At 38.4% G+C, this 144,179-nt stretch overlaps 5 protein-coding genes and 5 pseudogenes across 5 annotated transcripts; all 10 read left to right on the top strand.

The window, feature by feature from the left end:
• The first annotated feature begins 4,180 nt into the window (after nt 1-4,180).
• Nucleotides 4,181-5,179, top strand: LOC112587087 (olfactory receptor 7A17-like). The gene has a single exon (XM_025294157.3). The coding sequence runs from the start codon at nt 4,211-4,213 to the stop codon at nt 5,177-5,179; it is 969 nt and encodes a 322-aa protein (XP_025149942.3). The 5' UTR covers nt 4,181-4,210.
• An 18,760-nt stretch (nt 5,180-23,939) lies between these two features.
• LOC102391907 lies at nt 23,940-24,726 on the top strand (annotated as a pseudogene).
• A 1,026-nt stretch (nt 24,727-25,752) lies between these two features.
• On the top strand, nt 25,753-34,333 carry LOC112587088 (annotated as a pseudogene).
• An 18,209-nt stretch (nt 34,334-52,542) lies between these two features.
• On the top strand, nt 52,543-53,660 carry LOC123335172 (annotated as a pseudogene).
• Nucleotides 53,661-63,714: 10,054 nt separating this feature from the next.
• Nucleotides 63,715-64,761, top strand: LOC102408982 (olfactory receptor 7A17-like). The gene has a single exon (XM_025294158.3). The coding sequence runs from the start codon at nt 63,715-63,717 to the stop codon at nt 64,759-64,761; it is 1,047 nt and encodes a 348-aa protein (XP_025149943.3).
• A 14,786-nt stretch (nt 64,762-79,547) lies between these two features.
• LOC102394627 lies at nt 79,548-80,633 on the top strand (annotated as a pseudogene).
• A 12,276-nt stretch (nt 80,634-92,909) lies between these two features.
• Nucleotides 92,910-93,914, top strand: LOC102394325 (olfactory receptor 7A10-like). The gene has a single exon (XM_006049608.4). The coding sequence runs from the start codon at nt 92,910-92,912 to the stop codon at nt 93,912-93,914; it is 1,005 nt and encodes a 334-aa protein (XP_006049670.4).
• A 7,146-nt stretch (nt 93,915-101,060) lies between these two features.
• On the top strand, nt 101,061-102,002 carry LOC123327515 (olfactory receptor 7A17-like). The gene has a single exon (XM_044948686.2). The coding sequence runs from the start codon at nt 101,070-101,072 to the stop codon at nt 102,000-102,002; it is 933 nt and encodes a 310-aa protein (XP_044804621.2). The 5' UTR covers nt 101,061-101,069.
• Nucleotides 102,003-113,382: 11,380 nt separating this feature from the next.
• On the top strand, nt 113,383-115,576 carry LOC102406171 (annotated as a pseudogene).
• Nucleotides 115,577-132,479: 16,903 nt separating this feature from the next.
• LOC112587089 (olfactory receptor-like protein OLF4) lies at nt 132,480-133,571 on the top strand. Its single transcript, XM_044948252.2, has one exon. It carries the CDS (start codon nt 132,636-132,638, stop codon nt 133,569-133,571), a length of 936 nt encoding a protein of 311 aa, XP_044804187.2. The 5' UTR covers nt 132,480-132,635.
• The last annotated feature ends 10,608 nt before the right edge of the window (nt 133,572-144,179 follow it).

The raw sequence follows: 144,179 nt of genomic DNA, 5'->3' as shown, positions 1-144,179 counted from the left end.
CTCTCTGGGGCTGCAATTGCCCCCTTCTGGCTCTGGCTGCCTGTCACCGGAGGGGGATGATCTGCAGCCGGCTATCTCTGTTCAGTCCTTTGTGCCGTGCATGGGCCTGGCAGTGTCTTAGGTTAGGGCTGGCTTTTCACGTGGTAGTTATCCCACAGTCTGCTTTGCTAGCCCAAATCAGTTTGCTCAGGTAGTGCTCGGGGCATTCAGGCCAGATCCTTACTCTAAGCGATGCAGCCCGCGCCTCCCTGCCCAGACCCCGCTTGCTAGTGGCAGGTGCAGGCGTCTGTGCTGCTTCTCTGCTGGGGGAGTTACCATTGGGCTCGTAATCTGTGGGTTTTAAAAGTTTATTTAGTTTTCCTCCCTGTTATATTGCCCTCTGTGCTTCCAAGGCTCGGCACAGACTCGGCAGTGAGAGTGTTTCCTGGTGTTTGGAAACTTCTCTCTTTTTTTTTTTTAATTTAATTTTATTTTTAAACTTTACAATATTGTATTAGTTTTGCCAAATATCAAAATGAATCCGCCACAGGTATACATGTGCCCCCCATCCTGAACCCTCCTCCCTCCTCCCTCCCCATACCATCCCTCTGGGTCGTCCCAGTGCACTAGCCCCAAGCATCCAGTATCGAGCATCGAACCTGGACTGGCAACTCGTTTCATACATGATATTTTACATGTTTCAATGCCATTCTCCCAAATCTTCCCACCCTCTCCCTCTCCCACAGAGTCCATAAGACTGTTCTATACATCAGTGTCTCTTTTGCTGTCTCATACACAGGGTTATTGGAAACTTCTCTTTTTAAGACTTCCTTCCTGGGACGGAGCTCCATCCCTCCCTCTTTTGTCTCTTTTTTTGTCCTTTATATTTTTTCGTACCTCCTTTCAAAGACAATGGGTTGATTTTCTGGGTGCCTGATGTCCTCTGCTAGCATTCAGAAGTTGTTTTGTGGAATGTTCTTTTGATGAATTTGTGGTGGAGAAAGTGGTCTCCCTGTCCTATTCCTCCATCATCTTAGCTCCTCCCCCAATATTTTTTCTATATAAGTGTACACACTTTAAAACACAAAACTTAATAAAATATGAGGCCTCTGTTCATTTGAATAATAAACCATAAAAGAAAAAGTTTATTGCAATCATATAGATGCATAAATGTGATATACTGTCCTCAGAGATAAATCATATGTTAAAAGGATATATTATCTTGGCCTCTGTAGGATTTTATGGAATCTGGTGTGGAGAAGCCTCTGCATGTTGGACTAGCAACAGAATCAGGTCTAGACTGTGCCCATAGCTATTGTAAATAGTGCTGCTATAAACATTGGAGTACACTGTCTTCTTAAATTATGGTTTTCTCAGGGCATATGCCCAGTAGTGGGATTATTGGGTCAACTGGTAATGTTATTCTTAGTTTTTAAGCAATCTCCATACTGTTCCCCATCACAATATTATAAAGCAATTATACTCCAAGTCAAATAACTTTAAAAAATAAAAATAAACAAAAATAGAAACACTTCCATGCTGCCATGAATTTATTTTGACTATGTAGAGAAGGCATGCCTTTTACATTGTTTTACATGCCATTTACATTGCATATTGCAGTATATGCAAATATAGAAATAAACACATATGTACATACACAGACAGATATACTAACATAGAAAGGACCGAACAAAGAGAACCCTGGTATGATTTTGTCTGTATCCTTTCTCTGAAGGATGCTCTTTGATAAGTTATTTTGTGTTTTATTTAATCTATTAGATTTAATTCTTAGGAAAGATAGTTTAATTCCCTAGTAGGTCCTCACCTCAGAATATGGAAAATATTCGTTTTGTGTGTCCTCCATACCTATTTTAGCATTTCCCTGCCTCTGTTCATCCTTTCATCATCTTTCAGCCTTGGCAATTTTGTGGGACCATAATCTTTCAAGTTCAAGTGATATATATTTATTCATCTACCATTTCCAACTAAGTCTGGCGTGGGTGGGGTCAGAATTGCAGTGAGTAAGTATAGCATCATTACACGTGTCAAGATATTCACAGCATAGGAAAATAACAAAGAATTAGAAGTAGACGTTGATGGCTTATACAACTAAATTAAGTGTGTGAGGAAATGTCTCTTTCCTTTAGAATTATTAATTTAAAAAATGGTTCATGAAAGAGCTTCCTACAAGCAATGTGAAAGTGTAGATGGAGTTTTTGAAGACAAAGGAGGCGTGAACATTTCCAAGTAAGAAAGTTAATGAGACTTGAAAAAAAGGAAGAAGTATTATAGTGACTCTGAGCATTAAAGCTTTCACATCTGGTGAAACAGTCAAGTTCAATGTTTACCAGATCTATGTGGTCAAGAGCAGGTCAATATGAATGTGAAGTTTATAGAAAGCACACAAGGTGAGCATCCTTTTAGGCTACAGAATTTTGGCTTCATTCTCCAGTGGTGATTCGCTATTCTGAATTATGTGTTTATTCATTTTGCTCATTTTCCTACTTCATTCAGTAAACTATCTTTGCATCATAAGGACATCAGTCCTTTTCTTTTGAATAAATTGATATTTTTCTGCTTTACTGATTATTCTGGGCATCATGGGGCTTCTTTGGTGGCTTGGTGGTAAAAGATCCTCCTGTAAGGCAGGAGATGCAGGAAACACTGGCTCAATCGCTGGGTAGGGAAGATCCCCAGAGAAGGAAATGGCAACCTGCTCCAGTATTCTGAAAAATCCCATGGACAGGGCAATAACAGAAGTTGTAGTACTCCCCAAACTAAAGAAGCTTTCTCCTCATCTCCTTCTCTCAGAGACCACCTAAGTTTATTAGGTTATTTTTCTCCCTCATGTCTATTTCTTTCCTACAACTATGTTTTTTGAACTGTTTTAAATGTTTCATCAAATAAAGAGGGAAAATAGTCCTATTAAAATGGAGAGCCATGTTTCACTGTCCATAGAAAACTTAATAACTGGAATTTGGGTACTACTTCCCCATAATTGAGGTTATAGATAATCTGGTTTTGACAGCTCACCTTGTATTATTTCTGTTCTAATTTTGCAGCTGAAGTTGAGAAGATGCTGTGTGTGTTTGTGTCTGTGTGTGTGTCTGTGTGTGTGTGTGTGTGTGTGTGTTGTGAGGTATGAGAGTTCTTATGGCAGGAGGAGCTGAACTCATATACACAAATTATTCTCATTAAAATACAGACAGCAGAGAGTAACATGGAAACTTACACTGCCATATGTAAAATAGACAGCCAATGGGAATTTGCTATATGACTCAGGGAACTCAAACAAAGCCTTTGTAACAATCTAGAGGGGTAGGATGGGGAGGGAGATGGGAGGGAGGTTCAAGAAGGAGGGGACATATGTATATGTATGGCATCATGTTATTTGGCAGAAAACAACAAAATTCTGTAAAGCTATTACCCTTCAATTAAATACAAAATCAGAATGATGGCCATCATAAGATTAGAGCAAAAATATATTAAATAAAATCAATAAAATTTATAATGCACAAGAACAACATGTGAATGATGGACTCCCTGTATCTTCATTCCTTAGCACTCTGCCCTATTTCTCATCACTCTCCCTCTTGGTCATTTCCCCTTGACATGCAAACTTCCACTTGAGCCTTGAGTATCAGAAACTTCCACTTGAGCCTTGACTATCAGACCCTTCCTCAGGGTCTTTGCACTGGCCCTTCATCCTTCCAGGCCCACATTTCCTGAGATAACCTTGACACCCCAGACCCTCTTCCTTGATATCTCTGTTCAAATGTTATGTTGTTTGCCAGCCTACCTGAACACCCAGTAAAATATAACACCTTTACTACTACCTTCTATATACCTTCTCTACTTTTCTTCATTTGACATTTTATTATATTTCTACTTGTTTACATTCTTTCTCCATCATTGAACTGTAGGGACTTGTGACTCTCAGCATACTCTGCTTATTCAGGAGATGGTGAGTACTCAATATATAGCCTCAATACTTTGTCAGAATCCCTCATTCAAAGTTTACAATACATGACCTCTTGGTGAAAAGACAGAGATGAACAGGAATTTGTAATCAGAGGATGTCCCAAAAAGGAAAAGTTTCACACCAAAACTGTAGGTGTGGATTTCTTGACCGCAAAATATAAATTATACATTTTAAATTATACCAGTAAGGTCTATTTTTGTTAAATCAGTCTTATTATTATTTTTATTGCTAGGTAGAGCCCTGCACTACATGGAATCGGGAAACGATACACAAATTTCAGAATTTCTTCTTCTGGGATTTTCAGAGGAACCAGAACTGCAGCCCTACATATTTGGGCTTTTCCTCTTCATGTACCTGATCACTGTGTTTGGAAACCTGCTCATCTTTCTGGCTGTGAGCTCAGACTCCAAACTCCACACCCCCATGTACTTCTTCCTTTCTAACCTGTCCTTTGTAGACATCTGCTTCACTTCCACCACCATCCCAAAGATGCTGTGGAATATCCAGAGGCAGAGCAAACATATAAGTTATGCAGGCTGTATTAGCCAGATACACTTTTTCCTACTCTTTGCAGGGCTGGATAACTTTCTCTTGACTGTGATGGCCTATGACCGCTACCTGGCCATATGTTACCCTCTGCACTACACAGTCATGATGAACCCCTGGCACTGTGGACTGCTCCTTCTGGTGTCCTGGGTGATGAGTGCTCTGAATTCCCTGTTACAAAGCTTAATGATACTGTGGTTGTCCTTCTGCACAGGCTTGGAAATCCCTCACTTTTTCTGTGAACTCAATCAGGTTGTCCAATGTGCCTGTTCTGACATCTTTCTTAATGACATAGTAATATATTTTGCAGCTGCAATCCTGGGTGGTGGTGCATTCACTGGAATCATTTATTCATACTCTAAGATAATCTCCTGCATACAAAGAATTTCATCAACTCAGGGGAAGTATAAAGCATTTTCCACCTGTGCATCTCACCTCTCGGTTGTTGCCTTATTTTATTGTACAGTCTTATCTGTGTACCTTAGCCCTGCTTCTACCCACAGCTCACAGTCAAATATAACAGCTTCAGTGATGTATACAGTGGTCACACCCATGCTGAACCCTTTCATCTACAGTCTGCAGAATAAAGACATAAAAAGGGCTCTGAGAAGATTCATTGGGATGGCATCTCTAAAAATGCCAACTTACCTCTGGTTGAAGAAGTGTAAATGATTGCCAGGCTAAAGAAACTGGAGTAAGAAATCACTATTTTTTTGACCAGATTGTAGGTGTAGATGATGCTTTTTCTATTATTTCCTGGTATTTCCTTTGCTTTGACCTTAACTTCTATCTACACTTAAGAGATTCAATTTTTTAAGATTTCCACTATAACATATAAAATATTTTTCTGCTTTCACACAGTCAGAGAATAATAAATAAATGATCATGCTATCTGGCTATTAGTCATTTATTAATGATATAGACAGGTGCAGATTAGTTGGCATTAATGGTGGAAGTTAGATTGGGCAAAAAAATAGATAAGGATTTTTTCCAAGCAGAGGAAGTGCCCAGGGGTTTATAAAACATGGCGGATTCATGTTGATATATGGCAAAACCAATACAATATTGTAAAGTAATTAGCCTCCAATTAAATAATTTATTTAATTTTAATTAATTTAATTAAAATTTAATTTAATTTAAAATTTTAATTTAATTTATTTATCTATAAAAAAATAAATAAGGATGACCTGAAAAAAATTCAAATCCACCACATGTAGAAGAAAAACTAGTTCTTTCTTAATGAGAAAAGGAAGCAAAATTTAGCAGACATGCAGGACCTTACCTATGGAGCACAATTTGGTTGCCAACTAACTGAGTGCATCAACTAGGTAAGAATGGGCTAATTTGAAGTAATTGATAGGACAAGGAGTAGAATTGTGATGGATGCCTGATCAAAAGTGTGTGGTCTTGGTGGGAAGGAAATGAAACCAGGAGGTGACTAATGAAGTGAGAATGAAAGGAAGACTTGAAAGCCCTGAATTTTTGCTGGACAGATGGTTGGATGGCATCACCAACTCAATGTACATACGTTTGAGCAAAATGACCTTCCTTTCAAAATCTTTCCATACACTAGGATTGTAATGTCTCCTTCCCTTCATCCCTCCCTCCCTTTCTTCCTTCCTTCTTTCCTGAGTTCTTTTCTTCCCACCATTCTTCTGTTGTTTTTTTTTAACCCCACAATGACTATTTCTTGTCTTCTGTATTGTCATACCTTAAACACCATCTTCCCCCATCTATATGTAAACAGATACCCTTGACTCCTAACTCACTGAGAAATCAGAAGAACTTAGAAACAATTTTCCAAAGGGATGCACCTCCATAACAATCCACCCACCAACTCTACCACTAAAATCTCTGCCTTCCTACTTGTCACTCTAAACACTGCTGCTATGAAAGCCTATATATATATATATATATATATATATAATCTCATCAGCTCAAGGGAAGTATAAAGCATTTTCCACCAATGCATCTCACCTCTCAATTGTCTCATTCTTTTGTACAAGCCTAGGAGTGTACCTTAGCTCTGCTGCTACTCCCAGCTCAAGTATACTGCCTTGGTGATACACACTCTGGTCACATCCATGCTGAAACCTTTCATCTACAGTCTGAGAAACAAAGACATAAAGGGGGCTCTGCAAACACTTTTTGTGGTGGTGAGTCCAAAAAAGCCATTTATACTGGATTTGAAGAAATGCCCATGACTACAGAGCTCAAAGTTTGAGAGTCAGTAGTTGTGATTTTTTAATCAGATTGTAGATGTAGAAGTTGCCTTTTTATTTGTTTCCTGGAATTTTTATTTTTTTCAGCTGCTCTGTACAATGTAATTACCTCATTATCAATGAAAATATCCAAAGGCTTTCTCTTCTTTTTCTTTCCTCCTGTGTCCCTTCTTTTTTCTTAAACTTTGATATGAAATGTTGGAAATTCCCATGTATCGCATGGAACTGCCATAATTTGTTAAGAATCATTTCTTCTTAAATGACAAATATCACCCCATGTAATATGTCTTCAGTTTTACTAAAAAGACTAGTCATGAGTTACCACTCTATTGGGGGAAAAAAAAAAACCCTAAGCTTGGAAACTTGGTCGTGTTTATAACATTACAGAGAGGAAAAACCTGAGACTACAGTTGTTGTACATCTATGTCCATTGTTCCTTTTTAATATCACTGTCTGAATATGTGTTCCTGATAATGAGGACTTTAATGTACTAGTGTCTTTTTTTTTTTATAATAAGCCATTGAGTTTTATTCTCCTAAATAGGATTCTGTTTTCTTAGCAGGCTCTATATCCACACTGAATACCATAGTTACTGGAAAAAACTGATTATCAAATACATGTCTGACAGTTTCAGTCTATACAGAAACAGAAACCACAATAAACAGATTGACTTAATATGACCTTCAAGTCAGAGAAGACACTGAAAATCATGAAACAAACTTTAAATTATATTTTGTAATATTATGCATGTCATTCCTTTTCAAACTATACATCTACTCAATAAATTAAGGAAAACCTCCTTACCCATAGGTAGAGACAGTAAGAAATAGAGGTATTAGCATAATATATAGGAAGCAGAGACTACTGAGAAGGGAATATACAAGAATTTCACAAACTAATAAACAGGCGGTTCATCTCCTAGACTATATGCGGAGACATTCACAACATCCATAGTTTTATCCATTTATGAATGAAATTTGCATACTATAAATGAATGTATGTTTCAGGGTCTATATTTCAGATTCAGTTGTAATTTTTTGTCTAGATAGTTCATTAAAGATTAAAAATGTTTTTAAATTGTAAGAAAAATTTTGAAAATAGTATGGAACATCAGTGTCAATGTATAAGATGATTTCTTCATTGAGGTGAAGGACTGATGAAACTGTTTTATATTTTCTTATTGAGTCATCTTATTCTTCCTGCTTGAAAACTTGTAGTGATGCCTACAACCATTATTTTCCCCACTGTTCTACATAAAAACCTAAATCATTCTAAATATTGTCATAAACAAAATGAGCAGTAAATGATATTATCCACTTCATATCTCCCATATGATACAATAGAATTCCTTCAGTTTGCATAATCAGGATTCATGAAAGAACTCGAATTTCTGCCTACTCAAATCGTTCAGGGTCAACAGATTTTTGTGTACAAATATGTATGTCCTTGCAAGCTCTCCTTGGTATCTGGATAGGAATATCAATGAAGTCACTTTTTAATGCAGTTCTGTAGGCTATCAAGATGCCCAAGTGGTCTAAGGCATCAGACTCAAGCTAATACAATTTTGTGAAGAAAAAAAAAAAAAAAAAAAACGAGTAACAAAGTAATCAGAAATGCTGTCTCCAAATGTCAGAACACGGTTTAACAAAAAAGACTGGATATGCGTATGTATAACTGACTCACTTTGCTGCACACCTGAAACTAACACAATATTGTAAATTAACTGTATTCCAATAAAACATTTTTTAAAAGAAACAGTAGATTCCCACTTCATTCACTTTGATTATTATATTTTTTAGTGGGTTGCATTATCAGCCATCCCAAAATAAAATGGTAAAACATAATGTGCGTGCATGCTAAGTCACTTTAGTCGTGTCTGACTCTTTGTGACCCCATGGACTGTAGCCCACCAGGCTCCTCTGTACATGGAATTCTCCAGGGAAGAATACTGGAGTGAGTTGCCATGCCTTCCTCCAGGGCATCTTCCTGATCCAGGGATTAAACTGGTGTCTCTTATGTCTCCTGCATTGGCAGCCAAGTTCTTTACCACTAGCACCACCTGGGAAGCCCCAAAATATAAGTATTTATTATTTAATGGGATGGTATGGTTTGGAATTTTTCCAAGCTCTGTTAGTTTCCTCATGAGCCTGTAATTAGCTGTCTATCTTTACATAGGGTTTCTAAGGCTCATCTGTGCCTGTCTATAGTGCTCTTCCATCTTAAACTAAATTATAGTTAGTTTGTTCATTTCTATATCTAGTTAATCTAGTTTACAGGGGAAAAAATGATTTTATCATATGTACATTGCCTTAATTTATTCCACTGCTCCTATGGTCATACATAACACTTTACTTTCTTCCCAGTTAGAAGACATATCATCCACACTTGTTCAGTGTAGCTCAGCTACCTGTATTCAATCTGACCCTGAGTCATGCATCTTTAGATTTTTTTCCCCTTTAACTAATTAGAGTATGCCATGCGATAAACTGGAGAAGGAAATGGCAACCCACTCCAGTACTCTTGCCTGGAAAATCCTATGGATGGAGGAGCCTGGTAGGCTGCAGTCCATGGTATCACAAAGAGTTGGACAGGACTGAGCGACTTCACTTTCACTTTTTACTTTCATGCTTTGGAGAAGGAAATGGCAACCCACTCCAGTGTTCTTGCCTGGAGAATCCCAGAGTCAGGGGAGCTTGGTGGGCTGCCGTCAGTGGGGTCGCACAGAGTCGGACATGACTGAAGCGACTTAGCAGCAGCAGAAGGAGCAGCAGCAGCAGCAGTAATAGAGGTGGAGAAGGCGATGGCACCCCACTCCAGTACTCTTGCCTGGAAAATCCCATGGATGGAGGAGCCTGGTAGGCTGCAGTCCAAGGGGTCGCTAAGAGTCAGACACAACTGAATGACTTCACTTTGACTTTTCACTTGCATGCTTTGGAGAAGGAAATGGCAACCCACTCCAGTATTCTTGCCCAGAGAATCCCAGGGGTGGGGGAGCCTGGTGGTCTGCCGTCTATGGGGTCGCACAGAGTCGGACACGACTGAAGTGACTTAGCAGCAGTAATAGAGGAAGTACAGGGACTTTCCCAGGGTGACATCAAAACAAGATGGCACTGTAGGAAATCCTATACCTGTCCGCTCCCAGAAACATCAAATTGAAGAACTATCCATTCACCAGAATACCTTCATACAAGCAAAGCATTTCAAGTGAGGCATTACAGCACCTTGATAAAGGAAACTTCTATTTTTTAAGATGCATTGAATAGAATAGGAAGGACAATTTCACATTATCCTTGCCACTCCTACCCCAAATCTAGGCATCCCAGGACGAAGAGAGAAACATCCAAGTGGGGGAAAGACAAGTGAAAGAGGTATTTGACTTCACTTCATACTCCAGTGCCATGTCTTTAGTAGTGTCAGTCTAGCCCTTGTGGTCTAGACCTCAAACCAGTTCCTGCAAACACAAGATCTGAACTTACTGGAGCACCAGGCTATTCCTCATGCTTTCAGTGTCCATGCAAGCTCCAGTAGACAGTTTATGCCATCTCCTTCAGACACAGGCTTGTGGCTCATCTAAGCATCAAGGCTGGCCCCTGAGACCCAACATCCAGGCCTGACATGGAACCAACCCACCATATGGTCCCCATTCTCTAGGAAATCTCCCTCAAACTAAAGATCTCAACCTTCACCAGAATGAAACCAAACTCTAGCGATTGAAATGTCAAGCCCAAAGCAGGAGTCCCTGGCACCTGGTTGGCAACTTTGGACGAAATTTTCATTCCTGATCATAGAACTACATGTCGTGCTCACCACCACAGACTCAAGCAGGTGATTTCAAGATCCAGCCCTTGCTTGTATGGTCTCAGACATTGGACAGGCCACAGGGACCTGAGAATTAGGCAACTTGATTACTCAGACCCCAGGCCTGCCCACCCAAGGTCTCCAGAAGCACTTCCACCTTTGAACATCATCAGGGAACTCACTCAGTATCTTTTGTAGGATGACTGCAGAAGGACTTGGGCTACTATTATGAGGAAATTTTTTTTTAAATCTGTTTTCTACAGTGGATGCACCAATTTACATTCCCACTAACAGTGTAAAGAGGGTTCCCTTTCCTCCAGACCCTCTCCAGAATTTGTTATTAGCTGACTTTTTAAAGATGACATTTCTGACCAGTTTGATGTTGTACCTCATTGTTGTTTTGATTTGCATTTCTATAACACTTAGAGATGATGAGCCTCTTTTTATGTGCCTATTGGCCATCCTTTGGAGACATGTGGATTTATGTCTTCTGTGCATTTTTCAATTGAGTTTTTTTATTTAATTTGCATGTTTTTGAAATGAACCCCTTGTTAGTCACATCATTTGCAAATATTTTATCCCTGTCCATAGGCTGTCTTTTCTATTTATTTATGGCTGCCTTTGGAAGCAAAAGCTTATAAGTTTGATTAAGTCAAACTGGTTTATTTTTGCTTTTATATCTATTGTCTTGGAAGACTGACCTAAGAAAACATTGCTATGATTTATGTTGTAAAATGTTTTGCCTGTGATCTTTTTTAGAAGGTTCATGGTGTCTTCACTTATATTTAAGTTTCTAAGCCATTTTGAGTTTATTTTTGTGTATAGTGTAAAGATATGCTTTTGCTTCATTGATTTACATGTGGTTGTTCCAGATATCTCAACATCACTTGCCAAAGAGACTGTCTTTTTCCCTTTGTTTCCTTTTTCAAAATTTAAGTGTCCATAGGTCTGTGGTTTTATCTCTGGGCTACTGTGTTATATTGATCCACATGCCTGATTTTTGCCAATAGCACAGTTTTGATAACTATAGCTTTATAGTATTGTCTGAATGTGGGAGGGTTTTGTCTTCTGCTTTGTTCTTTTGTCCTCAGGATTTCTTTGTCAACTGTGGGTCTTTCATGGTTCCATATATATTGTTGGATTATTTTTTATAGTTCTATGAAAAATGTCATGGGTATTTTGATAGGGATTACCATAAAACTGTAGATTGCTTTGGGTAGGTATGTCCATTTAACAATATTAATTCTTCCATTCCAAAAGCATGAAATAATTTTCAATTTTTTAAACCATTTTTGTTGCTGTTCAGTTACCTAGTCATGTTTTACTCTTCATGACTCATGAACTGCAGCACACCAGGTTTCCCTGTCCCTCCCCATCTCTGGTTGTTTGCTCAAGTTCATGTCCATTAAATTAGTGATGCTATCCAACCATCTCATTCTCTGTCACCCTCTTCTCCTCCTGCCTACAATCTTTGCCAGCATCAGTCTCTTTTCCAATATTGAATCATTTTAAATTTCCTTTCTTAATGCTTTGTAGTTTTCAGTATATACGTCTTTTGCCTCTTTGGTGAGGTATTTTCCTGAGTACTTTTTAAATGAAATTACCTGTTTACATTCCCTTTCTGAGATTTCACTGTTAGTGTAAAGAAATGTGACTGATTTACGTATGATAATTTTGTATCCTGTTACCTTGATGAATCTGTTCATCAGTTCTACTAGTTTTTGTATGGAATATTTAGAATTTCATGTGTGTATAGAGCATCATGTTCTCTGTGTTTAATGACAACATTACCTCTTCCTTGGAAATCTGAATACATTTTATTTTTTTTCTTGTCTTCCAATTCTATATTAAAGAAAAACGGTGAGAGTGGGAATCATAGTCTTGGTCTAGATTCTAGTGGAAAGTCATTCAGCTTTTCAATGTTGAGTATTATATCAGTTTTGCAATTATCATAAGTAGTTTTTATTATGTTGAGATATGTTACCTATATGGCATTCCTACTGATTTAGATGGTAAAGAATCTGCCTGAAATGTGGGAGACCCAGGTTTGATCCCTGGATCAGGAAGATGCCCAGGAAAAAGGAATGGCTATCTGTTCCAGTGTTCTTGCCTAGAGAATTCTATTGACAGAGGAGTCTGGTGGGCTACAGTCCATGGGATTGCAAAGAGTTGGACATGACTAAGCACTAACATTTTCCCTATATATTGACTTTAATAAAGGTTTTTATTATGAAAAGATGATGAATTTTATCAGCACTTTTTCATTTTCCTATTATGATTTTTATCATTTCCTTCCTTTCATTATTTTCTTCCTTCCAACTTTGGGCTCTTTGCTCTTCTTTTGCTACTTCCTTTAGACGTAAAGTTAAATAGTTTGTTAGATATCTTTCTTGTTTCTTGAGTAGGTATGCATTACTATGAACTTCCCTCTTGTTAAAACTGTTGCTTTGTCTCAGAGGTTAAAATATGTCATATTTTTATTTTCATTTGTCTTCAGTGTTTTTTTTATGATTCTTTTGATTTCTTAATTGACTCAATATTGTTCAGTAGATCATGTTTAGCTTGCAGATATTTGTGATTTTCCAGCTTTTTTCTAATAGTCCATTTGTAGTTTCATGCCATTATAATCAGAAAAATGCTTAATATAATTTCAGTCTTCTAAATTTATTGAGATTTGTATTGTGTCCCAACATATGGTCTATTCTTGAGAATGTTACATGTGCACTTGTGAAAAATGTATATTCTGCTGCATTCCATTTGAATGGAATCTTGCTACTCAAAGAGTGGTCCACAGACTAAGACCTGTAGTATCAACACCAGCAGAAGGTTTCTTTGATTTTCAGAATCTCTGGGCCTATGAGAACCTGGTGAATCCCAATCTGCATCAGAACTACAATTCTGCATGATTCCTATGGACAATGAAGTTGAGGAAATGCTGGTCTGGAAGCAGTTTTCTCATCATCTCAAGTTAACAGTTGGACTCCATAATTATTTGTATTGAGTACTGTAGGTGTCTAGCAGTATTATTTCAGATATTGACAAATATCTCCCAATGGAAAATTATCTCTGTTTGAGAACCAGTAGCCTATGGTTGAAACATGGTGCATCCTGATGGAATTCTGACCAAAACCCTTTCCTGGAGGAGGAGCCAAGATGGCGGAGGAGTAGGATGGGGAGAACACTTTCTCCCCCACAAATTCATCAAAAGAGCATTTAAACGTCGAGTAAATTCCACAAAACAACTTCTGAATGCCGGCAGAAGACATCAGGCACCCAGAAAAGCAACCCAACTCTTTGAAAGGAGGTAGGAAAAAAATATAAAAGACAAAAAAAGAGACAAAAGAGGGAGGGACGGAGTTCCTTCCCGGGAAGGGAGTCTTAAAAAGAGAGAAGTTTCCAAACACCAGGAAACCTTCTCACTGCCGAATCTGTGCTGAGCTTTGGAAGCACAGAGGGCAACATAAAAGAGAGAAAATAAATAAATAAACAATTAAAAATCGCAGATTGTGAGCCCTATGGTAACTCCCCCAGCGGAGAAGCAGTGCAGACGCCTGCACATGGCATTAGCAAGCGGGGGCTGGGCAGGGAAGCGGGGCGTGGGCTGTGTCCCTTCGAGTAAGAATCGGCCCGAATGTCCTGAGCGCTATCTGAGTGAAATAATTTGGGCGAGCAAAATAATTTGGGCTAGCAAACCAGACTGTGGGATATCTACCACGCGAAAAGCCAGCCCTAACCTAAGACACCGCCAGGCCCGCGCACAGAACAAAGGACTGAACAGAGATGGCCGGTTGCAGACCTTCCCCCTCCGGTGACAGGCAGCCAGAGCCGTAAGGGGGCAATTGCAGCCCAAGAGAGATACTATCTATAAAACTGTAAGCAGGCTTCTTTGCTAACTAAAACTTCTTGGGGGTCTGGACGGTCATCATCTCTTGAGAAGGTGCGCCGGTTTTACACCCAGATAACCGAGTGGTGGGGAGGCGATAAGTCGCAGCATTGGCGCCCACCAAACACATCACCTGAACTGCTCGGATCTGGGAAGAGCACAAAACGCAGGCCCAACCGAGTCTGCGTCTCTGAGGACTACCCGAGTGCCTGAACCTGAGTGGCTTGGACCTGGAAGCTTAGCCCAGGGCAGGCCTCTGATTGTTTCCAGCGGAACAACCTAGAGCCCGAGCAGTGTGGGCAGGGAGGCTACACGCGCCATGAGCGGGGGCAGACCCAGTGTGGCTGAGGCACTGCGAGCGCACGCCAGTGTTATCTGTTTGCAGCATCCCTCCCTTCCTCCCCACAGCGCGGCTGAACAAGTGAGCCTAAATAAAATTAAAAAAATAGTGTCCTCCACCGTCCCCTTTGTGTCAAGGCGGGAATCAGACACTGAAGAGACCAGTAAACAGAAGAAGCTATAACAGAGGGAAACGCCTTGGAAGCTACAGACCACAGATTAAAACCCTGTGGTTACTACGAACTACATAGGAAGGGGCCTATAGATCTTGAGAAATATAATTCAGACCAAGGAACTAGCCAAAAATGAACTGAACCCACAACACTCACAACAAAACGAGAGAAAGACCTAGATATATTTTTACTATTTTTACGATCAATCTTTCTTTCTTTTTTTTTTTTTGATTTTTTTAAAAAAAATTTTAAGTCCTCTATTGTCCTTTAATTTTCACTTTTATAACTATTACTTTGAAAAAAAAAAAAAGACCCTATTTTTTTTTCTTCAGCAAACTTCATATATATATTTTATAATTTTTTGACCGTGTTTTGTTTTTGTTTTTGTTTTTTATTTTTCTTCTTTTCTTTAACATTGTATTTTTGAAATTCCAAACTCTACTCTAGATTTTTAATTTTAGCCTTTTGGTATATGTTATCAATTTCGTACCTATAGTTTTTTTCATAATTTCTGTGACTTTTTTTTCCTCTGTTTTTTCTCTTCTTCTTTTGTATAACATCGTATATCTGCAATTCCAAACTCTACTCAAGATTTTTAATTTATGCTTTTTGGTATTTGATATCAATTTTGTACCTGTATTTTCTTTATAATTTTCACGACCTTGTTTGTTTTTCTTTGTTCGTTTTTTCTCTCTTTCTTTTCCTTCTTCTTTCTTTAACATCGTATTTTTTAAATTCCAAACTCTACTCTAGATTTTTAATTTTAGCCTTTTGGTATATGTTATCAATTTTGTACATATAGTTTTTTTTTTATAATTTCTGTGACATTTTTTTCTTTTTTTTTCCCTCTGTTTCTTTCTCTTCTTCTTTTATATAGCATCGTATATCTGCAATTCCAAACCCTACTCAAGATTTTTAATTTATGCTTTTTGGTATTTGATATCAATTTTGTACCTGTATTTTCTTTATAATTTTTGCGACATTGTTTTTGTTGGTTTGTTTGTTTTCTCTCTTTATTTTTCTTCTTCTTTTTTTTTTTGACGTTGTATTTTTGAAATTCCAAACTCTACTCTAGATTTTTAATTTTTGCTTTTTGGTATTAGTTATCAATTTTGTACCTGTAGTTTCTTTATAATTTTCACAACCTTGTTTGTTTTTCTTTGTTCGTTTTTTCTTTCTTCTTTTCATTAACATCGCATTTTTGAAATTCCAAACTCTACTCTAGATTTTTAATTTTTGCTTTTATGTATTTGTTACCAATTTTGTACCTTTAAGAACCCAATCTTCAGGACCCATTTTTCACTAGGGAACGACATTACTGGCTTGATTGCTCTCTCTCCCTTTGGACTCTCCATTTTCTCCATCAGGTCGCCTGTGTCTCCTCCCTAACCCCTCTCTACTCTAACCAACTCTGTAAATTTCTGTGTGTTCCAGACGGTGGAGAACACTTAGGGAACTGATTACTGGCTGGATCTGTCTCCCTCCTTTTCATTTCCCCCTTTTATCCTTCTGGCCACCTCTGTCTCCTGCCTCCTTCTTCTCTTCTCTGTATAACTCCATGAACATCTCTGAGCGGTCCAGTTGTGGAGTGCACTTAAGGAAGTGACTACTGGCTAGCCCACTCTCTCCACTATTGATTCCACCTCATCTCATTTGGGTCACCTCTAACACCCTCCTCCCACTTCTCTTCTCCATGTAACGCTGTGAACCTCTCTGAGTGACTCTCACAGTAGAGAAACTTTTCATCTTTAACGTAGATGTTTTATCAATGGTGCTGTATAGAAGGAGAAGTTTTGAAACTACTGTAAAAATAAGACCGATAACTGGAAGTAGGAGGCTTAAGTCCAAACCTGACTCCAGGGAACTCCTGACTCCAAGGAACATTAATTGACAGGAGCTCATCAAACGCCTCCATACCAACACTGAAACCAAGCACGACCCAAGGGCCAACAAGTTCCAGGGCAAGACATACCAAGCAAATTCACCAGCAACAAGGGCACACAGCCCTGAGCTTCAACATACAGGCTGCCCAAAGTCAGACAAACCATAGACATCTCATAACACATTACTGGACATTTCATTACACTCCAGAGAGAAGAAATACAGCTCCATCCACCAGAACATCGACACAAGCTTCCCTAACCAGGAAACCGTGACAAGCCACCTGTACAAACCCACACACAGTGAGGAAACGCCACAATAAAGAGAATTCCACAAACTGCCAGAATACAGAAAGGACACCCCAAACTCAGCAATTTAAACAAGATGAAGAGACAGAGGAATAGCCAGCAGATAAAGGAACAGGATAAATGCCCACCAAACCAAACAAAAGAGGAAGAGATAGGGAATCTACCTGATAAAGAATTCCGAATAATGATAGTGAAAATGATCCAAAATCTTGACATTAAAATGGAATCACAGATAAATAGCCTGGAGGCAAGGATTGAGAAGATGCAAGAAAGGTTTAACAAGGACTTAGAAGAAATAAAAGAGTCAATATATAATGAATAATGCAATAAGTGAAATTAAAAACACTCTGGAGGCAACAAATAGTAGAATAACAGAGGCAGAAGACAGGATTAGTGAATTAGAAGATAGAATGGTAGAAATAAATGAATCAGAGAGGATAAAAGAAAAACGAATTAAAAGAAATGAGGATAATCTCGAGACCTCCAGGACAATGTTAAACACTACAACATTCGAATCATAGGGGTCCCAGAAGAAGAAGACAAAAAGAAAGACCATGAGAAAATACTTGAGGAGATAATAGTTGAAAACTTCCCTAAAATGGGGAAGGAAATAATCACCCAAGTCCAAGAAACCCAGAGAGTCCCAAACAGGATAAACCCAAGGCGAAACACCCCAAGACACATATTAATCAAATTAACAAAGATCAAACACAAAGAACAAATATTAAAAGCAGCAAGGGAAAAACAACAAATAACACACAAGGGAATATCCATAAGGATAACAGCTGATCTTTCAATAGAAACTCTTCAAGCCAGGAGGGAATGGCAAGACATACTTAAAATGATGAAAGAAAATAACCTACAGCCCAGATTATTGTACCCAGCAAGGATCTCATTCAAGTATGAAGGAGAAATCAAAAGCTTTTCAGACAAGCAAAAGCTGAGAGAATTCTGTACCACCAAACCAGCTCTCCAACAAATACTAAAGGATATTCTCTAGACAGGAGACACAAAAATGGTGTATAAATTTGAATCCAAAACAACAAAGTAAATGGCAACGGGATCATACTTATCAATAATTACCTTAAACGTAAATGGGTTGAATGCCCCAACCAAAAGACAAAGACTGACTGAATGGATACAAAAACAAGACCCCTACATATGTTGTCTACAAGAGACCCACCTCAAAACAGGGGACACATACAGACTGAAAGTGAAGGGCTGGAAAAAGATTTTCCATGCAAATAGGGACCAAAAGAAAGCAGGAGTAGCAATACTCATATCAGATAAAATAGACTTTAAAACAAAGGCTGTGAAAAGAGACAAAGATGGTCACTACATAATGATCAAAGGATCAATCCAAGAAGAAGATATAACAATTATAAATATATATGCACCCAAAACAGGAGCACTGCAGTACGTAAGACAAATGCTAACAAGTATGAAAGGAGAAATTAACAATAACACAATAATAGTGGGAGACTTTAATACCCCACTCACACCTACGGATAGATCAACTAAACAGAAAGTTAACAAGGAAACACAAACTTTAAACGATACAATAGACCAGTTAGACCTACTTGATATCTATAGGATATTTCATCCCAAAACAATGAATTTCACCTTTTTCTCAAGCACACATGGAACCTTCTCCAGGATAAATCACATCCTGGGCCATAAAGTTAGCCTTGGTAAATTCAAAAAAATAGAAATCATTCCAAGCATCTTTTCTGACCACAATGCAGTAAGATTAGATCTCAATTACAAGAGAAAAACTTAAAAATTCCAACATATGGAGGCTGAACAACACGCTGCTGAATAACAAACAAATCACAGAAGAAATCAAAAAAGAAATGAAAATTTGCATAGAAACGAATGAAAATGAAAACACAACAACCCAAAACCTGTGGGACACTGTAAAAGCAGTCCTAAGGGGAAAGTTCATAGCAATACAGGCACACCTCAAGAAACAAGAAAAAAGTCAAATAAATAACCTAACTCTACACCTAAAGCAACTAGAAAAGGAAGAAATGAAGAACCCCAAGGTTAGTAGAAGAAAAGAAATCTTAAAACTTAGAGCAGAAATAAATGCAAAAGAAACAAAAGAGATCATAGCAAAAATCAACAAAACCAAAAGCTGGTTTTTTGAAAGGATAAATCAAATTGACAAACCATTAGCCAGACTCATCAAGAAACAAAGGGAGAAAAATCAAATCAATAAAATTAGAAATGAAAATGGAGAGATCACAACAGACAACACAGAAATACAAAGGATCATAAGAGAGTACTATCAACAATAATATGCCAATAAAATGGACAACATGGAAGAAATGGACAAATTCTTAGAAAAGTACAACTTTCCAAAACTCAATCAGGAAGAAATAGAAAATCTTATCAGACCCATCACAAACACGGAAATTGAAACCGTAATCAAAAATCTTCCAGCGAACAAAAGCCCAGGTCCAGACGGCTTCACAGCTGAATTCTACCAAAAATTTAGAGAAGAGCTAACACCTATCCTGCTCAAACTCTTCCAGAAAATTGCAGAGGATGGTAAACTTCCAAACTCATTCTATGAGGCCACCATCACCCTAATACCAAAACCTGACAAAGATGCCACAAAAAAAGAAAACTACAGGCCAATATCACTGATGAACATAGATGCAAAAATCCTTAACAAAATTCTAGCAATCAGAATCCAACAACACATTAAAAAGATCATACACCATGACCAAGTGGGCTTTACCCCAGGGATGCAAGGATTCTTCAATATCCGCAAATCAATCAGTGTAATACACCACGTTAACAAATTGAAAATTAAAAACCATATGATTATCTCAATAGATGCAGAGAAAGCCTTTGACAAAATTCAACATCCATTTATGATAAAAACTCTCAGAAAGCAGGAATAGAAGGAACATACCTCAACATAATAAAAGCTATATATGACAAACCCACAGCAAACATTATCCTCAATGGTGAAAAATTGAAAGCATTTCCTCTAAAGTCAGGAACAAGACAAGGGTGCCCACTTTCACCATTGCTATTCAACATAGCTTTGGAAGTTCTGGCCACAGCAATCAGAGCAGAAAAAGAAATAAAAGGAATCCAAATTGGAAAAGAAGAAGTAAAGCTCTCACTGTTCGCAGATGACATGATCCTCTACATAGAAAACCCTAAAGACTCCACCAGAAAATTACTAGAACTAATCAATGACTATAGTAAAGTTACAGGATATAAAATCAACACACAGAAATCCCTTGCATTCCTATACACTAATAATGAGAAAACAGAAAGAGAAATTAAGGAAACAATTCCATTCACCATTGCAACGGAAAGAATAAAATACTTAGGGATATATCTACCTAAAGAAACTAAAGACCTATATATAGAAAACTATGAAACACTGGTGAAAGAAATCAAAGAGGACACTAACAGATGGAGAAATATACCATGTTCATGGATTGGAAGAATCAATATAGTGAAAATGAGTATACTACCCAAAGCAATCTATAGATTCAATGTAATCCCTATCAAGCTACCAACAGCATTCTTCACAGAGCTAGAACAAATAATTTCACAATTTGTATGGAAATACAAAAAACCTCGAATAGCCAAAGCGATCTTGAGAAAGAAGAATGGAACTGGAGGAATCAACCTGCCTGACTTCAGGCTCTACTACAAAGCCACAGTCATCAAGACAGTATGGTACTGGCACAAAGACAGAAATATAGATCAATGGAACAAAATAGAAAGCCCAGAGATAAATCCACGCACATATGGACACCTTATCTTTGACAAAGGAGGCAAGAATATACAATGGATTAAAGACAATCTCTCTAACAAGTGGTGCTGGGAAATCTGGCCCACCACTTGTAAAAGAATGAAACTAGAACACTTTCTAACACCATACACAAAAATAAACTCAAAATGGATTAAAGATCTAAACGTAAGACCAGAAACTATAAAACTCCTAGAGGAGAACATAGGCAAAACACTCTCTGACATACATCACAGCAGGATCCTCTATGACCCACCTCCCAGAATATTGGAAATAAAAGAAAAAATAAACAAATGGGGCCTAATTAACCTTAAAAGCTTCTGCACATCAAAGGAAACTATTAGCAAGGTGAAAAGACAGCCTTCAGAATGGGAGAAGATAATAGCAAATGAAGCAACTGACGGACAACTAATCTCGAGAATATACAAGCAACTCCTACAGCTCAACTCCAGAAAAATAAATGACCCCATCAAAAAATGGGTCAAAGAACTAAATAGACATTTCTCCAAAGAAGACGTACAGATGGCTAACAAACACATGAAAAGATGCTCAACATCACTCATTATCAGAGAAAGGCAAATCAAAACCACTATGAGGTACCATTTCACACCAGTCAGAATGGCTGCAATCCAAAAGTCTACAAGTAATAAATGCTGGAGAGGGTGTGGAGAAAAGGGAACCCTCTTGCACTGTTGGTGGGAATGCAAACTAGTACAGCCACTATGGAGAACACTGTGGAGATTCCTTAAAAAACTGGAAATAGAACTGCCTTATGATCCAGGAATCCCACTGCTGGGCATACACACTGAGGAAACCAGAAGGGAAAGAGACACGTGTACCCCAATGTTCGTTGCAGCACTGTTTATAATAGCCAGGACATGGAAGCCACCTAGATGTCCATCAGCAGATGAATGGATAAGAAAGCTGTGGTACATATACACAATGGAGTATTACTCCGCCATTTAAAAGAATACATTTGAATCAGTTCTAATGAGGTGGATGAAACTGGAGCCTATTATACAGAGTGAAGTAAGCCAGAAAGAAAAACACCAATACAGTATACTAACACATATATATGGAATTTAGAAAGATGGTAACAATAACCCTGTGTACAAGACAGCAAAAGAGACACTGATGTATAGAACAGTCTTATGGACTCTGTGAGAGAGGGAGAGGGTGGGAAGATTTGGGAGAATGGCATTGAAACATGTAAAATATCATGTATGAAACGAGTTGCCAGTCCAGATTCGATGCACGAAACTGGATGCTTGGGGCTGGTGCACTGGGAGGACCCAGAGGGATGGAATGGGGAGGGAGGAGGGAGGAGGGTTCAGGATGGGGAACACATGTATACCTGTGGCGGATTCATTTTGATATTTGGCAAAACTAATACAATTATGTAAAGTTTAAAAATAAAATAAAATAAAAAAAAAAAACACTTTACTTGTTCAGTCTAAGCTTTTAAACAGATCATTTAACTGCTTAAAACACATTCCTTCAATGGAAAATTGAGCTTACAATAATACTACTTCTTAGCACAAACTTTTCTAAAACTTAAATCAAGTAGTGCCTATAAGATGTTAATCTCAGGTTAAATTAATTTTTCTACTAACTGTTATTTGACTATATATATATATATATAGAGAGAGAGAGAGAGAGAGAGAAATGTGAGAAACTGTATATATTTAGCATAGTTAGTTCTATTAATTTTGTCATGTCTTACCATGTTGCATTTTATGCAGAGAAAATTTTCCTCTATGCTTGGTAGCAATAAGAGCCTTTTATATGTATAACACTCTTATTGCATTTCTATATTGCTTTAATGGTAATTTTTTTCCTTTTTTGATTAGATTTGCTTTTAAAAATATCAATGCAGGGGACCTGGTTTCAATCCCTGGAAAGATTCCCTGGAGAAGGGAATGGCTACCCACTCCTGTATTCTTGCCTGGAGAAATCCATAGACAGAGGAGTCTGGTGGGCTACAGTCTACGGGGTCACAAAGAGCTGGATAGGACTGAGTGACTAAGCATAGCACAGCAAGCAACTAACACTTTCACTTTCCTCTAATTTAGGGTATAGATAATCTGCTTTTGAGAGCATGCTTTGTATTATTTCCATCCTAATTTTACATCTGGAGGTGAAATGATGGAGTGTGTGTGTGTGTGTGTGTGTGTGTGTATGTTGTGAGGCATAAGAATCCTTAGAAGAGAAGGACCTGAGCTCATATAAGCAAATTATTCCCCTTGAAATATAGACACCGGAATGTTAGCATAGTATTAAAATTAAAAGTGGATCCATTCTCATGTACAGAATTCCTTGGGAATAAAATTAATAAAGTGAAAGAACAGCACATGAATGAGGGACTCCCTGTATCTTCATTCCTTAGCATTGTCTGTCCAATCTCTCCCTCTTGCTCATTCCCCTTGACACTCAAACTTCCACTTGAGCCTTTAGTATTAGAAACAATTGCCTTCTTCAAGGTCTTTGCACTACCCATTCTTCCTGTCAGGTCAACCTTTACTGAGATAACTTTGACATCCCAACCTCTCTTCCTTGAGGTCTCTGTTCAAATGTTACCTTGTTTGACACCCTAGCTATATACCCAGGAAAGAATATCACCTCATCCACCACTTCCTATATATCTTATCTGTTTTTCTTAATTTTATTTATCAGAATTTGACATGTTATAAGATTTCTATTGTTTATATTCTTTCTCCATCATTGAACTGTGAGGACTTTTGTCTCTCAGCACACTCTACTTCTTGCTTACGAGATGGTGAGTACTCAATATATACCTTCAATGTTTTGTCAGAATTTCTCATTCAAAATTTGCAATGCATAATCTCTTGAGGGAAAGACAGAGATGAACAGGAATTTACAGTCAAAGGATGACTGAAGGGAACAAGATTCACACAAAAATTATAGGCATTGAGCTCATGATTGCAGAATACAAATTGTAGAATTTCAACTAAGTCAGCAAGGCCCAGTTTTGTTCAATCTTTTTTTTTTTTTTCTAGGTAGTGCCCTTCAGCACATGGAATTAAAAAATGATGCACAAATTTCAAAATTTTGTTCTTGGATTTTCAGAGGAACCAGAACTGCAGCCCCTCATATTTGTGATTTTCCTCTCCATGTACCTGATCACTGTGTTTGAAAACCTGCTCATTATCCTGGCTGTCAGTTCAGATCCCCACCTCCACACCCCTATGAACTTCTTCCTCTCCAACCTGTCCTTTGCAGACGTCTGTTTCATCTCGACCACCATCCAAAATATGCTGTGGTACATCCAGACACAGAACAAAGGTATAACGTATGAAGGCTACATCGGCCAGATAAGTTTGTTTCCTGCTCTTCACAGGGCTGGATAACTTTCTCCTGACTCTGATGGTCTATGCCTGCTACCCGGCCATATGTCACCCTCTGCGCAACATAGTCATCCTGAACACCAGGATCTGTGGACTGCTGGTGCTAATGTCCTAGATCTTGGGTGCCCTGAATTCCCTGTTACAAAGCTTAATGATGCTTCGGTTGTCCTTCTGCACAGACTTGGAAATCCCTCACTTTTTCTGCAAATTCAATCAGGTTGTCCAATATGCCTCTTCTGACACCTTTCTTAGTGACACAGTAATATATTTTGCAGCCGCAATCCTGGGTGGCAGTCCATTCACTAGAATCACTTATTCAAACTCTAAGATACTTTCCTCCATACGACAAAATCCATCAACTCAGGGAAAGTATAAAGCATTTTCCACCTGTGCATCTCACCTCTTGGTTGCTACCTTATTTTACTGTACAGTCTTATCAGTGTACCTTCTACCCACAGTTCACAGTTAAATATAATGGCCTGAGTGATGTACACAATGGTCACACCCATGCTGAACCTCTTCATCTACAGTCTGTGGAATAAAGGCATAAAGAGGGCTCTAAGAAAAAAAAAAAAGAAGAAGAAGATTCATTGAGGTGGCATCTCTAAAAATGCCAACTTGCCTGTGGTTGAAGAAGTGAACATGATTGCAGGGCTCAGAAAATCAGAGCCAGAAATCTCTATGATTTGATCAGATTGTAGGTGTAAACTATATTTTTTCTATTATTTCCTGATATTTTCTTTTCTTTGACTTCAACTTCTATTTACATTTAAGAAATTAAATTTAAGTTTTCTGCTCTAATATATAAAGTGTTTTTCCTTTTGTATATTTTTTGCTTCACACAGTCAGAGAATAATTAACAAATGATCATGAGGTCTGGTTATTAGTAAATCATTAGTGAGATACATATGTGTGTGTGTATATATATATATATGTGTGTGTGTGTGTGTGTGTGCAGATTCAGTTCAGTTCAGTTGCTCAGTCATGTCTGACTCTTTGTGATCCTATGAACTTCAGCACGCCAGGCTTCCCAGTCCATCACCAACTCCTGGATCTTACTCAAACTCATGTCCATCAAGGGGCAAATTAGTTGAGATTAAATGTAGAAGCCAGATTGGGGGAGAAATAGATGAGGACATATTACCAAGCAGAGGAAGTGCAAAGGAATTTATAGAGCATCAGAATTCAAATCCACAACTTTCGAAAACTAGCTCTTACCCAATAAGAAAATGAAGTAAAATCTCCCAACATGCAGTCAGATACTTATGGAGAAGAATGGTTTGCAGCAAATTGAGTGTATCAGCTAGGTAAGAATGCACTGATTTCAAGTAACTGATAAAACAAGGAGTCGAAAATGTGATGGATGTCTGACCAAAAGTGTGTGGTCTGGGTGGGAAAGAAATGAAACTGGGAGATGACTAATTAAATGAGAATAAAAGGAAGAGTTGAAATTTAAATTTTGCTGGGCAGATGGCTGGATGACATCACAGACTTAATGGGTAAGAGTTTGAGCAAATTCTGGGCGATAGTGAAGGATAGGGAAGCCTGGTGTTCTGCAGCTCATGTGGTTGCAGAGAGTCCAACATGACTTAGTGAGTGAACAACAACAACAACAATCAGAAGAGGAGAAACAAGAACAGATAGAAAGCTGTGATAAAAGAGTACAATATAGGAAGTTATTAATAGGATTGAAGAAGATGCTAAGAGCCAGGGGACTTTCCTTCCAAAATCTTTCCACACACTAAGATTGTAATGCCTCCCTCTCTTCACCCCTCTCTCCATCTCTCCCTCTCTCTCTTTCTTCCTTCCTTCTTTCCTTTCTTCCTTTTCCCTTTCCTCTTCTTTCCACCATTCTCTTCTTTTCTTTTTTTTAACTCTTGATGACTATTTCTTGTCTTCTGTATTCTCATACCTTAAACACCATCTACCTCATCCTTATTTTAAACTGATACCATTGGCTCCAAACTCACTGAGAAATCATAATAATTCAGAAGCAATTTTCCAAAGCAATCTGCCTCCATAACAATCCACCCAGTACCTCTACCACTAAAATCTCTGCTTTCCCGCTGTTACTATAAACACTGCTCCTATGAAAGCCAATATCTCCATATATACCCTAGACACATTCTCTTCCCCTACCAAAGAAAATCTTCAGAAAATCTCCTGTCTTTTGTAGCATCAAATTTGCTGTCACCAGTAGATTACACACAAAATTATTCAAACACACTGCCATTTTCTCCATATTTCTTGACAAAGTTTATAATATGTGATTTGTGCATTAATAAAATTGTGTTATTTTGACCCCACATTCCCCTCCAGATACTGCCCCTGTATCTCTGGTCTCCACTTCATGAAAATTTCTCCAGAGAGCATTCCAAAAGTACTAGCTCCTCTTTCTCTCCTCTATATAACAGAATGTGAACAGAGAACTGCCAAATGTACAATCTGGATTTTAAAAAAAAAAAAAAGGCAGAGGAACCAGAGGTCAAATTGCCAAGCTCCATTGGATCATTGAAAAAACTAGAGAATTCCAGAAAAAAAAATCTACTTCTGCTTCATTGACTATACTAATGCCTTTGACTGTGTAGTTCACAACAAAACTGTGGAAACTTCTTAAAAGATGGGAATACCAGACCATCTTTCCTGCCTTCTGAGAAACTTATTTGCGGATCAAGAAGCAACAGTTAGAATTGGACATGGAACAACAGACTGGCTCAAAACTGGGAAGGGAGAAGGTCAAGGCTGTGTATTATCATCCTGCTATTTAACTTACATGCAGAGTACATTATGCAAAATGCCAGATTGGATGAAGCACAAGCTGGAATCAAGATTTCCAGAAGAAATATCAATGACCTCAGATATACAGATGAAAACACCCTTATCACAGGAAGTGAAGAGGACTTAAAGAGCTTCTTGATGAAGGTGAAAGAGGACAGTGAAAAACCTGGCTTAAAACTCAGCACTCATAAAACAAAGGTCATGACATTCAGTCTCTTCACTTCATGGCAACTAGATAGGGAAACAATGGAAACAGTGACAAACTTTATTGGGGGGGGGGGCTCCAGAATCACTGTGAATTGTTACTGCAGCCATGAAATTAAAAGATGCTTGTTCCTTGAAAGAAAAGCTATGACCAACCTAGACAGCATATTAAAAAGCAAAGACATTACTTTGCCTACAAAGGTCCATCTAGTCAAAGCTATGGTTTTTCCAGTAGCCATGTACAGATGTGAGATATCGACAATAAAAAGGGTGAGCATTGAAGAACTGATTCGTTTGAACGGTGGTGCCACAGAAGACTCTTGAGAGTCCCTTGGACTGGAAGGAGATCAAGCCAGTCAACCCTAAAGGAAATCAATCCTGAATATTCATTGGAAGGACTGATGCTGAATTTGAAACTCCAATACTTTGGCCACCTGATGAGAAGAACTGACTCATTGGAAAAGACCCTGATTCTGGGAAAGATTGAAGGCAGGAGATGGGGATGACAAAGGATGAGATGGTTGGATGACATCACTGACTCAATGGACAGGAAGGAGTTTGAGCAAGCTCTGGGAGTTGGTGATGGAAAGGGAAGCCTGGTGTGCTTCAGTCCATGGAGTCAGAGTCAGGCAGAATGAGCAACTGAACTGAACTCAACTGAACTCTTTTATGATTAGATATCTATTTGCACAAATCCAAGGGGAAATGTGGAGAAGGCGATGGCACCCCACTCCGATATTCTTGCCTGGAAAATCCCATGGACAGAGGAGCCTGCTAGGCTATGGTCCATGGGGCCGCTGAGAGTCGGACACGACTGAGCGACTTCACTTTCACTTTTCACTTTCATGCATTGGAGAAGGAAATGGCAACCCACTCCAGTGTGTTTGCCTGGAGAATCCCAGGGACAGAGGAGCCTGGTGGGCTTCTGTCTATGGGGTCGCACAGAGTCGGACACAACTGACGCGACTTAACAGAAACAGAAGGGGAAATTACCTATATTCTGGTCTACAATAAGATAGACCAGAACAAGGACAGGGATCATCTTTGAGCAGTAATGTGAATCCTGATTTTTAGATTCATTTTACTGTACTATATCTTTCCAGCACTACAAATAGACACACAGATAATATATCCTTAAGAAACAAACATTTTAAGATTTGAAGATGTTGTAAATTAAAGTTTTACAAAACAAAACTATTAAAGGAAAAAATTAAGCTAAAATCAGAGTTAAAGAATTAAAATGAAAAAAATATTTAACTGAGAAATAAATTTCAGAGCTAATTCTTTGACAAAAGTCAAATAGAAAAAATCAGATATTTAAGAAAAGCAATAAAAAGAAAGATTAGGAAAAAATTAGGAAAGAGAAAAATGGACACATGCATAAGAAAATGCTTGAGTTTGCAAGATATTATAACTGTAAGTCAAATTTTTGAAAATGTCTAAGAAATGAATTTATTGATTAATTTATTGGTTGATTCAGGATGGAGGATAACATATCAATAGTTAAGAAAAGAATGAAATGAAAATCACAACATAACTGAGAATGCCATGGAAATGTGTGACATGAATATTGGATGAAATCCCCTTTAAGTCTTAAAGAAAAAAGAAAGTCTACCATCACTAATGCTGTTTACTAATCCCTTCGATACCCACCTAAGGGCTCCCCTGGTGGCTCAGACAGTAAAGAATCTTCCTGCAATCTGGGTTGAATCTGGGTTGAATCCTGGGTCATGGAGATCCCCTGGAGAAGGGAAGGGGTACCCACTCCGGTTTTCTTGCCTTGAGAATTCCATGGACAAAGAAGCCTGGCAGGCTACAGTCTGTGGGTCACACAGAGTCAGACACAGCTAAGTGAATCACTTCACTTTGACATCTAAATATCATTGTTTGAAGATAATAGATTGGTGGCTGATAGTGAATTGACAACTGAAAATCTCTTTTCAATGAATGATTTTAGTAAGGCAACTGATATAAAACAAATATGTAAAAACCAATAACCATTTTAAGGTGACATTCAGTAGCACATAGTACATTTATAGTGTTTTGCAAAATCACGTCTGTTGTCTGACTCTTTTGTGACCTCATGGAGTGTGGCCTGTCAGGCTCCTTTTTTTTTTTTTTTTTTAATTTTTTTTTTTTAAACTTTACAATATTGTATTAGTTTTGCCAAATATCAAAATGGATCCTTTTTTTTTCCAGGATTTTCCAGGCAAGAATACTGAAGAGGTTGCAATTTTCTTTTCCAGGGTATATTCCCGAGCCAGGGATTAAACCTGTGTTCCTGCATTGACAGATGGATTCTTTACCACTGAGCCACCAGGGAAGTCCTAAAAAAATAAAATAAAATAATCACTTCTATCTAGTTCAAAACATTTCATCACTATGGGCGCTTCTTGTACAAATTTTTTTAATTTTTCTGTAAATCTCAAATTGTTCAAAAATGAAAACTACCCCAAAAAAGAGAGTGCAATAAAAAAAAAAAAAGTGTTCATCAGTACAGTTAAATCTCTTTGAAAAAAGATCATTATTACTTCAAATAATAACAAAAATAGAAATATCCTGGATCACAGAAGAGAAACTTGCAAATACACAAAGAGTAGTAAATTTGCTCAATAAGCTAAAAATTTTTGAGGACTATCATGATAAACATGTATTGCAAAAGTAAGTTTTAACATTCTAACATGAAAGCAGATAATGCTGACAGATCCTTAGCATTTGGTTTCAGAAGAGAAAGGAAGGAAGCTGACAGGAAGTGAGACTGAAAAGAACTCTGGAATTGAATTGTGTAGAATGTTTTAGTAAACATTTACCATTACATTATCCCCACTTGTTAATACTCTGAGAGATCTGCCTGCCTTCACACCTGTTTCCAACAGCACACACTTTACTGCCATCACTGAGCCTAGTCCCCTGGACACTTTCTTTCCTGGGTGATGGATGTTCAACTCAACTCCAAGGAAGTGCAGGCAGGTGACATCAGGAGTCACTTCTCAGAAAGAGCACAGATGAACTTCCTCCTTCATGGGACAAGGGAGCTGCAGTGAGAGAAGTAAGGGGCATATTTACTATTTCTGTGGCTTCAGAGATTGAATTCTCACAACTGCTCATTAAGTTAATTGTTCCATTGTTACTCTATTCTCAGAGAAATTTGGTTCCCATGAATGAGGAAGCCAAAATAAAAGGGGCTTCTTTCTAGTTTCCTACCCATGGGAGAATCTTAAATGTGAGGTACACATATCCCCTCCTCTTGCATCTTAGTCACAATGCTCTTTTCTCCATGGATCTAACATCCATTTTCTTTCCCATGAACATTTATTTAACATTTAAGATTGAATTTCTTTGACTGTCTAAGACACACTGGCAAATTGTTCATAACTAAGCGAGTCCCAAGCACCTGGACTTGGAGTTGCCAACAAAGAATTGGGACATGCTCATTTTTCAAGAAAACCGTTTCCAATGACTTCCATTCATGCTGTAATGTTGGAATCTACAGGAATTTCTAGGCATACAGTGAAAGAAATATGATAAGAGGTGGATGGCTGGCAATAGAGGCAGGACTCTGCAGGTATCTTACGGTCAAAACAAGTCCATTGAACACTCCTCATTTTTCCAGCCAGAGGAACAAACCATTTTTATTAATTTACAAGGGACTGATTTTAAAGTTATAATCAACATTAACAATCTGTAAGAAAATAAAAACCAGGAAGCACTTTGGACGACTGTTTTTTATTTTATTTTATTTTTAAACTTTACAAAATTGTATTAGTTTTGCCAAATATCAAAATGGATGACTGTTTTGAGTGACTATTTTCATCTTGAATAAAGACGTCAACAGGATGAGATCTTTTCTGTTGGTTTCCGGCACATAACAACATGAACCAGCTGTAAGTTTACACTTATCCTTTCTGTCTTGAGCCTCTCTCCCAACTCCCCCATCCCACCACTCTAGATTGTCACAGAACACTAGGCTGAGTTTCCTGTATTGTGCAAAAACTTCCTACTAGCTGTTTTACACATTGCAGGTGTGTAAAACATATATATCTTAATGCTTTTCTCTCAATTCATCCCACCCTCTTATTACCCCCACTGTGTCCACAAGTCCGTTGGCTACACCTGTGTCTTTCTATTCCTACCCTGCAAATTAGTTCATCAGTGACTTTTTAAAAATTGAAATATAGCTGACATATTATATTACTTTCACATGGAGTATATACTGATTTGACATTTGAATACATTGCAAATAATGACAGAGATAAATCTAGTAAACACTTGTCACCATGCAAGATTATAACAATATTACTGACCATATTGTCAATGTGCCATATTACTTTCCCATGGCATGTCTATTTTATTACTGGAGATTTTTACCTCTTGATCCCATTCCCCTGTTTTGTTCCCCCGACACTCTGCCTACAAGCAAACACCCACTTGTTTACCAAATCTATGATTCTGTTTTCAGTTTGTATGCTTGTGTGTTTTGATTCTTAGATTCTACATGTAAGTGACATCACATGGTCTTTGCCTTTGTCTAATTTATATCACTTAGCATGATATCCCTAGGTTTTTCAACTGGTAAAATTTCATTTTTATATGGCTGAGTAATCAGCTCAGTTCAGTCATTCAGTTGTGTCCCACTCTGCAACCCCTTGGACTACAGCACACCAGGCTTCCCTGTCCATTACCAGCTCCCAGAGCTTGCTCAAACTCACATGCACTGAGTCGGTGATGCGATCCAACCATCTCATCCTCTGGCGTCCTCTTCTCCTCCTGTCCTCAATCTTTCCCAGCATCAGGGTCTTTCCCAGTGAGTTAGTTCTTCATATCAGGTGGCCAAAGTATTGGAGTTTCAGCTTAAGCATCAGTCCTTCCAATATATAGTCAGGACTGATTTCCTTTAGGTTTGACTAGTTTGATCTCCTTGCTGTACAAAGGACTCTCAAGAGTTTTATCCAAAACAACAGTTCAAAAGTATCAATTCTTCAATGCTCAGCTTTCTTTATAATCCAACTCTCACATCCATACATGACTACTGGAAACACCATAGCTTTGACTGAATGGACATTTGTCAGCAAAGTAATGTCTCAGCTTTTTAATATGCTGTCTAGGTTGGTCATAGCTGTTCTTCCAATGAGCAAGTATCTTTTAATTTCATGGCTGCAGTCACCATCTGCAGTGGTTTTAGAGCCCCAAAAAATAAAATCTGTCACTGTTTCCATTGTTTCCCCATCTATTTGCTATGAAGTGATGGGACTGAATGCCATGATCTTCATCTTTTGAATGTTGAGTTTTAAGCCAACTTTTTCACTCTACTCTTTCACTTTCATCAAGAGGCTCTTTAGTTCTTCGCTTTCTGCCATAAATATGGTATCATCTGCATATCTGAGGTCATTGATATTTCTTCCTACAATCTTGATTCCAGTTTGTGCTTCATCCATCCTGACATTTTGCATGATGTACTCTGCATATAAGTTAAATAAGCAGGGTGACAATATACAGCCTTGTTGTACTCCTTTACTAATTTTGAACCAGTCCATTGTTCCATGTATGGTTCTAACTGTTGCTACTTGACCTACATACAAGTTTATCAGGAGGCAGGTAAGGTGGTCTGGTATTCCCATCTCTAAGAATTTTCCACAGTTTGTCATGATCCATGCAGTCAAAGGCTTTAGTGTAGTCAATGAAGCAGAGGTAGATGTTTTCCTGAAATTTTCTAGCTTTCTCTGTGATCCAATGGATGTTGGCAATTTGATCAGTTGATGCTCTCCCTTTTCTTAATACAGCTTGAACATCTGGAAATTCTAGGTTCATGTACTTTCAAAGCCTAGCTTGGAGAATTTTGAGCATTACTTTGCTAGCAATGGAGCCTGGAGGTCTACAGTCCACAGGATCACAGAGTCAAACATGACTGAGCACACACACACACACACACACACACACACACACACACACACAAAGTTAGGCAAAGACTGAGAGGTTAACAGAAATTTGTAAACAGACATGGCAGAGGGAATGCTTTAATGGGGACAAATTTCACACCAAAATTATAGCTATTGGTTTTATGACTGCAAAATACAAATCACAGAATTTCAAGTATATTAGTGATGCTTTATGAGAATTGTTCATATTATTTTTGCACTGTTTCCAGGTAACCCTGCTACATGAAACCAAAAAATGGTACACAGATATAAGAAATTCTTATTCTTATATTGTCAAAGAAACCAGAACTACAGACCCTAATATTTGGGCTTTTCCTGTCCGTGTACCTGATCACTGTGTTTGGGAACATACTCATCATCCTGATTGTCAGCTCTGACTCCCACCCCCACCCCCAAATACTTCTTCCTCTCCAATCTGTCCTTTGTAAACATCTGTTTCATTTCCATCACCATCCCAAATATGCTGTGGAACATCCAGACACAGAGCAAAATTATAACATTTGCACATTGCACTACATCAGTCAAGTATATTTTTAATATAAATTTATTTATTTTAATTGGACAAGTATATTTTTTTACTTCTTTGCAGGATTGGATGGCTTCCTTCTGGCTGTGATGGCTGATGACTGCTTTGTGACCATCTGTCACCCCCTGCACTACACAGTCGTCATGAATCCCCTGTTCTGTGGACTGCTGGTGCTGGTGTCCTAGATGATGAGTGCCCTCATTTCCTTGTTACAAAACTTAATGATGTTGTGGGTGTCTTTTACAGTCTTGAAAATCCCCCACTTCTTCTGTGAATGTAATCAGGTGGTCCAACATGCCTGTTATGACACCTTTCTGAATGACATCGTGATGTATTCTTCAGCTGGAGTACTAGGTGGGGGTCCCTTCATTGGAATATTTTACTCTTACTCTAAGATAGTTTCCTCCATAAGAGGAGTCTCAGCTCAGGGGAAGTATAGAGCATTTCGCCTGTGCATCTCACCTTTCAATTGCTGCCTTTTTTTTTTTTTTTTTTTTGCCTTATTTTATGGTATGCTTCTAGGAGTGTATCTTAGCCCTGCGGATATCCACTGGTTAAACTTAAGTTTAGCAGCCTCAGTGATGTACACTGCAGTCACACCCATGCTGAACCCCTTCATCTATAGTCTGTAAAATAAGACATAAAGAGGTCTCTGAAAAGATTCATTTGGATGGTTTCTAAAAAAAGGCCAACTATTCTGGGACTGAAGAAATACCCATGATTGCAGGGCTAAAATCAATGAAGCCTGAAACTACCTTTATTGGATCAAATTATGGAAGTAGAAATTTCTCTTTCTATTGTGTCTTGAAATTTCCATTTCTGTGACTTCAAATTCTCTCTACACTTAGGTAACTCAATTTATCAACTTTTCTGCTGAGATACCCATAGTTTTTCCATTTGTCTATCTCTCCTTCTTTCACAGAGTTTTCCCAAACTTACAACAAATAGTTGCAAAGTTCTGGTTCTTGAGAATATGGATGTCTTAAGAACAATCTCTTCTCAGGTGAAATATTACCACAAGTTTTTGTTCTGTTTTGTTTTGTTTTACTAAGAATAGTCGTGAGTTGTATTACTTATATGGAATAAACTCTACTTGGCACCTTCTCTGTGAAATGTATGTAGCTCACCTTATTAGACTTTTTTTCCTGTCTAATATATAGATAGTTTGCAATTTGTTTTCCTACTTTTGCAGTTTTCTCCAATCTTGTATCAGAAATATTTGGAAATTCCTTCTTTTACCCCCCCCCATGGGGCAGCCTGAATGTCGTACGAATAATTTCTTCTCAAACTATATTTATCATCCCAAGTTTTTTTTTTTCCCTTTGTATACTGGAGTTATTAGTTATATTTGTCATGTGAATAAAAACTACACTATCTGAGACCACAGTTTGCCATATTTGCATACATCATTTATTTATATATAATTACCTTAACTGTTCTTCCTGATAATGTAGAGTTTAACTGATAATGTGCTTTATAGATGGGATTCCCAGGTGGCAGTAGTGGTAAAGAACCTACCTACCAATGCAGAAGCTACCCGTTCAATCCTTGAGTCAGGAAGATATGCTGGAGAAGGAAATGGCAACCTACTCCAACATTCTTGCTTGATGAATCCCATGGACAGAGGAGCCTGGTGGGCTACAGTCCATAAGGTCTCAAAGAGTCAGACACTACTGAAGTGACTTAGCAGGCATGTTCATGCTTTAGAGGTGGTGACTGAGTTTTATTCTCCTCCTTAACATCCCCTATTTTTATTCAGTCATGTCCACATCCTTGCCATAGCGACTGGAAAAATGTTTATCAAATATGTATCTCCATGTGCAGTCTACACAGAGACACAAATTTGAATAGATAGGTTGACTTAATATGGTCTTTGAGTCAAGGAAGACCTTAACTATATATGATGAAGCAAAATTTTAAATTATGCTTTATATTCAGTTCAGTTCAGTCGCTCAGTTGTGTCCGACTCTTTGCGACCCCATGAATTGCAGCATGCCAGGCCTCCCTGTCCATCACTAACTCCCAGAGTTCACTCAGACTCACGTCGATCAAGTCAGTGATGCCATCCAGCCATCTCATCCTCTGTCATCCCCTTCTCCTCCTTCCCTTAATCCCTCCCAGCATCAGAGTCTTTTCCAATAAGTCAACTCTTCGCATGAGGTGGCCAAAGTACTGGAGTTTCAGCTTTAGCATCATTCCTTCCAAACAAATCCCAGGGCTGATCTCCTTCAGAATGGACTGGTTGGATCTCCGTGCAGTCCAAGGGACTCTGAAGAGTCTTCTCTAACACCACAGTTCAAAAGCATCAATCCTTCGGTGCTCAGCTTTCTTCACAGTCCAACTCCCACATCCATACATGACCACTGGAAAAATCATAGCCTTGGCTAGATGGAACTTTGTTGGCAAAGTAATATCTCTGCTTTTGAATATGCTGTCTAGGTTGGTCATAACTTTTCTACCAAGGAGTAAGTGTCTTTTAATTTAATGGCTGCAGTCACCATCTGCAGTGATTTTGGAGCCCAAAAAAATTAAGTCTGACACTGTTTCCACTGTTTGCCCATCTATTTCCCATGAAATGATGGGACCAGATGCCATGATCTTCATTTTCTGAATGTTGAGTTTTAAGCCAACTTTTTCACTCTCCCCTTTCACTTTCATCAAGAGTCTTTTTAGTTCCTCTTCACTTTCTGCCATAAGGGTGGTGTCATCTGCATATCTGAGGTTATTGATATTTCTCCCGGCAATCTTGATTCCAGCTTGTGCTTCTTCCAGCCCAGCGTTTCTTATGATGTACTCTGCATAGAAGTTAAATAAGCAGGGTGACAATATACAGCGTTGACATACTCCTTTTCCTATTTGGAAGCAGTCTGTTGTTCCATGTCCAGTTCTAACTGTTGCTTCCTGACCTGCATACAAATTTCTCAAGAGGCAGGTCAGGTGATCTGGTATTCCCATCTCTTTCAGAATTTTCCACAGTTGATTGTGATCCACACAGTCAAAGGCTAAGCAATAAATTTCATTTTCATGCTGTATTGAAGTGTGGAAGACTGGTGCCCAGGCAAAAGGTTTTCTTTCTTTTTTTTTTTTTTTTTTCTTTTTTGGTTTGTTCCATTTGGATGTAGAATTATTTGAAATATTTATTTTTAATATTGAATTAGCTTTTTTCCACTTAAAAATGTACATTTCTCCCTACAAATGTGAATCCTCTACTGATCTTAATGAAATAATTCCTCTTTCATAAATTTTGTCCTATTCACTAAAGTAATTTTTTTTTGGTTAGTCTAGCTAAAGTTTTGTCAATTTTATCTTTTCAAAGAACCAGCTCAGTTTTTTTTTAAAAATATTTGATATTGCTTTCCTCACCATTATTATATTTATCTCTGATTCTCTTTGTTTCCTTTCTTCTTCTAATTTTGGACTCAGTTTCTTCTCCCTTTTCTAATACCTAGTCATAATTTTTCTTTTATTTTACTAAGAGTAGTAATTCAAAATAGCATGGTGCTGGCATAATAAGAGACATGTCAAGACCAGTATACCACAGTGGAGAGCCTGGAAGTAAACCCATGCATACATGATCACTTAATATTTGACAAACCAGCCAAGAATGCTCAGTGGAGAAAAGACTGTCTCTTTAATAAATGGTCTGGCCAAAACTGGGTATTCACACTTAGAAAGATGAAGCTAGACTCTACTCATACCTCTCACAGTTCTACTGTCTTAGCAATTTCAATTATACAATACAATATTTTCAACTATATTAATCATGCTGTTTATGAGATCTTCAACCTTATTATCTTTTGTAAAAATTTGGACTCTCTTGCCAACCACTCCTCAATCCCCATGCCCAGCACCTTACAATAACTGTTCTACTTTTCTTCTATATATTTATTTTTTATATTAAACACAAGCAATATCATATAATGTTTATCTTTCTCTGACTTACTTCACTTAGCATAATGCTTTCAAGGTCCATCCATATTGTTGCCAATGACAGGGTTTTCTTCTATTTAAAGTTAAATTTCCTTGTCTATTTCTACCACACTTTGTCTCCTTATCTGTCAACAGTTTGTCTCCATACAATGACTGTTGTGAATGAACGTAGGCCTGCAGATAGTCCTTTGAGATAATGTTTTTCACTTCCTCTAAATATATCCTAGAAGTGGGATTGCTGGATTATATTGTTCTATTTTAATTTCTTGAGGAGCTTCCATACAGTTTTGCATGATGGCTGTACTAGTTTACTATCCCACCAACAGTACTAAAGTGTTTCCTTTTCTCCACATCTCCTCCAGTATTTATTAGCTCTTGTCTTTTCAATAAAATACATTCTAATGGTGTGAAGTTATATCCCAGCATAGTTTTGATATACATTTACCTGAATAGTCATGGTAATTGACCACCTTTTCATGTACTTGTTGGACAACTGTATATCTTTGTCCTTTGGAAAAATGAAAAAATGTCCAAAGGAAAAATGTCCTTTGCCCTTCTTTTACTTCCAGTATTCTTTAGATATAATTGACATGTAGCACTATGTAAACTGGGGCTTCCCTGGTGGCTCAGGCAGTAAAGAATTTGCCTGCAATGCAGGAGACCCAGGTTCAATCCCTGGGCAGGGGAGATACTCTGGAGAAAGAGAAGACAACTCACTCTGGTATTCTTGCCTGGAAAATCACATGGATAGAGGAGCTTGGCAGGCTACAGTCCATAGGGTCACAAAGAGTTGGACATGACTGAGTGACTAACAATTTACTGCTGTATATATAAGGTAGTAGTCAGTCAGCGTGCTTGGTAAGAAGCTACTCCTCAAATCACAATGGCTTACAATAATGAAAGTGTATTTTTATCATATTAGACACATCCTGCAAGGTGTCTATGGCTCTGACCTGATTGTGCTAGGTTGCATGCATATCTTCATTCTGGGAGTCATGCCGATGGACCAGCTCCTATGTGAAAGGTGCTCTTTCTCGTGATAGAGAGGGACAGTAGTAGAAAGGGTAGACTTTCCTAAAGCCTCTTTGAGCTTCTCCTTTGGCACTGAGCACCTCATGTCTGCCCTCATTCTATCCAGCAAAGTATGCGACATGTCCAAGTTCAAAGCCAATCAGTGGGGACATGCACTCCTTCCACTTGAGGCACATTCAAGACTCAAAGCAATGGGTGAGGATGTGCAGTCCTCCTAAGAGTATGAAGTAAGAGTAAATCAATACTTGTGAAAAATTTAAAAAGTCCACCTGGGGAAGAAACAACCACACAGATAGTCTATACTTCTATTAGCAGCAAATCTTTATCAATTATATTCTATAGACTTGCAACAAAGGAAGATAAGAAGAGTTGGAGAAACGTATGATTTAAGAAACAGCAGTTTTACACACATACTTAGTAAGGTATTGTTGCTGTTTAGTCTCCAAATCCTGTCCAACTCTTTCTGAGCACATGGACTGTAGCTCACCAGTCTCCTCTCTCCATGGGATTTCCCAGGTAAGAATACCATAGTGGGCTGACATTTCCTACTGCTGGGGATCTTCCCAACCCAGGGATGGAACCTGCGTCTTCTGCATTGCAGGTGGATTATTTACCACTGAGACACCAGGAAGCCCTAGTAGATCATAGAAACATGGTAAAATAGATAGAATAAAAATTCTTACTGAGGCTGTATAAAGCCAACAACAGGGTGTCACAGTTTATGTCCTGTGTAGAATAACTGAGGTGATGTGTCTTCACAATCACTCTGCTTCTTGTGTGGGGCCCTCGGAGCAGATATGCCTTCAAGATCACATCTCATTCTCTCCCAAGAGCAGTCATCCTGGACTCATTTCTAATCAGTAAATTCTCTGAAGTCCAAACGATCTTAGTAATTTTGGAACTTGGACAAAATCATAACAGGTGCTACAGATTGAGCATCTGTTTGTGACACGTAATTTTCTGTGACTCTAAAATATCATCAACTTCTCACACCAGCTCCTTAGGTGGAAATTCCCCAGTTTATAGATAAGGAAATAAAGGTTAAAAGTTTATTTCCTGTCAAGAGAGAAATACTCAAGAAGCACATGTAAACTTAGGTATTCAGATATTAAATGACCAGATCCAACATCTGACCACCTTTCATCAGACCTGAGGTGGGAAGGAAGAATCCTAATGGAGAAAATCTTAAATACCTACACCTGACTGTAACACTCGTCCACAGTCTTGATACTCACGAAAGTGATCCGCAGAACAGGACCTGACCCGCAACATCAACATCTGGGAGCTTTAAATTTAAATTAAAAAAAAAAAAATACTGAATCTCTAGAACACTCTAGTCTTGTCAAATCAAAGTCTGTATTTGAAAAATATTCCCTAGTTATTCACACACACATTGATGTTGGGAGAAGTGCTTATTTAGTGAACATTGTTTCTCAACATTGACATTGTGATGGGTAATTCCTTGTGTTAGGGGATGTCCTGTGCATTTTAGTTTTGTTAAATTGTATCACTTGCCTCAGCACACTTTGTTTCAATTGCACTTCCCCAGATATGACAATCAAATATTTCTCCAGATATTTCCAAGTGTCCTCTGGAGCCAAAATCATCTCTGATTGAAACCACTGGCCCAGAGCAAAAGAACTAGGAAATATTCTGTGTTGTAATCAAAGCACATGCCTTACTCAGTTCATAACTTTGAGCCAATCACCTCACAATTCTGAAAATTTAGAAGAAGATTCAAAATAGTATAGTCCTCATAGGATGGCCTGTTGTAAAATTTAAATGAGACAATATATATATGATTCTAAGCTCTGCCTATGGTGTGTCAAAAAATCTAAATTTATCTCTTATAATTACAAAACATTTTATAAGAAAAGGATGAAAAAACAGTTTAACACTTCTATTAAAAAACTAATACAGTCCAGGTTTGATGCACGATACTGGATGCTTGGGGCTGGTGCACTTGGACAACCCAGAGGGATGGTATGGGGAGGGAGGAGGGAGGAGGGCTCAGGATGGGGAACACATGAATACTTGTGGCAGATTCATTTTGATATATGGCAAAACCAATACAATATTGTAAAGTTAAAGAAAATAAAATTTAAAAAAATTAAAAAATAAAATAAAATATTAAAAAAAATACAAAATTCCTAATTGATGTGAGGAAAGCACTATGAATCCAAGGGTTATTTTACCCATGATTTTATAGCAAAGGGACACACTTCTCTCCCTTATTGAAGTAATAATACTAATTTTCTGGATATATCAAGAGCTGCCTTCTCACCATAAACCAGTGCCTTCAAGACCCAAGATACCGAGTCAAGACAGATTCCTCAGGATTAGACTTGGAGGAAATTATGATTGAAGTTTATAAAACATTTTAGTGTCAGACCTCTGGAAGCCAGGAGAGAATCTGGAGTAGTAATAAGAACTGAATACACTTGACTTCTCACCCGGTCACTTGGGATCAGCAAATCAGTGGGGGAAAAAAATCCATTCTGTCCAGACAAGTTCCCCTGAGGAAACGATGTGATCAAGGTTGGAGTAATAAGGGAAAATGTGCTGAGCACGTATAATGAGCAAGTACAGAAACTATAAGGAGCTATGACCATCTCTGCGACTGCAATGTCTGAGCACTTCCACCTTGAGCTGGAGTGGGCATGGTTTTTGCATTTGCACTCCCTAGTCCTATTCTGCTTCACTCCTTCCTGCTCTCTTGTTGGAAGACAGACCTTCAGTCTCCATCATCAACCATCCAGGGAGGAATTTGGATTCCCACATAAAGACCTTCCTCTCAGCTGTCCCAGCCAGGTGAGTAAAAGACTCCAGTGGGCATTGCAGGAGAAAGATAGAGACAGTGAAACCTATGAACATTTACCTGACGTCATTTGAAAAGACAAACAGCTGGCCTGGAGCATAGAGGTCTCCGTGATTGTTTGTTTGATTGACTAATTTATAATACATTTATTTAACATGTTAAAAAGATAAATGTCTATCAGATTCAGCAAGTCAAGGATTGTTGTTGACAGTTATGGGATGGGAATTAAAATCTAGTTGGATGAGACTCAAGAAGAAATGGGGGGGGGGTGTTGTTCAGTTGCTCAGTAGTATCCAACTCTTTGCAACCCCAGCATGCCAGGCTTCCTTGTCCTTCACTATCTCCTGGAGTTTACACAAACTCACACTGAATTGGTAATGCCATCTCAGCCATCTCATCCTCTATCATCCACTTTCCTCCTGCCTTCAATCTTTCCCAGAAGTTTTACTGTTTAAGGGAGTAGGAAAATAAACTATTAGATTAGGGATGGTTTGCAGTGAAATGAGAACATTTCATTATTTGTTTTAATTTTTTTTAATTTAAATTTTATTTTATTTTTAAACTTTACATAACTGTATTAGTTTTGCCAAATATAAAAATGAATCCGCCACAGGTATACATGTGTTCCCCATCCTGAACCCTCCTCCCTCCTCCCTCCCCATTCCATCCCTCTGGGTCGTCCCAGTGCACCAGCCCCAAGAAGAACCCCAGGGTTAGTAGAAGGAAAGAAATCTTAAAAATTAGAGCAGAAATAAATGCAAAAGAAACAAAAGAGACCATAGCAAAAATCAACAAAACCAAAAGCTGGTTCTTTGAAAGGATAAATAATTTTTAAGATGGGGTGTATTTGAGCAACTTCTATATTCATTAGGATCCCAGGTGGCACAGTGGTAAAGGATCCACCTGCCAATGCAGGAAACATGAGACACAGGTTTGATTCCTGGGTCAGGAAGATTCCCCTAGGGAATCTTCCCCTGGAGAATCTTCCCTTGGAAAATTCACTTTGGTATTCTTGCCTGGGAAATCTCATGGATAGAGGAGACTCGCGGCTTCAGTCCATTGGGTCACAAGGAGTCAGACATGACTGAGCATGCACTGATCAATGGAGTAGTTATTGCCCTATAGCCACAGTTCTTGAGATACACATTTCACAGAAGCCCCACTCACCCTGAATATTCACTTGACAAAGAAGTTGCATTTAATATATAAGCAGGCATATGTTAAAGGGATTAACTTTGTAATTAGTTCACCAGCTGAGAGACTGAACAGAGTTTTCAGTTTATTAGCCATTTACTCTCTCTACTGCTAATTGTCTATGTAAGCATTTTATTTTATATACTGGTGTCTGAGTGATTTTATTCCTTTTTTTGGCTATATTATTTCCTTTATAAATCATTTTATCACCAACTTATAAAATGCCAGGAACAGCACTCCAACATGTGGAAGAAGGAGAGAACTAGACATATTTTTAATACTTTGAAAAGTCTTACTGCTGAAAATAGAGATACATGTAGTGTTTCTCTCCCCACCCTTCCCCTTCCCTGCAGAGGTGTGTTAGGTGTCTTTTTGTGACACCATTTCACCCAAAACTGGCCTAAGCTGCAACCAGTTCCCTTACCACAGATTCCCTATTCCTCTCTCCCTTTATTCTTATTTTTTTATTGCATTCTTTCAAACAAAAAGTTATGATTTTTAAAAGAAGCTTACTATTTACCATTTAAATATGTATATATATATATGTTTGCTATATATATAGTTTCTATATATAATTGCTCAAATATACCCCACCTTAAAGCATATATATATATATATATATATATATATACTTTCCAGGTGTTTCAGTGTGTAAAGAATCCACTTGCAATGCAGAAGATACAGGCAGACACGAGTTTGATCCCCAGGTCGGGACAATCCCCTGGAGGTGGGCATGGCAACTCACTCCACTATTCTTGCCTGGGAAATCTCATGGTGAGAGGAGCCTGGTGGGCTACAGTCCATGGGGTTGCAAAGAGTCAGACATGACTGAAGTGACTGAGCATGCAGGCACGCACGCATATGTATGTATGTATGATGTATTTGTTGGGTTGTGTGAGAGTTTATAAATTGTGAGTTGTCCAGGACATCAGTTGGCTATATTTTGTCCTCTCGCCCATTGCTTTTTAAACATAGTAGTCATCCTTTGCTGCCATCTTGTCGAAAACATGTGTTTGTATTCAGCTTAAGATTGCTTACATCTTTTTTAAAAGCATGTTTGAATCCATTTATGTTTATACATTTGGAATTTGCAGTGTTAGATACTGCTTCCTTCACTGTTTTTTAAAAATTATATTTCCAATCCTTTTCATAAGATTACATCCATTTCATTTATATTTAAACTTATGTTAACTCGAGTGTTGCTATTTTGTATATTTTCTTTTAGATTCATCTTACTCTTTTCCTAATATTCAATACTGTTTAGTAAAATTGTTTTTAATCAGCTATATTTAATCTGCTTTTATTTCCCCTGATATTCTTTGTGTTTTATAAAATTTATTTCTACATAAATGCACACCTTTCTGAAACCTCAAGAGTGAACAGTAAACAAATCATGTGAGGTCCCTGTCTGTTAGGGTCTCACATTCTGATGAAGAAAGAAGATTACAATAAAATAAATGCATATGTGACAAAAAGTCCTCAGGCATAAACCAAATGAAGAAAGGGGAAGATTTTTGTAGAATGTGGAAGGTTTATAGCATGTGAACTTTATCTTTGGAATAGGAATCAGAAACAAAAGTAGAATGTGACCAACAGGTTTGTCAAAAAGAGATCAGAATACAAAGCCAAAGAATAACAAAGAAAGATGTGACAGGAAAAAGAGAGAGAGAGAGAGAGAGAGAGAGAGAGAGAGAGAGAGAGAAGGGCCAGCTTCATCCACTATTGGACCATATCAAAAATGGTGGTGTTTCAGTCCCTAAGTCGCCTCTGATTTTTGTGACCTCATGGACTGTAGCCCATCAGACTCCTCTGTCCATGGGATTTCCCAGGCAAGAATACTGGAGCGGGTTGCTATTTTCTTCTCCAAGTCTTCCTGACTCAAGGATAAAATCTGGGTTTCCTGAATTGCAGGAGGATACTTTACTAACTGAGCCATGTAGAAAGCTCATAATTTTAAAAAGTAATAAATGCACTCAAACACAGAAAAGACAGGAGTAACTAATTCCCACACCTCAGGGGAATGAGATGGATACTGTAATAAGACAGTGGAGGAATAAATATGTAGTGAGTGTGTGGTTCCTTGGGTCTGAGGTCACTTTAGCATGCACACTTCTTCATGTTCTCTCTGCAAACTGATTCTTCTGTTGAGCTCTTTATTTTTATTGTTTCTCTCTTAGCATGAACTAGGCTTCTTTCAAAACTATTCTTGTGTTTACTGCAATGGATAAGAAATGTTTTTGACTGAGTCCTAGAGTAAAGAGGTGGCCCAAGTGGTAAAGAACCCACCTGCCAATGCAGGAGATGTAAGAGGCATGGGTTCAATCCCTGGGTCAGGAAGATCCCCTGGAGGAGGGCATGGCTACCAAGTTCAGTATTTTTGCTTGGAGAATCCCGTGTACAGAGGAGAGTGGCAGGCTACAGTCCAAAGGATGGCAGAGTCAGACACGACTGAAGTGACTTCACACCCTCGCAGGCATAGTGAAACAGGAAATTTACATATGATCTAGTATGTGTGCACAGACAAGGAATAAATACACATGTATGCACCTATGCAAACACACACAAACACACAAGGAAGCTAAACAAAGAAAACCAAAAACATTTACGACATATGACACATCCTGATATTTTCATGTTTTACTGTATTCTATATTGGTCTTACAAACTGCATAGACTGTAGCTGTAACAGGTCTGAACCTCTAATAGAATATAAAAAACATTCCTCCAGCATGTCTTCCAAATCTATTTACTGTTTCCCAGCTTCATTTTGTTTTCTAATCATAGGCAATTTCTTTGAGAACACATTATTTCATTCCTTTATGCAATATATATTTATTCAGCTACTGTTTCCAACTAAGTATGGGGTGTTAAGGATTATGTATGACATTGATACCTGGCTCATGACATTCACAGTCTAGCAGAGAATATAAGATATGGAATTAAATTAAAATTACACACTGATTACCTTATTGTGTAAATTATTGTAAGAGAGTATCTTTTTGTGGAAATGTTTAAAAAAAGAAGATTCATATAGATGATATGAGTTCAGTTCAGTAGCTCACTCTTGTCCAACTCTTTGCAACCCCATGCACTGCAGCACGCCAGTCCATCACCAACTCCCGGAGTTTACTCAAACTCATGTCCATTGAGTCAGTGATGCCATTCAACCATCTCATCTTCTGTCAACCCTTCTCCTGCCTTCAATCTTTCTCAGCATCAGTGTCTTTTCCAATGAGTCAGCTCTTCGTATCAGGTGGCTAAAGTATTGGAGTTTCAGCTTCAACATCAGTCCTTCCAATGAAAACTCAGGACTGATCTCCTTTAGGATTGACTGGTTTGATCTCCTTGCAGTCCAAGGGACTCTCAAAAGTCTTCACCAACATCACAGTTCAAAAGCATCAATTTCTGGTGCTCAGCTTTCTCTATAGTCCGACTTTCAGATCCATACATGGCTACTGGAAACACTGTAGCTTTGACTAGAGGGATCTTTGTTGGCAAAGTAATGTCTCTGCTTTTTATTGAAGAATTACTTTTTTTTTTAACTTTACAATATTGTATTGGTTTTGCCATACATCAACATGAATCCACCACAAGTGTACACGTGCTCCCCATCCTGAATCCCCCTCCCACCTCCCTCCCTGTACCATCCCTCTCGGTCAACCCAGTGCACCAGCCCCAAGCATCCTGTATCAGGCATGTCTCTGCTTTTTAATATGTTGTCTAGGTTGGTCATAGCTTTTCTTCCAAGGAGTAAGCATCTTTTAATTTCATGCTTGAAGTCACCATCTGCAGTGATTTTGGAGCCCCCAAAAATAAATTCTGTCACTGTTTCCATTGTTTCCACATTTATTTGGGATGAAGTGAGGGGACTGGATTCTATTATCTTAGTTTTAAGCCAACTTTTTCACTATGGACAGAGCTTCAAGACATTGTACAGGAGACAGGGATAAACTGTCCTCATGGAAAAGAAATGCAAAAAAGCAAAATGGCTGTCTGGGGAGGCCTTACAAATACATGTGAAAAGAAGAGAAGCAAAAAGCAAAGGAGAAAAGGAAAGATATTCCTATTTGAATGCAGAGTTACAAAGAATAACAAGGAGAGATAAGAAAGCCTTCCTCAGCAATCAATGCAAAGAAAGAGAGGAAAACAACAGAATGGGAAAGACTAGAGATCTCTTCAAGAAAATTAGAGACACCAAGGGAATATTTCATGCAAAAAAAGGCTCGATAAAGGACAGAAATGGTATGGATATAACAGAAGCAGAAGATATTAAGAAGAGGTGGCAAGAATACACAGAACAACTGTACAAAAAAGATCTTCATGACCAAGATAACCACGATGGTGTGATCACTTACCTAGAGCCAGACATCCAGGAGTGCGAAGTCAAGTGGGCCTTAGAAAGCATCACTACAAAGAAAGCTAGTGGAGGTGATGGAATTCCAATTGAGCTATTCCACATCCTAAAGGATGATGCTGTGAAAGTGCTGCACTCAATATGCCAGCTAATTTGGAAAATTCAGCAGTGGCCACAGGACTGGAAAAGGTCAGTTTTCATTCCAATCCCAAAGAAAAGCAGTGCCAAAGAATGCTCAAACTACCACACAATTGCACTCATCTCACATGCTAGTAAAGTAATGCTCAAAATTCTCCAAGCCAGGCTTCAGCAATACATGAACCATGAACTTCCAGATGTTCAAGCCAGTTTTAGAAAAGGCAGAGGAACCAGAGATCAAATTGCCAACATCCACTGGATCATCGAGAAAGCAAGAGAGTTCCAGAAAAACATCTATTTCTGCTTCACTGACTACGCCAAAGCCTTTGACTGTGTGGATCACAATCAACTGTGGAAAATTCTTCAAGAGATGGGAATACCAGACCAACTGACCTGCCTCTTGAGAAACCTGTATGCAGGTCAGGAAGCAACAGTTAGAACTGGACATGGAACAACAGACTGGTTCCAAATAGGAAAAGGAGTATGTCAGGGCTGTATATTGTCACCCTGCTTATTTAACTTTTATGCAGAGTACATCATGAGAAATGCTGGGCTGGAAGAAGCACAAGCTGGAATCAAGATTGCCCGGGGGAAATATCAATAACCTTAGATATGCAGATGACACCACCCTTATGGCAGAAAGTGAAGAGGAACTCAAAAGCCTCTTGATGAAAGTGAAAGTGGAGAGTGAAAAAGTTGGCTTAAAGCTCAACATTCAGAAAACCAAGATCATGACATCGGGTCCCATCACTTCATGGGAAATAGATGGGGAAACGGTGGAAACAGTGTCAGACTTTATTTTTGGGGGTTCCAAAATAACTGCAGATGGTGAGTGCAGCCAGGAAATTAAAAGACACTTACTCCTTGGAAGGAAAGTTATGACCAACCTAGATAGCATATTCAAAAGCAGAGATATTACTTTGCCAACTAAGGTCCATCTAGTCAAGGCTATGGTTTTTCCAGTGATCATGTGTGGATGCGAGAGTTGGACTGTGAAGAAAGCTGAGTGCTGAAGAATTGATGCTTTTGAACTGTGGTGTTGGAGAATACTCTTGAGAGTCCCTTGGACTGCACGGAGATCCAACCAGTCCATCCTAAAGGAGATCAGTCCTGGGTGTTCATTGGAAGGACTGATGCTGAGGCTGAAACTCCAGTATTTTGGCCACCTCATGGGAAGAGATGACTCATTGGAAAAGATCCTGATGCTGGGAGGGATTTGGGACAGGAGGAGAAGGGGACAACAGAGAATGAGATGACTGGATGGTATCATCAACTTGATGGACATGAGTTTGGGTGAACTCCGGGAGTTGTTGCTGGACAGGGAGGCCTAGCGTGCTGCGATTCATGGGGTTGCAAAGAGTCAGACACAACTGAGCAACTGAACTGAAATATTTCACTCTCCTCTTTCACTTGCATCAAAAGGCTCTTTAGTTCTTTGTTTTCCACCACAAGGGTGATGTCATCTGCATATCTGAGGTTATTGATATTTCTCCCAGCAATTTAATTCCACCTCATGCTTTATCCAAACCAGCATTTCTCATGACGTACTCTGCATACAAGTTAAATAAGCAGGGATTCAATATACAGCGTTGATGTACTCCTTGGAAGCAGTCTGTTTTTCCATGTCCAGTTCTAATTGATGCTTCCTGACCGGCATATAGGTTTCTGAAGAGGCAGGTCAGGTGGTCTGGTATTCCCATCTGTTTCAGAATTTTTCACAGTTTATTGTGATCCACACAGTCAAAGGTCTTGCTGTAGTCGATAAAGCAGAAGTAGATGTTTTTCTGGAACTCTCTTGCTTTTTTGATGATCCATCAGATGTTGGCAATTTTATCTCTGTCTTCTCTGGCTTTTCTAAATCGAGTTTGAACATCTGGAAGTTCATGTTCATGTACTGTTGAAGCCTGGCTTGGAGAATTTTGAGCATTCCTTTGTTAGCGTGTGAGATGAGTGCAATTGTGTGGTAGTTTGACCATTTTTTGGCATTGCCTTTCTTTGGGATTGGAATGAAAACTGACCTTTTTCCAGTCCTGTGGCCACTGCTGAATTTTCCAAATTAGCTGGCATATTGAGTGCAGCACTTTCACAGCATCATCCTTTAGGATGTGGAATAGCTCAACTGGAATTCCATCACCTCCACTAGCTTTGTTCATGGTGATTCTTTCTAAGGTCCACTTGACTTCACATTCCAGGATATCTGGCTCTAGGTGAGTGATCACACCATTGTGGTTATCTGGGTCATGAAGATCTTTTTTGTTCAATTCTTCTGTGTAGTCTTGCCACCTCTTCTTAATATCTTCTGCTTCTGATAGGTTCATACCACTCTGTCCTGTATTGTGCCCATCTTTGCATGAAAAGTTTCCTTGGCATCTCTAATTTTCTTGAAGCAATCCCTAGTTTTTCCCATTCTATTGTTTTCCTCTCTTTCTTTGCATTGATCACTGAGGAAGACTTTCTTATCTCTCCTTGCTATTCTTTGGAACTCTGAATTCAAATGGGTATATCTTTCCTTTTCTCCTTTGGCTTTTACTTGTCTTCTTTTCATAGCTGTTTGTAAGGCCTCCTTAGACAATCATTTTGCCTTTTGTCACTTCTTTTTCTTGGGAATGGTCTTGATCACTGCCTCTTCTACAATGTCAAGAACCTTCATCCACAGTTCTTCAGGCACTCTATCAGATCTAATCCCTTGAATTTTTTGTCACTTTCACTCTATGATCATAAGAGGTTTGAGTCATACATGAATGGTTAGTGGTTTTCCCTACTTTCTTCAATTTAAATCTGAGTTTGGAAATATGGAGTTCATGATCAGAGCCACAGTCAGCTCCTGGTCTTTTTTTGCTGACTGTATAGAGCTTCTCCATCTTTGGCTATAAAGAATATAATCAATCTGATTTCGGTGTTGACCGTCTGGTGATGTCCATGTGCAGTCTTCTCTGGTGTTGTTGGAAGAGGGTACTTGCTATGACCAGTGTGTTCTCTTGGAAAAACTCTATTAGCTTCATTCTGTACTCCAAGGCCAAATTTGCCTGTTACTCCAGGTATTTTTTGACTTTCTACTTTTGCGTTCCAGTCCCCTATAGTGTTTTAAAAGGACATCTTTTTTGGGTGTTAGTTCTAGAAGGTCTTGTAGGTCTTAATAGAATCATTCAACTTCAGTTTCTACAGCTTTACTGATTGGGGCATAGACTTGGATTACTGTGATATTGAATTGTTTTGCTTGGAAGTGAGCAGAGATCATTCTCTCATTTTTGAGACTGCGCCCAAGTACTACATTTCAGACTCTTTTGTTGACTATGATGGCTACTTCATTTCTTCTAAGGAATTCTTTCCTACAGTAGTATATATAATGGTCCTCTGAGTTAAATTCACCCATTCCGTATTTTGCCTAAAAAAAAGATGGAGTCTTTTTTTTTAATCAGTGGAAAATTGGCTTACAATGTTGTGTTGGTTTCTGCCAGACAACATCGCAAATCAACCATAATTATATAAGATGGGCTTCCCTGATAGCAGTTGGTAAAGAATCTGCCTGCAATGCAGGAGACCCCAGTTCAATTCCTGGGTCAGGAAGATCCACTGGAGAAGGGATAGGCTGCCCACTCCAGTATTCTTGGGCTTCTCTTGTGGCTCAGCTGGTAAAGAATCTGCCTGCAATGCGGGAGACCTGGGTTTGATCCCTGGGTTGGAAAGATCTTCTGGAGAAGGGAAAGGCTACTCACTCCAGTATTCTGGTATGGAGAGTTCCAGGGACTGTATAGTCCATGGGGTCCCAAAGGGTCAGACACAACTGAGCAACTTTCACTTTTCACTTTTCTATACATATGTGTATGTGTGTGTGTGTGTGTGTGTGTGTGTATCACCTCCCTCTTGAACCACCCTCTCCTACCCCATCCCACTCCCACAGAAAGCCAGGCTGAATACAAAATTGTCATATTTAGATAGAGCCCTGTTTTATGTGTCCAGGGTATTTAGGTACTACTGAAGCTGAAGCTCCAATCCTTTGGCTATCTGATGCAAAGAGCTGACTCTGCAAAAATAGTACTGGACTTTAGGTACTATTACTACACTTAGGGAAGAAAGATAATCTAATGTTGACAGCTTGGCTTGTGACATTGTTTTTCCTAATTATGTGCCTGAGATTGAGAATAGCCTGGTCATTGCAAGGAGGCCTCTTGGTACCTCCAAATTTTCTAATACTATATCTTATCACTTTACCTCATGGACTTTCCCGTGGATAAAAAAGCTTCCTTTCAAACTTGATTTTCTGAAACAAATACCTTTTCAGGTCCTTTCACCTGGGGGTTATCTCTGTCCACCTCACACATTTCCTTCAGATAATCTCACATTTCCGGCCCTCACTTCCATGAGGTCTCTGTTCAGATGTTTGGCAGACTATCTGAACACTCCATAAAACATTATTGTTGTTGTTGTTGTTCACTCAGGCATGTGCAGCTCTTTGCAACCCCATGGACTGCAGCACACCAGGCTTCCCTGTACTTTACCATTTCTGGAAGTTTGCTCAAACTCATGTCCATTGAGTCAGGTGATGCCATCCAACCATCTCATTCTCTGTGGCCCTCTCCTCCTCCTGCCCTCAATGTTTCCCACCATCAGGGTTTTTTGCAGAGTCAGATCTTTGCATTAGATAGCTAAAGGATTGGAGCCTCAGATTCAGCATCAGTCCTTCCAATGAATATTCAGAGATGACTTCCTTTAGGATTGACTGGTTTGATCTTGCAGTCCAAGGGACTCTCAAGAGTCTTCTCCAACACCACAGTTCAAAAACATCAATTCTTTGGCCTTTAGCCTTCTTTATAGTCAAACTCTCACATCTGTACATGACTAGTGGAGAAACCACAGTTTTTTTTTTTTTAATTTTATTTTATTTTTAAACTTTACATAACTGTATTAGATTTGCCAAATATCAAAATGAATCCGCCACAGGTATACATAGTTTTGACTATAAGGAAACTTTGTCAGCAAAGTGATGTCTCTGCTTTTTGATATGCTATCTAAGTTTGTCATAGCTTTTCTTCCAAGGAGCAAGCATCCTTTAATTCCATGGTGCAGTCACGATCCACAGTGATTTTGGAGCCCAAGAAAATAAAGCATAATACCCCCATTAACTTTCTTCTTCATACTAGATCTCTTTCTTCATAGCAACTATCTCTCAGTACAGTATGCTCTTTATCTAGAAGTAGGTCAGTCCTCAATTTATATTCCCCCAAAACATGGCAGAATTTCTCATCTAAACTCCCCAATACATGTCCATTTGGGAAGGAGGCTGAATATGGGCCAGAAGTTGATACTCAGAGATGGCACAGGGGATCTCTTGAAGGAGAAATTTTCATACAAAAATTATGGATTTTAATTTTTGAATGCAAAATTGTAGAATTTCAACATTATTACAATGCCAAATTCAGATAAAACTAGTCATGTCGTTTTTTTGTTTGTTTGTTCATTTGTTTGTTTGTTTCCAGGCAGTCACCTCTACTACATGGAATTGGGGAATGATACAGAAATTTCAGAGTTTCTTCTTCTGGGGTTCTCACAGGAACCAGAACTGCAGGCCCTCATATTTGGACTTTTCCTCTCCATGTACCTGATCACCGTGTTTGGAAACCTGCTCATCATCCTGGCAGTCAGCTCAGACACCCACCTACACACCCCCATGTACTTCTTTCTCGCCAATCTGTCCTTTGTAGACATTTGTTTCACCTCTACCACCGTCCCAAAGATGTTGTGGAACATCCAGACCCAGAGCAAAGTTATAACCTATGAAGGCTGCATCACACAAATTTATTTTTTCCTACTGTCTGCAGTGTTGGACATCTTCCTCCTCACAGTGATGGCCTATGACCGCTTTGTGGCCATCTGTCACCCCCTGCACTACATGGTCATTATGAGCCCTCGGCTCTGCTTTCTGCTGGTTCTGGTGTCCTGGACCATCAGTGTCCTGAATTCCTTGTTACAAAGTTTAATTTTGTTACAGCTTTCTTTTTGCACTGTTGTGGAAATCCCTGACTTTTTTTGTGACCTCAGTCAGATAACCCAACTTGCCTGTTCTGACACCTTTCTTAATAATATGGTAATGTATCTTACAGTTGTACTTCTGGGTAGTGGTCCCCTGGCTGGTATCCTTTATTCTTACTCAAAGATAGTTTCCTGTATATGCAGAATCTCATCAGTTCAGGGGAAGTATAAAGCATTTTCCACCTGTGCCTCTCACCTCTCAGTCGTCTCCTTATTCTTTTGTACGAGCCTAGGAGTGTACCTTAGCTCTCCTGCTACCCACAGCTCACACTCAAGTGCAACAGCCTCGGTGATGTACACTGTGGTCACACCCATGCTGAACCCCTTTATCTACAGTCTGAGAAACAAAGACATAAAGGGGGCTCTGAAAAGATTATTTGTGATGGCAAGTCTAAAAAGGTCAGTTATTCTAGATTTGGAGAAGTGCCCAAGATTGCAGATCTCAAAGTCTCAGAGTAAGTAGCTGTGATTTTTTAAATCAGACTTTGGAAGTATGAGTTGCCCTGTTATTTATTTCCTAGAATTCTCATTTTTTTCCAACTACTCTACACAATTTAATTACTCTCTTAATTACTCTTCTCTGTCAGACATCCAACCATTTTTCTTTCCTTCCATTCTTTCTTCCTATTTTTCCTACTTCATTCCCAAGCTTTGATATCAAAAAGTTGGAAATTCTCATTTATCTCATGAAACTGCTTGGGTTTATTAAGAACAATTTCTTTTAAAATGACAAATACCATACCAGGTGATGCATCTTAGTTTTGCTAAAAGAATACTCATGAGTTACCACTTCATCAGAAAAAAAAAAAAAAAAAACTAAACTACAGAGTTCATTTTTATAACATTGTGGGAGAGGAAAAACCTGGAATACAATTTTTCACCTCTGGATCCATCATTCCCTTTTATGGCCTGAACTGGTGTTCCTGATAATGCAGACCTTAACATAACAGTCTATTTTATAAAAGGTCATTAGGTTTTATTCTCCTGAATAGGATTCTATTCTCTTATAAGACTCTATGTACACATTCCCTACCATAGTCATTAGCAAAGCTGATTATCAAATACAGATCTGTCAGTGTAGTCTACACAGAAACAGAAACTGAAATAAATTAATTGACTTAATATGATCTTCAGCCATATTATAACTTAGTCAGAGTCATATGATTTAATATGAATCAGAGATGTCATTATATATAATTAAACAAATTTTAAATGATACTTTGTATTATTACACATGCCATTTATTTTTAAGCTGTATGTATAGTCATTAAAGTATGGAATATCAGTGTAAATATATAAGATGATTGATGAACCTGTTTTTATTTTTTCTTATTGACTTATCTCACTCATCCTACTTAAAAATTTCAGGTGATGCCTACAGCTATCACTTTTTCCATTGTTCTAAATAAAACTTAGCATCTATTCTAAATGTTGTCAGAAACAAAATAAGCAGTTAATGGGCAGTATCATTCACTATTTATCTCACATACACAAAGCAATTCCTTCAACTATCATGATCAAAACTGAATCATAAGAATGTGCTTTCCTGTATAGATATAAGACCTAGGGTCAGCCTGTTTTGTACACAAACATGCATGTTCTTTCAAGCTCTCCTATCAGGAAAGGAACATCAGTGAAATCACTTTTTTTTTTTTTTTTTTTTACTTTACAATTTTGTATTGGTTTTGTCATACATCAACATGCATCTGCCACGGGTGTACATGTGTTCCCCATCCTGAACCCCTCTTCCACCTCCCTCCCTATACCATGCCTCTGGGTCATCCCAGTGCACCAGCCTCAAGCACTGAAGTCACTTTTTAATAGAGTTGTGTGGGGGAAAAAAGTTGGATGAGAGTAATTGAAAATGCCATTTGCAAATGTTAGAACACAGTGAAATATAACAAGCAATAGATTATTATCTTTGCTCTAAATATCGTTCTACTGATGATTATATTTGTTAGCAGACTGAGTAACCATCCATCATAAAATAAAATATTAAAACATAATGTATTTATTATCAAATGGGATGATATGGTTTGGAGTTGTTCCAAGTTATACTAGATTTCTTGTGAGTCTGTAATTAGCTGCCAGTCTCTGTAATTAGCTTTCAGTCTCTATATAGTTGGAGAAGGATATGGCAACCCACTCCAGTATTCTTGCCTGGAGAATCCCAGGGGCAGAGGAGCCTGGTGGGCTGCCATCAATGGGGTTGCACAGAATCAGACACAACTGAAGGAACTTAGTAGCAGCAGCAGCAACAGCTCTATACAGTACTTCTAAGGCTCACCCATGATCCTGTCCCTGGGTGTAGTGCTCATCTTTCTAAAACCAAACTATGGACAGTTCATCCATTTCTATATCTAGGTTAACATAGTTTACAGAAAAAAATGAGTTTGTCATAAGTAAGTTGTCTTAAATGAGATTGAGGACCAAAGAATTGATGCTTTTGAACTGTGGTACTGGAGAAGACTCTTGAGAGTCCCTTGGACTGCAAGGAGATCAAACCAGTCCATCCTAAAGAAAATCAGCCCTGAATATTCATGGCAGGACTGATGCTGAAGGTCCAATACTTTGGTCACCTGATGTGAAGAGCTGACTCATTGGAAAAACCCCTGATGCTGGGAAAGATTGAGGGCAGGAGGAGAAGAGGTCAATAGAGGATGAAGTGGTTGGATGGCATCACTGACTCAGTGATGGGAGTCCGACTCTTTGTAACACCCACGGACTATAGCCTGCTAGGCTTCTCTGTCCATGGGATTCTCCAGTCAAGAATACTGGAGTGTGTTGCCATGCTGTCCTCCAGGGAATCTTCCTGGCTCAGGGATTGAACCCAGTGTCTCTTGTGTCTCCTGCATTGACAGCGGGTTCTTTACCACTAGTGACATGTGGGAGTGAAAGTGAAAGTTGCTCAGTGTGTCCGACTCTTTGAGACCCTGTGGACTGTAGGCAGCCAGGATCCCCTATCCATGGGAATTCTGCAGGTCAGAATACTGGGCTGTGTATCCATTCCACTCTCCAGGGGATCTTCCCAACCAGGGAATGAATCCAGGTCTCCCGCATTGCAGGCGGATTCTTTACCTTTTTAACCACCAAGGAAACCAGTGCCACCTGGGAATCCCATTGAACAGGGAAAGGAAAGAAAATTTCATATGACTCCCATCTCCTCTATCCCAAGTCTGAACATCCCAGTGAGAAGAGAGACACCTCAAAGTGGGGAAAGAAGAGTGAAGTGAACATCAGTACTTATAATCTGGAGTAACAAGAGGAATACGTGCCCAACAAACAGATATAGGGAGCAAAAGTCTTCATAGTTGCAAATTCAGGGCTTAATGGGACACCATTGTTTCTTTGGGGTGTTCAAAGCATGACTCAGAGACCGGCATTTCACTCCTTCCTGCCATCTTGCCAGGGGAAAGATTTCAACCTCGACCATCAAACCATCCAGGGGGAATTTGTGATTCCTCCTGGAGACTGTCCTCTCAGAGATCACAATCCTTGAGTCTGAAAGCCCCATAGACACTGTAGGAGTGAATCAGAGAGAAGGAAAACCAAGAATGTTTACCTGAGCCAATCCTTCCTAAACTATGGCCTCCAATTCACTGTGATTGATTGTTTGTTTCCCTCATTAATTAATTAATTTATTTATGATGGCTAAGAAAGAAGTGAATACTGTACTCAGCAAAGCAAGGTCAATGTTGAAAATTAAATTGAAATGCATGTTAAGTCACTTCAGTCGTGTCTGACTCTTTTGACCCTGAAGAATGTAGCCCACCAGACTCCTCTGTCCAAGAGAATGCTGGAGTGGGTTACCATGCCCTCCCCAGGGGATCTTCCCGACCCAAGTATCGAACCTGCATCTCTTACAACTGCTGCATTGGCAGGAGGGTTTTTTTTTTGTTTTTTGTTTTTTGTTTTTTGTTTTTTGTTTTTACCACTAGTGCCACCTTGGAAGCCCAATTAGAAGATAGAATGGGGGATGTAAAGTGCTTCTGGTAAAAGTGGAAAATAAGTCCAAGGATCTTCATAATTAACTGGAGTAGAGAAATATCCTTATTAGGAGAGGAGGGAATACACAGTGAAGTGATGGCATTCTTTTTATTTTAAAAGATGGTGCATAACTGACTGTATATTAATGAGAAACACAGACCAAAGAATTCTTGAAAGTATTCTCTTGCAATAGCATTTCATTAAATATATTTCTCATGGTATCCTCTCAGTGTGGGTATTCACATGAAAGAAAATTATATACTATATCAAAGCAGACATGGTAATGACCTTTACTTTCAAATTATTTCATTATCTGTGAAGGTGAATATATTTGTGAGTTTGTTAGATATGTACTTTCTCCATCATAAATTGTCTATGGGAGTCCTTTCCTTTTGTATAATACTAGTATTTCTACAGCCATTTTCCTTCACATTCATTTAAAGAAGCAAAAAGGGCTTTTAGTTTTGTTGTTGTTGTTGTTGTTTTAACCAACTAGCTGTTTTACATTTGGTTCATTTATGCATGTATAGACTTTTTGTTGAAGAGGTAAATACTAATTTTCTAGAGTTATTGGGAAACATCCCCTCACAAGTCAATGTTTTGAAACTCCATGGGACCTAATAAACACAGGTTATCATTCTCAGATTTGGAGAAAACATTAGATCAAGGTTGAGATTAGGTGTAATGAGGTGAGACTCCTGGAAGGCAAGAGAGTTCATGGAGAACTAAGAATAGACTGGAGTCACCTGATTTCTACTAATCTGGTCTCTTGGGAACAGAGACTCAATAGGAATCATTTTCTTTGTGTTCAGATCAGCGTCCCACAGGGAAATTATTAACTCCGAAGTTGGGGCAACAATGGAAACGGTGCCTAAGGAGCAGCCTAGGGAGCTATAACTATCTCCTCTGCTGTAATTCCTTAGTGCATGCATTCCTGGTGCTGGAGAGTTGCTTTTAGAGTCTTATCATAGCTCAGGAACCAATGCTTTGCTCCTTCCTGTTGGCTTGTCTGGAAACAGAGCTTCTGTCTCCATTGCTGATCATCCAGACAGCAATTCAGACATCCATACAGATTTTTCTCTTAGAGACATTATCCAGGTACATCTGAGAACTCAATAAGTAGGTGAAGAAAAAAGGTTCAGAGAGAAATGAACCTGACTTTTACCTAAGCTCACATAAGAACCAGACCACTCTAGCCCTGAGACAAGAGATTGTCATGTGTCTATGCTAGAGAGACTAATTAACCTATAATTAATTCATTTAATGTAGTAAAAAGAGAAGTGTCTTCTGAACTTAGAAATACAAGGAGTATCATTGCAGCTAACTCATGGAATAGAAAGTTCAGCTGAGTGAGAATGAAGAAGGAATTCGAGGCATAGTGTAGTTCCAGTAAAATTAGACCATGGATGAGGATATTTACAGTTAAGGGGAGTTGTATTATAGAATATTAGGTTCAGAGTCTTGTACAGTGAACTAAAGGCATTTTTTAAGTGCTTAAGATGGGATGTATTTGAGCATTTGTTTACTAGAAAGACTCATTTTTTGATTAGATAGTTTGTTTTTATGATATTGAGCCACACAAACTGTTATTAAATTTTGGAGACTAATCCTTTGTTGATTGCATATTCTTTAAATATTTTCATGTTTTGCATCTTTTATTTTCATGTTTGTCCATGTATCATGTTTATGTTTGAGTATGTTTGTGTGTTGATTAGAAACAGACTAAGGGAGGTGGATATTTGTTTGCACAGATGTTCCTCATGTTGGATATCCATATGGATAACAAATTGTACCTAATATGAAAAAGAGTTATGCTAACAAGCTCTACTTTACAACTATTTCATTACTGAGAGGTGGGGAAGCAACAGTGACACTTGAAACGTTGGGGAAAAAATCAAGTTCGTCTCATTGGCAGTGATAACCATTCATTTGTTAACAGGAAGGAACTATTCTATTTACTTATTGAATAAATCTGTTGAGCACCTCCAGACAGTGTGCACTACTTTCTTACCACGTAAAAGAGAACGTTAGCATTTATAATGGTTCCATTAACCACCCCCATGACAAAAAAAAAAAAAAAAAAAACCAATATGTGGTACATCCAAGAATCAAAACTCAGTTTTCAAGTGCCCAGAGTCTTTTCATATGGTATCATTTTAAAAAGTATTTCACCATTTCAATTTTTTTAATGTGCAATGGTTATTGTACCTTGTATATTTTCTATTTTAAATTGAGAATTTATTTCCTACGACCATTACTCTAATGGAATGTTTAATCAGTAAAGGGTCATAACATTGTAAAATGTTGTTTGTTTCTCTGGAGATTAAATTGTGCATATGTTCTTCCTGATTTATTAGGTATTCTGGGCATTGATGAGATATAACTGGGGTTCGAATATTGCCAGAACCAATAAAAAATTTTTTTCTCATCACAATTTCTCAGGAACCACGTGAGTATTCTAGATCTTTTCACCTACTGATGTGTAGCTCTCTCCTCTGTTTTTAAATTGACTTTTATGTTTTCTTTAATACAGGACACAAAATGGTCATACAAATATGGATCTCCATGTTTAAATATCCATGAGAGGCTTACCAACTGGAATTTGGATATTGTTTCTGCATTCTTTTATTTACTGAGGTAACATTGGTTTAAAACGTTGCATAAGTTTCATGTGAATATTATATTTTGACTTCTACTACAGTGTGCTGTAGTTCATTTTCCATCCTTCACTACACAGTTCCCCCAAAGCTCCCTGCGACAACTACTGTGTTCTCTGTATCTAAGTGTTTGTTAGAGTTATTTCCTTCCATCATGCCTCCTAGTTTAGATGACATTTGTCAAAAATGGTGACTTATTTTGACTGAATAGTATTCCATGGTAGACACCTACCACATCTTCTTTATCCATTCATCTATAAATGGCTGCTTCCGTATTTTAGTTGTTTTCAATAATACTGCAATGAACACTGGTGTGCATACCTCTTTTCAAATTAGTGGAAATTTTGGGCAGTGTGGGTAAAATATTCAGAAGTGGAATTTTTGGATGATATGTCAGTTTTATTTTTAAATTTTGAGGAATTTCCACACTGTTTTTCAATACTGGCACCACCAATTTATATTCCTACCAACAGTGCATAAGGGTTACCTATGGTCTTCATCCTCTTTAACACATTATTTCTAGACTTTTTTTAATTTATTTATTTTAATTGGAGGCTAATTACTTTACAATATTGTATTGGTTTTGCCATACATCAACATGAATCCGCCACAGGTGTACACGTGTTCCCAATCCTGAACCCCCCTCCCATCTCCCTCCCCATACCATCCTTCTGGGTCATCCCAGTGTACCAGCCCCAAGTATCCTGTATCCTGCATCGAATCTGGACTGGAGATTCATTTCTTATATGATATTGTACATGTTTCAATGCCATTCTCCCAAATCATCCCCCTCTCTCCCTCTCCCAGAGTCCAAAAGGCTGTTCTATACATCTGTGGTAATAGTCCTCCTAATGTGCCACAGGTGATACCTCATTTTGGTTTTTCTTTGCATTTCACTAAAAATTAGTGAGGTTGGACATCTTTTCCTGTGCCTGATGGGCATTTGTATGTCTTCTTTGGAGAAGTCTATTCAGCTCTTCTTCCCACTTTTGAATTAGGTTGTTTGTAGTTTGATTGCTGACTTATATGAGTTATTTATAAATATTGGATATGAACCCCTTATCTGATACATTATTGGTGAAGATCATCTCCCATTTAGTAGGTTGCCCTTTCATTTTATTAATGGTTTGCCTTGCTGAGCAGATCTTTAATTAATGTAATCCCATTAGATTATTCTTTTCTGCCTTAGCATAAGTATCTAACAATATATTGCAAAATAGTGTATTGCCTTTGTCTTCTAGAAGTTTTATGATTTCTCAGGTTTTGCATTCATTAGTTTAACCCATTTTGAGTTGATTTTTTGTTGTTGTTGTTAGGAGTTAAATTTTTATTTTCTTGTTGCAATTGTAAGTGTGTTTGTATTTGAGGTTTTTTTTTTTTCCTGCTAGTTCATCATTATTGCTTATAGACATTGCAGTTTTTTATATTGATTTTATACCTATAACTTCATAGTATTCATTTGTTATTTCTAATAGTATTTGGTGGGATCTTTAGAGTTTCCTACACAAAAATTTATGTCATCTGCAATTTATGATAGATTTACTTCCTTTCCAATTCCAAAAAATAAATGTCTTTTATTTTCTTGCCTCATTACACTGGCTAGGATTCCAATACTATACTGAGTAAGACTAGGAAGAGTGGGTACCTTTGTCATCTTTCTAATCTTAGAGAGATAGCATCTAGTTTTTCAACTTTGATTATGATGTTAGCAGTGAGTTTGTCATATATGGTTTTTATTATGTTGAGATAAATTCCCTCAATACCCACTTTATTGAGAATTTATATGGTTAAAGTTTTTATGAATCTTTTGAACTCTCTTTCAACATCAGCATCTTTTTCTGGATCTACTGAACTAATCATACGATATTTATTCTTCACTATGTTATTGCTATTTTCCATGTTAATTTACAGATGTTAAAACATCCTTGCATTCCAGAAACATAAACCACTTGACAACACTTTTTTATGGTGTGTGGTCCTTTTAAGAACTGTTGTATTCTTTTGTTAATATTTTGTTGAGGCTTTTTGCTCTATGTCCTTCAGATCTATTGCACTGTATTTTTTTGCTCTCGTTGTTCTAGTTTGGTTTGAGAATCAGGGTAAATTTGGTCTCATGAAATTATTAAGGATGGTTTTCTCTCTTTTACTTTTTCACAGAGTTTGGGGAGGATAGGTAGTGTTTCAAAGAATTCACCCCTGAAGCTGTCTGGTCCAGAACCTTTGATTTGGGGGAGATTTTTTGTTACTGTTTTAATATCTGTACTTTTTAAAATTTAATTAATTTATGTATTTTACTTTACAATATTGTATTGGTTTTGCCATACATTGACTTGAATATCTGTACTAAATGATAGGTCTGTTCAAATGTTCTATCCTTTTATGATTCAGTCATGAAATGTCATATAATTCTAAGATTCTGTTCATGTTTTCTAGGTTGTCCAATTTGTTGACTTATAGCTATTCATAATCTTTTGTATTTCTCATGTATTCACTGCTATTTCTCCTTTTTCATTTCTTATTTTATTAATCAAAAACTTCTGCCTCTCTATTTTTTTAGTGAATTTAATACAGTTTTGCCAATTTTGTTTGTCTTTTCAAAGAATCAGCTGTTAGTAAGACTAATCATTCCTATTTTTATAGTCTTTATTTCATTAATTTCTTCTCTGATTTTTATTATTTCATTCTTTCTATTGAATTTGAGCTGTGTCTTCTTCTTTTCCTACTTCCTTTAGATATAAAATTAGATTGTTTGTTGAGAGCATTCTTGTATCTTGAGGTAGGTCTGTGTTCTTATAAATTTCCCTCTCATTCTTTTGCTCATCTCAGAGATTTAGATATGCCACGTTTTCATTTTTATTTGTCTTCAGATATTTTTCTTAATGACTCCTTTGATTTCTCAATTGACCAATAGTTGTTCAGTAGCATGTTGTTTAGCCTGCATATATTCTTGATTTTTTGCAGTTCTCTTCTATAGTCGATTTGTAGTTTCATACCATTGTAATCAGAAAATGACTCATGAAATTTCAGTCTTCTGAATTTATTAAGACTATTGTTTACCAACATATGGGAAACAGTACTCTTGAGAAAGTTCCATGTGCACTTGAGAAGAATGTATATTCTGCTGCATTTGGATGGAATGTTCTGTACAAATCTATCATGTCCATCTGGCCTAATGAAAACATAAAGCTGTTGTTTCTTGTTGATTTTCTGTCTCAATGAGCTATGCAATGATGTAAAAGGAGTGTCAAAGTCCTTCTCTATTATTGTGCTACTGCCAATTTCTCCATTTAGGTCTCTTCATACTTGCTTTACATATGTCAGTTCCTCTATTTTAGATGGATATATCTTAACAACATTTAGTATAACTTTATCTTCTCCATTTTTAAGGTCTTTCTGAACTCTCAGTTTGAAAAAAAAGCACCCTCATCCACTGTCTTTACACTTTTTTATATTATTCATAGAATCTGTCACCATGTGGCATGATATAAGATATTTATATGCTTATATTCTTTACCATTATTTTTTAGCTTTTCTTTCTCAGAATTTTAAACCTAGAAAATGGCTAGTATTCAGCATATATTTCTCAAATGGATAAAAATACTTCTCATTAAAACTGTGTAATGCATTTTCCCTTGAGAGAAAATCTGAAAGCTTTCTCCACATCATAATCTAACTGGCACTACCTTAACAATTTAGATCTGTTTTTTCCACTTAGGTCAGTATTATGCCTCTCTCTCTAACAGAATTCCTAGTCAGAGATGTTACAAAACATCCTTTAAATGTGAGGATTCATTAAAAATACAGATGAAAATATGGATGAATAGGTAGATAGGTAGGTAGAGATAGATATAGAGGTAATTGTAGCATTTTCAAATGAATAATGCCCATTTGGGTAAAAATGATTCACACAATTTTTTTTTTTTCATTCCTAGTCATCAACACCACAACATGATACCAGGAAATGATACACAAAATTCAGAATTTCTTCTTCAGGGATTATCAATGAAAGCAGAGCTACAGCCCCTTATATTTGGGCTTTTCCTCTTAATGTACCTGATCACTGGGTTTGGAAACCTGCTCATCATCCTGGCTGTCAGTTCAGACTCCCACCTCCACACCCCCATGTACTTCTTCCTCTCCAACCTGTCCTTTGTAGACATCTGCTTCACCACCACAACAATCCTAAAGATGTTAATTAATATACAGAGCCAGAGAAAAGCTATATCCTATGAAGGCTGCATCAGTCAGATGTATTTTTACATGCTCTTTGCAGTGTTGGATGATTTTCTTCTGACCGTGATGGCCTATGACCGGTATGTGGCCATCTGCCACCCCCTGCACTACACAGTCATCATGAGCCCTCGACTCTGTGGACTTTTGGTTCTGCTATCCTGGATCATTAGTACCCTGCTTTCCTTGTTAGAAACCTTACTTGTGTTACGGCTGTCTTTCTGTACAGATTTGGAAATCCCTCACTTTTTCTGTGAAATCAAGCACATTGTCCAACTTGCCTGTGATGATACGCTTCTTAATGATACCATTATGTATTTTACAGCAGTGCTGTTGGGTGGTGGTCCCCTGGCTGGTATCCTTTACTCTTACTCTAAGATAATGTTCTCCGTACATGGAATCTCATCACCTCAGGGGAAATATAAAGCAGTCTCCATCTGTGCATCTCACCTCTCAGTTGTCTCCTTATATTATTGTTCAAGCCTAGGAGTGTACCTTAGCTCTGCTACTGCTCCCCACAACTCTCATTCAAGTGCAACAGCCTCTGTGATGTACACCGTGGTCACACCCATGCTGAACCCCTTCATCTACAGTCTCAGAAACAAAGACATAAAAAGAGCTCTGAAAAGAGTCATTCACATGGTAGTTATAAACAGGGAAATTGTTCTGGGTCTGAAGAAGCATCCTTGAAGAAGACCTCAAGCTTTGGAACAAAAACTCCTATTCTTTGATTAGATTATGGATGTTGAGCTTGCTTTTTCTATTTATTTCCTGGAATTTCTGTTTCTTTGATTTTTACACTTTAAATAAATTGTGCACTCACTTTTTGAAGCTTTTTGCTCTCTCTGATGAAAAGACAGTTATCCCCATTATCCACTTTCCTATTTTCAAAAGGTTTTTCCTAGCCTAAGAGCAGAAACACTTTGAAAGTCTGGTTAATTTCATGGTGCTACATGGATTACTTATGAATAATTTCATCTCAGATGATATATGTACATGCATGCGTGCTCAGTTGCTTCAGCTGTGTCCCACTCTTTGTGACCCCGTGTACCACAACCATGGATTCTCCAGGTGAATATACTGGAGTGGGTTGCCCTGCCCTCCACCAGGGGATCTTCCCAACCCAGGCATTGAACCCACGTCTCCTGCATTGCAGGCAGCTTCTTTACCACTGAGCCATTGGGGAAGCCCCATGACATATGTATTATCTCAAATATTTTCAAAAGAACCACAAATACTGGAAAATGGATAACAAAGTGTCAATAAGCATATATTTATCACTAATATTTTAAATGCCAATGAGCTAAATGTTTCAATTAAAGACATAGGGTGGCTTATTGAGTTAAAAAAACAAAACAAAACACAAGACTCTTCTATCTTCTCTATGCTGTTTGTAAGAAACTCACTTCAGAGCTAAAGAACCACAAAGAATGATAGTAAAAGGATGGAAAAGATATTTCATGCATATGGAAAGTAAAAGAAATAGGAGATATGGAGAACATTATCTTAGGGGGAAAAAAATAGACTTTAAAACAAAGGCCAAAACTTTGTGTTTGTGCTTGGCTGAGGAGCCAATGAGGCCAAGCTACTATCTGTGGGATTATGACTGAATGCCTCTAAGTCAGAATCCCGCCCAGGCTGAAGGATTCGGCAGTGCCACAGGAGCCTCAGATAGCCAGTCCCCTGCCGTCTCCACCGACGCGCCACTGCCCACGAGCCTTGGGGCGTGGCATGGCATGCCCTGCCCTGCGAACGGACTGGGGTCTAGTGCAGATTACCCTTTGTCCTGGGACATGGGTAGCTGCCCCTGCCTGTCACGCACCGCACATTCATGCGGAACCTGATGCTAAACCATTCCTAGTCAACCTGCTTCTGCATGGAGGTTTCCTTTGTAGCTGAGCAGCTCCCTCCCTGCGATCTACTTTTGACACAAGGGTTTGTAAGGGGTTGGGGGAGTAGAAATTTAAACAGATAAAAGAAAAAAAGCCAAAACTAAATATAAATACATTATATAATATTAAAGTCATCAATACAAGAAGAGTGCATAATAGTTGCTAACATATAGGTGTTTAGTACGGGCTTCCCATGTGGTGCTAGTGGTAAAGAACCTGACTGCCAGTGCAGGAGATGTAAGAGTCATGGATCTGATCCCTGGGTTGGGGAAATTCCCTGGAGGAACGCACGGCTACCCATTCCAGTATTCTTGCCTGGAGAACCCCATGGACAGAGAAGCCTGGCAGGCTACAGTCCATAGGGTCACACAGTGTTGGACACTACTGAAGTGACCTAGCACAACCCACACACATGTAACATAATATAGGAACACCTGGAAAAGACCCCAATGATGGGAAAGACTGAGGGAAGGAAGAGAAGGGAGCAACAGAGGATGAGATGGTTGGATGGCATCACTGGCTCAATGGACATGAGTTTGAGCAAACTCCAGGAGACAGTGGAGGACAGGGAAGTCTGATAAGCATGCTTCAGTCCATGAGGTGGCAAAGAGTTGGACACAATGCACTGACTGAACAACAACAGTGGGAAGTTGCTGTTGAGCACAGGGAGCTCAGCTGGCTGCTCTATGAAGACTTATAGGGGAGAGGATAAGAAGGAGACTCAAGAGGAAGGAACGTATATATACTTACGGCTGTCACATGGCAGAAGCTAATACAATTTAGTTTCGATACAACAATACAATACAGAAACTACAATGTAAAGTAATTATATTCCAATTAAAATTTTGTTTAAAAAGACAATCATGGTCAATCTTAATATATTGAGGTCAGCTGGTTAACAACTTCCCTCTATCTACCAACTCAATCCCCCTCCTTATATAAAATAATATATTCTAAGGTTCTGTGGATTAGGATGTGGCCATTCTTTGGTGGCCCTTATTCTGATTATTAAAAAGTATCTTTCAGAAGTATAGTATTCGGAGTCACTTAAGTGCCCTTATATAAAAGAAACAAAGCCAAAATTTATCATGGCCTCTGGAATGAGTAAATATCATTCTTTCAAAATTACATGCAAAGGCCTTTTTTGGGTGCAAAAGGCTTAAAACTATCTACTCTAGACTCTAACAAAGGATCAAAGACTTACTACCCAAAGAATGGTCCACAGACCAAATCCTGAATGCATTATCATCACCCAGAAGTTTGTTAGAAATTCAGCATCTCAGGGCCAACCAGAACCTACTGAGTCAGAATGTGCATTATAACTGCAATCATAGGGGATTCTTATGTACAGTGAGTTTGGAGAAGCATTGGACTAGAATAGGTATTCTCATCTTCTCCCTGTTAACCTTGGGGCATAATAATTATTTGTTTTCTGTTCTATCCCACACATTGTGGGTGTTAGCAGCACTTTTTCAGATATCACCAAATATCCCAAGGGGCAAAATGATCTCTGGTTGGAAACCAGTGGCCCACAGGGAACTGGGAATATCCTGACAGAATTCCAATCAAGGTTCCCATCCCTCACTCAATTTATATCTTGGGTAAGTCACTAAATTCCTCCAAGTCCAATTTCTTCACTGGAGTACATACAGTACAACATCATAGAATGAACTTTCATAAAGATTAATTATAATCTGCAAATACAGGTTATATGGCTTAAATAGAGATCTAAATGTATCTGTTTTTTTGGTTTTTTTAATCTTTATTTTTTTTTAGATTTTTTCCTTTTATTTATTTTTTAATTTAAATTTATTTATTTTAATTAGAGGCTAATTACCTTGCAATATTGTGTTGGTTTTGCCATACATCAACTTTTTTTAATGAGGGACTAAATGACAACCACTAATTTTACTAACTTAATTTGTGATACAAGTATAAAAATCCTACTTGTTTAAGCAAAAGTTTCATGAAGCCAAAAGGTACGGTGTTCAAAGTTTCATATTAAAGAATTCGATTCTTTGCTTTGTTGAAAGGGTAACAGCAATTTTCTGCAGATATAGGACTCTGTTGCCACCACAAATTAATGCTTTGAAGATCCAAAGGACCTAATCAAGACAGGTTCCTCAGTCTTATTTTTGAGAAAATGTGGACTCATAGTAGAATAAGGTACTAGGAGGTTATACCTCTAGATGGCACAAGAGTTCATGGAGAAGGATTGATATTAATAGTATTCACTTGATTTGTGACCTAGTCTCTTGGGAACAGAGAATCATTAAGAGGAACTTCAGTCTAGACCAGTGCACTAGGGGAAATCACATGCCTGAGGCTGGAGTAACAAGAGGGAAACGTCCCTAATGACCAGATCTAGGAATCCATAAATATCTCCTGCAGTCCCTCAGCTTCTACATCCTTGAATCAAAGGAGACATACTTGTGTTGGACTCCTGTGTCTGTAAAGAAACTGGCACTTCACTCCTTACTTCAGTCTTCTCTGAGAACATAGCTACAGACTTAGTCTTCAACCACGCAGGGAGGAATTCAGACTTCCAGAGACCTTCCTATCAGACTGTGTCTCCACGTGATCCTGGGAACACACAGCTCCTTCAGGAAAGATTCAGAGAGACTGCAAGCTGAGAAATTTTACCTGAAAGTCATAAGAGATTGTAATGAGAATAGCTCAGAGCCAAGACTTGGATGTGTGTGTTGGTCAACTAATTTGTAAATACATTATAATATGCTAAAAAGATAAATGTCTTTTAGACTTAGCAATACAGAGATCATTCTTGACAATTAAGTGATGAGAATGGAATTAAGTGGGCAAAATTTGGTTTGGAGGCATAAAGTGGTTCCAATAAAATTAGAACATATTCAGTTCAGTTGCTCAGTTGAGTCCGACTCTTTGTGACCCCATGGACGCCATGGGCCTCCCTGGCGTAGCATGCCAGGCCTCCCTGTCCATCACCAATTCCTGGAGCTTACTCAAACTCATGTCCACTAAGTTGGTGATGCCATCCAACCATCTCATCCTCTGTTGTCCCCTTCTCCTCCTACCTTCAATCTTGCCCAGAATCAGGGTCTTTTCCAGTGAGTCAGTTCTTCAAATCAAGTGGTCAAAGTATGAAGTTTCAGCTTCAGCATCAGTCCTTCCAATGAATATTCAGGATCGATTTCTTTTAGGATTGACAGCTTTGATCACCTTGCTGTCCGAGGGAATCTCAAGAGTCTTCTCCTACAACACAGTCATAATAGCTGCAGTGAAGTGAGCAACTGTTTTCTACCAGGTGATTTTCTATAAGCTCTGAAATATTAAAAAACTCCTCGACCTACTCCTTAGGAGGATTTTCCCTAGTCATGTAAGGGGAAACTGGAGAAGGAAATGGCACAAAACCCCATGGACAGAGGAACCTGATGGGCCACAGTCCATGTGTCACAAAAGAGTCAGACACGACTGAGTGACTAAACAACAACAACATAAAAATTTTACCATCTGTCCAGAGGGAAATACTCAAGAGATGTGTGTAAATTTGTTAAGGCAGAAGCAGAATGGCATTTGACCACCACATTTGATATTGGTCCAGCATTTGATCACCTTACATTCGACATGATGTGAGAAAGAAGAGTCTTGATGGAGAAGAACTAAAACATCTATGTGCATGTGTGTGCGTGCTGTGATGCTTCAATCATGTCTGACTCTTTGGGACCCCCTGGACTGTAGTCCACTAGGCTCCTCTGTCTGTGGGATTCTGAAGGCAAGAATACTGGAGTAAGTTGCCATGCCCTCCTCCAGGGGATCTTCCTGAGCCAGGGATCAAATCCATGTCTCTTGTGTCTCCTGCACCGACAGGCATGTTGTTTACCACTAGCACCACCTGGGAAAATACCTCCGTCTGACTCTAACACTGGACCACAGTGCTAATACTCAAAGACTCTTCCAAAGAACAAGACCTGCAACATCAACAACATCTGGGAGATTGTTACAGATGCAGAATCTCTGGGCCACTCTAGTCCTGCCAAATCAGAATCTGTATTTAATGATAAGATTCCCTAGTGATTCATATACACACTGATTTGGGGAGAATGTCTTGTGAAGAACCATGTTTCTCAACTTCACCACAGTTGACATTGGATGGATACTTCCTTGTGGTGGGGCCTGTCCTGTACTTTGTAGTTTGCTGACCTGCATCCTTGGATTCAACCCGCTATGTCCAGGAACTCTTCCCCTTGTGGGAAAATCAAATATTTCTCCCCATATTCCCAAGGATCTTCTGGAGACAAAATCATCTCTGATTGAGACCATGGCCTGGTGTAAGAGAACTAAGAAGTATTTTGTATTCTAAACTAAGTGCATCCCTTACTCAGTTCATAACTTTGGAACAACCATGTAACACTTCTGAACCACAATTCTGCAAATTTAGAATGAAGCTCGTAATTGTTCCATCCCCATTGATTGGACTTTTGCAAAAAATGATCTAACCGTGTCTTTTATGATTATCAATTTTTTAATAAATAGAGGACTTTATTTGCAATACAGATAATAAATGGCTAATAAACCCCAAAATATATCCAGTATCCCAGGCAGTAAAATCACTGCGAAGGAAAACCTTTGCCATCTGCATATTTGCATAGTAAATGCAATTCAAATGCCAACTTTTCATTTATATTAAAAGCATGACACTCTTGACTGATGTATCAAAAGCATACTTTTTTGTTTTTAAAATCCTTATAAGACAAGGATTATTTTAATGATGATTTTATAGCAAAGGAACACAGTTCTTTTATTGAAAAATAAATAAAAAATTTCTGGAGATATCAGGAGCTGTGTTCCCACCACAAGTCAATATTTCAGATTCAAAGGACCTAGTCAAGACAGGCTTCTCTGGCTCAGCTTTGGAGAAATCTTTGACTCAAGATTATAAATCAAGATTGTTAAAAAGGATCCATGTTTCACCCTTGGAAGCCAGAAGAGTTCATGGAATAGCAATAAGCATTGGATAGACCTGACATCTAAACTAATCTCTTGGGAACAGCAAATCAGCACAGAAAATTTCCATTCTGTCCAGACATGCTCCCATGGGGAAATGTACTCAGGGTTGGAGTACTAATGAAAATGAGCAGATACAGTGAATATAAAGAGCTCTTAATCTCTTCACTGCTGCAATGAGTGAGCAAATTCAACCTTGAGCTGGAGGGAGCATAGTTTTTGCATTTGGATTCCGAAATTAAGCTCAGGTACTCCTTCCTTCTTTATTGTCTGGAGACAGAGTTTGAGCCCCATTAAACCCAATATTATTTACCTGAAGTCACTGGAAAATCCAAACAGCTGGCCCAGAGCCTTGAGATCTCCATGTTTGTTTGCTTGATCGGCAAATTAACCTATTTATTTAGTGATAAGTCTCTATCGGACTCGGCAATACAAGGAATACTGCTCCTTATTAAGTTTTGGGGATGGAAATCTGTTGGATGAGACTCAAGAAAAAACAGAAACTCTGAAATTTTCCAGAATTTTGCAACATATAGGTGTTGGAAAATAAACTTAGGTAAGGAAGAATTTGCTGTTAGGTGAGAACATTTTATTCATTTTTTAAAATTTTAACATAGGGTATATTTGATGATGTTCTGCCTTTATTAGAAAGATCCAGATCAATAGGAGTAACTATGAAGCCCACTTACTATTGCAAGCCCAGTTATTGAGATTCATAATTCATAGAGTCTTCTCCAACACTGAGTATTCACTTGGAAAAATTGCATTTACTATGCAAACAGGAAGATGATAAAGAGTTTTACTTTGCAATGATTTTATTACCTTGAAGACTAGATATATCTGAGGGTTTATTAGCCATTTACTTTCTGTACTGAAAATTGTCTATGGATGTTCTTTGCTTTACATATTGGTATCTGAATGCTTTTACTTTTTCTGCTTTATTTTGTTTTCCATATAATTTCCTTCATAACTTATTTCATTTCTATCTCTGAGATAAAAGGCCAGAAATTGTGTTCCAACATAAGGAAAAATGGAAGAGTGAGATGTATTTTAAATCCCTTGACAAGTCTTCTTGCTGGAAATAGAGATACGTGCTACTTCTCTCTCTCTCTCTCTCTCTCTTTTTTTTTTTTTATTAACTTATTTTTTTTTTATTGAAGGATAATTGCTTTACAGAATTTTGCTGTTTTCTGTCAAACCTCAAAATGAATCAGCTATAGGTATACATATATCCCCTGTCTTTTGAAACTCTCTCCATCTCCCTCCCCATCCCACCCCTCTAGGTTGATACAGAGCCCCTGTTTGAGTTTCCTGAGCCATACAGCAAGTTCCCACTGGCCATCTATTTTACATATGGTAAGGTAAGTTTCCCTGTTACTCTTTCATACATCTCACCCTCTCTCCACTCTTCCCTTCCCCCACGCAGGTGTGTCACGCACCATTTCTGTGACTCTATTTCACCCAAAGCTGCTGTAAGCTGCAACTCCTTCCATTAGTCAGGATTATCAATCCCTAGTCTCCTTTATTCTTATTTTTTTTATTTCATTCCTTCAATTTTTAAAACAAGTTTGCTATTTGACATTTAAATCTTATTTGTATATACAATGTGTGTGTTGGGTTGTGTGAAACTTTATGAATTTTGAGTAGTCAAATCTATCTATATTTTGTCCTCCCTTCCATGGGTTTTCAAGCATAGAAAGTTGTTCTACATGCATAGATGTAATAAACCACCTTTTAGATGCATTGCCATCTTACTTCACATATCCTTTATTATTGTTACCTTTGCCTTTAGTGATTAGATCTATTTTTTAAATATCAATCATTTGCAGCCATCTTGTGGAACCCATTCTTTTGAATTCAATCAAAGATTGCATGTCGGCTTCCCAGGTGGTTCAGTGGAAAAGAATCTGCCTGCCAATACAGGAGACATGGGTTCAATCCCTGGGTTGAGAAGATCCCCTGGAGAAGGAAATGGCAACCCACTCCAGTATTCTTGCTTGAAAAACCTCATGGATAGAGGAGGCTGGCAGGCTACAGTCCATAGAGTCACAAAGAATCAGACATGACTGAAGTGACTTAGCAAGCATGCATGTATGATGCACTCTGACATTTTGTGTTCTATTTATTCAATTCTACTTTATTCTTTTTTATTGAAGTATAGTTGATTTACAATATCATGTACTTGCAGGTGTACAGCACAGTCATTCAATTTTACACACACTCACACATATACATATGTGTATACACACACACACATTATTTTTCAGATTATTTTCCTAATAGGTTATTACAAAATATTGAGTATGGCTCTGTGCTATAGTGTAGGTCTTTTTTGTTATCTATTTTATATACAGTACTGTGTATATGTTAATCCCAACCTCCTAATTTACCCCTTCCTCATTCCAGTTTGGTAATCATAAGATTGTTTTTGTATCTTTGACTCTATATTCATTTTGTAAATACATTCATTTGTATTTTTATAAGATTACATGTATGAATAATATCATATGATATGTTTCCTTCTCTATCTGGTTTACTTCCTTTATAATGATAATCTCCAGATTCATCTGTGTTGCTGCAAATGGTATTATTTATGGCTGAGTAATAGTGCATTGTATATATGGTCCACATCTTTATCGATTCAACTGTCGATGTATATCTAGGTTGCTTCCATGTCTTGGTTTTTGTAAACAGTGCTGCAATGAACATTAAAATGTGTGTATCTTTTCTGTTTATAGTTTTCTCCATACATATCCCCAGGAGTGGAGTTGTGGCATTATATGTTAGCTCTATTTTAATTGTTGTTGTTATGTTTTTTGTTTGTTTGTTTGTTTGTTTTAAGAAACCTGCATACTGTTCTCCACAGTGACTGCACCAATTTACATCCCCACTAACACTGTAGAGGAATTCCTTTTTCTATACTCTATCCAATATGTATTATTTTGGGGCTTTTTGATGATGGCCATTCTGATTGTGAAGAAAGCTGAGCGCCGAAGAATTGATGCTTTTGAACTGTGGTATTGGAGAAGACTCTTGAGAGTCCCTTGGACTGCAAGGAGATCCAACCAGTCCATTCTGAAGGAGATCAGCCCTGGGATTTCTTTGGAAGGAATGATACGAAAGCTGAAACTCCAGTACTTTGGCCACTTCATGAAAAGAGTTGATTCATTGGAAAAGACTCTGATGCTGGGAGGGATTGGGGGCAGGAGAAGGGGACGACAGAGGATGAGATGGCTGGATGGCATCACGGATTTGATGGACGTGAGTCTGGGTGAACTCCGGGAGTTGGTGATGGACAGGGAGGCCTGGGCGTGCTGCGATTCATGGGTAGCAAAGAGTCAGACACGACTGTGTGACTGAACTGAACTGAACTGATTCTGACTGGAGTGAGGTGATACCTCATTATAGTACTGATTTTCATTTCTATGTAATTAGTGATGTTGAGCATCTTTTCATGTGATGTTTGGCTATCTACATGTCTTCCTTGGAGAAATGTCTATTTAGATTTTCTTCCTCATTTTTAAATTGGTTTTTTTATTCTTGTTGTTGTCATTCAGTCATCTAGTCAAATTCAACTCTTTGAGACCCATGTACTGTCATGCCAGGCCTCTCTGTCCCTCACCATCTCCCAAAGTTTGCCCGAGTTCTTGTCCATTGCATCGGCGATGGCATCCAGAAATTTCATCCTCTGATACCCTCTTTTCCTCTGCCCTCAATCTTTCCCAGCATCAGGGACTTTTCCAGTGAGTCAGCTGTTCACACCAGATGACCAAAATACTGGAGTTTCAGCTTCAGCATCAGTCCTTCAAATGAGTATTCAGGGTTGATTTTCCTTAACATTGACTGGTTTGATCTCCTTACTCTCCAAGGGATGTTGTTTTACTATTCTGGGCATCATGGGGTTATAACTGGTGTTTAAATGTTGCCAGAATCAAGGAAACTTTGTCATAAACTATAGGGACCACCTGAGCTTATTTGATCCTTTTCCCTCACATTTTTTTTTCTGTTTTATTTTTTTTTTTCACATGGGTTTTTATTGTTCTTTAAATGCTGCACACAAAATGGCCATATTAAAATGGAGCCCCATATTTAAATGTCCATGGGTGACTTAACAACAGAAATTTAGGTATTGTTTCTACAGTTTTAGGGGAAAGATAATCTAATATTGAGAGCCTGTCTTGTATCACTGTTCCTAATTATTGTGGCTGAGGGTAAGAATAGCTGGTAGTAGCATTGCCCTTGGAGGACTCTGTGTGTGTGTGTATGTGTGTGTGTGTGTGTGTCGTGGGGAATGAGCAGTTCTCAAGACAGAGAAGAGTACCTGAGCACAGAGCTTCCAGTATGGGACTCTTATAACACAGGTGCCAGAATATTAATCAACATTAAAAATAAGGAAGGGACTCATTTTTATTCATAGGATTTCTTAGAAACAAAATTAATAAAGTGAAAGTATACAACATGTATTAAGAAAGACCCTGATGCTGAGAAATGTTGATAGCAAAAGGAGAAGGTGGCAGCAGAGGATAGCTCTTCACTCCAAGTTCTGACACAATCTCTCATCACTTGCCTTCTTCTACATTCCCCTGCACATGCAACTGCTTCATTTTGAGCCTCAGTATTCTGAAAAAAGTGCCTTTTCAAGACCTTTCTTCTGGACATTGTCTCTGTCCAGCCCACAGTTCCCTAGAAGAAATCACATCTCTAGCCCTCTCTTCTGTGAGATCTATGTTCAAATAGTTGCAAATCTATCTCAGTTCAGTTCATTCGCTCACTCGTGTCCGACTCTTTGCGATCCCATGAATTGCAGCACGCCAGGCCTCCCTATGCATCACCAGCTCCCAGAGTTCACCCAGACTCACGTCCATCAAGTCCGTGATGCCATCCAGCCATCTCATCCTCTGTCGTCCCCTTCTCCTCCCGCCCCCAATCCCTCCCAACATCACAGTCTTTTCCAATCAGTCAACTCTTCACATCAGGTGGCCAAAGTACTGGAGTTTCAGCTTTAGCATCATTCCTTCCAAAGAAATCCCAAGGCTGATCTCCTTGCAATCCAAGGGACTCTCAAGAGTCTTCTCCAACACCACAGTTCAAAAGCATCAATTCTTCAGCATTCAGCCTTCTTCACAGTCCAACTATCACTTCCATACATGACCACAGGAAAAACCATAGCATTGACTAGATGGACCTTTGTTGGCAAAGTAAGGTCTCTGCTTTTGAATATGCTATCTAGGTTGGTCATAACTTTCCTTCCAAGGAGTAAGCATCTTTTAATTTCATGGCTGCAGTCACAATCTGCAGTGATTTTGGAGCCCCCAAAAATAAAGTCTGACACTGTTTCCCCATCTATTTCCCATGAAGTGATGAGACTGGATGCCATGATCTTCGTTTTCTGAATGTTGACCTTCAAGCCAACTTTTTCGCTCTCCACTTTCACTTTCATCAAGAGGCTTTTGAGTTCCTCTTCACTTTCTGCCATAAGGGTGGTGTCATCTGCATATCTTAGGTTATTGATAATTCTCCTGGCAATCTTGATTCCAGCTTGTGTTTCTTCCAGCCCAGCGTTTCTCATGATGTACTCTGCATTGAAGTTAAATAAGCAGGGTGACAATATACAGCCTTGACATACTCCTTTTCCTATTTGGAAGCAGTCTGTTGTTCCATGTCCAGTTCTAACTGTTGCTTCCTGACCTGCATAAAAATTTATCAAGAGGCAGGTCAGGTGGTCTGGTATTCCCATCTCTTGGAGAATTTCCCACAGTTTATTGTGATCCACACAGTCAAAGGCTTTGGCATAGTCAATAAAACATAAATAGATGTTTTCTGGAACTGTCTTGCTTTTTCCATGATCCAGCGGATGTTGGCAATTTGATCTCTGGTTCCTCTGCCTTTTCTAAAACCAGCTTGAACATCTGGAAGTTCATGGTTCACGTATTGCTGAAGCCTGGCTTGGAGAATTTTGAGCATTACTTTACTAGTGTGTGAGATGAGTGCAATTGTGCGGTAGTTTGAGCATTCTTTGGCATTGCCTTTCTTTGGGATTGGAATGAAAACTGACCTTTTCCAGTCCTGTGGCCACTGCTGAGTTTTCCAAATTAGCTGGCATATTGAGTGCAGCACTTTCACAGCATCATCTTTCAGGATTTGGAATAGCTCAACTGGAATTCCATCACCTCCACTAGCTTTGTTCGTTGTGATGCTTTCTAAGGCCCACTTGACCTCACATTCCAGGGTGTCTGGCTCTAGGTCAGTGATCACACCATCGTGATTATCTGGGTCATGAAGATCTTTTTTATACAGTTCTTCTGTGTATTCTTGCCACCTCTTCTTAATATCTTCTGCTTCTGTTAGGTCCATACCATTTCTGTCCTTTATTGAGCCCATCTTTGCATGAAATGTTCCCTTGGTATCTCTAATTTTCTCGAAGAGATCTCTAGTCTTTCCCATTCTGTTGTTTTCCTCTATTTCTTTGCATTGATCACTGAAGAAGGCTTTCTTATCTCTTCTTGCTATTTTTTGGAACTCTGTATTCAAATGCTTATATCTTTCCTTTTCTCCTTTGCTTCTCACTTCCCTTCTCTTCACAGCTATTTGTAAGGCCTCCCCAGACAGCCATTTTGCTGTTTTGCATGTCTTTTCCATGGGGATGGTCTTGATCCCTGTCTCCTGTACAATCTCACGAACCTCATTCCATAGTTCATCAGGCACTCTATGTGTCAGATCTAAGCCCTTAAATCTATTTCTCACTTCCACTGTATAATCATAAGGGATTTGATTTAGGTCATACCTGAATGATCTAGTGTTTTTCCCTACTTTCTTCAATTTAAGTGAATTTGGCAATAAGGAGTTCATGATCTGAGCCACAGTCAGCTCCTGGTCTTGTTTTTGCTGACTGTATAAAGTTTCTCCATCTTTGGCTACAAAGAATATAATCAATCTGATTTCGATTTTGACCATCTGGTGATGTTCATGTATAGAGTCTTCTCTTGTGTTGTTGGAAGACGGTGTTTGTTATGACCAGTGCATTTTCTGCTTCATTCCATATTCCAAGGCCAAATTTTCCTGGTACCCCAGGTGTTTCTTGACTTCCTACTTTTGCATTCCAGTCCCCTATAATGAAAAGGACATCTTTTTTGGGGTGTTAGTTCTAAAAGGTCTTGTAGATCTTCATAGAACCGTTCAACTTCAGCTTCTTCAGTGTTACTGGTTGGGGCATAGACTTGGATAACTGTGATATTGAATGGTTTGCCTTGGACATGAACAGAGATCATTCTGTCGTTTTTGAGATTGCATCCAAGTACTGCATTTCGGACTCTTTTGTTGACCACGATGGCTACTCCATTTCTTCTGAGGGATTCCTGCCCGCAATAGTAGATATAATGGTCATCTGAGTTAAATTCACCCATTCCAGTTCATTTCAGTTCGCTGATTCCTAGAATATTGACATTCACTCTTGCCATCTCTTGTTTGACCACTTCCAATTTGCCTTGATTCATGGACCTGACATTCCAGGTTCCTATGCAATATTGCTCTTTACAGCATCGGACCTTGCTTCTATCACCAGTCACATCCATAGCTGGGTATTCTTTTTGCTTTGGCTCCATCCCTTCATTCTTTCTGGAATTATTTCTCCACTGATCTCCAGTAGCATATTGGTTACTTACCGACCTGGGGAGTTCCTCTTTCAGTATCCTATTTGTTTGCCTTTTCATACTGTTCATGGGGTTCTCAAGGCAAGAATACTGAAGTGGTTTGCCATTCCCTTCTCCAGTGGACCACATTCTGTCAGACCTCTCCACCTTGACCCGCCCATCTTGGGTGGCCCCACATGGCATTGCTTAGTTTCATGGAGTTAGACAAGGCTGTGGTCTTAGTGTGATTAGATTGAGTAGTTTTCTGTGAGTATGGTTTCAGTGTGTCTGCCCTCTGATGCCCTCTTGCAACACTTACTGTTTTACTTGGGTTTCTCTTACCTTGGGCATGGGGTATCTCTTCACAGCTGCTCCAGCAAAGTGCAGCTGCTGTTCCTTACCTTGGACAAGGGGTAGCTCCTCACCGCCACCCTTCCTGACCTTCAACATAGGATAGTTCCTCTAGGCCCTCCTGTGCCCACGCAGCCACGGCTCCTTGGACGTGGGGTTGGTCCTCCCGGCCGCCGCCCCTGGCCTCCAGCATGGGGTAGCTCCTCCCGGCCGCCGCCCCTACCTCGGACGCAGGGTAACTCCTCTCATCACCACCCCTGACCTTGGACACGGGGTAGCTCCTCTTGGCTATTCCTGGGCCGTCGGAGCCTGGCACTCTCGGCCGCTGCCCCTGAAATCACACCATGTAAAAGTAAATGCTCTTCTTTATATCTGATTTCTTTTTCCTCACAGCACCTGACTTCATCTCATTAAAAAAAAAAAAAAAAAACATGAATTTTTATTTGCTTGTATTCTTTCTCCATCACTGAACTATAGGGACTATTGTGTCTCAGCACTGTATACTCTTTGTTCAAAAGTCGGTCAATTCTCAGCTTGTACTTAGCAAATGCTTGACAAAATTACTCATTAAAAATGTAAATGGTTAGTATGAATGTGGGATGGGAATTGTTAGTTAGGGATGGCATAGTAAATCACTTGAAGGGGAAACTTCCATACCAAAATTATGGATGTAAGTTTTTGAATGCAAAACATAAATAGTAGAATTTCAACAGTATTTGCAATGCAAAATTTGAGATAATTAGTCATATCATTTGTTGTTTGCTGACAGTCAACTCCACAACATGGAACCAGGAAATGATACTCGAATTTCTGAATTTCTTCTTCTGGGATTATCAAAGGAACCAGAACTGCAGCCCCTCATATTTAAACCTTTCCTCTCCATGTACCTGATCACTGTGTTTGGAAACCTGCTCATCAATCTGGCAGTCAGCTCAGATCCCCACCTCCACACTCCCAAGTACTTCTTCCTCTCCAACCTGTCCTCTGTAGACATCTGCTTCACCTCCACCACCATCCCAAAGATGCTGTGGGCCATCTAGACACAGAGCAAAGGCATAACCTATGAAGGCTGCATCACCCAGATGCATGTTTTCACACTCTTTGCAGTATTGGACATGTTTCTCCTGACCGTGAAGGCCTATGACCACTTTGTGGCCATCTGTCACCCCCTGCACTACACAGTCAACATGAAGCCCTGGCTCTGTGGATTGATGGTGTTGATGTCCTGGATAATCAGTGTCTTGAATTCTTTGACTCAAAGCCTAATAGTGTTGTGGCTCTCCTTATGTACGGACTTGGAAATCCCCACTTTTTCTGATAAATTAATCAGGTGGTCCACCTTGCCTGTTATGACACATTCCTTAATGACATGGTGATGTATTTTGCAGCTGTGATGTGTGGTGGTTCCCTCAGTGAAATTCTTTACTCTTATTCTAAGGTAATTTCCTCCATACGAGGAATGTCATCACCTTGGGGGAAATATAAAGCATTTTCCACCTATGCACCTCACCTCTCAGTTGTCTCCCTATTTTATTGTACAGCCTTAGGAGTATATCTTAGCTCTGCTGCTTCCCACAGCTCACACTCAAGTACAGTTATCTCTGTGATATACACAGTGGTCACACCCATGTTAAACCCCTTCATCTACAGCCTGAGGAACAAAGACATAAAGAAGGCTCTAAAAAGAATCACTGGAGTGGCAGTTAGATAAGGGCCAATTGTCCTGGAGCTGAAGAAGTGCCTGTGGTTATAGGGCTCAAATAAAGAGAGCCAGAAATTGATACTGTTTGATCTGACTATGGATGCAGAACTTGCTCCTTCTATTTATTTCCTAGAATTTCCATTTATCTGAATTCAACTCCTCTGTACCAATTAAGTAGCTCAGCTTACTGAGCTTTATCATGAATAATGCATATAAAATTTTGATATGGGCTGCATTGAGTCTGTAGAATGCTTTGGGTAGTATGAGCATTTTAATAATATAAAGTTTCACAAACCATGAACACTTTATACTTCTTCATTTATTGATCTTCTTTAATTTCTCAGCAGCATCTTACAGTTTGTAGCATAGATGTCTTTCACTTCCTTGGTAAAATTTATTTATAAATATTTTATACTTTTGGATGCTATTATAAATAAAATTGCTTTTCTTATTTATTTATTTATTTATTGCTCTGATAGTTTGGCATTACTGTATAGAAATACAGCTTATGTTTTATGGTTATTTTTTACCCTACATCTTTATTCAAGTATTAGTTATGTCTTTTTTAATGGATTCTTTAGTATTTTCTATGTATGTGATAATGTCATTTACTAATACAGCTTACATTGCTATTTCTTTATTGAACTGGATGCTTTTTGTTCATTTATTGCCTAATTCCTCTGCAGAAATGTTGTATGTTGTATAGAACTAGCAAGAATGGGCATTTTTGTCTTTCAACTTAGGAGGAAAGCTTTCACTTTTCATATTTGAGTTTGCTGTTACCTGTGAGGTTGTCATATAATGCCTTTATTATCAAAAACCTTAGAGGTACATTTATTCTAAACCTATTTTGTTGAAGGGTATTACCATAATAGGGCTTCCTTGGTAGCTCAGCGTTAAGAATCTGCCTGCAATGCAGGAGATGCAGGATATGCATCTTTGATCCCTGAGTTGGGAAGATCCCCTAGGAGGGTATGGCAAGCCACTCAGTATTCTTGTCTGGAAAATCCCACGGACTGAGATCCCTGGAAGGTTACAGTGCCTAGGGTCGCAAAGATTCGGGCATGACTGAAGCTACTAAGCATGCACACATCATCATAAAGGATGTTTAATTTTGTCAAAAAAATTTTCTCAATCTTTAGTGATTATATTTTTTATTCTTCATTCTGTTAATTGGAGTATTACATTTATGGATTTATATATGTTGAGACATCCTTGAACCTCAAGGGAAACTCTCATTTGAATTCAGTGTATAATATTTATCATGTGCTATGGAATTTTTTTTTAAACTGGCATTTTGTGGGGAGGGAATACTTTGCATCTATGTTTCTCAGGAATATTGTTCTGTAATTTTCTTTCCTTGTAGTGTTTTTATTTGGTTTAGATGTCAGAGTAATGTTGACTTTGCCAAATGACTTAGAAAGTGCTACCTCCTTATCAACATTTTAGATTTTGAGGATTGGTATAATTCAACAGTGAAGCCATCTTACATGGGGCTTTTCTTTAATACTGATTCAAGCACCTTTCTAGTCATTGGTCTGTTCAGATATTCTGTTTCTTCATGAATCAGTCTTAGTAACTTGAGTGTTTCTAGGTATTTATTCACTACTTCTCAGTTACTTAACTTGTCGATATGTAATTGTTTATGATGGTCTCATGATTCTTTGTCTTTGTGTGGTATCAGCAGTTATGTCTCCTCTTTCATGTAAACTCTTCTTAGTCATTCCTCTTTTTTCTTAGTGTAGCCAAAAGATCACCAACATTGTTTGTCTTCTCAAAAACCACTTCTTAGTTTCATTAATTTTTAAATTGTCTTTATCGCCTGTGTCTTATTTCTCTCTACTCCAATACTTATTTCCTTCCTTCTGTTGACTTTGGGCTTAGTTTGCTGTTCTTTTTGTAGTTCCTTGATGTATAAATTTAGGTTGTCTATTTGGTATCTTTCTTTTATCTTAATTTGGCATTTAGCATGCATGTTAAGCCCCTTCAGTTGTGTCTGACTCTTTGTGACCCTACAGACCATGTAGCCTGCCAGGCTTCTCTGTCCATGGGATTCACTAGATAAGAATACTGGAGTGGGTTTCCATGCCCTCTTCCAGAGGATCTTCCTGACCCAGGGATCCAAACGGGTCTCTTACATCTCCTGCATTGGAGGCGGGTTCTTTACCACTAACACCACCTGGCAAAGTCCTTGGTGTTTAGAGGGCAAGTTTAGTCCTTTTCCATCATATGAGGATACAGGAAAATTTTTAATTTACAATCCAGAAGACAGCCTTCTTTGGACTTTGATCATGCCTGCACCTGATCTTACATTTCCAGAACCATAAAAAATAAATGTGTGTTGTTGGTAGACTACCAGTTTATGGAATTTTGTACAGCCCCCTGAACTGATGGCAACCCACTCCAGTGGGTAGCCAGGAGAATTCCACGGAAAAAGGAGCCTGGTAGGCTACAATTCATCACAAAGAGTCACCATGGCTGAACAACTGAGTACACCTGCCCTGACTTTTAGCCATTTCACAAGACAGCAGCTCACTACTTAAAAGCCAGCCACAGAATCATTCCTCTGCTCCCAAACTTTTATTTTAGGAAGGGCCCAGTCTCTTTTAAGGGCTACCTTGATTGCATCAGGCCAAACCAGGGTAACCTCACTCTTGATTAGCACAAAGAAAACTGAATTGAGACTTTATTAAACTTGGAAAATATTTTCATTTTTTTCCATAAAGTATATCGTAATATTGAGTGTTAAATTCACTTATCCACACTCAAGGGGAGATGCATCTAGAGTACATAAAGCAGAAACAGGGATCTTGAAGCTGTCTCAAAATTCTGATTGCTACACTAGGTTAAAGAATTGGAAGATTCAGTATTGCTATGATGTCAGTTCTACCTAATCTGTGCTACAGATGGAAATTCAACTAAATTTTTTTACGAATTTTATTTCTTGTAGTAATTGCCAATTATTTCTGATATTTATATGGAAAATTCAAAGAACCGCCAATGGCAAAAAAAAAATTCTTTTGAAAGTTTCACACTAGCAGGTGCTCTAAAAATATAATAACGAATATACTGTGATTTGGGGCTTCCCAGGTGGCACTAGTGGTAAAGAACCCACCTGCCCCTGCAGATCACATAAGAGATGAGGGTTCAATCCCTGAGTCTGGAAGATACTCTGGAAGAGGGCATACAACCCACTCCAATATTCTTGCCTGGAGAATCCCCATGGACAAGGAGACTGGCAGGCTACAGTTCATGGGGTCGCAAAGAGTCAGACACGACAGAAGGGACTTACCACACATGCACACAGAAACTTATGGAGGAGTGGAACAGAGTCATGAATAGACATATCTGCTCGATTGATTTTTGACAAAAGCACTAAAACAATGAAGAAAATAATGTTTTGACAAAAATGGGTGGGAAGTGGATATCTGTAGAGAAAAATATGTAAATATCTATACATCGATATCAGTAACTATATTAAATATTAAATGGTGCATATGTCCCACCCATATCATCTTTATTCCTATCATTTCTGACATTTCAAAGCTCAGTTTTCAACTACCATATCTTGATCTCTGTATCTAAGGGCTTTAAGTGGACAATGAAACATTCTCTCACCATCTGCACAGTTATCTGAGAATTGCAAGGAAATATTATAACCTTTCCTGGAATTCTATATTCTCATGATAGTCAATCCACACTTGATCTTTAAATAGTCTCTAAGATTTTTAATTATTTTCTTGGGCTCAAAAATCACCCCGGATGGTGACTGCAGCCATGAAATTAAAAGGCACTTGGTTCTTGGAAGGAAAGCTCTGACAAACCTAGACAACATATTAAAAAGCAGAAACATCACTTTGGAAACAAAGGTCCCTACACTCAAAGCTATAGTATTTCCAGTAATAATGTACAGATGTGAGAGTATGACCATAAAGGAGGCTGAGCATTAAAGAATTGATGTTTTTGACTCATGGTGCTGAAGACTTTTGGGAGTCCTTTGGGGACAAGGAAATCAAACCAGTCAATCCTGAAGGAAATCAACCCTCAATATTCATTGAAAGAACTGATGCTGAAGCTGAGGCACCAATTCTTTGGCCACCTAATGAGAAAAGCCAACTTCTTGGACAAGACCCTGATGCTGAAAGATTGAGTGCAGGAGAAGGGGGTGACAAAGGATAAGATGGTTGAATGGCATCACTGACTCAAGGGATGTGAGTTTTTGAGCAAACTCGCGGAGATAGTGAAGGACAGGGAAGCTTGGCATGCTGCAGTTATTGGGGTCACAAAGAGTCAGACATGACTTAGCACTTGAGCAACAGCAAGATTTTACCTGAAACCTTGCCTGATGAATGTTGACATGACCTTTCTCCCATGATACTCCCCCAAGAAAACACTTCCTTAAGTCCCTGACTCTTATTGGATGCACCTGACTCACCTTAGATTTCAGAATAGATGGTTGCTCTGAGATTTCCACTCTTAAATAGGTTCAAGAAAAGATACAATTTTGTAGTTTATCTGCCTCTTTCTTGTTAAAGTGAAGTGCTTTCCATATTTCCACAATCTAGACAGGAACTGAATTTTACAACTCTCTTTAACGTTGTTTGGAGAGACACAGAGAGAGGGAGAGAGGAGAAAGAATGAATATTTCTTTAATATCTAATAAAAGGTGTAGTAGTGCAAGTATGCGTGGATTAGTCACTCAGTTGTGTCCAACTCTTTGTGACCCCATGGCTCCTCTGTCCATAGGATTCTCAAGGCAAGAATACTGGAGTGAGTTGCCAGTTCTCTCCCCAAATAGTACAAGTAGCAATTTGGTATGTAACTCTATTTGCTTCCTGAGTTTGGGAAGGAAACTGAGAATAATTTGAGTTCAGAAAATAAGGTATTCATGTAATTGTTTTATTATCATTCCATAAATCAGTAATTAAACCAGTGGGGACTGGATGAAAGTACTCAGGATTAAATTTTTAAATATTTGAAATGTTTCAGGCTGTGGTTTTTCTTTTAGAGACTTTATTCCCATGTGCACATCACATGAGAATACATACTTGAACAGGTCTGTATCCTGTAGCATCCATTTAGTTAGTAGATAAATATTAATTATCATTAAACATTATGTATAGGGACATAGGGCTTCCCAGGTGGCACTGGAGGTAAAGAACCCACCTACAAATTCAGTAGACACAAGAGATGTGGGTTCAATCCCCGGAACAGGAAGATCCCTTAGAGGAGAGCATGACAACTCACTCTAGTATTCTTGTCTGGAGGATCCCATGGACAAGGGAACTTGGTGGGCTATGGTCCTTTGCATTGCAAAGAGTCAGACATGACTGAAGGGACTTAGTATGTATGCAAAGTAGTATAGTAGTCAATTTTGCTGTGGCAACAAGCAACTCTCTAAACATGGTGGCTTAAAATAACAATTGTTTACCTATTATCATATTAAATGCATGGTGAAAAATGTCTATGGCTCTGTCCATATTGTGCTAGGCTACCTGCATGTCTGGGAGCCATACCAGTGGACCAGCTCCTAGGTGGAAAATGCCCATTCTCATGATAGAGGGGAACAGTAACAGTAATAGAAAGGGTGGCCTCTTCCAAAGCCTCTTACAGCTTCTCCTTAGGCTCTGAGCATGTCATGTCAAGACTCACAAATGGGGACATGTATTCCTCCCACTTGTACCTTCAAGGCACAAAGTAATAGATGGGAGGTACATTCCTTTTAAGAGAATAAGGGGGTAATGCAGTAATTTTGAAAAATAAAAATTCTACTCAAGGCAGAAGCAAACACAAGTATTTCATACTACTACTGACATCAGTTGCTTATGAATTCTATGCTACAGACTTCCAACAAAGGAAAATAAAAAGAGTTGGAGAAATACGATGATTCACCAAGAAATGGAAGCTTTGCACATATTCTGAGTAGACTGTATACACAGTAAAATAGCTTGAGAGAGTCTAAAAATTCTTCCTGAGATAATATGGAGCCATCATGAGGGGGTCAGAGTTTATGTCCCTGTGTAGAACAAGGCACAGAATGGTGGGCTCTCAAACACTCTCCTCCCTGTGTGGAATTCTGGGAGGAGATATGCCTTTAAAATCACAATTCAATCCATGATCAGAGTATTCCTGCACTCCCTTCTTATTTTAAGAGATTCTCTGGAATCCCAATGATTTTAGTCAATTCTGAACTCAGACATAGTCATAACAGCTGCGATGAATTGAGCATCTGTCTGTGCCAAGTAATTTTCTGTGATATCTAAAATATTATCAACTTAGACAATAACTGCTTAGGTGAAATCTACCCACTTAGGATGTGCAGGTCAAAATTATTTCATACCAAGAGTGAAATACCCAAGAGGCACATGTAAAATTGTATATGCAGTAGTAGAATGACTGAGTTCAACATTTGACCATCTTACATCAGACCAGAGGTGTAAAGGAAGATTCTTAATAGAGAAGACCTAAAAGACCTACACCTCACTCTGGACCACAGTACTGACATTCAGAGTGTGGTCCACAGAGTAAGACTTACAATATCAACAACATCTGGGAATTTATTATACATGTGGGGTCTCTGGGCAGCCCTGTTGTTGTTTTTCAGTTGCTAAGTCATGTCCTACTCTTTGCAACCTCGTGGACTGTAGCATGCCAGGCTCCTCTGTCCTCCACTATCTATGCAAGTTTGCTCAAATTCATGTCCATTGAGTCAATGATGCTATCTAGCCACCCTATCCTCTGCTGCCCCCTTCTTCAGTTGCCTTCAATCTTTCCCATCATCAGAGTCTTCTGCAATGAACTGGCCCTTCACATCAAGGGGCCAAAGTAGTGGAGCTTCAGCAACGACTGTTGCTGAATGAATGAATATTCAGGGTTGATTTTCTTTAGGATTGACTGGTTTGATCTCTTTACAGTCCAAAGGACTCTCAAGAGTCTTCTCCAGCACCAAAACTTGAAAGTATCAATTCTTTGGTGCTCAGGTTTCTTTATGAAACAACTCTCATATCCATACATGACTACTGGAAAGACAATAGCTTTGACTATATGGACCCTTGTTGACAAAGTTATGTCAATGCTTTTTAATATGCTGTCCAGGTTTCCCATAGCTTTCCTTCCAAAGAGAAACCATCTTTTAATTTTATGGCTGAAGTCACCATCCACAGTGTTTTTGGAACCCAAGAAAATAAAATCCATCACTGCTCCCACTTTTTCCCTTTTATTTGCCATGAAGTTATGGGACTGGATGCCATGATCTTAGTTTTTTGAATATAGAATTTCAAGCCAGCTTTTTCACTTTCCTCTTTCACCCTCATCAAAAGGCTTTTTAGTTTCTCTTCAGTTTCTTCCATTAAGTGATATCATCTGCATATCTGAGGTTGTTGATATTTCTCCCACCAATCTTGATTGCAGATTGTGCTCCATCCAGCCCGGTGTTTCACATGATGTACTCAGCATAGAAGTTAAATAAGCAGGGTGACATTCTACAGCCTTGACATATTCTTTTTCCAATTCTGCACCAGTCAGTTGTTCCATGTCCAGTTCTGTTGCTTCTTGACCCACATTAAGGTTTCTCAGGAGACAGGTAAGGTGATCTGGTACTCCCATCCCTTTAAGAATTTTCCACAGTTTCTTGCTATCCACACAGTCAAAGCTTTCATTGTAGTCAATGAAGCAGGATTAGATTATTTCTAGAACTCTCTTGCTTTCTCCATGATCCAAAGAATGTTGACAGTTTGATCTCTGGTTCCTCTACTTCTTTGAAACCCAGCTTGCACATTTGGAAATTCTCAGGTCAGGAACTGCTGAATCCTAGCTTGAATGATTTTGAGCATAATCTTACTAGCATATGAAATGAGCACAACTGTATGGTAGTTAGAATATGGCATTGCCCTTCTTTGGGATTGTAATGAAAACTGACATTTTCCAGTCCTGTGACCACTGCTGAGTTTTCCACATTTACTGGCATATGGAGTGTAGCACTTTAAAAGTCCTGCCAAATTTGAATCTTCATTTAAACAAGATACCCTAGTGATTCATGTTTGCATCTATGTTGGAAGAAGTGCTTGCTCAGATTAGTGTTTCTGAACTTCACTACTGTTGACATTATGCTGGATAATTCTCTAGGGTGGGGTCAGTTTTTACTTTGCAGACTGTTGAACTGTATCCCTGGCCTGAACCACTGTCAGTGAGTAGCACTTCCCCTGATATGACAATCAACAATGTCTCCAGATATTGCCAAGTGTCTTCAGAAGATGAAATCATCTCTGATGGAGAAGCCTTAGCCTGGAGTGAGAGAACTAGAAATATCTCATGTTCTAATCAAAACACACACCTTACTCAGCTCGTAAGTTTTGGGCCAATCACCCAAATTGCAATCGCTGCAAATTTAGAAGGAGGCTCATTATTGTACATCCTCATAAGATGGACTATTGCAAAAAATAAATGAAATAATATGTAAGATTCTAAGCTCAGCCTATGGTGTATTAAAAGATCTAAGTGGATATCTTATTAATTAGCAAATGTTTTATAAATAAAAGACTAAAATCAACTTTTCATATGTATTTAAAGCATGTAAATCCTATTGATGTGTTAAAGGCATTATGAAGCCTAGGATTATTTTACCCATGGTTTTATAACAAAGGCATGCACTTCTCTCACTTATCGAAGAAGCAGCAGTAATTTTCTGGAGATATCAGGAGTTGTGTTCCCATCACAAGCCAGTGATTCCGAGGGCCAAGTGACATAGTCAAGACAGGTTCCTCAGACTTAGACATGGAAGAAAACTTTGACCGAGTGTTGTAAAAAGTTTCAATGTCAGACCTCTGGGAGAGAGGAGACTTCATGGAGTAACAATAAGAATCAGATACACCTGACTTCTAACCTGTTCACCTGGGAATGGCAAATCAGCACAGAAAATTTCCATTCTGTCTAGACAAGTTTCCCTGAGGAAATGATGTGTTCAAGGGTTGGAGTAACAATGGAAAACGTGCTGAAAATAATGAGGAGATACAGAAAACATAGGAACTATAAATATCTTCTCTGCTGCAATGTCTGAGCAATTCTATCTTGAGCTGGAGAAGGCATGGTTTTTCAATTAGATTCCCAAGTCTGGTTTTGCTTCAATGCTTCCTAATCATCTCTTGTTTAAAAACAGAACTTCAATCAACATAATCAACCATTCAGGGAAGAATTTGGACTTGCACACAGAGACCTTCCTCTCAGACTTCCCACCCAGGTGAGTCCAAGCAAGAAATAACCACTGAGGGAGAAAGTCACAGAGAATGAAACTCAACACTATTTATCTGGGGTCACCTGAAAACCTAAGCAACTGACCCAGAGCCAAGAGATCTCCATATTTGCTTGTTTGCTTGATTAATTTATAACAAATGTATTTAACAACTTAAAAGGAAAGTACCTATGTTTTCAGAAATACAAGAATTACAGTTGATAATTAACATATATGAATGCAAATCTAGTTGGAAGAGACTCAAGAAGAAATGGGAGGCATAGTGATCAGTAAAATTAGAATGTTTCCAAGGACTTTTGCAATTGATGGGAGTATGAAATAAATGATTTGGTTAGAAGTGATTTGTAGTGAAGTGACATTTTATTTAATTTTTAAATTTATTATAATTATTTATTTATTTTTTAATTTAATTTTATTTTTAAACTTTACAATATTGTATTAGTTTTGCCAAACATCGAAATGAATCCGCCACAGGTATACCCATGCTCCCCATCCTGAACCCTCCTCCCTCCTCCCTCCCCATACCCTCCCTCTGGGTCGTCCCAGTGCACCAGCCCCAAGCATCCAGTATCATGCATCAAACCTGGACTGGTGACTCATTTCATACATGATATTATACATGTTTCAATTATTAAATAATTTAAATAATTAATTTAATTTATTAAATAAATTTATTTAATTTATTAAATAAATTATTTTAATTAATTTATTTTTTCATTTTTTAATTTTTAAGATGCAATATATTGGAGCACATTCATAAGGAAGATCCAGATCAATGGCTGTGGTAACTACCTGGAAATACAGTTCTTGAGGCACACATGTCACAGAGTCTTTACTCAGATTTGAGTGTTCACTTGTTTAAAAATTGCATATACTATACAAACAGGCATATGGTAAAGAGGTTAACTTTGCAATTAGTTCACTACCTATGGGCTGAATATATTTGGGGACTTATTAGCTATTTACTTGCCCTACTGTAAACTGTCCATGCAAATTGTTTCACATACTGGCTTCTGAGTGTTCTATTAGTTTTCTTTTTTTTTTGTCTACACCCCTTTTTTTATAATTTCTTTCTCCTATGTCTAAGAAAAGGTCAGGAAACTCATTCCAACAGGTGGAAGAAAGGGAGCATGAAATGTATTTTAGATACCTTGACATGTCTTGTTGCTGAAACTAGAGATACAGGGAGCTTCTCTGTCCCCACTCTTCCCTTCCCAACACAAGTGTGTCAGGCACCATTTCCGTGGCTCCATTTCACGGTTGCTCTAAACTGCAACCGCTTCCCCTACTCCAGATTCCCTATATGAGTCTCTCTTGTTTTTATTGCGTTCTTTCAAACAAAGGGTTATCATTTTTAAAGGAAGTTAGCTATGCACCATTTAATTCTTTTTTTTTATTTTATTTTTTAACTTTACGATATTGTATTGGTTTTGCCATATTTAATTCTTGTATGTGTGTTTACTGCATTTGTTGGGTTGTATGAGAGTGCATAAACTGGAAGTGGTCAAAACTATCAGTTGGTCATATTTTGGCATCCCTCCCAAAGCTTTTCAAACATAGAAATTCTTCTGCCTCCTTAGTAATAATAAACCGTCATTTATGTGAACTGCCATCTTATCCACACGTTTTTATTTAGGGCTACCTTTTGCCTTTTATGAGTAGATCTGTTTTTAAAATGGCAATAATTGGTTGCCCTTTTGTGGAACACATGCTTTTGCATTCAACTAATTTATTGCTTATTTCTTTTTCATAAACATGTTTGAATCCATTTAAATGTATTTAGGGCTTCCCTGGTGGCACAGATGGTAAAGAATGTGCCTGCAATGTGGGAGACCTATGTTTGATCTCTAGGTCAGGAAGATCCCCTGGAGAAGGGGATGGCTACCCAGAGTGCCAGTATTTTTGCCTCTAGAATTCCATGGACAGAAAAGACTGGCAGGCTATAGTACATGGGGTCGCCAGAGTCAGACACGACTGAGCAACTTGGAGCCTATTATACAGAGTGAAGTAAGCCAGAAAGAAAAACACCAATACAGTGTATACAGTATATATACAGCATATATATGGAATTTAGAAATATGGTAATGACAACCCTGTATGTGAGACAGCAAAAGAGACACAGATGTGTAGAACAGTCTTTTGGACTCTGTGGGAGAAGGAGTGGGGGATGATTTGGGAGAATGGCATTAAAACATGTATAATATCATATTAAAAAAAAGAAGAGTTTACCTTATTTTTAGAGATTCTTCATTTAGTTTTAAGAATTAAATTGTGTAATTCAGATAAATTCTGTTTTTATTTTTTGTATTTTAAGCACTTCATGTTTCTAAATCAATTTTATTAGAATTTGAATCGGAACTAAAAAGTGTTTCATGGATAACATAAAAATGAAAAATTCTTCATTAAAATATTACAATTAAAATTTTAAAAACCCTCCATTTTTGTTGTAGTTTCAATACTTTCCTTTGTGAATTTTTAATTTATTCCTCTTGTCAATTTTTCTAGTAGGATGTTCTACATTGATCATATAAATATACCATTCCTTTCTTTTTGGTAAAATGCTTTTTGCTTCTTTACCCTTCTGGGTATCCAGGATTGAAAGGTTTCCAGGACCAAGAAAGCTTATCTTTATTACAAAAAATTAATACACCCTTTAAGTCTCTTTTTTACACCTTATTTTTTTTAGCTTTACAGTGCCTGTCATCTGATAATTATTATAATTTCTTATTTGCTTCCATTCTTCCTCCATCATTGAACTGTATGAACTATTGTATATCAGCACTGTATACTCTTTATCCAGAAGTTAGTCAGTCTTCAATTTATACTGCCAAATATATGACACAATTTCTCTTCAAAGTATAGAATAAATGATTTTATGGGGAGAAGATTGAATGTGGGATGAAGTATTCAGAGATAGCACATGGGATCACTTGAGGGAAATTTTTCATATGAAAATTATAGATATTAGTATTAAATGCAAAATATGAATTATAGAATTTAAGCTATGTTTACAATGCTAATTTCTGAGAAAACTAGTCATGTTATTTTTGTTTCTTGATAGTCACATTCACCACATGGAACCAGGGAATGAGACAAAAATTTTGGAATTTCTTCTTCTGGGATTTTCAGAGGAACCAGAACTGCAGCCCCTCGTATTTGGTCTGTTCCTCTTCATGTACCTGATTACTGTGTTTGGAAACCTGCTCATTATCCTGGCTGTCAGCTCAGACTCCCACCTCCACACCCCCATGTATTTCTTCCTCTCCAACCTGTCTTTTGTAGACATCTGTTTCACCTCCACAACCATCCCAAAGATGCTGCAGAACATAAGGACACAGAGCAAAGTACTAACCTATGAAGGCTGCATCACCCAGATGTATTTTTTCGTACTCTTTGCAGTATTGGACGTGTTTCTCCTGACCATGATGGCCTATGACCGATTTGTAGCCATCTGTCACCCCCTGCACTACATGGTCATCATGAACCCCCAGCTCTGTGGTCTGCTGGTTCTGGTGTCCTGGATGATGAGTGCCCTGAATTCCTTGTTACAAAGTGTAATGGTGTTGAGATTGTCCTTCTGTACATACTTGGAAATCCCCCACGTTTTCTGTGAAATTAATCAGTTGATTCAACTTGCCTGTTCTGACATGTTTCTTAATGAGATATTGATGTATTTTGTAGCTGCAATATTGGGTGGTGGTTCCCTCACTGGGATTCTTTATTCATATTCCAAAATAGTTTCTTCAATACAAAGAATCTCATCAGCTCAGGGGAAGTATAAGGCATTTTCCACCTGTGCATCTCACCTCTCAGTTGTCTCTTTATTTTATTGTACGTGTTTAGGAGTGTACCTTAGCTCTGCTGCTACCCACAGCTCACATTCAAGTGCAATCACCTCAGTGATGTACACAGTGGTCACACCCCTGCTGAACCCCTTCATTTATAGTCTGCGGAACAAAGACATAAAGAGGGCTCTGGAAAGAATCAATAGGAAGGCAGGTATAAAAGTGTTATCTGTTCTGGGGCTGAAGAACTACCCATGATTGCAGGATTTAAATAAATGGAGCCAGAAATTGCTATGTTTTAACCAGATTTTGGAAGGAGAACTTGTCCATTTATTTTCAGGAATTTCCTTTTATTTGAATTCAACTCATCTACACAATTTAAGGAACTCAATTTATTGAGCTTTATTATGAATAAAGTTTTGGAAATTTTGATAGAGCGTGCATGAATCTATAGAATGCTTTGGGTAGTATCAGCATTTCAATAATATTAAGTCTTCCAAGCCATGGACACCTTATATTTTTTCATCTTTTTGTCTTCTTCAATTTTTCTCATCAATATCTTACAGGTTTTAGTGTAAGATATTCAGTCTACAGATTTTACTGTAAGATATTTTAGTCTTTCCTCTCATGGATTTTTATATCTACATGATCTGTCTAACCCCTCTGAACAACAGTTCTGAAAATTTAGAATGAGAGTTCTGATTGTATAGTCCTCATTGGATGGACTTTTTTAAAGAACAAATGGGACAATCAGACTTAGCTTTGGAGAAATCTTTGTCTCAGGACTATAAAAAGGTTCAGTGTTATAACTTTGGAATCCAGAAGAGTTCATGGAGTAGTAATAAGCATTGGATACACTTGACATCTAACTGGTCTCTTGGGAACAAATCAGCCCAGAAAATTTCCATTCTGTCCAGATAAGTTCCCATGGGGGAAATGTGCTTGGGGTTGGAGTAACAGTGGAAAATGTGCTAATGAGAAAATAGAGTGGATATGCAGAGCTGTAAATATCTCCACTGCTGCTAGGTCTAAGCATGTTCCACTTTGAGCTGGAGAAGTCATGGTTTGTGCATTTGGATTCCTGAGTCTGGCTCAGCGACCCATACTTCGCTTCTTACTTCTTTCTTATCTGGGAACAGAGCTTCATTCTCCACCATCAACCACCTGGGGAAGTTTTGGACTTTCACCCAGAGACCTCCATCTCAACCTTTCCATCCAGGTAAGTCTTAGAGCCCAGTAGACACTTCAGGATAAAGCCACAGAAAATGAAATCTAAGAACATTAGCCTGCAGTCACTTAGAAACCCAAATACCTGGCAAATAGCCAACAGATCTCTCTGTTTACGTGCATGGTTGATTAACTGATTTATAATCAATTTATTTAATATGTTCAAAGAAAATTGCCTATCAGATTCAGCAGTACATGATTATTAGTGATAATTAAGTGATAAGAATGAAAATATACTTATATGAAATTAAAAAATAAATTGGAAGCACAGTGGTCTCAGTAAAATTTGAACATTTCCAGGGAGATTTAGGGTAGGAAAATAAACTATTACATAAAGAGGAATTTGCAGTGAAATAATGACATTGTTTTAATTTTTAAAATTCTTAAGATGGTATATGAATTTGAGCAAATTCTAGGAGATAGTGAAAGTCAGGGAAGGCTGGTGTGCTGCAGTCCATGGAGTCACAAAGAGTCAAACCAACAGCATAGCTATTACCTGGAAACTACAATTTTTGATACACATTTCACAAAATTTTCTCTTACATTGAGCATTCACTTGAAAACAATTAAATTTAATATGCAAACAGACAGATGGTAAAGAGCTTATCTTTGCAACTGTTTATTACCTCGAAGACTGGATATATTTGGAGGTTTATTAACCATTTGCTTTATCACAAACTGTTTATCATATTCTTTGCTTTATGCACTGGATTCAGATTGTTTTATTTTTTCCAGGTTTTTTTCTGTATCACTTCTTTTATAATATATTTCATCTCCAGCTCTGAGAGAAAATGCCTGGAATAACACTTCAATATGTGGATGAGGGGGAGAATGAGATGTATTTTAAATACCTTGACAAGCCTTCTATGCTGAAATAGATACATGCAACTTCTCTCTCCCCACTCTTTCCCTCACATATAGGTGTCTCAGGTATCATTTCACCCCAAACTGCTCTAAGCTCCAACCACTTCCCCATTCTCTATTTGTTCTTGGTTTTTTAATTGCATTTCTTTAAACAAAGATTTACAAATTCTTTTTAGAAATTTTTACTCTTTGCAATTTAAATCATGTATGTAAATGTAATATATCTGTTGTTGGGTTGCATGAGAGCTTAGAAGTTTGGGATCTTTAAATCTATCAATTGGTCGTATTTTATCCTCTCTCCCACTGACTTTTTTTTTTTAATTTTATTTTATTTTTAAACTTTACATAACTGTATCAGTTTTGCCAAATATCAAAATGAATCCGCCACAGGTATACATGTGTTCCCCATCCTGAACCCTCCTCCCTCCTCCCTCCCCATTCCATCCCTCTGGGTCGTCCCAGTGCACCAGCCCCAAGCATCCAGTATCGTGCTTCGAACCTGGACTGGCAACTCGTTTCATACATGATATTTCACATGTTTCAATGCCATTCTCCCAAACCACTGACTTTTTAAACATCAAAAGTTCTTATGCATCCATTAGTTCATTTCAGTTTAGTCGCTCAGTCATGTCCAACTCTTTGTGACCCCATGGACTGCAGCATGCCAGGCTTCCCTGTCCATCACCAACTCCCAGAGCTTGCTCAAACTCATGTCCATCGAGTCAGTGATACCATCTAACCATCTCATCCTCTTTGTCCCCTTCTCCTCCTGCCTTCAATCTTTCCCAGCATTGGGTCTTTTCCAATGAGTCAGCTCTTTGTATTAGGTGGCCAAAGTATTGGAGCTTCAGCTTCAGCATCAGTCCTTCCAATGAATATTCAGGACTGATTTCATTTATGATTGACCGGTTTGATTTTCTTGCAGTCCTTCTATGCATCCATAGAAGTAATAAACCACCTGTTATATGCATTACCATATAATCTCACATGTTTTTTGTTTCTGCCACCTTTTGCCTTTTGTGAGTAGTCTATTTTAAAAAGAGCAATTATTTGCTGCCTTCTTGTGGAATATGTGCTTTTGCATACAATTAAAGATCACTTATATGTTTTTCATAAGCATATTTTAATCCATTTATGTTTGTGTAGGTTGAAATTAAAAATTTAGATACAACTTCCTGAACTATTTTTTAAATTGCATTTTCTATTCTCTTTTAAATTTTTACCCATATTATTATATTTAAAACCTGTGTTAATGTGACTATTACTACTTTATATTTTTCTTTCAGAAGTTCATTTTATTATATCATTCTATTTTGCTTAATATCTTTGTTTTGAATCCAATATATTTAATCTGGTTTTGTTTCCCTTGGTGTTCTTTTTATTTTGAAAATTAAATTTTCAAAAATATTTGTTTCTGTATAAATGCACACCATTATGAAACCATTAGAGTGAACAAAGCAAGTGAGGTCTCTGCTTTGGATCTCATATTTCCATGGAGAAAAAAGAGTATAGTAAAAAATGCATGTATGACAAAAATGTCCTTAGGTATAAATCAAATGAGAAAAGAGTAAGTAAGTTTTGTGGCATGGGTAGGATTTTATAGAGTATATTGTAGGGAGATCTTTGCGTTTGGGACAAGAATCAGAAACAGAAGTGAGATGTGACCAATGGTTTTAGCAAAAAGAGATTCAAACTCAAAGTCCAAGAATGACAATGATACCACATAAGAAAACTGAGAGATGTGACATCCTCATCCACTATCTTATTACCTCATTCTTTGAAATGTATGAAAATATGTGTAGTCAAATACACAGGAATAAATACAGAAAAAAAAAATTCAGTCAAGGTTCTAATGTGAATGCCATAATGAGGCAAGTGGAGGAATAAAAGTGCAATCAGCATGTGGTCCCTGGAGTCTGACTTCCGCACCCACGGTGCTACCTGTTCTCTCTGCAACTGAACTCTTCCCTTGAGCTCTATTCACATTGCTTCTCACCCTTTTAAGGACTAGCCTCTCTTGTAAGTATTCTTGCATTACCTGCAGTGGATAAGAAGCTTTTCAGAATGTGTCCCAGAGTAAAACACACCTTTTACATGTGATCCAGCTTGTGTGCACAGGCAACCAGGGAATATACCTGTGCATGTGGCTTCCCAGGTGGCACTAGTGGTAAAGAACCTACCTGCCAATGCGGGAGACAGAAGAGATATGTGTTTGATCCCTGAGTCGGAAAGATCCCCTGGAAGAGGGCGTGGCAACTCACTCCAGTATTCTTGCCTGGAGAATTCCATGGACAGAGGAGCCTGGGGGGCTACAGTCCATAGGGTCCCAAAGAGTCAAACACAACTGAAGTGACTTAACACACATGCACCCATGTGTATGCACATACACACACAAGAACTGCTGGACAAAAAGAATAAACTCCTTACATGTATTAATACAATGCACTCTATCCTTCTGTGTTTAATTTGTTATATCCTATTTTATTTTTACAAACTATAGTCTGACACTCTAATAAATCTGAATCTAAGAATATGGAAAACATTCCTCCAGCATGCCTCCCATACGTACATTAGCATTTACCTGCTTCTTTTTCTTCCCTAATCATCCACAGTTTCTGAGAGAACATATTATTTTATTGCTTTATGAAATATATAATTTATTTATTCAGCTACTTTTCCCAACTAAACTAAGTTTGGGGGGTTGTGGAGTATGTATGATAATGATACATGCCTCAAGGCACTCACAGTCTAGATGAAAATATTGAATTAATAAAAATCACACAATGATAACCTTTTATCTAAATTATCACTAGATAAACTGTCCTTTTTCTGTGGGAATAATTTTAAAGTTCATGTAGGAGAAGTCCAAAACTCCGTCTCTAAAACAGGAGATGGAGTTTTCAATACGGAGATAAGTGAAAATTTTCCCTATAGACCAGTGATTGATTCTCCAAGCAGAGGGAACAGGTGCATATATGCTCTGAGACTCAAGCCTGTGGCATCTAGTGAATCTGTGGCTCAAGTTCAATATTCATGAGATGAAGGTGAGTAAGGGCAGCACGAGTGTAAAGTTGGTGGTTCATTCAGGGAGAGTCAAGGCTGGGGTTTGAAGTTGTGGAATTTGTGGTCCATTCCTTATTGGGGAGTCACTAGTGAGAGTTAAGTCAGGGAGTTGGACAGTCAGCTTTGTAATATAGAAAGACTTCTTTAGCTTAATATGAATATTGGATAGAGGGCCCTGTACCAGCCTGTGATAGATGGGAAAGATGACCGGAAACTGAAATAAGGCTGGGGATTGGGGACTAAGATGTGGGAAAGCAATGGAAAGATTTGAGAGGAAAAAGAGAAAAATCATCCGAATCTCATCACCAGAGGTGATGTAAATCATTCATTTACTACCAGGAAGGAACTATTCTAAACGTTTTGCGTATATAGACTAAATCTGTCAACTATCTTATTGTGAGTACTGCTATCCCAATAATTTGAGTAATAATATTAACATTTAGAAGGTTCCAATGGCTCTCCATGTTCAAACAGCAAATATGTGCAGATCCAAAATGTAAATCTAAAATTTCAAACTACAAAAGTTTTACAGCTGATATCACTTAGAAATTCTTTTACCAAATCATTCTTTAAATCCTCCACTTTTGTTGAACTTTATTTCACTTTGTGAATTGTGGGTTTATTCGCTTTGCTCATTTTCCTGATGGGAAATCTGTCAGATATTTGATAACATAAAATGCTTTTTTGCTGCTTTGTTATTCTGGGTAACATGGGGATAGAACAGGGGCTGGAATGTCACCAAAACTAAGGAAGCTTTATACTCACCACAAACTCTACGGATTACCTAAGTTTATTAGAACTTTTTTCCCCCTTACATGTCCTTTTCTCCCCCTTTCAGTTTTTTAAAGTGATATTTTTTTTTCTTTGAATACTGGACATAAAATGGTCATGTTAAAAAAGAGGCCCACCCATGTTCACAGGTCCATGGGAGACTTAGTGACTGGAATTTAGGTACTGTTGCTACAATTTTGCAGCAAAGATAATCATTGACATTGACAAAACATTGACAGCTTGCTTTGTGTCATTGTTTTCCTAATTATTGTGGCTCAGAGTGTACTGGGAGTAGCATTACTCCAGTAGGAGTGTGTGTGTGTGTGTGTGCGTGCACGCAAGTGTGCATGTTGTGGAGCATGAACAGTTCCCAAGGCAGAAAAGGGATACCTGAGCCCATGTACACATACGTGTGTATTAAGCCGCTTTAGTCATGTTCTACTCTTTGTAATCCTATGAGCTGTACCTTGCCAGGCTCCTCTGTCCATGGGATTCTCCAGGTAAGAATATTGGCATGGGTTGCCATTCCCTTCTCCAGAGGATCTTCCTGATCCAGGGATTCAACCCATGTCTCTTATGTCTCCTGCATTGACAGGTGGATTCTTTACCACTGGTGCCACTTGGGAAGCCTGAGTCCCCATATAAGGATCTTCGGTATGAGGTCCTTATAATATAAACCAATATATAAAAATAAATTATAAAAAAAGAAAAGAAAAGAATGAGGAAGGGATTCATTTCTAATCACTGGATCTCTTGGAAACAAAATTAATAAAATTCAGGTAAAAATATGGCGAACTAAGTTCCCTGTGACTTGAAGTCTCAGCTGTTGCAGGAAGGACACCTCGTTCCTCCAAATTCTCTGACACTAGCATCACTCTCCATCTTGCACATCCCCCTGGACACAGTGGCTTACTTTTTAACCTTGACTTTCTGAAACAACTGTTTTTCAGGTCCTTTGCCCTGGCTTTTCACTCTGACCAGCACACACTTCAACCAGATAACCTAGTGTCTCCCACCCATTTTTCCATGAGGTCTCCAATCAAATATTTTCCAGTATAATTGAATGACTGAGTAAAAAATAATATACCTTTAACCATTTTGTTATATCTGATTCCTTTTTGTTCATTGCATCTGTCACCATCTGAAAATTTGTAGGATTTTTTTCTTTATATTTTTTCTCCATTACTGAAGAACTATAGAGACTATTGTACATTTTGCCTAGATATTGGTCAGACCTCAACTGACATTCCTCAAATGTGTCACAGTAACTTCTTATTAAAAGTGTAGAATACCTTACAACCTGGACAAAAGGCTGGATGCACAATAAGAAGGCATAAGAGCATGCCTTGAAGGGGAAAGTTCCATACCAAATTATGGATACTGACTTCTAATGCAAAGTATATATTGCAGAATTCAATTAGGTTTCCAATCACAATTTTTGAGAAACTTAGTCATGTTAATTTTTTTCCTGGTAGCCATCTCCACCACATGGAACCAGTGAATGATACACAAATTTCAGAATTTCTTCTTCTGGGATTATCAAATGAACCAGAACTGCAACCTCTCATATATGGGCTTTTCCTCTCCACGTACCTGACCACTGTGTTCGGAAACCTGCTCATCATCCTGGCTGTCAGCTCAGATACCCATCTCCACACCCCCATGTACTTCTTCCTCTCCAACCTGTCCTTTGTAGACATCTGTTTCATCTCCACCACCATCCCAAAGATGCTGAATAATATACAGACACAGAGCAAAGTTATAACTTATGAAGGCTGCATCACCCAGATATACTTCTTCCTATTCTTTGCTGCACTGGAAAACTTCCTCCTGACTGTGATGGCCTATGATCGCTTCATGGCCATCTGTCAGCCTCTCCACTACATGGTCATCATGAATCCCCGGCTCTGTGCACTGCTGGTGCTGGTGTCCTGGGTGATGAGTGCCCTGAATTCCTTAAGCCAAAGCTTAATGATGTTGTGGCTGTCCTTCTGTACAGACGTGGAAATCCCCCATTTTTTCTGTGAAATCAAGCAAGTGGTTCGACTTGCCTGTTCTGACACATTTCTGAACGACATGGTGATGTATTTTGCAGCTGGGACGTTGGGTGGTGCTTCCCTCACTGGTATTCTTTACTCATACTCTAAGATAGTTTCCTCCATGAGAGGAATGTCATCAGCCCATGGGAAGTATAAAGCATTTTCTACCTGTGCATCTCATTTCTCAATTGTTTCCTTATTTTATTGTACTATCTTAGGAGTGTACCTTAGCTCCACAGGTACCTACAGCTCACACTCAAGTGCAATCGCCTCAGTGATGTACACAGTGGTCACACCCATGCTGAACCCCTTTATCTACAGTCTCAGAAATAAAGGCATAAAGAGGGCTTTGAAAAGAATCACTGGAATGTCAGTTATATAAGGTCCAATTGTCCTGGGGCTGAAGAAATACTCATGATTATAGGGCTCAAAACCTCAGAAGCAGAAGGTGCTATTCTTGCTTTTTTAAAATTTACTTGAGTGAAGTATAGTTGATTTACAATGTAGTATCACTTTCTACTGTACAGCAAAGTGATTGTTTTATATATATATATATATATACACACACACATATATATAGCAGCAGCAGCACACATTATTTTTCATATTCTTTTGCATAATGGTTTTGTCACAGGTTATTGAATATATATATATATATATATATATATATATATATATATATATATTCCATGTCTTGGCTATTGTAAATAGTGCTGCAATGACTGCTGGGGTGCATATATCTTTTCAAATTACACTATTCCCTGGATATATGCCTAGAAGTAGAATTGCTGGATTATATGTCAATTCTATTTTTACTGTTTTGAGGACCCTCCATACTGTTTTCCTTAGTGACTCCAATAATTTACATGCCCATCAACAGTGCAGGAGGGTTCCCTTTTGTCCACACCCCCTCCAGTATTTTTTATTGGTAGACTTTTTAAAGATGCCCATTCTGACAGTGTGAAGTGGTACCTCACTGTTTTGATTGTTGAGGTAGAACTTTCTCCTATTTATTTACTTGAATGCCCATTTCTTTGAATTCAACTCCTCGACACAATTTGTCATTCAGTTTATTAAGCTTCTACTCTGTATTTTATATAGACATTTTCCCCTTTGTCCATATTCACACATGCCCAAAGTTTTTCCCAAGTTTAAATCAGAAATGTTTGAAAATTTTCCATTATCTTACACGGGACAACTTTGATTTCTTAAAAATGATTTCTTCTCAAAGACCTGTTTCAGTGGACTTGTGGACACAGTGCAAGAAGAAGGGAGTGGGACGAATCAAGAAAGTAGCATCAACATATACACACTATTGTGTGTAAAATAGATAGTTGATGAGAAGTTGCTATATAACATAGGGAGTCCAGCCTGGCACTCTGTGATGACCTAGAGGAGTGGGATGGGGGGAGGGAGGGAGACTGCAGAGAGATGGGACACAATAACTGCAGATTTAAAGTGCACAATTCGATGAATTATAAGAGTTATAAAAAAACTAAGAGAATGTACTGCATGTTTCCATTTGCACATAATAATACAGTGCACATATATTTAAGTGCTTTGCATGTAATTGTGAAAACTTTAAGCTCCCTGGGGCTCAATTTCTTTATTTCTGAAGTTAATGTGGAATACTAAATACAACTTCATATGGATACTGTAAGAAATAAATAAAATGGGTGGAAGTTCATATTTTGTGAAAATAAAATATTTTTGTGTTTATATGAGTGTGTTTCACACAGTTTTCCTTGAAACTGGCATAATCGTACACACATATATACACATACAAATACAATTAGGATTCCTTCTTTTATGGTAATAGGAAACTTGACAGAATGTTGGAAAGGATAGATATGAAAATAATGAATATCTGAATTACCAAGAAGCATAAAGATGTAGAAATATAAGCGCAAAAATTTAAAGTCAAATGGGTAACTTCGTTTTCACAATAGATTACTTATCCTATCTTAAAGTTATGAAGACATCATAGTCAGGCAAATTTAATATTTATGCAATGAATAATTCACTAATAGCACCAATATATTTAATTTGATTTCAATTTTTTTTCTACCTAATGTGGATTTTCAACATAAAATGCCCTTACCCAAGGTAAGCCAATGAAGAGGCTTAAAGTTAATTCTAGCAAGCAAATTTTATTGAAAAAAAAAATGTCTATATTATGAGAAAGAAGATTGAAGCTGGAGGAATCAAGCTTCCCGACTTCAGGTTATTCTACAAAGCTACAGTCATCAAGACACTGTGGTATTGGCTCAAAAAAGAAATATAGACCAATGGAACAAGATAGAAAGCCCAGAAATAAACCCAAGCACCTATGGGTACCTTATTTTTGACAAAGGAGGCAAGAATACACAATGGGGCAAAGACAGCCTCTTCAATAAATGGTGCTGGAAAAACTAGACAGCTACATGTAAAACAATGAAATTAGAACAACTCCTAACACCATACACAAAAATAAACTCAAAATGGATTACATACCTAAATTTAAGACAAGAAACTATAAAACCCTTAGAGGAAAACATAGGCAGAACACTCAATGACATAAATCAAAGCAAGATCCTCTGTGACCCACCTCTTAGAGTAACAGAAATAAAAACAAAAGTAAACAAGTGGGATTAAACTTAAAAGCTTTTGCACAGCAAAGGAAACTATAAGCAAAGTGAAAAGGAAACCCTCAGAATGGGAGAAAATAACAGCAAATGAAACAACTGACAAAAGATTAATTTCAAAAATATACAAGCAGCTCATACAACTCAATATCAGAAAAACAAACAACCCAATCAAAAAGTGGGAAAAAGACATAAACAAACATTTCTCCAAAGAAGACTTTCAGATGGCTAACAAACATATGAAAAGATGCTCAACATCACTCATTATTAAAAAAAAATGCAAATCAAAACTACAATGAGATATCACCTCACACTGGTCAGAAGGGCCCTCATCAAAAAGTCTACAAACAATAAATACTGGAGAGGGTGTAGAGAAAAGGGAATGCTCTTGCACTGTTGGTGGGAATGTAAATTGATACAGTCACTATGGAAGATGGTATGGAGATTCCTTAAAAATCCAGGAATAAAACCACCATATGACCCAGCAATTCCACTCCTTGACATATACCCTGAGGAAACCAAAATTGAAAGAGACACGGGTTTCCCATTGCTCACTGCAGCACTATTTACAATAGCCAGAACATGGAAGCAATCTAGATGTCCATCGATAGATGAATGGATAAATAAGTTGTGGTATATATACACAATATAATACTACTCAGCCATTAAAAAGGAACATATTTGAGTCCGTTCTAATGAGTTGGATGAACCTAGAACCTATTATGCAGAGTGAAGTGAGTCAGAAAGAGAAAGATAAATACTATATTCTAACACATATATACAGAATCTAGGAAAATGGCACTGAAGAATTTATTTACAAGGCAGCAGTGGAGAAACAGACATAGAGAATAGACTTATGGAAATGGGGCAAGGGGAGCAGAGGGTGAGATGTATGGAAAAAGTAACATGGAAACTTACATTACAATATTAAAAAAGTCTATATTATGTTCCTACTGCTATTATAAAATACTCCAACTTTAGTTGCTTAAAGTAAACAAATACATAATCTTACAATTCTAGATATCAGAAGCTTGAAATGAGTCTTATTGGGCTAATATTAAATGTTTGGGGAGATGGTTCAAGATGGTAGCACAGGTAGATTCTAAACTCACCACGACCCACGAACACACCAAATCGACAGCTGTATGTGGATCAATTTCTTCTGAAAAAGACCCAAAACCTAGGTGAATATTTCCTCCATAGCAAAGACTTATAAGGTCACATAAAAATGGCAGGAGAAGCAGAGATGCGGTCTCTACAAATACCCAACTCCTGGTGTTGGTAACCCACCAGTGGGCAGGATCTCGCATTTGCACTAAGGAAAATGGGTTTGTACCTTCCATCATGTACACGAGCCCTTGGGATCTACACCAGAGAGATAAGTCGCCAAAGTGCAAGGATCTAAACACCAATGGAGCTGCTGTGCAGGTGACCCCAAAGTCGGTAGGGAAGGGAAAGTCTGCTCTGAAAGAGCTTCTGCACATTCACTGATCCCAGGACCCAGCACAAAAGCAGCAGTTTGAAAAGCACCTGCTGCATGCATGCTAAGTGGCTTCAGTCACATCCAACTCTTTGCTACCCTATGGACTGTAGCCCGCCAGACTCCTCTGTCCATGGAATTCTCCAGGCAATGATACTGGAATGGGTTGCCATGCCCTCCTCCAAGGGATCTTCCTGAACTGGGGATTGAATCTCTTATGTCTCCTGCACTGGCAGGTGGATTCTTTACTAGCACCACCTGAAAAGCACCCAGAAGGTGTATAAAGGAGATTAATTAGTTAATTAAGGCATCTGCTGGAGGTGCAGGGGCTTGAAATGTTCTCTGGGAACAGAGGCACTGGCACACATCATGTGTGCACTCTCAATCCACCATGCTAGCTCATCACTGGCAGGTGCCGCTACTGCACTCCCTCTACCTTGGTAGCTAGTGCCCATGGAATGCCCTATCTTCATGTTTTTCCTTCACCTTGTGAAGCCAGCAGGTTTTCCTGGAATTTGCACTTTCTTTGCCACACTAAAACCAGAGAGCTTGTCCCAACACTCTCCCATGCCCATTCCATGGTCAGTGGGTTTGCCCCACCCATGTGTCTCCCACAGCCACACTGCCTTTGGAGGGCTCATTCGCCCATGGATACCCACATACCTGCTGCCACAAGTGGGCTTAACCTGGCTTCAGGCACTCCTGCAGCCCTGCTAAAGCCAGAAGTCTTGCCCTGCACCATCATCTTCCTAGGCCCTGATATAGGTAAGGCTTCCCCTGGTCCAGGCTCCTTTGAGAGCCTCACTGAAACCAGAGAGTTGGCTGCACTCATGTGCTCATCCATGACCCTGCTTCAGGTGAACTTGCCCTATGCTCCTGCCCCTCCACCTACAGCTGGTGAGTTTCTGCCAGACCTAGTCACCCCTATAGTCCAACTGCACACTGCTGGCACACACACACTACACACAGGAGATGCCATTTGAACACCTGGCATTATCCACAGGTGGCCTGTGTTTAGGGGTCCTAAATCCTCACTCAATCATGTCCTACTCTTTGCCACCCCATGGACGGTAGCCTGCCAGGCTCCTCTGTCCATGGGATTCTCCAGGCAAGAATACTGGAGTGGGTAGCCATTCCCGTCTCCAGGGGATCCTCCTGACCCAGGGATCGAATCCAGGTCTCCTGCATCAGCAGAAAGATTCTTTACCTTCTGAGCCATCAGAGAAGCTCAATAACAACTAAATTTTATCTTAAATTAACTGTTTAGCAGCCCTGGTAAATCTGAAATATGAATCTTCCCTTGTGACAAAAAATATCATATTTAAAGTTAACTGGGATTGAGATGTGGAAATAATTTGGAGGTCCTTATTCTGCCTACTACAAAATCTTTTTCAAAGGCATATCATTTTGTGTCATTCAAGAACCCTTATATAAAAGAAACCAACAGAATTTACCACAGCCTCTGGAATGAGTGAATAAGTTATTCCTTCAAAATTACATGCGAAGTCAGTTTTTGGTGCAGAAGAACTAAAACTGTCTACAACTGACTGTATCACAGGCTTACAGTCTTTCTACTCAAAGAGTGATCCACAGACCAGGACCACCAGCGTCAAACTCATCCAGGAGCTTGCTAGATATTCAGAGTCTCTGGGCACACCAGGACCTGCTGAATCAGATTCTGCATTTATAGTAGGATTGTTGTTGACTCCCAGATAAATTGAAGTTAAAGAAACGAGTTGCCAGTCCAGGTTCGATGCACGATACTGGATGCTTGGGGCTGGTGCACTGGGATGACCCAGAGGGATGGAATGGGGAGGGAGGAGGGTTCAGGATGGGGAACACATGTATACCTGTGGCGGAATCATTTTGATATTTGGCAAAGCTAATACAATTATGTAAAGTTTAAAAATAAAATAAAATTTAAAAAAAAAGAGCTTTCTGGAGTAAATTTTTCAACCTTTTACTGTTGACATTTGGGGCAGGATGATGCTATTCTAGGGGTTCTTTCCCATGGATTTTAGATATTTAGCAGCATCATTTCAGACATCATCATACATCCTAGGGGGACAGTCCTTTCTGGTTGAGAACCACTAGCCTAGAGTTTGAAAGATAGAAGCATCCTGACATGTTTATAGTCAAGGCATATCACATACTCAGATATTAACTTTGGCCAGATCACTAAACCCCTCCAAGCCTCCTTTCTGCAGTTGATAATGGAATTCTTAATGTACTTCCTCATAGATAAAACATTTATAAATATTAAACATATATAAAACATTTATAAATATTAAATCAAAAAATCTGTAAAGCTAAGGCTTTAGTAAAAAAAGAGAAAAAAAGATCTAAATATATTTCAGATCACTACCAAGTATTTTATGAAACTGAAAATGTTAGTCATTCAGTCATGTCCAACTTTATGTGACTCCATGGACTGTAGCCCACCAAGTTCTCCTCCCCACGGAATTTTTCAGGCAAGAATACTGGACTGGGTTGTCATTCCCTTCTCCAAGGGATCTTCCCAACCCAGAGATCGAACCAGGGTCTCCCATATTGCAGGTGGATTTTTTACCATCTGAGCCACCAAATATTTTATAATGTAGAACTAAATGATAGCTCAAAACTAGAGATGTAAGTATGAAATTCCTAACTGATACAGCAAAAGTGTTACGAAGACAATATATGCAGAGCCCATGTTTTATTATCAAAATAATTCAATATCTCCCCTCTACACACACACACACACACAACCCTTGCTGAAAGCGTGGAAATTTTCTGGAGATTCAGGAGGTAAGTCCCTACCACAAGACAATGCTTTGAAGATACAAGAGACCTAATCCAGATGGATTCTTCAGTCTTACACGTGGAGAAAACTTGAGACAAGGAACTGGGAGATTTAGAAATCTCAAAAGGAGGCAATTTCATGGAGAAGGAGTGAAAAAAGGAAAACAAAATTGGATTCTCATGACTTCTACCATGGTCTCTTGTGAATAGAGGATCATTAAGAAAAATTTCCTTCCTTCCAGAACGGTTTTCCACAAGGGAAATATGTGTTTAAAGGTTGAAATACCTAGAGAGAAATGAGCAGATATAGGGCATAATAAATATCTCCACTCTATAGACTCTCAGTGTTTATAAACTTGGACCGGAAGGGACCTTTCTTTTCCTTTGTTTATTTGGAGTCCTAATTCTGGCTACGGGGCTGTAGCTTCACTCCTTCCTACTGTCTTGTCTGGGGAGAGAAACTTGGTCTCCATCATCTACCATCCAGGGAAAAATTCAGACTCCCTGTTGGAGAATGACCTCTCAGAGTTAACATCCAGGTGAGTCCAACAGCCCAGGTTACATTGCATGAGAAGGTCAGAGACAAAGGAAGCCAATTCAACTCAGCCCAGAGAAAAGCAAAAAGCTGTGTCTCTTTGCTTGATTAATTAATTAATGTATCTAGTTTGGTTGTTACATAATATTTCACAATGTGACTGTGATACTTATACTTCTGATGTCTTTCATATTCTTTACAATTAAATTGCTACTATGCCAATGCTAGAAAAAATATGTTGAGATTGTTAAATTCAAATCATGGTTCCTTATAGGACATCCCTCCACCCCGCTCAGGGGACACACTGAGCACTGTCCAGGGACATTTTTGTCATGCTGGAGAGAGGTGGGTGGACACCATGGATACTGTAAACATCCTTAAATGCACAGGACAGAGCACATAAAAGAGAATGATCTGGCCTAGAAAATTCACAGTGCTGAGACTGAGAATCCCTGGGATAAGAATATCTGTATTTGTAATATTTATTGCTGTCTTCAGGTTGTTTTTCAATCTTGTAATCCTTTGTGTTTCTGCCAGCAAAACTAGAGTACTGCTTTTGCCACCAGTTGAAAAGTTCCAACCTCAATCACCATGACAGTTCTTTTTACCAGGTTGATGAGTGTAAGACATTTCTTGTTTTCTTAAACTACTGCACAGTTTCAGCAAAATTTACATATATTGAATATCATTATTGTTTGCTTATTATTACTGTGTGCCCATATATTACTTGCCCATTTTTCTATTACTTTCAGCATTCCAAATGATCTCTACTGATAATTCTTGCTCAGTGGAATTTTGGATGGAATATACCTCATCATTTTTTTTTTTTTTTGATGATGCCTGAGATAGGAGACCAATTTCATATTCTTCCAGATAGACAGATATTTACTCCAGGTTTTATTTAACAACCCAACTTTTTTCTACTAAATTGAAATATAATCTGACCATATGGTAAATGTCCATATACAATGAGGTCTAAAAACAAAAATTAAATACTGTTCCTCAGCTTTTCAAGAAGTATATTTTAATAATTTTCATTCTTAGATCTTTGCCATTTTACTCTTTAATGAGAGAATCATGTTGATGAGATTAAAATTTTACTCCTCAAGGTATTATTTCAGAAATCAATCATAATTTTTTTGGTGTGGTTTTATTTTTTTTCATTTTTTTTAATTTTAATTGGAGGCTAATTACAATATTGTATTATGTACTTAAATATAATTATTTTAATCCCCTAGACTTGATTTTATTTTCCTTATTTTTTTATTTTATTTATGAATTTTATTTTCTATACTTTTTTCTATACAAATGCACACATTTTGAATCAACGAAAATGAAGAAACTATGGGGTCTCTTTTCTGGATTGTAAACCATAATGGAAAGGCCTAATACAATAAAATAAATGTATGAATCATAAATAAATCATTTAAATATATGAATTTTCACAGCCTGGAGGACTTCATGGAATATAACTTGGTAGGACTTTATGGAATATGACCTGGGAGGACTTTGCATGCTAAACAAGGAGGGTGGTGGCAATTGCCTTTTATAGGAACCATAGTTTAAATTTAACAATCTCAACATATTTTTTTCTATCATTGACCTAGTAGCAATTTAATGATAAAGAATATGAAAGACAGTCAAAATTGTAAGTAGCACAGTCACATTGTAAAATATTATGTAGCAACCAAAATAGATACATTAATTAATTACTCAAGCAAAGAAACATATGTCTAGAGAATATCCATTGGATGTGCCAAAAAAGAGATCAAAAACCAAAGCTCAATAATAGCAGAAAATAATATGACAAAGAAAAATGAGATAAGGACCAGCACACCCACTATTGCACTATATTAAACATTTGTGGTCAAATGAGCATGGATATGTACAGGAATAACAGATCAGGAGGATAAGGTAGATATCACTGTGAGGCAAGTGGAGCAATAAAGGTTCAGTCAGTGTGTGGTCCCTAGAGTCTGAGGTCACTTCAGAATCCACACTGCTGCTTATTCTCTCTGCAACCTTACTCTTCTATTGGGCTCCTCATTCATGTTGTTTACCTCACATTACCAAGATTTCCCTTTTTAAACTAGTCTTGCCTTTACTGAGGTAGATTCTTGAGATTTGGACTATATATAACATCTATGCCTTTATTTTATGGCCCACCATGCTTGCACATAGAAACAAAGAAATACAAACATATGCACACTCTTGCATGACTGAACAAAGAGAACTATGCAACAACTTTGCATGTTACCCTTACTATGTATTTGTGATGGTCTCTGAGTTTTTCTTTTGTAACTTATTGGTACTACTCTATTTAATTCTTAATATCATAGTCTGAAACCCTAATAGGTCTCAATCTCAGAATATGGACATTTCTCTGACATATCCTCCTTACCTGCATTAGTACAATTGACCCTCTATATCTGCAGCTTCCACATCTGTTGGTTTGCCCATTTGCAAATCAAAGCTATCCAGAAAATTTCATCAAGTTCCGGAAAGGAAAATTTGAATATGCTATGCACCAGCAACTATTTACAGGACATTTCTCTGTTATTAAGTATTATAAGCAATCTAGAGATGATTTAAAATACAGTACACTCACCCGTGGTGGATTCATGTTGATGTGTGGCAGAACCAATACAATATTGTAAAGTAAAAAAAAATAAAAAAATACCATTCTCCCAAATCATGCCACCCTCTCCCTCTTCCACAGAGTCCAAAAGACTGTTTTATACATCTGTGTCTCTTTTGCTGTCTCGCATACAGGGTTATCGTGATGAATGGCAAAACCAATATAATATTGTGAAGTAATTAACCTCCAATTAAAATAAATAAATTTATATTTTTTAAAAAATAAATTTTAAAAAATAAAATAAAATACAGTACACCGAGGACATATGTAGGCTATGTGCAAGACTATACTACACCATTTTATATGAGACTTGCTCATCCTCAGATTTTGGTATATGCAGGAAGCCAATGCTCCATGGATACAGAGGGACATACTTCTGTGCTTTCTTTCATCATTGTCAATTTTTCTGAAAATAATTTCTCTCACTCTTTCTTGCAATATATGTATTTATTCAGTTACCTTTCCAATCTGATATGGAAGAATGGTGAGTAAGTATAGCATTCTTATGTGCCTCTGGGCACTCACAGTCTGGTGATGGATAAAAAACATGGACATATATAAAATTTTCGAAATGATAACCCTTCTATCAAAATTAAGTGCACAAAGTGTCTTTTTCTGTGAAAATATTAAGAGGAAAATAAAGCTTCATAAAATAGATATAAGTCTTGGCAGTCATAAAGTGTAGATGAAGATTTGGATATGAAAAGGAGGTGAAAATTTCCAAATAGACCTGTGGTGAGACTCCAAGAAGAGAGAAACAGGTGTGTAAAGCACTAAGCATCAAGGCTGCAGGGTCAGGTGAAGCAGTCAGTCAGGTTCAGTGTCCGCGAGATCCATGTGGATGAGGGCAGGACAGTGTGAAGGTGAAGCTGGTCGACAGGTATCAGAGACTCAGGCTTCATGTTTGAGGCGAAGGGACTTTGTCTTCATTCTCCATTGAAATGTCACAAAGGGGAGAGGAAGTTTGATGGTCAACTTTGCAATATAGAAAATTTATCTGGATCAAAGTGAATATAGGGCTAGAGGGGTGCCAGTCAGTGACAGATGGAAGAGACAACAATGAATAGAAAAAGAAAAAAAAAAAAAACTGTGAAATTGAGGACCAAGAACTGAAGAAACAGAGACATTGGAGGAGTAGGAAAAATCCGCCTCATTTTAGCCTAAGTGTTAACCATTCCTTTACCAACAGGAAATATTAATCTGTCAACTACCTTAGGATGATTGATACTGTTCTCCCCACTATTTGAATGATGATATTAACATTTTTAAAGGTTAGGTTGGCTCTCCAGGTTTAAAACACTAAGGTGTGGTAGATTTGAAATTCAAGTCCAGATTTCCTAATTCAAAAGTTTTGCATTTTATATCATTAAGAAAAGTCTGCTCTTATGATCCTTTGTATTTCAGCAGTATCAGTTGTAGTTTCTCCTTTTTCATTTTTAATATTATTTTTTTGAGTCCTTTCCCTTTTTTCTTGAGGAGTCTGGTAAAAGGTTTTTTATTTATTTTATTAGGTATTTTACTATCAATTTTATTATCGTCTCAAACTTTTCGTTTTATTGATCTTTGCTATTGCTTGCATCAATTCTATTTTGTATTTTCTGCTCTGATCCTTATGGTTTCATTCCTTCTACCTAAGGATTTTGTTTGTTCTTCATTCTTTAGTTGCTTTAGGTGTAAGTTTAGATTGTTTATTTAAAACTTTTCTTGTTTCTTGAGGTGTGATTGAATTACTATAAACTTCCCTCTTAGAACTGCTTTTGCTGCATCTTATAGGTTTTGGGTCTTTGTGTTTTTGTTGTCATTTGAATCTATGTATTTTTTTTTATTTCCTCTTCGATTTCTTCAGTGATCTCTAGGTTATTCAGTAGCATGTTGTTTAGGTGCCATGCATTTTTCTTACAGTTATTTTTTCCTCTGATTGATATCTGATCTCATAGAGTTGTGGTCAGAAAAAGTGCTTGATATAATTTTAATTTTCTTAAATTTTCGAGGCTTGATAGATGTCATCTATCTTGGAGAATATTTCATGTGCACTTGAGAAGAAAGTGTATTCTGCTGCTTTGGAGGGGAAATCTCTAAATTTGTAATTTGTTCCCTATAACTGCTCACAGTAGTCTTTCATGATCCTTTGTATTTCTCTGGTATCAGTTGTAACAACACTGCTTTCATTTCTGATTTGTATTTATAAGTGTGCTGGCCATTCTGCTGCTGGCATACACTTCCACACACAACCTTGTGCATCTGTCCTATTCTTACTTGAAGTCACTGTTCAAATGTCAACTTGTTTGCCAGTCTTGCCACAACACTCATGAAAAATAGAATGCACTATTCCCTCTCACGTTCATATTTGTTTTCCATTTTGTCATATCATTCATCCCCATTTGAAGTTGTATAGAATTTTATTATTTCCTTATATACTTTTTCTCTATCAATGAATTGCAAGGATTTGTGTGCTTCACCATCCATTATTTATAGTCTAGTTAGTGCCTAAAATGTGGCCAGACTTGGCTGTACATTCCTTACATTCATGAAGAATTTCTCATTAAAAGTTTAAAATTCTTGTCCTGTTAGAGAAAAAGCTGATTGGGACAGAAATTCCATATCATAAGTGACACAGAATATCCCAAACCAGGACTGTGTCACAACCTAGAGTTGTGGGATGGGGAGGGAGGTGGGAGAGAGGTTCAAGAGGGAGAGGATGTAGGTATACCATGGTGATGTTTGGCAGAAATCAACACAATATTGTAAAGCAATTATCATTCAATCAAACATAAATAAATTTAATTATAAAAAACAAAGCCAGATCCATACAATGAATATCAAAATTAATGTATTGACTGAAAAGTATATACAGTAGCATTTAGAATATGTGACTAATGTAAGTTCATGTGAATATTAATCATATTATTTGCTTCTCTCCTCAGAGTCACAGCCAGCATATGGAATCAATAAATAAAACAAGAATTTCAGAATTTTTACTTCTGGGATTTTCAGAGGAACCAGAAATACAGCCCCTCATATTTGGACTTTTTCTCTCCATGTACCTGATCACTGTGTTTGGAAACCTGCTCATCATCCTGGCTGTCAGCTCAGACCCCCACCTCCACACCCCCATGTACTTCTTCCTCTCCAACCTGTCCTTTGTAGACATATGCTTCACCTGCACCACCATCCCAAAGATGCTGTGGAACATCCAGGCACAGAACAAAGCCATAAACTATGAAGGCTGCATTATCCAGATGTATTTTTTCATACTCTTTGTGTGTTTGGATGACTTCCTCCTGACTGTGATGGCCTATGACCGCTTTGTGGCCATCTGCCATCCCCTGCACTACACGGTCATCATGCACTCCCAGCCCTGTGGGCTGCTCATGCTGGTGTCCTGGGTGATGAGTGCTCTGAATTCCTTGATACAAAGTTTAAAGGTATTGCAGCTGTCCTTCTGTACAGACTTGGATATTCCCCACTTTTTCTGTGAAATTAATCAGATGGTCTGACTTGCCTGTTCTGACACATTTTTAATGACATGTTGTTTTATTTTGCAGCTGGGATGTTTGGTTTTTTAACCCTCACTGGAATTCTTTACTCATATTCTAAGATAGTTTCCTCCATAAGAGGAATCTCATCAGCTCAAGGGAAGTATAAAGCATTTTCCACCTGTGCATCTCATCTTTCAATGGTCTGCTTATTTTATTGTACAAGCCTAGGAGTGTACCTTAGCTCTGCTGCTACCCAAAGCTCACACGCAAGTGCAACAGCCTCAGTGATGTACATTGTGGTCACACCCATGCTGAACCCCTTCATCTATAGTCTGAGGAACAAAGATATAAAGAGAGCTCTGGAAAGAATCATTGAAATGGCAGCTACAAAAGGTCCAACTGTTTTGGGGCTGAAGTAGTACTGTGATTTCAGAACTGAAATAAAGGGAGCCAGAAATTGATATTTTTTATCAGATTGTAGAAGGAGAACTTCCTCCTTTTCTCTGTTTCCTGGAATTTCCATTTGCATGAATTCAACTCCTCTATACAATTTATGTAACTCACTTTATTGAGCTTTATTGTGAATAATACCTTTAATTTTGATAGGGATTGCAATGGATCTGTAGAATGCTTCAGGTAGTATGAATATTTTAATAATATTAAGTCTTCTAAATTGTGGACAGTTGACAATATTTTCATTTATTTGTCTTCTTCAATTTCTCTCATCAGTCTCTAACAGTTTTTAGTGTATATGTCTTTCAACTCCTTGACCAAATGTATTCCTAAATATTTCTTTCTTTCTTTCTTTCTTTTTTTTTTTTTAACATGTGTTCCCCATCCTGAACCCTCCTCCCTCCTCCCTCCCCATTCCATCCCTCTGGGTCGTCCCAGTGCACCAGCCCCAAGCATCCAGTATCGTGCATCGAACCTGGACTGGCAACTCGTTTCATACATGATATTTTACATGTTTCAATGCCATTCTCCCAAATCTTCCCACCCTCTCCCTCTCTCACAGAGTCCATAGGACTGTTCTATACATCAGTGTCTCTTTTGCTGTCTCGTACACTGGGTTATTGTTACCATCTTTCTAAATTCCATATATATGCGTTAGTATACTGTATTGGTGTTTTTCTTTCTGGCTTACTTCACTCTGTATAATAGGCTCCAGTTTCATCCACCTCATTAGAACTGATTCAAATGTATTCTTTTTAATGGCTGAATAATACTCCATTGTGTATATGTACCACAGCTTTCTTATCCATTCATCTGCTGATGGACATCTAGGTTGCTTCCATGTCCTGGCTATTATAAACAGTGCTGCGATGAACATTGGGGTACACGTGTCTCTTTCCCTTCTGGTTTCCTCAGTGTGTATGCCCAGCAGTGGGATTGCTGGATCATAAGGCGGTTCTATTTCCAGTTTTTTAAGGAATCTCCACACTGTTCTCCATAGTGGCTGTACTAGTTTGCATTCCCACCAACAGTGTAAGAGGGTTCCCTTTTCTCCACACCCTCTCCAGCATTTATTACTTGTAGACTTTTGGATCGCAGCCATTCTGACTGGTGTGAAATGGTACCTCATAGTGGTTTTGATTTGCATTTCTCTGATAATGAGTGATGTTGAGCATCTTTTCATGTGTTTGTTAGCCATCTGTATGTCTTCTTTGGAGACATGTCTATTTAGTTCTTTGGCCCATTTTTTGATTGGGTCATTTATTTTTCTGGAGTTGAGCTGTAGGAGTTGCTTGTATATTCTCGAGATTAGTTGTTTGTCAGTTGCTTCATTTGCTATTATCTTCTCCCATTCTGAAGGCTGTCTTTTCACCTTGCTAATAGTTTCCTTTGATGTGCAGAAGCTTTTAAGGTTAATTAGGTCCCATTTGTTTATTTTTGCTTTTATTTCCAATATTCTGGGAGGTGGGTCATAGAGGATCCTGCTGTGATGTATGTCAGAGAGTGTTTTGCCTATGTTCTCCTCTAGGAGTTTTACAGTTTCTGGTCTCACGTTTAGATCTTTAATCCATTTTGAGTTTATTTTTGTGTATGGTGTTAGAAAGTGCTCTAGTTTCATTCTTTTACAAGTGGTTGACCAGAGTTCCCAGCACCACTTGTTAAAGAGATTGTCTTTAATCCATTATATATTCTTGCCTCCTTTGTCAAAGATAAGGTGTCCATATGTGCGTGGATTTATCTCTGGGCTTTCTATTTTGTTCCATTGATCTATATTTCTGTCTTTGTGCCAGTACCATACTGTCTTGATAACTGTGGCTTTGTAGTAGAGCCTGAAGTCAGGTAGGTTGATTCCTCCAGTTCCATTCTTCTTTCTCAAGATCGCTTTGGCTATTCGAGGTTTTTTGTTTTTCCATACAAATTGTGAAATTATTTGTTCTAGCTCTGTGAAGAATGCTGTTGGTAGCTTGATAGGGATTGCATTGAATCTATAATTGCTTTGGGTAGTATACTCATTTTCACTGTATTGATTCTTCCAATCCATGAACATGGTATATTTCTCCATCTATTAGTGTCCTCTTTGATTTCTTTCACCAGTGTTTTATAGTTTTCTTTTTTTTTTAATTTTTATTTTATTTTTAAACTTTACATAACTGTATTAGTTTTCTATATATAGGTCTTTAGTTTCTTTAGGTAGATATATTCCTAAGTATTTTATTCTTTCTGTTGCAATGGTGAATGGAATTGTTTCCTTAATTTCTCTTTCTGTTTTCTCATTATTAGTGTATAGGAATGCAAGGGATTTCTGTGTGTTGATTTTATATCCTGCAACTTTACTATAGTCATTGATTAGTTCTAGTAATTTTCTGGTGGAGTCTTTAGGGTTTTCTATGTAGAGGATCATGTCATCTGCAAACAGTGAGAGCTTTACTTCTTCTTTTCCAATTTGGATTCCTTTTATTTCTTTTTCTGCTCTGATTGCTGTGGCCAAAACTTCCAAAACTATGTTGAATAGTAATGGTGAAAGTGGGCACCCTTGTCTTGTTCCTGACTTTAGAGGAAATGCTTTCAATTTTTCACCATTGAGGATAATGTTTGCTGTGGGTTTGTCATATATAGCTTTGATTATGTTGAGGTATGTTCCTTCTATTCCTGCTTTCTGGAGAGTTTTGATCATAAATGGATGTTGAATTTTGTCAAAGGCTTTCTCTGCATCTATTGAGATAATCATATGGTTTTTATTTTTCAATTTGTTAATGTGGTGTATTACATTTTTTAGTGTATATGTCTTTCAACTCCTTGATCAAATGTATTCCTAAATATTTATTTCTTTTGAATGTTATTAGATAAGTCCTAGGAGCTTATCTAGTAGCTGTGTCATACTGCAGCTAGCAATATGCTTATCTGACATGATTGCCTTTGAAATGAATGACTCAAAAATCAATAACTTAATTTTAAGCACTTTTATTACAATCAAAAAAGGTTAATGGTAATGCATTTATATTGCAAATATGCTACTGTCACTTATAAATGCTTTCTTGGTTTTATGTCATGTCTAAAATGTTGCTGCTGTTGTTAAATTGCTAAGTTGTGTCCAACTCTGCGACCCCATGGACTGCAGCATGCCAGGCTTTCCTGTCCTTCACTATCTTCTGAAGTTTGCTCGAACTCATGTCCATTGAGTCAGTGATGCTATCTAACCATTTCATCCTCTGTCACCCCCTTCTCCTCTGGCCAGTAACAGGGTCTTTTCCAATGAGTCAGCACTTCACGTCAGGTGGCCAAAGTATTGGAGCTTTAACTTCAGAACAAGTCCTTCCAAAGAATATTCAGGGTTGATTTCCTTTAGGGTTGACTGGTTTGATCTTCTTGCTGTCCAAGGAACTCTCAAGAGTCTTCTCCAGCACCATAGTTCAAAAGCATCAATCCTTCAGCATCCAGCCTTCTTTATGGTCCAACTCTCACATCTGTACATGACTACTGGAAAAACCATAGCTTTGACTATGCCAACATAGTCACTGTAAAAATTATCAAATATATATCTCCCAGTTGTGACTACATGGAAAGATAAGTGGGATTAAATTGACCTAATAATGAAAGGTTGCTGCAATCAGACATGAACAATACCAGGATCCGTGGCCTCCAGAGGAGATGAATTCAGTCTGGGGCCAGAGACAAGGCTTAATTACTCAGAGTTTTCTTTTTCTGTAATAAAGTTTTATTAAAGTATAAAAGAGATGAGAAAGTTTCTGACATAGACATCAGAAGGGGACAGAAAGTGCCCCGTTGCTAGTTTTTAGCAAGGAGTTATATACCTATAAGCAAGCTACTAACTAGATAAAGGAAAGCCTCAAAACTGGGAGAGTTGCACCAGGCCTCTCATTTAAAACATGCATTTTGAGATAGCATTCGCACAAGGTGAGTAATCCTGGGCTCACCCAGAATTTTTATTTTATTTTATTCATATCAATGAAACAATTCACATGAATCTTGAAGAAAGGCAGATTTCCAAGCAAATACTTAGTTCATTAACATAGCTTAAGAAATACATTTCCATGCGAAAAACACATTGGTCAGCTCAAGGTTTGAGACAAAGTTAAGTTCTGGTGGAAACAGGTGTCTCCATGGCAACACAGGATTAGAAGAGAAAAGAAAAAAAAAAAAAAAAACTTCCACTTGCAGTTTATTTCCTCTTGCATCTTGGGAATCTAGGACCTCCCTACTGAGACTACTCTCAATAAAAGCTTAGTGTCAGAAAAAAACATAAAAATGAGGAACTAAAATGTCAAACCAAGTATTTTGTTAATATGCATAATATTTCTTTATCATGCTCTACATCTATTTATTAAAGCATGAAACATTGATGACCACAATTATTGAGAAGAAGGATTGGTTTCTTTATTTTATGTTTTATTACTGAATTATCTTCCTGTTTCTGCTTGAACTGTTAATGCTACCTACAATATATCTCCTATTGTTCCACAAAAATCTCCCATTTCCTGAGATATGTCATAAATACAAAAGGGATGGTAGATGAACGATATCAGTTCATCCATTTCCCATCTTCTTCATGCTCAGGAGTCTCTTCATTCTTCATGATCAGAGGATGATCTGCAAGACAGCTTGATATCTTTCCCAGTCCTGTGATTCAGGGCCACCAGTGTTTCTGCACAAACATGCATATCTCTCCCCCTCTCCTTGTAACCTAGAAGGTAACCTCAAGGTAGTCACTTGTTACTACAGTTGTCTGAAATAAATTTAATAACAGAATGACCATGGATGTTCTCTTCAAATGTCAGAACATATGTCAATAATTAAAAGCTTCAAGTTATAATTTCCCTCAGTTCTGTTTATTTGAATTATTTTATCAGTTAATAATCCTGTATAACAAGCTATTTTATGTCAAATTGGATACCTTATTACCTTTACTGTTAGATGAATTTATTTGCTAGGGAGTTGTACTGACTTATTTGTGCTCCTTATAAAGGTGTAGTCAGTTGTCAGTCTCTACATTGCATTTCTAAGCCTCATCCATGATGTTAGTAAGTCTGTGGTGCTTTTCTGTCTTCAATCAATGTATAATGAGCTTTCTGTGTTTCTGTATCTAGGATTAACTTCTATTTGCAAAAAAAAAAAAAATGAGTTTATCATGTGAATTACTTAAATTTAATAACTGTTTCTACATCCCTAAATGAGGCTTGGCTTTCTTCCCGTTTAGAAGACATTTCTTCCTCCCTGTTAAGGGAGAAACTACTGCCTATGTTCTAGACCAGCCCCTAGCCACGCACCACTAGAGTTTTTTCCATTTAATTAAATTATCAGAGTATAATTACACACAATAAAATGTATATTTAAAGTGTACAATTTGGTGAATTAAAGGACTTACACAAAAACTAAGAGAACACATTGCATATTTCCATTTATGTGTAGTTCGACAGTGCACATAGCTTTAAATGCTTTGTTATATAATTGTGAAAATTTTAAGCTTCCTGACGCTCAATTCCTTATTTATAAATTCAATTTGGAATAGTAAATATAACTTCATATGGATGCCCTGAGAAATAAATGAAACATGTGGAAATTCATTTTTATGCAAAGAAAATGTTTCAAAGGTAATGTGACAGTGTGTGTGTTTGCATATATCTTTCTTTAAAATAAGCACAATCATACAAATACATATAAACACAAAAACACAATTATGATTCCATCTTTTATATTGAAAAGAAGCTTGAGAGAAAGTTGGAGAGAACAGAAGTGAAAGTAATGAATATTTAAATTAACATGATTTTAAAAATATTGCTATATAGGCAAAAAATTTAAAGTAAAATGGGTGACTCCATTTTCATAATGGATTACTTTTCCTTTCTTAAGTTCACATGTCATCATAGACAACATTTAGATTTATGCAATGAGGAATTCACTAATAGGCCAGAATATCTTCATATTGATTAAAAATTTGTTTCTCCTTGGTGTGAGTTTTTATCATAAAATGTCCTTATTACTAACAGTAGGCCAAGTAATGAATGGAAAGTCAATGGGGAACACATGTACATCCATGGCTGGTTCACGTGAATGTATGGCAAAAACCACACAATGCTGTAAAGTAATTAGCCTCCAATTAAAATAAATTTAAAAATAAAAATTAGAGTCTTCCCAAGTAGCCCTAGTGGCAAAGAATCTGCCTGTCAATATAGGAGGTACAAGAGACTTGAGTTTGATCCCTGGGTTGGGAAGATACTCTGGAGGAGGAAATGGCAATCCACTCCAGTATTCTTGCCTGGAGAGTTCCATGGACAGAGGAACCTGGCAGGCTATAGCCCATGGGTCACAGAATCGGACACAACTGAGCATACATACATTGCAACTACATTATATAGAATAAATGTCTATAACAGTTTCCTATTGCTATTATATAAAAAAAAAAACCAACTTCAGTTTCCTAAAAAAAAAAAAAAAAAAAAAAAAAAACAAACATATGCTTTTACAGTTCTAGATGTCAGAAGTTCCATTAATCCCAGGGACTAATGTCAAATTCTGGGGTTGTGGTTCAAGGTGGCAGAATAGGAAGATCCTATACTCACTCACCTCAAACCACAGATGCACCAAATCTCCAATTATGTATGAGTCAATTTTTTCCGAAGTAAACCTGAAAACTATGTGAACATCTTCTCCATAACAAAGCTAATAAGGCTTCATCAAGATCATAGGAGAAGCAGAGAAGTCGTCTCTTCAAAAACCCCACCCCTGCCACTGGTGACCTACAGGTGGGCAGGATCTCATGCTTACAGATATTTTCCTTGATGGACAATGGGTTTATACCTGACATCAAGCATGCCCATTCTTGGGACCTACACCAAAAGGTCTCAAGTCACCAAAAAGCATGGCATTGGAAATCAGTGGTGCTTCTTTCCAGGAACCCCCAAAGTCAGTATGGAAGGGAAAGTCTGTTCTTACACAGCTCATGTGCAGATTCACTTACCCCAGGAGCAGCATAAAAGCAGCAGTTTTAAAAAGCACCTAGAACATATATAAAGAAGATCCATTAGTTAATTAAGTCTTCTGCTTAGGGTCCAGGGGCTTATTGATATTTTCTCTGAGAACAGGGACATTGGAAGTGATCATTTTTTGCTCTCAATCCACCTTGTTAGTGTTGTCATTAGTGTGTGTGCCACTATTACACGAGCTCAGTCTTCCAAGTGTCCACAAGAATGCCCAACAACCATGTGTTCCCTTCCCCTCTTGAGGCCAACAAGCTTTCTGGGAACTTGCGTTCTCCTTGCCACATGGAAGTGGAGGGTTTGCCTCACACCCACACTATTCCATGCCCCTGCTATGTCCAGCGGGCTTTCCTCAACTATGGGCTCTCCCATGACCCTGTACCCTTATAAGGATTACTCACCAAGGCTACTCACATCCCCACTGCAGCCAGTGGGCTTAACCTGATTCTCCTGCAGCCCAAATGAAGCCACAATGCTTCTCCTGCACTTTTGGCCTTTCTAGGCCCTAATGCAGCTAAACTCTTGCCCTGATCTAGAGTCCCTGGCAGCCTAACTGACACCAGAGAATTTGCCCCTCTCATGTGCTCATCTGCCTGCAATACAGGAGACCCCAGTTCGATTCCTGGGCCAGGAAGATTCCCTGGAGAAGGGATAGGCTACCCACTCCAGTATTCTTGGGCTTCCCTTGTGGCTCATCTGGTAAAGAATCCGCTTGCAATGTGGGAGACCTGGGTTTGATCCCTGGGTTGGGAAGATTCCCTGGAGAAGGGAAAGGCTACCCACTCCAGTATTCTGGCCTGGAGAATTCCATGGACTGTACAGTCTAGGGGGTTGCAAAGAGTCAGACATGATTGAGCAACTTTCACTCACTCATGTGCTCATCCAGGCTTCCCTGGTGGCTCAGATGGTAAAGAATTTTCCTGCAATGCAGGAGACTTATGTTTGATCCTGAGTGGGGAAGATCCCCTGGAGAAGGGAATGGCAACCCACTCCAGTATTTCTTGCCTGGGGCATCCCATGGACAGAGGAGCCTGGCAGACTACAGTCTATGGGTTTGTAAAGAGTTGGGCATGATTGAATGACTAACACTACTACTACTATGCACTTATCCATGGCCCTGATTCATGTGAGCTTGCCCTATGTTCCTACCCCCTCCCCCATATAGCTGGTTCACTCACACCAGACCTAGACTCCCCTACAGCCCATTGTGTCCATCAGGCAAACACAATACACACAGGAGATGCCCCTCAAGCACCCAGCACTTGTGGCCAGGCAACCACTGTTTGGAGGGCCACAGGACTGAAATAGTCAGAGAAACAGTTCTGAGCAGTCTACCACCCTCAAGGCACAACATACAAAGTTGCCTGAAACACTTTTCCAAGTCTTCCTTGAAAAAGGCCTATTCACTTGTGCTGGAGCTTTAGCCTGAGTTGCATGTTTCATATCTAAAGGCTATAGAGGAGCTCATGGGAGACAAAGCTGGGGATTGGCATCTCAGTGCTCTTCCTTGGCCTCAATGTATCTCACAGGTACCCCTCAGAAGGAGTTTATACACTCATCTGGATCTCCAATTTTTGCAACTAGTCAAGAGGACACCTACTGTGTTTCATCAGTAGGCCAGCAGGGGTTTTCATCATGTACCCACAGAACTGTAAATAATTGTAATATTTAAATAACTGCTGCCTGACAATCTATCTTCCAACTAGTCTGAAACCATGTATTGACAGTGGTCCCTCCCTTTGGCACACTGATAGGGCTTGCTTGGAACCACCTCCAACACTGGCACCAAATAGAAGTCACAGAGCTGAAGGACACAATAACTGAACTAAAAAACACACTAGGGAGGTTTAACAGCTGACCAGATGATGCATAAGAACAGATCAGCAACTTGGAAGACACAGTAGTGGAACTCAGCCAAACAGGACAGCTAAAAAGGACGAGAAAAAATAAAATGAAGACAGTTTAGGACATACCTGAAGCAACATCAATTGGAATGATATTTGTGTTACAGGGATCCCAGAACAAGAAGAGAGAGAGAGAGAGAGTGAGAGAGAGAGGGACAGAAAACATATTTAAAGGAATAATTGCTGAAAATTATTCTAACCTAGAGATGCTGAGAGACTGTGAAACAAAACCTCAAATAGATCAAGAGCAAGACACATTATGATTAAAACAACAAAACTTAGCATAGAGTTTTAAAAGCACCAAGGGGAAAACAACTTACTACATACAAGGGCACTCCTAGTGTATTAACAGATTTCTCAGATTTCTCAAAAGAAATTTTGCAGGCCATTAGGGAGTCACAACCAAGATAATCACGATGGTGTGATCACTCACCTAGAGCCAGAAATCCTGGAATGTGAAGTCAAGTGGGCCTTAGAAAGCATCACTATGAACAAAGCTAGTGGAGGTGATGGAATTCCAGTGGAGCTATTTCAAATCCTGAAATATGATGCTGTGAAATTGCTGCACTCAATATGCCAGCAAAGTTGGAAAACTCAGCAGTGGCCACAGGACTGGAAAAGGTCAGTATTCATTCCAATCCCAAAGAAAGGCAATGCCAAAGAATGTTCAAACTACCACACAATTGCACTCATCTCACACAGTAGTAAAGTAATGCTCAAAATTCTCCAAGCCAGGCTTCAGCAATACATGAACCATGAACTTCCAGATGTTCAAGCTGGTTTTAGAAAAGGCAGAGGAACCAGAGATCAAATTGCCAATATCCAATGGATCATCGAAAAAGCAAGAGAGTTCCAGAAAAACATCTATTTCTGCTTTATTGACTATGCCAAAGCCTTTGACTGCATGGATCACAATAAACTGTGGGAAATTCTTCAAGAGATGGGAAAACCAGACCAGCTGACCTGCCTCTTGAGAAACCTATATGCAGGTCAGGAAGCAACAGTTAGAACTGGACATGGAACAACAGACTGGTTCCAAATAGGAAAAGGAGTATATCAAGGCTGTATATTGCCACCCTGCTTATTTAACTTCTATGCAGAGGATATCTAGAGAAATGCTGGGCCGAAGGAAGCACAAGATGGAATCAAGATTGCCTGAGGGAAATATCACTAACCTCAGATATGCAGATGGCCTCACCCTTATGGCCGAAAGTGAAGAGGAACTAAAAAACCTTTTGAGGAAAGTGAAAGAGGAGAGTGAAAAAGTTGGCTTAAAGCTCAACATTCAGAAAACGAAGATCATGGTATCTGGTGCCATCACTTCATGGGAAATAGATAGGGGAAACAGTGGAAACAGTGTCAGACTTTATTTTTGGGGGCTCCAAAATCACTGCAGATGGTGACTGCAGCCATGAAATTAAAAGACGCTTACTCCTTGGAAGGAAAGTTATGACCAACCTAGACAGCATATTAAAAAGCAGGGATATTACTTTGCCAACAAAGGTCCGACTAGTCAAGGCTATGGTTTCTCCAGCGGTCATGTATGGATGTGAGAGTTGGACTGTGAAGAAAGCTGAGTGCCAAAGAATTGATGCTTTTGAACTGTCGTGTTGGAGAAGACTCTTGAGAGTCCCTTGGAATAAAGGAGATCCAACTACTCCATTCTAAAGATCAATCCTGGGATTTCTTTGGAAGGAATGATGCTAAAGTTGAAACCCTAGTACTCTGGCCACCTCATGTGAAGAGGTGATTCATTGGAAACGTCTCTGATGCTGGGAGGGATTGGAGGCAGGAGGAAAAGGGATGACAGAGGATGAGATGGATGGATGGCATCACCGACTCGATGGACATGAGTCTGAGTGAACTCCAGGAGTTGGTGATGGACAGGGAGGCTTGGCGTGCTGTGATTCATGGGGTCGCAAAGAGTCGGACACGACTGAGGGACTGAACAGAAATAAACTGAAGGGAGTCACATGATATACTCAAAGAGGTGAAAAAGAGAGAGAAAAAAAAGAAAGAAACATCAAACTAAAAATACTCTACCCAGCAATGTTAAAAAAAAAAAATAGAAAGAAAGAAAGAAACATCAAACTAAAAATACTCTACCCAGCAATGTTTTTATTCAGAATTGGAGAGTCAAAAGAATTTTAGAGATAAGTAAAAACTTAAAGAGTTCATCATCACTAGGCAGTCCTAACAAGAAATGGTAAAGGGACTTCTTTAAGCTGAAAAGAAAGATCAATATTAAGAACAACAATGGCAACAAACATATGAAAGTATAGATCTCAATGGTAAAAGTAAATACGTAATAAAAGTAATGGATTAATTACCAATAAGCTAGTATGAAAGTTAAAAGATAAGTAGTAGAAATAACTGCAACTAAAACAATTAGTTAGAAAACATACCAAATAAGACATGTAAAATGCAACATTGAAAACATACAACATGGGAGCAAATGAAAATATACAGTTTTAGTAAAACATTCAAACTTAGACTGTTAGCAACATAAAATAAACTATTATAATTATAGGTTGATTTAAGTAAGCCTGATATAAGGAGGGCACATGATTCAAACAGTTTTCTAAAAGAATACACAGAAGGAAACAGTGATAGAAAATGATGTTTGAACATCACTATTTATTAGAGAAATACAAATCAAAATCACAATGAGATACCACCTCAGATGTGTTAGCATCTACCACTACTGCTACTACTACTGCTACTAGAGTGGATAGCCTTTCCCTTCTCTAGAAGATCTTCCCAACCCAGGAATCAAACCCAGCTCCCTGGCATTGCAGGCAGATTCTTTACCAGCTGAGCCACCAGGGAAGCCCTGTGTTAGAATAGCTACTATCAAAAAGACAAGAAACAACATGTACTGATGAGGATGTGGAGCAAAGGAGACCCTCATACTCTGTTTTGGGGAATTCATCATATATAAGTGCAGCCACTATAAAAATTATGGATATCACTCAAAAAAAAAAAATGTAAGTAGACCCACATAGTTCACTTTGAGTATTTTATCAGAAGAAAATAAAAATATATTTGAAAAGATGTATACATCCCTATGTTCATTGCAACTTTATTTATCATAGACAAGATGTGGAAGCTACTTATCTATCAATACATTAATGGATAAAAATATATATGAGATACACACAGTGGAATACTACATGCACTCACACAAGGAAATACTACTCAGCTATGAAAAAGGAGCCATTGCCATTTGAGACAACATGGATGGACCTCGTGACTATTATGCCATATGAAATAAGTCAGGCAGAGAAAGACAAATACTGTATGGTTTCATTTATATGATTGCACTTATATATGGAATTTAAAAAAAGAAACAAACAAAAAACTCATAGATACAGAGAAAATCTTGTTGGTTATCAGAGAATGAGTGAACTGGAGTGGGTGAACAAAATGGGTGAAGGGGGTCAACTGTAATGTGACAGATGTTATTCTGGGGGTTCTTTACCATGGGTTTTAGATGTTTAGCAGCATCATTTCAGACATTATCTAACATTCAAGGGGAAAACATTTCTAGTTGAGAACCACTGGTCTAGTTTGAAAACTAGAAGTATCCTGATGGATTTACAATCAAGAGCCATCACATACTCAGATGATAACATTGTGCAGTTCACTAAAGACCTTCAAGCCCCATTTCTGCAGGGGAGAATAAAGTTCTTAAAATGTACTTCCTCATAGATGAGATGATTGTAAATACTCAATCAAATAATCCATATTCAGTACTAAGCTCAGGTTTTAGTAAAAAAATAAAAAAATAAATAAATGTATCTCTTATCATTAACAAATGTTTTATAATGAACTAAAATGACATCTCTGAACTACAGATGTAAGTATAAAATCCCTCTGAACTACAGATGTAAGTATAAAAATCCCATGTGTAATGAAGACAATGTACTTCATGCCCAACCTTTATTACCAAAAGAGCTCAGTTCCCCCCCAACACACACTCTTTGTTGAAAGGAGAATAGAAATATTCATAGGATTCAGGGCCTGTGCCTCCACCATAGGTCAGTGATTTGAAGATGCAAGAGACCTGATCCAGACAGATTCCTCAGTCTTAGTTTGGAGAAAACTCTAACTCAGAGTTGAGATAAGGTGCTAGGAGATTTAGAGATCTGAAAGGGAGGCTGCTTCATGGAGGAGTGAAAAACAGAGAACAGAAATGGATTCACTTGACTTCTACCCTGCTCTCTTGTGAATTGAGAATCATTAAGGAAATTTTCCTTCCTTCCTTAACAGTTTTCCACAGGGGAATTATGAGGTTTAGAGCTTGAAATAACAGAGAGAAACATGCCTAATGAGCAGATATAGGGAGTTAAAAATATATCCACATTTGCAGTCTCTCAGCATGTGTAAACTTGGGCTAGAAGGGCCTTTTTTCCCCTTTGTTTGGAGTCCTAATTCTGGTTGGGGGCTGTAGCTTCACTCATTCCTGCTGTTTTGTCTCCATCACCAACCATCCAAGGGAGAATTCAGATGTCCCTGTTGGAGACCATCCTCTCAGAGTTCCCATCCAGGTGAGTCAAGCAACCCAGCTGTCTATGCATAAGAAGGTCAGAGAGAATGAAAGCCAATTCAACTCAAGCCAGAGGCAATAGATTACTGTATCTATTTATTTGCTTGATAAATTAATTACTGTATCTATTACAGTAGTCACATAATACTTACAGTGCAGCAATGCTATTTACACCTTTGACCATATTTCACATTCTTTATCATGAAATTACTATTATGACAATGCTAGAAAAAGATGTTGAGATTGTTAAATTCACACTGGTTCCTATCAGGGGTGATTTTCCCCCAGGGGACACACTGAATAATGTTCTGGGACATTTTTGGCTGCCAACCTGGAGGAGGGTAGATGGAGACCATGGATGCTATAAACATCTTTCAATGTACAAGACAGAGCAAAAAAGAGAATGATCTGGTCCAGAAAATTAATAGCCCTGAGACTGAGTATCCCTGGGGTAAAGCATATCAGTCAGGCAGTGTGTGTGTGTTCAGTTGTCTGACTCTTTTGCGACTTCATGGACTGTAGCCCGCCAAGCTCCTCTGTCCATGTTGTCATTTTCTTCTCCAGGGGATCGACCCAGCGATCAAAGTCACATCTCTGGCACCTTCTGCTTTGGCCAGTGGATTCTTTACAATCTAGCACCACCTGGGAAGCCCAAAGAATATCTGTACTTGTGATATTTATAGCTGTCTTTGGGTTGTTTTTTAATCTTGTAATACTTTATGTTTATGCTAGCAAAATTAGAGTACTGCCTTTGCTACCAGTTTAAAAGTTCCAACCTCAACCATCATAACAGTTCTTAATCCCAGTCTTTTTTCTAGGCTGATGGATAAAGACGTTTCATGTTTTCTTAAAATATTGCTCAGTTGCAGTAAGTTTTACATATATCTATCACCATTTGGTTTTATTATTATCATTATATGCCCATATAGTATTTACCTATTTCTCTATAGTTTTCAATGTTTCAAAATATATTCACATCATTGTTTCTCAATGGAATTTTGGAGGTTGTATGCAATACTCATGTGTTTTTCCATGATGTCTGAGAGCAGGCCAATTTTACATTCTTCCAGACAGAGAGCCATTTATGCCAGATTTTATTTAATGACACAATCATTTCCTACTAAACTGAAATATAATCTAGCCATATACATTGAGACCTAATTTTGTATGATCTCTTCTATCAGTTGATCACATTAAATGATAGAAAGATTTTTTTGCATCCTTACTAGTAATAACATCCTTTTATATTTATTGTTAAACATTTACCTTTCCTTGTTGCTACCTTTTATCTTTTTGTGGTTAGATATATTTTGTTAAATAGCAATCATACTACCCTATCTTGTGAGAGACATTCTTTTGCATTCAACTATTGCCTCTTCCTCATTGAAATTCATTTATGTTTATATAGATGAAAAGTATAACATTTGATACTGCCTCTTCAGCTTTTCAAAATGTATGTTTTTATATTTTTCATTCCCACATCTTTGCCATTTTACACTTTAATGAGTGACCCATGTTGATGTGGTTAAATATTTTATTCTATATGTTTTATTTCAGAGGTCATACATTTTAATTAGATGTCATTTAATGTAATTGTTTGGAGAAGGCAATGGCACCCAACTCCAGTACTCTTGCCTGGGAAATCCCATGGAAGGAGGAGCCTGGTGGGCTACAGTCCATGAGGTCACTAAGAGTCAGACAGGACTGAGCGACTTCACTTTCACTTTACACTTCCATGCATTGGAGAAGGAAATGGCAACCCATTCGAGTGTTCTTGCCTGGAGAATCCCAGGGACAGGTGGGCTGCCATCTATGGGGTTGCACAGAGTCAGACACGACTGATGTGACTTAGCAGCAGCAGCAATGTAATTGTTTGACTCCATTATAATTTAGTCGTTGTAGATTGTATGTCTCTATAAAGAGTTGGACATGACTGAGTGACTGATCTGATCTGATACAATTTTTATTCCTTCTAAGTTAGCCAATTTGTTGGCATATAACCTTTTATAATAGTCTTTTGTGATCCTTTATATTTCTTGGGTACTGTTACTAAAAGTGGGGACGGTCTGGCTGCTCACTGCTTAAAACCTGATTAAGAAGTCAGGTTGGTGGAAAGGAAATTTTGCTTTGTTTCAGATGCTGGAAACTGTGGTGCAGGGAGGAGTGCAGACTTCTGTCCAAAGGCAGATTACCCCTCACTGAGAATCAGTGGGCAAGAGCTTTTATAGGCAGAGGGAGGGGACTGCATGTAGAAAAAGCACAGCTATCTCTGACAGTTAACTGGAATGTATGCAGGGGTCTGACCAGTGTCATCTTGATTATTTTTAAGTACAGTTAATCTTCATTTCCAGGGTCAGTCTGTTCCCGTGTCCTTGAGGCCAGTTCTTGGAATTGCAGCAGCTTTTATGTCATGGCTACAGTCTGGTCCTCATGTAGTTAACTTCTTTTACCTGATGAGGGTTTCAGTATCTATATGACAACTCACAGGATACAGCTCAGAATATTCTCTATAAATCTTGAGAAGGAACTAGAGGTACTTGACTGATTATGCTTAATGACTAAACTACTATTATTTAGCCTGTTGGACTGGTTTCCTTTGTTTCTGTGTTTTCTCACTGCTCTAAGTTCTTCTCCAGCTGAAGTTTTTCTACACACAGAAGACAGGTGGAACACAAGGTGAAGGTGAAGACCATAAGGTTCTCCTCCATTTCAGTATCACTTGTAACATCTCCTCTTTTAGTTCTGATGTCATTTATTTGAGTCCTTGCCATTCTGTCTGCTGGGTACACACTTACACACATACCTTTGCATCTCCCTCCCATTCTTACTAGAGGTTATGATTCACATGTCACCATGTTTGCCAGTCTTACCCAAAGCACATGAAAAACAGAATGCTGTACTCTTTCCTTTATGCTTGCTTTCTTTCTCATCATACCACTTGTCCCCATCAGAAGTGATAGATAATCTTATGTTTGCATATATATTTTTTGATCATTGAATTGTAGGGAGTGTTGCTTTTCAACATCTTATATTCATAGCCTAGGCAGTGGTGAAAATATGGTCATACTATAATTTACATTCCTGAAATAGATGGGTTTCTCATTAAAACTATAAAATTCATCCTGCCCTCCTAGGGAAAAAGCTGATTGAGAAAGCAATTTCATATCAGAAATGGTACACGGGGATTCATTAAAGAAAATCAGATCCATACAACAAATACAAAAATCAATCTATTGACTGCAAAGTATACATTATATAATTTCGAATATGTAAATAATGCAAATTTGTATGAATATTGGGGCTTCCCTGGTGACTCAGCAGTAAAGAATCTGCCTGAAATGCAGGAATTTCAGGAATCACAGGTTCGATCCATGGGTTGGGAAGATCCCCTGGAGAAGGGCATGGAACCCACTTGAGTATCCTTGCCTGGAGAATTCCATGGACAGAGGAGCGTGGCAGGCTATAGTCCATAGTGTTACAAAGAGTCAGACACAACTGAAGCAACTTAGCACACACACCCGCACATATTTGTATTAGTCACGTTATTTCCTTCTTTCCTAGAAGTTACTTCCATCATATGCAACCAGGCAATGATACATGGATTTCAGGATTTCTTCTTCTGAGATTTTCAGAGGAACCAGAAGTGCAGCCTCTCATATTTGGGCTTTTCTTATCCATGTACCTGATCACTGTGTTTGGAAACCTGCTCATTATCTTAGCCGTCAGTTCAGACTCCAACCTCCACACACCTATGTACTTCTTCCTCTCCAACCTGTCCTTTGTAGACATCTGTTTCACCTCTACCACCATCCCAAAGATGCTGTGGAATATCCAAACCAAAAATAAAGCTATAACCTATGAAGGCTGCATCACACAGATTTATTTTTTCACACTCTCTGCAGTGTTGGACATTTTTCTCCTGACCGTGATGGCCTATGACCGCTTTGTGGCCATCTGCCACCCCCTGCACTACACAGTCATCATGAACCCCCAGCTCTGTGCACTTCTGGTTCTAATGTCCTGGATCATATGTCTCCTGAATTCCTTGTTACAAAGCTTAATGGTATTGCGACTATCCTTCTGCAGAAACTTGAAAATCCCCCACTTTTTTTGTGAACTCAATCAAATGATCCAACTTGCCTGCTCTGACACCTTTCTTAATAACATGGTGATGTATTTTGCAGCTGTGCTGATGGGTGGCGGTCCTTTCACTGGTGTCCTTTACTCTTACTCTAAGATAGTTTCTTGCATACGTGGAATCTCATCACTTCAGGGGAAGTATAAAGCATTCTCTACCTGTGTGTCTCACCTCTCAGTTGTTTCCTTATTTTATTGTACAATGCTAGGGGTGTACCTTAGCTCTGCTGGTACCCATAGCTCACGATCAAGTGCAACTGCCTCAGTGATGTACACTGTGGTCACACCCATGCTGAACCCCTTCATCTACAGTCTCAGAAATAAAGATATAAAGAGGGCTCTGAAAGCATTCTTTGTGAAGCAAACTACAAAATGATCAATTGTCAGAATACTGAGGAAATGCACATGATAGCAGAAGACAAAGCCCCAGAGTCAGAAATTTTGACTATTTAATCATTTATTAATCACTACTTCTCTATTTATTTCCTATGTTTTTTATTTCTTTGACCTCAACTTCTTTATAAAGTTTAAATAACTGACTTTATCAACATTTCTGCTCTCTGATATCTAACAGATTTGCTTGTTGTTGTTTTAATGTTTTCCCAAATTTATTTCCAACCATGGCTCAGAAATATTTGGAAATCCCCATTTACCTAATGAAACATTTTAGAATATTTCAAATTATATGCATCATATTTTTTGTCTTTGTTTTTTTTTTTTTTTTTTTTTTTTACTTTACAATATTGTATTGGTTTTGCCATACATCAACATGCATCCACCACGGGTGTACATGTGTTCCCAATCCTGAACCCCCCTCCCACCTCCCTCCCCATACCATCCTTCTGGGTCATCCCAGTGCACCAGCCCCAAGCTTCCTGTATCCTGCATCGAATCTGGACAGGCGATTCATTTCTTACATCATATTATACCTGTTTTAATGCAATTCTCCCAAATCATTCCCCCCCACAGAGTCCAGAAGACTTTTCTATACATCTGTGTCTCTTTTGCTGTCTCACATACAGGGTTGTCATTACCATCTTTCTAAATTCCATATATATGCATTAGTATACTGTATTGGTGTTTTTCTTTCTGGCTTACTTCATTCTGTATAATCGGCTCCAGTTTCATCCACCTCATTAGAACTGATTCAAATGTATTCTTTTTAATGGCTGAGTAATACTCCATTATGTATATGTACCACAGCTTTCTTATCCATTCATCTGTTGATGGACATCTAGGTTGCTTCCATGTCCTGGCTATTATAAACAGTGCTGCGATGAACATTGGGGTACACATGTCTCTTTCAGTTCTGGTTTCCTTGGTGTGTATGCCCAGCAGTAGGATTGCTGGGTTGTATGGCAGTTCTATTTCCAGTTTTTTAAGGAATCTCCACACTGTTCTCCATAGTAGCTGTACTAGTTTGCATTCCCACCAACAGTGTAAGAGGATTCCCTTTTCTCCACATCCTCTCCAGCATTTATTGCTTGTAGACTTTTGGATCGCAGCCATTCTGACTGGCATGAAATGGTACCTCATTTATTAAATACTTTTTTTCTGTTTTACTACTGGAATTGTCATACATTATAGTACTCTGATGGAAAAAGGTACAACAGATGATGAAAGCAATTTATATAACTTAATAATAGAGGAAAATCTGAGACCACTCTTTGCCTTTTTATCTAACATTTCTTTCTATAGCTCTACCTTAACTGCTCCTACTTACAATGCCGATTTTAACAGAGTAACGTGTTAAAGCTGGTCACTTGGTATTATTCTCCTCATTAGAATTCTGATACTCTTTTCTTTTTTCTTTTTCTTAATTCAGTGTCCAAAATGCTAACTTTAGTCACTGGCAAAATTATTATCAAATACATTTCTTCAAGAGGAGTCTTTATTATAAGATAAACTTTAATAAATATACTGACCTAATATGACCTTAGATTCATAGATGACCTTAAAAAAGATGAAGAAGATTTTTAAATCATATACTGAGCTATTTTGTAAAATATTTATTTTTCATACTGTACATTTATTCCTTGGAATATGGACGTTTTGTGTGTTTGTTGGTTTTTAGTTGTGTCCAGCTCTTTTCTGACCCCCATGGACTGTAGCCTGCCAGGTTCCACTATCCGCGAGATTTCCCAGGCAAGAATGCTGGAGTGGGTTGCCATTTCCTTCTCCAGGGGATCTTCCTAATCTACGTCTCCTGCTTGGCAGGTACATTCTTCACCACTGAGCCACTTGGGAAGCCCAGAATATGGAGAACTGTTGTTCATAGAATAGGGCTTTTATATATGGGTGAAAATTTGATTTGCACTTTTTATAGTTTTATTGATGTATCATCTTTTTACCACTTCAAAACGTTTAATGCTGCCTATAGTATGACTCCTTCTATTGCTATAAAGGAAATATGTCCCCTCTCCTACACTTTTTCATGAACACTAAAGTGATGGTGGATGAACATTATCAATGTCACCAATTATATGTTTCCCTTATGCACAAGAATCTTTTCATGTTTATTTCCAAAAAGTGACTCAGGAGAGCATGGGTTCCTATCAATTCACATGAATGAAGAGCACTAGTATTCCCACACACATGCATGTCCTTTCAACTGCTTCTGGTGACCATAAGCGCTTTATAATAGAGTCATCTGAAATAACAGAATAATCAAGAGTACTGTCTTCAAATATAACAAAAATGCCAAGAATAATTAGCAGATTATTGTATTCATTCTTACTTCTGTTCACTTTGCTCATTGTATCAGTTAGCTATTGCTGCATAACCAGCTATCCTAAGAGCAAATGATATAATTCCTTTCTTACCAAATGATAATATATGATGTGATATGTATTACACATATATAATCGGAGCTCCACTGCTCTCTTCTTGAGTATAATAGTGAGCTAGGAGAGCTTACATCTGTTTCTAAGGTTTGTTAATAATACGTGTGGTCAGGTTGCACTTCTTTCTGCAATCAGTTTATCATATTTTTATACCTAGGTCCATATTTTATTTTAGAAAAGAAAAAGTATCAAATGAGAATTTAATTTACATATATCATTCCTGTATCTGTATGGATACTATTTGTTTCTTCCCAGGTAGAAGAGATACCTCCTATCACTGCCCAGTCTGAATCACTTACTAGTCCTCTAGACACTACTCTGGTGCATTCATTGTTACATTTTCCCTTCTGTAAAATGTATTGGACTTTAATTTAAGTATGACACAATATACACTGTACATAACTAAAATTTACAATTCAATAAATAAAAAGAGCCATACCCAAATTACAGTACCTACTTCATGTTTCCATTTGTATATAATTCAAGAAAGCCCCAATAAATTTCAGTCTTTTTATGTGATTCTTAAAAATATAACATTTCTGAGCCTAAATTTTTTCATTTCTAAATGTCATGTAGTATTGTAAACATAATATCAGGCAAATATTACATGAAATAAATTAAATGTGCATACATGTTTTCTCAGGCCCAAAGAAAATATTCAAAAGAAAGTTGTGTGCAAGTATATGTAAATTCATTTATATAAATTTTTATTGCAAATAAACATACTCACACATATTTGTACACAAAATCAGACTCCTGATCTCATATTTTGTCTTTAAGGAAACTTGGAGAGGACTAAAATGTAAAAAATGAATCTAAAAATTAACATGAAATTGAAGTGTAGAAATTTACACAAAGATTTAAAGTAAATGGTATAAACAAATTTAAATGATTAATGACTTTCTTTACTTAATGTCTCAAAAATGAGAAATCCAAATCACATTTACATTTGTACATGAGAAATATTCTACTGATTAAAGAGACTGAATATCTCCAAATTTTTAATTTCTTCTGCTTAAGATGGGGGTCACAACATTAAATGCCTTTACAGGGGAAGCTAAATGAATGAACTGAGAGACTTAATATCAATTTCCTCAGCAAACTTTTATTAAGTTAAATGTTTATATTCAATTCCAAATGCTAATTTTAAATACCATACTAGTGATAGAAAGCAAACACATGTATATATCTTTTCTTATTTTTGGTAAATGTCTTTATTTTTTAAATTTATATTGGGTCAGAGTCACTCCACAATGTTGAGTTAATTTCTGCTGTACAATGAACACCAACCCTAACCCTATACAGTGAAGTGAATCAACCATATGCATATGTACACCCAAGGAACTCTACTCAATGCTCTGTGGTGACTTAAATGGGAAGGAAACACATATATGCTCTTACAATTCCAGGGTCAGAAGCCTGAAATGGGTCTCACTGGGCTGAAATCAAGAACGTTTGAGGGGTGTGGCTAAAATGGCAGAAAAGAATGACCCTGAGTTCATCTCCTCCCATGGTAAAACCAAAACTATAATTCACAGAGCAGCTATTGATGAGAACTATCCATGAGAAGACTAGGCAAAATGATTTTTATGACTAAAGATATAAAGATGGAAACACAGCACAATGAGTAAGAAGGGAGGAATGAAATATATACCCAAGATTTCATTTCCAAGGAGGTGACTCACACAGGAAGATAATCACAACTTCAGAGGTTCTCCCCAAAAGTGCTGGGTCTGAGCCCCACAACAGGCTCTCCAGACCGAGTCCTACACTGGGAAGACAAGTCTTCAAACCATCTGGCATTGGAGTTCAATGGGGCTTGCATATTGGAGAGTCAGAGGGCTACCGAACAAAGATTTCCCCCTTAAAGGGTGCATGAAAAATCTCAGTTGCTCTGAGACAGCACAGTTCAGTTCAGTTCAGTCGCTCAGTCGTGTCCGATTCTTTGCGACCCCATGAATCACAGCACACCAGGCCTCCCTGTCCATCACCAACTCCTGGAGTTCACTCAAACTCATGTCCATCAAGTTGGTGATGCCATCCATAGATCTCATCCTCTGTCATCCCCTTCTCCTCCTGCCCCCAATCCCTCCCAGCATCAGAGTCTTTTCCAATGACTCTGTGAGACAGCACAGAGACAGTTATTTGAAAAAAGACTGGGTCAGAAGGGAAAGAGACACATGTACCCCAATGTTCATGGCAGCACTGTTTATAATAGCCAGGACATGGAAGCAACCTCGATGTCCATCAGCAGATGAATGGATAAGAAAGCTATGGTACATATACACAATGGAGTATTACTCAGCCATTAAAAAGAATACATTTGAATCAGTTCTAATGAGGTGGATGAAACTGGAGCCTATTATACAGAGTGAAGTAAGCCAGAAAGAAAAACACCAATACAGTATACTAACGCATATATATGGAATTTAGAAAGATGGTAATGACAACCCTGTATGTGAGACAGCAAAAGAGACACAGATGTATAGAAAAGTCTTATGGACTCTGTGGGAGAGGGAGAGGGTGGGAAGATTTGGGAGAATGGCATTGAAACATGTATGATATCATGTATGAAACGAGTTGCCAGTCCAGGTTCGACGCATGATACTGGATGCTTGGGGCTAGTGCACTGGGACGACCCAGAGGGATGGTATGGGGAGGGAGGAGGGAGGAGGGTTCAGGATGGGCAACACGTGTATACCTGTGGAGGATTCATTTTGATATTTGGCAAAACTAATACAATTATGTAAAGTTTAAAAATAAAATAAAATTAAAAAAAAAAAAAAAAAAAAAAGACTGGGTCAGATCCACATGCTTAACTTGATGAGCTTCTCGGATAGTCAAGAAACTCCATGTACACCCGTGGTGGTTTCATGTTGATGTATGGCAAAACCAATACAACATTGTAAAGTAATTAGCCTCTAATTAAAATAAATAAATTAAAAAGAAAAAAGAAAGAAACTCCTGGGACTGCCCCTGAGGATAGACACCAGCAACAGTCATATTGGGAACCTCATTCTAACATGAGGACACTGCTGCTGGCAAACACCATTTTGGAGCCCTCCCTCTAGCTTTCTAGCACAATAGTCTTACCTATCCACCAGTGGACCATACCAGTCAGCTTCAGCCTCAGATCCAGCCACCCCAGGATTTCGTTCTGCTATCTAGTAGGCCTCACCAACCCCAATAATCCCTGGGTTTTAAAGCCAACAGAACTGTTCCTGTGATGTTTCCCTAGGAACTCTGTACAACCACATGTGCCAGGATCCAGACCTCCACATCAGCAGCCTGGTATTAGCCCTGGAACCACACAATCAGTCATGCTGGAACCAGACTATACAATTCTAAAATTTGTGTGTAAACACAAAAGACCCTACATAGCTAAGGCAATCTTGAGAAAGAAGAAGAAATTTGGAGGTAACACGCACTTTGATTTCAAACTACACTACAAAGTCACATAATCAAAACAGTATGGTTCTGGCTCAAAACAGACATATTGATCAATGGAACAGAATACAGGGTCCAGAAATTAACTCACACTGGTATGGACAGCTAGTCTATGGCAAAGGAGACAAAATGTACAATAAGGAAAAGAAAGCATTGTCAGTAAATGGTGTTGGAAAGTTAGACAAATGCAAAAGAATGAAATTGGACTACTGAGAAATCAGACCATATATGAAAATGAACTCAAAATGGATTAAAGACATATGTAAGAGCTGAAAGTATAAAACTTCTAGAAGACATGGGCTGTATGCTCTTTGAATCTTGTCTGAGCAATATTTTTTTGACAAGGCAAATGAAATAAAAAATAAACAAATTTGCAGAGTGAAGAAAACTTTCAAGAAAATGAAGAGGTGTCCTACTCTGTGTGTGTGTGTGTTTCTGATTAGTTGTGTTTGACTCTGCGACCCTATGGATTGTAGCCCACAAGGCTCCTCTGTCCATGGGATTTCCTGGCAAGAACAATGGAGTGGGTTGCCATTTCCTCCTGCAGGAGATCTTCTCAACACAGGGATTGAACCTGCATCTCCTGTGTCTCCTGCATTGCAAGTGTGTTCTTTACTGCTGAGCCACTAGGTGAGAGAATATAATTGCAAATGATATATCTGAAGAAGGGTGGATAGCCAAAATATAGAAAGATCTTATTTAACTTAACATTAAAAAAAAAAAAAAACAATTAAAAATGGGCAGAAAGCCTGAATTGGCAGTTTTCCAAAAACACACACTGAGGCCAACAGGCATATGAGAATATATTCAATATCAGTGCAAGTGTGCTAAGTCGTTTCAGTCGTATTTGACTCTTTGTGACCCCATGGGCTGTGGCCCACCAGGCTTCTCTGTCCATGGGATTCTCAGGCGAAAATACTGGAGTGGGTTGCCATGCCCTCCTCCAGGGGATCTTCCCAACCCAGAGATCAAACCTAGGTCTCTTACATCTCCTGCCTTCGCAGGCAGATTCTTTATACCTAGTGCAACCTGGGAAGTCAATATCAGTAATTACCAGGAAAATACAGATCAAAACCACAATCAGATACCACTTGACACCTATGAGAATGGCCACCTCCAAAGAGACAAGAAATAATAAGTATTTTGAGGATGTGGAGAAAAGGGAATCTTTGTGCCCTGTTGGTGGGATTGTATATTGGTACAGCCATTATAAACAACAGTATGAAGTTTTCTAAAAATAATTAAAAATAGAGCTTCTAGGGAGAACAAGATGGCAGAGGAGTAGGTGGATGTGGAGTACATCTCTCTCCAAGGATATATCAGGAATACACTTTCAGACACAGAAGCGCACACATAACACCAGTTGAGAGCAGACAGGAGTACATGACCAGTGGAAAAGAATATATAAAACCAAACAAAACTAGGTAGGATGAAGGAACTAGGGGGGGAAATAGGAGTGTCAGTGGGACTGGACCTGCCCTTGGCTAATTGGGGAACAGAAGTAGGGGTCCAATCCCCAAATCAGGACAATTGTCTGAGTCAGAGGAGAAACATTTAAGGCTGCAAGTGAAATAGCTGATCTGTTGCAGCCTAAATGGAATGAGAATCAGATAGTTCTTGCCACAGCCATACATATCCTGCAGAGGGATGCAGGTCCCCTGGAAGGCACAGCAGCTGGGAGCTGGAGTTTAGGGGTTGTGGAGCAATCCTAGGGCGAGGGCTGCTATTGACTGCAGAGAGTGGATCGAGCAGATGTGAGAGAAGAGATTGTGGAGGGAAATGCCTGTGGAGGAGAGCCAGGCAGCCATGGAAGCAAGGTGATACTGCTAGTCAAGCGTAGGGGGTGGAGCCATCACCATAGCCTCTCTCTCCCCACATGCCAGCATCAGAACTGAACAATAGAGAGTCTGGCCCATCAAAAGCCTGACCCACTGAACTACAGAGTAGGACCACATCCAGGGTGCTCTTTTAAGTGACTAATGCACAGAACTACAGAGTAGGACCCCACCCAAGGTGGCCCTTTAAGTGCCTGACGTGCCAATCTACAGAGTAGGACCCCAGCCAGGGGAGCCCTCTAAGTGCTTAAAGGGTTGATGCTATGGAGAAAGACTGGCCAAAGAGGCCTTCTGATTGCCAGCTACAAGAGGCTCAAAAAGACTATGATAGGGCCTTAATTCCTGCAGTGGAGGCAGTCCATGTCCCTGCACACTTGGTGCTGCCAGGGTCCCCGCAAGCCAAGTAGCTGTGCTACCTTCATGCTCAACCCTCACTGGGGCAGAGCTGTCACAGCCAAAAAAAATCTTGCATCTACACATGCAGGGTGGTTTTGATCATGTCAGAAACTTTGCGACCCTGTGGACTGTGGCCTGCCAGGCTTCTCTGTTGGGGAGGTCTCAAGGCAAGAACACTGGAGTGTATTAGCTAATACCAGTTGCCATACCCTTCTAGAGCACTATATTTCCTGCTTCCCTAGCCACCAACTCCTCTGAGTACCTGGTGCTGCCAGAACCCCTGCTACACAAGCATCTACACCACCTCCACTCCTGGCTCTTACTGGGGTAGACCCAAGTCCTCCAGGGCAGCCTCAGGGGCAAACCCCAGTGGATGACCCACATGCGGAGGTGGAAATAAAATCATAATTGAAACCCAGGGGCAATGTGTATAAGGAAGAAGACCCCAAACCTTCCCACCAGCTGTACAAGCTGCAGATTAAATCCACATGACAACTAGGCAGACTCTGTGTCTATGGAATATATAAAAGGACCTTGAGAGCTCCCACAAAAGAAAATGCACTAGTTCTGATAGCTGTGGACATTGGAGGCAAGAACACACAGGAGTAGAACAAGATTCGAATCTGAACTGCCCCCCACAGCAGTTCCAGAGACCAGCACAGTGTTGGAGGGCATTCTAGGGAACTGAGGTGGACTCTGACTCCCAGAGAGGAAAGGACACTGACAGCAATGACTCAAGAAAAACATTTATTATTCTTATGTTTTCACTTGTTCTGTAGAGTATTTTGGATTTTTTTTCTTTTTTTCTTTTTATCCCCCTCTGTTGTAGATACCAATTTTATTGGCACTATGAAATCTAATCTTTGCCTCGGTCACATTTTTTATTGTTGTTATCTACCTCTGCCTCTAAGTTGGGTTTTCACAGTTCTGTAAAGTTTTCCTTTTTAAAAAATTTTCTTTCTTCTTCCTTTTTTCCTTAATTTTAATTTTTTAGACCTATTATGTTTTTCTACAATTATTCCTTTGTTTGCTTTTCCTACTGTTCTTTTCCCCTTGCAGTTAATCTTGAATGTATATAAATTTTCTTCATCTACCTCTATTTATCTTTGCATATCTATTCTCTCTTTCTTTTTTTTCTGTCCTTTCATTTCAATATATTTGTTAATTTTGCTTCATTGCTTTATTCCCAACTTAGCACCTTGATTTAGTTTAGTTCTCCAGCTTGTGCTTTACTTAATTTTTACTTTAACTGATAAATATAATTTTAGATTTCCCTTGATCACCAGGTCAAGCTACTGTACTTTATTTTTGTTGGACAGTTTTGATTTTGCTTATGGGTTTTTATGTATATGTGTATATTCCATTATTTTAATTATTCTTTGCCTGATTTTGTAACTGCCCTTTGTCTGGGGTTCATCTTTGGTTTCTCATTTTGGGGCATTTATTTTAATCTCACATAATGCCATAACAAACCAATTGTGGAATCTTTGTTTCTGACCAGAGATCAAGCCCTGAGCCTTTGAGGTTGGAGCACTGTCTCCAAGATCGTAGACTATCAGAGAATTAGCCCTAAGGAATATCAAATAGTGACAACTACCTGGAAAAGAGTTCAGAATAATGATGAAAGATGATAAAAAAAAAAGATTAAAAAAAAAACCTTGAAAACAGAATGGAGAAAATTCAAGAATCAATTAACAAAGACCTAGAAGAATAAAGAATAAACATGCAGAGGCAAACAACACAATTACTGAAATTAAAAATACTCTAGAAGGAAAAATAGCAGAATATCTAAAGCAGAAGAGAATCAGTGAGCTGGAAGATAAAATGGTGGAAATAACCTCTGAAGAGCAGAATAAAGTAAAACGAATGAAAAGAAGTGAGGATAGTCTCAGAGACCTTTGGGATAATATCAAATGCACCAACGTTTGAATTATGGGGGGTCCCAGGGGGTGGTCCTAAGATGCCAGAGGAATAGGACGGGGAGACCACTTTCTCCCCAACAAATTCATCAAAAGAACATTCAAACGCCAAGTAAATTCCACAAAACAACTTCTGAATGCAGGCAGAGGACATCAGGCACCCAGAAGAGCAGCCTATTGTCTTCAAAAGGAGGTAGGAAAAATATAAAAGACAAAAAAAGAGACAAAAGAGGTAGGGATGGAGCTCCATCCCAGGAAGGGAGTCTTAAAAAGAGAGAAGTTTCCAAACACCAGGAAACACTCTCACTGCCGAGTCTGTGGCGGGTCTTGGAAGCGTAGAGGGCAACATAATAGGGAGGAAAAATAAGTAAATAAATAAAACCCACAGATTATGAGCCCAACAGTAACTCCGCCAGTGGAGAAGCAGCGCAGACGCCTGCACCCGCCCCTAGCAAGAGGGGGCTGGGCAGGAAGTCGTGGGCTGCACTGCTTAAAGTAGGGATTGGGCCTGAATGCCCCAAGGGTAATCAGAGCGAATTAATGT

Source organism: Bubalus bubalis, chromosome 9 (genome assembly GCF_019923935.1).
Source record: "Bubalus bubalis isolate 160015118507 breed Murrah chromosome 9, NDDB_SH_1, whole genome shotgun sequence".
Classification (NCBI taxonomy): Eukaryota; Metazoa; Chordata; class Mammalia; order Artiodactyla; family Bovidae; genus Bubalus; species Bubalus bubalis.
This window is presented reverse-complemented; position numbering and strand designations above follow the sequence as displayed.

What these genes read in the sequence shown, in the direction of transcription:
- LOC112587087 (XM_025294157.3), top strand. Translation starts at nt 4,211, where the DNA reads ATGGAATCGGGAAACGATACACAAATTTCAGAATTTCTTCTTCTGGGA.
- LOC102408982 (XM_025294158.3), top strand. Translation starts at nt 63,715, where the DNA reads ATGAATAATGCCCATTTGGGTAAAAATGATTCACACAATTTTTTTTTT.
- LOC102394325 (XM_006049608.4), top strand. Translation starts at nt 92,910, where the DNA reads ATGTTATTTTTGTTTCTTGATAGTCACATTCACCACATGGAACCAGGG.
- LOC123327515 (XM_044948686.2), top strand. Translation starts at nt 101,070, where the DNA reads ATGGAACCAGTGAATGATACACAAATTTCAGAATTTCTTCTTCTGGGA.
- LOC112587089 (XM_044948252.2), top strand. Translation starts at nt 132,636, where the DNA reads ATGCAACCAGGCAATGATACATGGATTTCAGGATTTCTTCTTCTGAGA.